We start from the raw sequence: 144179 nt of genomic DNA, 5'->3' as shown, positions 1-144179 counted from the left end.
TCTCAATTAAAATTACTTTATGAAAAACACTTGTAGACTATCTAAACTTTCACTTTTAACTAATATTTTCTATATCGTTTAATTTTTAAGAGCCAAACAAATGCAGAAGCTTTATTTGAAATGTTGCAAGCTGAAGCAAACTCCATTGACTTGTCTTTATCTTAGCTCTCCATTATACCAGGGTCAACAATTCTTTTCTGTAACTTAATACTGAAAAAGTATTTTTGCTGACTACTGAAATCAGGTGGGAGGAGGAGTCTGGCAACAGACGAACGCTTTTACTCGTGCTTGTATTTACAGTAGCAGCTCATATACTTAGTGGTTTTTATTTTTAGGCAGGAGAAATATACAATATCCACAAGGCTAAGATTATCATGCCTGAAGATTCTTGTTATAAAAAAGTTCCCTGATTCCTCTAACAGAGGCAGAACATCTCCGGCTTCTCAAACAAGTGACCAGACTTTCTGAGGCACATAGTTTTGAGGCATGTGTTTTGGATTGTGATGACTTAAAAACATGTGCAATTAACATAGCTTTCTCCTTATGGCATTCAAGTTACCAGATCAGGATGATACATAAAAAAACATGCAGATAAGGCATCATTTGCCCAAACATGTCATCAGAAACTGCCTTTCTGAAAATATGTCTCTGGCAGAATGAAAACACAGATATGTGATACGTCGCTGTTTCAGAGCAATTATAATATCACTATGATGCAGACTGCCTTCATAACTTCCTTAGCTCAGTACTGAGGCTAATCTGAATTCTCAGAAGTATCATGCTGGATAACTCTCAGTTTAGTGCAAATATCCATGACAATATACTTGGTGGAGAACTAGGCACAACTGACAATACTGGGGAAAAGGTTTTCATTGGTGTGGGATACCGCACTGTGACAGCCTGTTCTTTAGAAAAGTCTCTAAAATATATCAGAAATATATTTCTCTCCCTTGTAGTCTTCTCCTAAATGAGAATAGAATTACTCAGCTTTTTTCACAATGCACAGAACAAATTGAAGTTGAAAATAACTATTGGTTCCTTCTTAGCACACAGACAATGGCTGTCTTTTTATCTTTAAGGAGAAAACATGCTGGTCCTATTGCCCTCTTTAAAACAGTAGGTCATCAAAGAAAGGTTTTTTGATGTTTGAAGATCAGTCCCCCAGTGGTCAGTACTTACAGCAATGAGAACTGCAGCGGTGGCAGAAAAGCTGGATGGCTTTACGGCTTGCAGGACTACCATGACACGTCTGACTCCATCACCAGAGAGCTGGCATGTAAATGGAATGAAGAATTCACTGAAATGCTTTGATGTCGCATATATGCTGAATCTAAAAGGAATAGGAGAGTTTGTTTCTAAAAGGAAATTAACAAAGAACATTATAAAGCTATGTAAAATAATGGGTGTTATAAAGGAAGGTCAGGAAATTCTGGTTGTTTTTCCCGCAGTGTAAGGAACCTGGGCATTCACAAAGAGAGATATATTAGCCTAAAAACAAACAAACAAAAAAGAAAACCGCACACACAAAAGAATCCATTCCCTGTTTGATTTCACACTGTGCCATTGCTGCCAAGCCTGCCACCTGACCGAGCACAGCCAAGTCAGGGACCACCGTACAGCAGGCCCCAAACCAGCATTGCGCGCTGCTGGCTCACTGCAGCTACAAGTTATATCTGTGAGGTGTTGCAGCACTGAAAACTTGTGACTCAAAACGAAGGATTTTGCTGGAGAGAAAAAAAAAAAACAGTGCAGAGTTCCTCGTCCTCAGGCAGCCTGCTGAAATTGTACCTTTTTAATTGGAGGAAGTTGTATTTACATACGGAATTTACACGTATCAATGGCTGTGGCAGACTATTTCTGAGGAAGCCCCTTGTTAATATTTTGGCAGAATGAGAGTGTTTTTTTCCCAATTGCAAATGTCGCTCCATCTGCCACAAAGCCCGTGGTTCCAGCAGCCTGCCCGCCCCCGCGCTGGGGGCACCGCAGGAGCCCAGTGCATGCTGCTGGGGTACTAGGGCAGTCGCTTGCCGGTCCCTGCGGGAATCAAACCCACCTCGTACCATTCCCAGGAGAGTCCTCTGCACCAGGAGAGCCCCAGCTCCCACACCTCAGGTGCATCTCCCCAGCACCACATTACTAGCTCACCTGAGACAGGGGGCTGGCTCTCGCCCCTGTCCCCAAAATTTTCACCCATAGTTTAACATCATAACAGATCCGTCTCCATGAGGCACTTTTTTTTTGGTGAAATGTCTCATTTCCACAAAGAAAGCTTCCAGATTTTTTGTTTGTTTTTGTTTTGCAATCTGGATTATAATGAGAAAAAATGAACATGATTTCTTAAAACCAAAAGAAGCAAAAAAACCAACCTCAATTCTAAAATGACTATTTCAGTGATGATTTGTAATCTGTGCAGTTTCATCTACTTGATAATACCCAGCTTAGTGTTAGATCTAAAAAAGGAATGAAATGAGAAAATCATTCCTTTGATATGCACTAAATTATTCAGTTAGTAAATTAGTGAATCTTATTCTGAGTGTTATTAGCTATTAGCATGTTACACTTCTTGATGTTGCTTATGAAGAATGCATACGAAAATGAGGAAAAGATTTCCCTTTTGAAGTTGCTGCCACTTGAGTTGTTGACATTTCTCTTAATTGGTGGCTGTCCTCTTGAATGCAGTATTCTGCTGTCTGTTTTCATGAGATTCCTAATTTTTAATTTGTTCTCTCATTGATTAGACTTTTTTTTGGGGGGAATGAGTAACTATCAAGATAATTAGCTTTTCAAGGGAACCATGTTCTCCTAAGATATTTATTAATGAGTCTCTCTTTCAGTCAGTATACCTAGGCCTTATTCGTAGGGAGAATTTCAAGCTAACATCTGGGCTGGTCAAACCTCTTCTGATACCCCTGTGGGCAGCAAGAAACTCATAGTAGATTTCAGGAGGAACAAGATCAGCCCCTAAGAATTTAAAAAGATCACCGATATTCAGTTTGTATGAGGAAGATATTCAGTATCTAGGAAAACCTACGATACCTTCAGGCTCCAGTGTAGGATTCTGGAGGGAGTGAAAAGGAAAATGACAGCAAGGCAATTCCATCTGAACAAGGATACTGTTTTCAAAGAAGCTATTGACTTCCGCAGCAGGGCTAGCGAGCCTCTGTTATTCTGCCTGCTCTGTAATACTGGAAATGCTCGGCTCCCTTTTATTTAAAGTCAATGCAAGTTACATAAAAATGAATCCATTTAAAACAACAATCATTCTGCATATGAAGTTATTTTCCACAGGAGAGCCAATAAACTTAAATAAGTACATGTTCGTTTTAGAAATCATCGTCTGTCTTATACTCACAATTAAAGAGCACAACAGATAATAAAGCACTCCAACATGTTACACATTGCTGCAGTGATCTAATCTCATTCTCTTCCTGTTTGGCTTCTATAAACCAGTTCTCGTCCCTTTCCTTGCTCTCCTTCTTAACCTTAAAATCTGCCTTGCACATTGCCAGCTATCCTCTTCCTGCTGAAATGCAATCTCTCTTTGGCATGTTGGTCTCTCTCCTTTTAGTAGCTCTTTCAAATCAGACCAGAACACCACCCTCTTGCTTTCTCTGCAAGCTCTCCTGCTCTCTCCCCTAGTTCCATTGACCCTTCGTCACTAAGGAGTCTCTACTGCAAATTTGCCCATCATTCCTAGACTTCTGCCCACACTAAAAGCTCAGCCCATGTCCTGGCATAGGTGCCTGTGGGCACCCAGTGCTGCCCTGCCTCAGAGCCAGCTCCGTGTGCTGGGGCCACTTGGGTCTACAGCTCCACATAGCTGGTCACAGCGGGGCTACCACCTCTACGTATAGGCTTTGGATGTAACAGGGAACAACTGCTGGCTTTGGGCTTCTGCTGGTACGGAACTGGAAGTATCTGAGTGCTGACTTCTGCGCCTCCTGGCAGTGAGAGTCATTTCTAGAAGAAATAGATCAACAACTACAAGACAAATTGTCAGAAAAATCAACATCACCTTTCAGATTGAAAATCAATATACAAATAATAAAATTGAGGAGAAAAACAAATAACTAATTAACCAACCAACCAAAAAAAACCCGAAGTGATTTTGCACGGGCTATAAGGGTTGTTATAAACAGGTGAACAGACCATTACAGAGTCATATCTTACAGGGAAGCTTCACTTTGGAGAAGAGCAATGTTTATAGAGCTAATTTTACTTTATTGAATACTATTAAAATACCTATTAGAAGTTAGAAGATGTAGTCTAAAATACTGCAGTGCGGCTCACAGAAGAGCCAGCACGGGCTGTAAAGTGGCCTTACATGGTGATCTATTTCTGCCAGAATATAATATAAGCTATTTCAAGAAGCCATTTACAAGTAAGCTGCCTGGGTAGAACCCTGCCCTCCCTGAAATCAATAGGAGTTTTGCCGATGACATCAGTGGAATGAGGTTTTCCTTTCGTTTTTAGGCTGTGCAAGATTACATATTGGGTCAGAAAAACAGTATTAGTTCTATTGCATGCAAGTGCCAGTGATTTTAAATACAGCATTTGCTTAGGAGGATTACTAAACGGAATTTGCAAAGTGATTTGTTAATGGAAATGTTTTGTTTTTTTTTTTAATTCATCCGTATTTCCTTATAGGTAGAAGTTCCATCTTACTTTGTACTTAAGCATACTTCTGCTGCACCAGTAAGAAGGACACGCTCCAGCTATGGGCCTTTGGGTGTGAGAGGCACGTTGCTTCCCTTCCCCATTCCAATGGAAAAGCAACAAAGCCGACCGTTTAACAGTACGAATTCCATTATTACACGGCTTAGAAGCTTTGCAAGCATCTAAGTGCTGCAAGTGCTATGATAATTTATCTTTGAACTTGTTAGTAACAATGCATAATTAACAAGTAAGCTGTAGGAACATGCAATTGCTATGTATTTACATGGTATTTGCCAGGCGGTTGTGGTGTAATTACAGAGATTATACCTGCTCTGGAGCACAAGGGTGCGTGGTGCAGAGTGTTCTCTGCGTTATTTCCCACACTTGGCCCAGCGAAGCAGAGCACAGCTCAGTGGGGTCTAACAACGCCTTTCACTCTGGTGGAGGTAAGCCACGGGGACAGAGCCACGTGGACCTGCACCCAGCCCCAGTGTTTCAAGAGTCACCACAGGTCCCTTCTGTTTGGCGCAGCAACGCTTGTTTTTGAGCTCAAGTTATTTATGCTTTGGACCACTGCCCTTTCAGTGATATAAATGGAGTTAACTATGCAGATTCAAAAATTAAGACAGGTTGGGCACTTTTAGTATAGCAACATTTTCCTGTTATGTATAATATGATGTGTTTGTGTAATAATTATAGATAAAAGAATGCATGAAAAGAATCCACCTTCTACAAAGTTTTAAACAAACACACGACAGCACATGGCAACTACTTTGCCCTAAAATTCACTAGGTTCAGAATACCAAATGTGAAGTTGTGTAACTTAGGCACTATAAAAAAATCAGCTAATGGTGAAAAGTGCAAAGAAATATGCTGCATCTCTGAGGTAGTCGTGTTTTACTTGACTCAGCATCAACTGAATTAAAACTAAATTAAAAGATTCTATTACATTTGAGACCTGCTTTCTGCAGAAAGCAGATCTCTGTGCACGAAGCATCCTGAGCATAAAATACACAACTTGCTAGGCAGTGGGCACAACACTACTCTGGGTATTTAAGTAATGTAATGGAAACTGATAGATTTGCTGATGTTGAAGATGTAAAATTTAACTTCAGCATACAAGGAAGTAACTATGAGCTACTCTGCTCTGTCTAGAAGAAAAGGTAGGTATCTCTTTGAAGTGCAAGTTAGTATTATTCAGCTTCACGATAATCTCCCTGTCTTAAGGGACATGATTTATGAGTATAATGATAACACTTCATGCTCAGAAAGGCCAGCAACGTGACGTGGCAGGGCGTGAACTGCGCTGGGTTATTTTCCTGTTACTACACTGGCTGCTTACAACCGCACCATAAAACCAAGATGCACATTCACACAACCTAATGATCTTGTTTGAATGTCTCAATGTGTTTTTACCTGCTGTGTTGCAGCCAGCACACTCGCGGTTCACAACAGCCTCTGGACAGAGCTCCGTGCCGAGCTCCAGCACGCTGCCTGGTGCTCCTGGCCCAGCGGATGGCTTCGCTGCTGCTGCATCCTGCGAGCAGCCACCTGGGCTGTGAACGTGAACGCGTGACGTTTGCCACGGATCACGAACAGCTGCTGCCTCTCGCTCGACACCTTGCTGCAGAGCCGTGTGCCGCCTGGCGCTGCCGTTATGTGCTCGTCATGGCTGGAAAAGAGTGAGAATACTGCTGTGACTTTTGAAGAGAAATTGACACTCAGGCTTCTGAATTTCCCAGCACACTATTTTTCCCAAAGACTCGATGCTTGAGTTCTAGACAGGGCTCAACTGGTTGTGTAAAAGTCGGGTCCAGGGAATTTTGATGCTTGGCATCAATAGCTTATTTCAGCAGCATACTAAATGGAATGGAATAAATGAATCCCAAGTGTTACTGATCAGCACCAACAGTTCAAATTTCAGTCCATCTCAGATGATGTAGCTCAGGAACATTAATAAGGTGCACTAAGTCCTGTCTGCACTGACAAATTTAAAGATAATTTCAGAAGAAGACAGTTTGAAAGGAAAACATAATCTCCCTTTGCAAAATTCCTACCTGGAAAAAATGTGAATTGCTTAATGACTTGCATTCTTCAGTATTTCTATGTGGATTTTTTTTTTCCCCAAGGTTTTCATATTTTCATGGAGTGGACCCTTCACAAGGAATCAGGGAAAAGATGCCCATATGTGATATAGTTAAAATCAGAGATATCATCCATAGATTTCATGACTTTTTCATTTCTATTTCTTCTATTTAAAATCATGAAGTACCTGGGTGACAAGTTGCAGCAATTGTTTACATTATCTAAAACATCAGTGCAGCATTTTTGCAGCATACCAGCAAGAGCCAAGACCCGTATTCTACAAACATCTTTAAAGGAAACATTTCAGGCAAGCTGCAAACTTTGGGTTTGAAATTCTTGCTCCAGTTAAGGTTGGCACTTGGCGTTCGGATTTTTTACCTCCTTACCTCCTTTTCAATATTGCATATGCATTCCGGTACTGTCTTTTTAAGAGGAGACACCTTAAATACCCAAATCCCTCTGAACAGTGAATTCTTTTAAACTTTTATCTGAAGAGATGCTGTTTTACAATCTGAGAAGCAGAGTCTCCTCTGTCTATTCAGTGGCAGATAATTCAGAAAGGAAAGCTTTCCACTGACTTCAGCAGGGTCTGGATCAGACCCTTCAGCTAGCATTTTGATAGAGTTATTTTTCATTAAGATGCAACAATAACCAGTAGAACACTGTAATTATTTCTGGGGATTAAATAATTTTTGAGTGGTGAAATTGTGCATGATATCAGTCATACTTTGGAACCCAACCACTTTATACGCCATTGAAGGCCTCATCGCACACAAGGGATGCTTTGTGAGCCAAATTGGAATGAACTGGAAGGCAACAAAAGCTCTGGCTAGGAGCAGACCCTAGTTGTGAAGTGTGCGAATGATGTTCTCTTTAGGGCTGGAAAAGCTGTCTTATAGCTGGTGTGAACATTACAGATGCTGGTAAACTGTGAACCTCTCAGTGAACGTGCATGCCTAAATCTGAAATCGTTTTTGAATAATTCTTGCTTTCTATGCGAGTTTTCTAGGAAGGGGCTTCAGAAGTGTGATTTTTCCCAGCGAGAAGACTCAACAGAAACCCAGCTCTTCTGATGTGTTGATGGAGTTGAGGAGCAGACACCATGTGATGCAAGTTCATATAGGGCGAGCAGAATTAGGACAAATGTTTGAACACTTCTCAACAAATTGCTCACAAATGACTTACAGAGAGAATTACTCGCAGAACGATTAAAGCATATGTTTTCAAAGAAAAAAAAAAAAGAAAAAGATTCAGGAACATCAATCTGCTCACGGACAAATAATGAAAAGAGGAAGAGGAAAAAGTTATCAAACAAATATGAAACTGCAAATTACTCAGCTCAGTTTGCAACAAGCAATTTTTATGGTAGTAGGAGCTTGTGGAGTAGGAGGTAACTGTAAGAAGAATGATTGATTCAGTATCTTATATTGCAATTCTGGAAGGGGTTCAACATCTAATTTAAAAGCCATTTTCTTGCTTTTACCCAGTAAAGAAAACAAAATGATTGTCAATGACTGTGAGCTGTTTTGGGCAGATAGCATCTATTTTGTGTCCCTGTGGTCACTGACAAAGGCTGGTTCATAACAAAGAGCAGTTACTTATTACAAAAGACCTCTCTTGCCAGAAAAACAAAAACAAAAAAAAAGAAAAACCTGCCTGAGGAAGGATATTGCCATCATAATCCTCTTTGCATCTTCCCATTAGAGAGGAAAAGGTTTGCCTTTCCAGAAGAGATATAAAATTGGTCTTAAATTTGGTGCATTTTTTCAGCCTTTGCACTGTGGAGACTTGAGTAAACTGCTTCTTCTCCAGCCTCTCTTTTGGTCATGTCACTGGAGCGGAAATGGTAATAAAGTAAGCAGTGATTTACTTTCCCCTTGGAAGACAACAAAACACACTTTGGGCATCCTTCTCCTAAGACTGCCTGTTGTTCCTCCTTCCCAGCCCAACAGGAAGCCAGCCACCACACACCGTGACACTGGCAGGTATTTTCTGCTCAGGACAGAGGGGGTGGCTGAAACATATTCTGTGCCCATGGCACAGCGGGTGTGCTATCAGCATTCAGACCCCCTTAACTCCTTATACCTGTCTTCCTGATTCCCTATTTAATTCCTAATTTAATTCCTGAAAAGGCACATGCTATTTTTCACAGGGATAACAGATGTGAAGGAGTCCACTTGAGCCCTACTGCTTCACTTCAAAACAAAACAAAACAAAAACACAAAACTTAAGATGTTAATGCTATAAATAAACATTATGGCACAATCTTTGGGTAAACGATATCCAGCATTACACAAAATTTTAGTCACAATAAAGGATTTTACAAGCTCCTTTGAACTAATGAAAGAAAGGGTTTCATTTAGAACAGTGATACGTTCATTCCAGTAAATGCCACTTGCCATAAATCTCAGTATAAACTGAGCCAAAATAGTTTGCTGTGACTTAACAATAACCAATGACTACAATTTCATTTTACTCTTACTATGTTTTTAGACAAACGGTTACCAGCACCAGTAGATTTCTGTGTCCACTGAAGGGAACAAGAAGACGGTGCCTTTCTGTCTCTGCTGTGCTGATGGCTGTGCTTGAGGAGCTGCTCCTGCATCACCCACCTCTGCTGGGGCACACAGCAGCTCATCACCTGCAAAGTCACAAATTTAACTACACGAATGCTTTCATTCTGACCATAATCTGAATGTAGAGAGATTTGGCCTGCCTCGGTTTGGTGACTGCAGGTATAGATGGAGACTACTTGATCCAGGTCAAAAGCTACCGCTGCCCTTTGCCTTTACCCTGCCCAGAATCCCCCAATCCAATTGCATTTAGGAAATTGGGCTAGAAAGGGTAACAACATTCTGCTGCTGCAGCCCCCCCAATCCTGCAAGCTTTTTTGCTATTGTTTAATTTGCTACATGTGATTAACTCCTCTGTGTTTCTGCCTGGCAGAATTCGTGACTAAAAATACCCTGCGAGTATATGGTGTGTGCTGCAACACTGGCAGAAAGTAAATAAGACCATAGTCTTCATAATCGCTGTTTTTGCAAAGAACTACTGCTCCCAGCAGACTGGCTATTTTAGGCTGTAAATGGAAAGCAGAAAATGAGATTTTCTTTCCCTGCCAGGTCTTCTCCTGGGAATTTTATTGCTTTCTGCTGTGCACCTACTCTGGGTGTTGATGGCAGCACACCGATAATACCGGTGTCATGGAGGATGGATCACTGGAACTGGTTCTGAAATATGACAGTGAACGTGGGAAATAATTTCCACTGGTATCAACATATCAATTGTTGATATAAAATGGAGCGATAGATCAAAAGCAGATCGGGATAGCCTGATTTACTCCATGATTCACTCCATGATTCAGGTGACAGTTCATTCAAATTCAGCTTTGCAAAGTCAGTAAAGGTATTCCTTAGCTGCCTGCACTTTCTGTTCTAATATTGGTAATATATTTACTTCTATCTTACTTTTGCAGACCACCTTTTACCTCTTATTTGACGATTTAAATGCAGTTATGAAAGTAGACACTCTTGATTTGTAGTCCCATTGACACCAGCTATGCCTGGCCTTATCTGCATTATATAGCACCTAAATCACACGTATCGTATAGATCTAACAAAAGACCTTTGCACGGTGTTTACATCTGAGAAGCATTAATTATCATTCTTAGACTTCATGTATTATGCTTTTTATTTTTTTCTGGAAAAAGCCCTCCATTATTAGGAATTCAAAAGATTAGACTTTGTTACAGTAACATGCAAATCTGGGAACTTGAGAACAAATTATAATCCTTAGCATCTACTGCACCTTTTTGATGCCCAAAATGGTGTTCAGAAAGATTTTCCGTTCCAGGAAATACCCTAGATATTTCATGGCGTGGATACTGCTGTGGTATCAGGTCTGTATCCCCCCATTTGATGGAACACCACTCATGAGCATCCTTTGACTTGTTGAGTAACTGGTGATTTATTTTAATCAATTGTAGTACCATGGCAAAGTGCTCTCTTTCTGTGTATATAAGTAAGAAACTTTTAACATGGGAATAACGTCAATCGTGCTGTTTTATGTACTGAGGGAGAGGGAGTGAGCTTTTCTGGGAGCAAACTTATTGAGTGAAAGCATACCACAGTCAACAAGGGTCAGCTCTGGCACTGGGCAGATGAAGGAATTTCAGAGAACACGTGAAAAAAACAGATGGCTTTAAAGAAATAAATAGAAAAACTGCTTTGTGTTGTACCCAGACATCACATGTGATAATCCAGACATCACAAATTGCTGTCAGAATTATGATCTGTCATTCTCATGCTATTCCCTTTTGCTTTGTCATTTACAGCAATCATGTGCTTGTCTTCAAGCAGTCTGATGTTGTTCACTACTTGGTTCATTTGACCTTAAAAATATCATTAACATGGCAAAAACATTTGAAAGTTGGAAAATTATCATCTAAGGAAAATTCCTGGAACACAACGAAAGACAGGAAGCGACTGAAGAACCCCCTCTGATGTATTCTATTTGAAAAGGGCCTGTCTCTCTGCATCTCCTTACACACCACAAACCGCAGCTGTCTTTTCTAATGCTGCTTCCTCTGCACTTTTTATGACAGGCTCTCTTGCCCTTAAAAATTTCTTTTGGTACTATCTTCATCCTCATCATTTTCTACTCTCCTTTCTAAAACGGTGCAACACCTAGCTCTTGCTTATTGCCCCACTTCTTGCCCTCTTGTCAGCTCCAGACTTCCTCTCCTCTTCTACCTGTGATCTTATTTACTTATCTGGGCATCTTTTCCCTCTGTCCTTCACTCTTTAATCCCATGGCTTTGTGTGTAATCGCTCTCATCCCTGGACTCCCTTCCCCCTATACAATTACAGCTCCTCAAAATCAGAGCAGCAGACAATAGACGTTTTTAGAAACAGAGTATGCACCATGGCTAGCCACCACCAGAACTACTTTTAGATTTATAGCCTTTTTCTCCAGAGAACCCTACTTCTTTTTACATAGGTGTCAGCTGGAAGCACAGCGTGCATTTCTCCCCTTTGTGCGGCACCTAGCACAGTGGAGGACATCACCTCTTTGGTCCCAGGGATGCTCGAAGTATCTTTCACCTGCCAGGTCCTTGCCTCCTATGCTGCAGACTTACCATCTTCTACTTCCTCCTTTGCAGCCCTTCAGCTTGCAGCTCCTCACTTTCCCTGTGCCGTACACACGTGGGAACCTGGGCAGGACAGCTGGGACTGCTTCAGTGCGTGCTGCTCTGTTGCGTCCTGTGGTCCAAGCATCTTGCTGATAAGATGTTAAGCCAGCCCAGTAGCCTCAAAGAATGTTCAACTTAACACTCAAAACGTCGTTTATCCTGGAAGTTTAACACATGCAATGTTCAGAAAGTGTACATAGGGAAGGTTTTTTCTACCCCATAAAAGGGGTCGTATAAGTCCTGAAAGGAAGAGCCTGGGAGCCAAAGAACATGGCTCTTCAAGCAGCTCAAACTGCTTTTAAAGTAACTTGATCAGTTAGGGAACTAACTGAGAAATCCATCAGAGGGAAGAGGAGGAGTGGGGACTAGCACCCCTGCTCTTGTCAATTCTGTCAACTGCTATTGAAATAAAGGGCCTGTAGAAGAGAGGGTCATAAAAGAAAAAAGGAAAGAGTTAATTTTCTGGAAAAAAGAAAAAGATCAATTTAATTGATACCAAAGGTCTGTTTTTACTGCTGAAAATTATATCAGAAAATGTCAGAATTTGAGAAAAACAGACCTATGAGAATCTACCAAATTCAAGAATAAGGAGTTTCATTTTTATGCATGTATCAAATATCAAAGAACATCTCTGGTGGTAAAGTGCAAACAACAGGTTGGGGCTTTGCAAAATCAAGCAGTGGCCTTTCACAGAACCTTTTACAGTCAATACCATAAGAGTAAAATAATACAGTATTTCATAAAGGGATTTTCAAAAAGTTTTTATGTGAGAGTGGTGCAGTTTGCTACAGTTTCACAGCATGCACTTGAGTTTACTCTTTTCTCAGCCAATATAAAAATACTGTCAAAGATTTTTCCACATATTAAGCAGACACTGATTTGCAATGTGAAGATGTAATTAAATAGTGTGATGGATTGTTGTAGGTTCCATCAGCTCTTTCAAGGCTTTCATATCACTTAATTGTCTGGACAGTAAATTTCGATTTTACTTATATTATGTGAGTAAAGAAGTCATGTTCCATGAAATAACTGATGTTCAGCTGGGTACTTATTAAAGGATATACATGACTCTTAGAAGGGCACAGGCTCAGCAAAACAGAAAACTGACCCTTCAGGTTGAGCACCCTAAAACCGTGTCATCCAAAACCCACAAACTGCTTGGGAACAGTTAGGCTAATGCTTACAACTTTTGTTATAAGTTCTTGTGGTGCTATTCAGTGCAATACAATTATAAGCACACGAGCTTTTTGTATCACACAGCTGTTAGCCAACAACATCCTGATGTTCAGCCAGGTCTGCTATTCTAATAGCAGACTGAAACTTTTCTAAGTTAAGCCTAAATAGAAACAATTGCATGTCCATACCTGTACTTGCAGCATTCTTCTGGTGTCTTATTTCATTGAAGATCCTCTGACTATTCAGTCTGTTATTAAGGAGAACATGTATCAGAATATATACCAGAAAAACATATTCTCTCAGAATAGAAATCAAGATCAGTAGGCAGGAAAACCTTAGTACCTTAATGGGGCTCAATATGAATGACACGTGGGCTAATCCATCTGTCAGTCTTCTCCTACTACAGGTACTCTAGCTGAACAAGAAACACTGTATTTTGTTAATTATTTGTACTTCACATTGCCCCATACCATGGGGTCCCCCTGGGCAGGCACACAGGAGCAGACAAACCTTGTCCTGGAGGCCTGCAGCTCCAAAAAGTGGATGTTTGCCTCCTGCATTTTCAACCTTCTGCCAGGGTTGTTTCCCATCACTAACTGACAGAGTACTAAAATGGCTCTGAAGAAAGCTGTAAGTTCGGTTTAAATCATTAACTCCACTGACTTCAACATAATAATAATAATAATAATAATAATAATAATAATAATAATAATAATAATAATAATAATAATAATAATAATAATCTGCACCTACCTCACTGTCAGCTTTATGGGTCTTGTCCAACACATTCCCCAAAGCCCATCAGGGACCCAGCGTGCTGTTGCTGTGTCAGCAGGCCACTAGCAAGGCACCAGCTTATTCCAGCAGAGCATTGGATACTAGGCAATTTGGGGACTGTGTGAAACTTATCTTCCATAATTACCTGTTAATCAGTGCAGAGTGCTTTCTAGAGCAGCTTGATATAATACAAAATCATGCTTTAAATATTCTTGGCTTACACTATGTACCAGCAAGAGAGGAGGATGACCTCGAGAGTGCAGGGTGGTTTCTTGAGAGCCCACAGAAATACTGTGACGTGATACAGCTGAGAGAAATAGTTGAAACTGGCCTGAAGCTGCCAGAAGGGAACTGAGGGAATCTATAAAGTAAACAGGAGAGCTGGGCAGTTTCTGTCTCAGCCCATCTGTAATGCCACAGGACTGGTATTTATTAGGAAAATAGGCATTATAAGGAAAATAAGACACAGTCAACCTACGACTGCATCTTCTGTCTTGCAGAAAGATGAACATGTTATTTATTTGGACCTTCTAGGCATGCTGTTTGCCCACACACTGCAGCCAGTCCCTTGGCAGAAGCCCCGCTTGCCGAGTCAGTGAGCAGGACAGCAGGCAGAGCTGGCCTGTGAATGGAGCACGTCCCAGCACCATCCACAGCCACCTTTAGTAAAACAGAAATTGTACACACCTGTTTTCCACCAAGATCGCCGAGCACAGGTCTGGCCCACCAGCAGGCGGTCTGCTCACCCCCGGCGCTCGGTCACACAGGGGTCCAGGGAGGAGAGGCACCCCCAGGTGAGGGGAGCAGTGGTAGCTCACCGAACCCCCAGGGATCCCCAGGAAAAAGCGATTTTCTGTCTTCGGAAACTTCTGTTGGGGTGCACAACCCTTCCACCAGCTCCTCAGGCCTCTCTCCAATTGCTGCAGAGTTTTGCTCCTCACATTACTGTGAACGGTCTTCTCATTTCCAGTCTGCGCTTATTCATGATTAATTTATACCCATTTGATCCCAGGCTAGCATTAACCTTTAACTCCTACAGTTTCTCTGCTTGATATTTACCCCTAAGGGTATTTATAAATAGTTGTCTTCTCTCATGCTTAGCTCGCTGTGCTAAAAAAGATATACTGATGTTTATCGGCAATGGAATCCTTCCTGCACAAGAACAAGCGTGTCGCCTCATCTCGCAGATTAGCCCAAAATAGGCCTCTGGCTTGCAACAATGCGGTGTTCCCAGTTACATTCAGAGGCTGGTTGTTTTTGTCTGGCAGTGACAGCTACTGGGTGTTGGGACACCAGTCCCCACCACTTTGGGAGCCACAGCCACGCCCATTAGGGCCCAGCAGGCCGGGCAGCGCCATGTCTCTCTCGTGAGGCACCCATGGGCTGCCGGGCAGAGCTGGCCCCTCGCATGCCAGTCATGGGAGGGCTCCTCCTCTGCAGCCTCCCAGGCTGCGCCTCCAAAATAAGGCAGCAGCCTCCAAAACACACAAAAATCAATCTGAAATGAGTTGGTCGGCCCAACCTCGCTTGAGTGTTGGGTGCTGTGTAAGCATCCCCGCAGCAGAAGGGAACTGTTAATTGTCCTAACTGGCACCTCCCTCTGCAAAGCTCCTCTGTGTCTTTGTTGGAGAATTATTATTTGGGGCGGGGAATTATCCTGGCAGAACACGGCTATCAAAGTTACACTCCCCACTGTCACAGACTGCACCTTCCCTGCAGACCACACACTCCTGTCACATTTTCCTCTTCCTTTCCCTCCCTTCTCCTTCCTCCTCAGTTCCTCCCAGCGCATGCACTTGCCCCTCGCCGACCCGTGGCACCTGCTGCCATGACGAGAAGCTCCTGCAGGCTGCCCAGGGCAGCAGGCCTCATGCAGTGGTGGCACAGCGCTGCCCTTCCCTGCTGGCAACCTCTGAAAGCTGCCAACATGCTGTACTGGCATGGTGCTGGGAGGAGCGGAGAGGGAGGTGGGAGCAGGAGGTGCTGCATCGAGCACCATCGTGGCACCCAGGTGGGCACTGGGGCCGAGGAAGAAGGTTTACCACATGCACACTGGGGTTACCTTCGTGCCCTCTGCTATGTTTGCGCCCCCACGAGAATTCCAGGGAATAAGTTAAACAGTTAAAGGATTTACTAAGAAAGCTACCATGACAATTATTCCTGAACGCTTGTGGAATGGCAAATCCGGATCCATCTAGTGTCCTGTGGGAAGGTGGCAATGGCCCTTACCCCAGCTCCACGGGCTCGGGCACTTCCAAGAGGCAGCACGCTGCCGTCAGCACACTCAGCAAGAAGCTTGAAGGAGCAGGGGGAATGTTGCCTCTGCGCCAAATGTGCTGGCTTTGAAGCGTGCCAGTGAGTTGGCTTTTCCTCCTGCTTGGGCCCTGCTCCCGTTCATGGTGATCTTCCCAGTTCCCAGGCAAAATATTTCCCTACAATGAGCTGCACCATCTGGAGGAAATATTTCCACCAAATACCTACCTGCCTATTACGGAGTGATGCTGGTCTTCCATTTTCACAGCTTTGGCATTCTGCAATACAATCCATTGGTTGGGCTTGGAAGTATCTGGACCTGGTGCTTTGCATGGGTAACAAATTGCAGGGGCAATATGTTCCTGGAAGGCTGAAGGTTGCATTTGTAGAGCTAAAGCCTGTAAAATTACTGGTCTTCCAAGCATGCAGAATTGCAAACTTCAGTGTAAACAGATTCCTCCAAAATAAACAAATACTCTTACTGAGGAAAAACAAATATTGAGCTCTTTGAAGGAATGGCAAAAAAATGTTCAGGAACTCTTGACATCTCTTCAAAGTAAACTCCCTCTTACAGAATTGCTTTTTAGATCACCATGCTTAAAATAGTAGTGATGAAAAGTATTTCTAGCCTTCATTTAAAGAAGGAAAGTGTCTTTACTCTGTCAGATATTTATGGCAGCCTCCTGAATACAGGGGACTTAGTAAATTCAAAATAGTCAATGCTAAATTTTACTGAGAAACAGACTTTGCAGAGATGAAGTTACACTGCATCATGCTGCCTTGCTTTGACGATTAATTTAATTAAAGTGGAGCATTGAAAGTTTCTCTGCTTTGAGATGAAATGTTTTGTTTTAATTGCTAACAGCACCCAGAAGTCAGCCGGGAGCTCAGAGATTATGCGCTGCCTTTTGGAAGAGCATTGCCCAGCAAAGAGCACCTCAGCGTGCAAGGCAGCGGTGCAGCCGTCATTGCTGCTCAACAGGCTGTGGTCTCGTCCTCCTATAGGAGGAAAACCATCTCTCTGTTAATGAGAAGAGAAAAACTGGCATTGCAGGATGAGAGTGCACAGGGAACTGCAGCAACGAGGCACTGCAACATTGCTTTGCTAAATCAAAAACAGCATCAAAAAAAGAGAAGTGGACAAAACCACAACCTGTGCTGGTGATACAGATTTGGCTAGTGCCGGTCCGAGTGAGCCTGCATTCCCAGCTGTACCTCCACTATCAGCAGCACCAGTACCTGGCACCTGCCACCTCTGTGCTTTGAATTGAGCTCTCCACCTCAGCAGTGTCCCTCTGGGAACAGGGGCACCCAGAGGCAGATTTGGGCACAGCCCATCAGAGACGCAGGTTTGGACTGCAGCACTACCAGAGCTCCCACTTGGCCTGTGGTGCCCAGGAGGACCTTGGTGCCCTGCAGCACCCGCCCAGGGCAGCAGAGCCCAGCACCTACCGGCCCTGGTCCCCAGGGTCCCCTTGCATATTGGGACAAGCCAGTCAGTGCCCACGTCCCCAGCACAGCTGAACCATGAGGCAGGAAGCATCTCCCACTGGGCACAGAGGAGTGCTGGGAGGAAGGAGGGCTGACCCCACACAGCACTGTGTGCCTGGGACAAGGTGCCAGAGAGAGTGCATCATTGTGGGAGATACCTGGTGAACACCAAGACAGCTAATTTTAGCAGGAAGTAGGCTTCCATTTTGCTTCAATTTATCCTTAAATTCCCCCTTGCCCATAGCACACAAGGATGACTGCCAAGGGCAGAGCGGCAGCTGATCAGTAAACAGGGCACCAATTCGGGACACTAAATCTTCTGAACCATTCCCTGACAAAGGCAAATGCCAGAGCGACTGTTCCGGTCTCACGCAGAGACCATTGGGTTCCTCTCGTTGCTCTCAGGGCTTGCAAATAGAATCTGTCCTTATATCAAGTTGTTAACAAAAACATGAGTGCGAGCGACCCTCTCACAACCGAGGAGAACATTTTCTGTAGCTGCCCCCAGCACCCCCAGGCACGTTTGGGGAGAGCTCCCTCCCCCCCCCCCCCCCCATTATTTGCCACGAGTTTTACACAGCAAGGCATGAACTCAGAACCTAAACATTTTGATTGGGTTTCTGCCACAAGCAAGGCAGCGATAAGGAATGTGGCTTGGTTGAAACACGCTGGCTCCCAGCTCTGGCATTGCTGCTCTCTGAGCAGAGGCTTTCCAGAGACCCTCACAGCTTTGGGAGGACGCTTCTGGGTGATTTAATGACCAGTGAACTTTGCCCAGCCTTCAGGCGCTAAACTCACCCGAGGAGCTGAAGCATAGTCAGGTTTTTGATGTTTGGAAGGACTGCAGAAACAGAGTCCATCTGATACTGAGTATTGCAAAAACAAGGCTCAGAGAAGAGGCTGCTGCTTTCAGTTTACTTAATTAGTTTATACACTGAAACTATGAATAAAAGGGCTGTGCAATTGCTTTGGCTTTAGTAGTAGCCCCGCAACCATGACAACGGTGAAGCATTACTGAATCACCATGACAAAGAGCTGGGGAGAAGACTGCTGCTGCAGAAAAGCTAATTTGGGCCAATCAGAAATCGTGCTTGCATGGAAAAATACGTCCTCCAGTAGTTGCTGTACTTTAATGCTCAGTTTTTAAGTGTCATATAAAAATAAATACCGGGGAATGGGTTTGGGGCAGCTCACACGCATCCATGACGGTTCATTTTGATCACAATCTTAACTGCTGGGTAATGACAACCTGTTTGTGCAAAGCCAAGATGTTATACAGCTACTTCTACTTCCTTAAAAACAGAGATCTTAAAATGTACAGAGCAGAGCTGCTTCCTCTGCTGATAGCATGGGAAATGCAGTCACCATGCCCGCCACACCAGGTGGCACAGGTGCCTGCCAGCCCCAGCCTGGGGACCTCTCTGGGCAGCACCCGCTCTACTCTGGCAATTTGCTCACAAATGTGCTGCATTTCTGGGAGACGGTGCACTGCACACCATGGCTGGTGGCCACAGCCCCTTGCTTGCCCCTGCCCCATCCCAGGCCCCTTGGGACGCTGCCCTCAGCAGCACCCAGGGCTCCAGTGCATGTGCTGGGCATCTTGTCCTACAGCTGGTTATATGGAAAAACAAAAAAAATTCTGTGCTTGTTCCCCACCCTTCCCCATGAGTCTACACCCTCCTGATAAACAAACTCTGAAATTTTGCCTGGCACCAGGAGGTGTTCCAGTGACACGCTACTGCTTTTGGAGAGGGCACAATGAAGGGAAGAGGAACAGCACCTGGAGGACATCTCCTGCTCCGGCGTGCTGGGCCAGGCTGCTCAAAGGTCCCACAGCAGCTTTGGCAGAGGAGGGAGCATTTAAAACCCACCTCTTCAGGGTCACTTGGCACAGCACGACTGAAAAACCTCACACTCCTTCACAGAGGGTCCATCGTTCCTCCTGAAGTTTCACTTATCGCAGCGGGAACTCACCCAATACTTACCGGAGCAGCAGGGGAAAGTCTCCTCGGAAAGCACTGCACCAGCGAGGGGGCAGTGGACACAAACCAACTGTTGCAAACCACGCGTCCCCGATGGACCACCGAGGACAGGCAGAGCTTCGCTGAGGCTGCTGACCCCCAGAGCCTGTGCCAGCGTTAGCACAAGGTATGCCAGGCTTTTTTTGGAGCTGGAGAGCTGAAACCACAGGAGACAACACCCAAAAATGCCTGAAGGAGGCCGGGAGCTGAGCCTGGTGGCAGGGAGGCTCTGCCGGCTGCAAGCCCCAGGCGTGAGCAAACCCCGGGCTGGGCACCTGGGCAGTCACAGCTCCGAAGGGCAGCAAGTGGGGCTGGGGGCTGAGCCTGGCAGAGAAGCAGCCAGAGCAAGGGGGGCTCCTGCCCGCTCCGTGCATGCTCAGGGAAGCCAGGCTCTGCTCAGCCGCTGAAAATAAACAGCGCTGCCTGTGAGACAAGTGCCCAATCCATCTTCCTAGCAGAAATGGCTCTGCAAGCCTGCAAACTCGGTGCTCGGGTCAGGGGAGGTAACCGAACAGAGTCCCACCATTTATTCAACAGCCATCAAGGCAGCTGCCCCTTGGGCATCGGAAAACACCGAGGGGTTTGGGGAGGGGCTGCAGCAGTTCCAGGGTCGCATTGGGCTGCCCGGGGCACTGGCCCCACGTAGTGCCCACAGGCAGAGACAGCTGGTCTGGATCCTCGCGTGAGCCTGGGGACACAGCCTCTATGCGCTCCTTAGTGCAGAATATGCTGGGTGCTACGGGCACTTCTGAGTCAGGAGAAACTGCAGCCCTGCGGTGTTACAGAGCAACAGGTATCGGACCCAGTGTTGTTGGCTCTTTGGAACATTTTAGGCAAGCAGGGGAGTTTCTCCTGTGTTTTTGTGTCCTTCTTTCACCTTTCTCGTGCTTGCAAGCACAGCCAAGGAAGGATCATTACCCCTGGGCTGCTGCTAATTGAGCTGGAGATGGGACAGCCGCTAATAGCCACAACTCAAATGAAAGAGCATTCAGCTTGATTTTTCAGCAACTGTATTTTCCATTGAGAAGCCATCCAGGCAGGTAATCTCTGAACAATTTTACTTGCCTCATTTTATAATAATTGGCGCTAGAAAACAGTGAAGAATAATGACAGGAAAAATCATGAATAAAACCCCTGCGTGCTTAGCTCTACCGGACACATGTCCCTTTACTTCTCGTCACTGGTAAGCAGTGACATTTCTCCTTCCACACTGCTAATCGCCATCTTCCTTTCATGCCATCCCTCAGCAATCAACACTCACCAGAAGATACCTGGAAACACATCCCTGGATTCTCAGTGCAAGAGCAAGCACAACAGAGGCGGCGACTGACCTCACACCAGCACGAGCAGAAGGGCCGAAACCATGCTGCTGGTGGCGTGGACAGGGCAGCAGAAGGGTGGCTTCTTCCCAGCTGCTGCCACCTTCTCCCTCCCCGCTCCCCCCAGCGTTGCCAGACAGCGCCGGCCAGGTACCCGAAAATGAAGGTTTGTTCTGCCACCAATAGGCAGGCACAGCAACACCGAGGTTTCTGGACTGGTGTTTATGCTTCTTTAAACCAATGCAAACTTCAGCTTAAAAAGGACAACGCAGCCAGTTTAAAATGAAAAATAACCCCTCCAAATGTCAAGCTGAAGGGCTGCAAGTCCCCCGTCCTCAAAAGCGCTCCTCATGTCAGCTGCTGTCAGGAGCTGACTGGAGCAGTCAACAGCCTGGCAGTCCGAACTCTCCTATGCAATTAGCAAATATTTGAGAATTATTCTGCTATGTTTGACATTTTAAACTGACTCCCAATTTCTATAGCTATGCTAACAGCCCCTGGATTCCTCGTTAAACATCTAACAGTTTCAAATATCGCCGTATGCCCCCAGCATCAAATCAGCATCTCACCAAATTTATTCCTCCCTTTTTTTCCAGAAATTTTTCTGCTCCAAGCACTGAAGCACCAAGAAAGTAAGGAAAGGAAATAAAATATTTACACGTGTTCTTGAATCTGACAGAAACTGTATCAATCCAGAGGGGATTTGAAAAAGAAGTTTTCAACAGATTTTCCCTAAATCAGAAGCTATTATTTTACTGCTTCAGAAGCCCCTGTTGCAGGAAGCTAAGCTGCACTTTTAACATTTGCAATTGTTTCCTTCTATTACCACAAAGATCTATCCTTTTTGGGAAGCCTCGGTTCCAACCCCACAGCTGGGCTGTTTGGGTTTGGGACCATCGTTTGATCCCACCTAAGCACCCACCAACACTTGCTGCATGGACACGGAAGCTGCTGCAGCCCTGCTGCCTGCTCGCACACTCACAAAGGCCTTGCTGATGGACCCTACTGAAAGCCCGAGCAGCTGATGCCTCCAGCCATTCCTCCGGGAGGATTACACGCTGATTAACCTCACAGAAAACCTCAAAGCCAAGGCCTAATACTGAGGACATCCCCAGGGATTGTCTGAGAAGATAAAGATGCCCATACCAATAACCCAGGAAATCTTCACTGCAAATTATCCCAAGACTTTAACTGTTTTATGAGCAGGTCTTGTAAATGACTCAGAAGAGTTCATCTACAATTTAGCTAACAACAAGTTTTTTTCTGAAGTTTTGTATGCATCTAAACTCATAGCTACACTGTCAATAGATAGATTGCAAAAAAAAAATGCTTATTTTTTTCTTAAAACAGTTGTTTTATGTTGAAAGGAATTCCAGAATACCTGGCAAACACCGAGGAGCCCCACTCTCCTGGGCACGGCTATGCCTAGAGCAGATGAACTGGGTTGATTTCGTTGCACTCAGCTCCCATGTGGAAAGATTTATTTATTTATTTAGGTGGCATTTTTCTAGCTTGGGCCGGAGCGAGCCGCAGTGACTCACAGGGAGCACGGAAGAATATTTCCCAGGGATCGGCCCCGGGCAGGGGCTCACTGGCACGTGGGATGCCAGTGGAGCGCCCTGGGGCTCCCTCCCACACAAGGTGCCAGGAGCCCCACAGAGGGCAAGCTCCACAGTAAGGCTTCAGACCAGAGACATCACCACTGCCTTGGAATATTCACGGGGGCAATGAATTCAGGGAGCTGCTGCAGGTGCTGCCTCTCTGTGTGTGGGTACAGGACACAGCCTCCCTGTCTCAGCACCAGAGTATCGAAATCAACGTTCATGTCCAAAAAAAGGATGCCAAAAACACCTCATTCCCAATGGCCCCTCCTCGGGCACACTGAAGCAAGGACCAGAGCTAAGGGGCCCAGAACAGACTTGGGTCCCTACTAGCTCACGGCTGGAGGCAGCAGGCACTGAGATGCACCCGAGCAGTGTTTCCCCTGCAGAGTCCTCCTCATCAGCACGCAGGGAGCAGCGTGAGCACCCCTAGCACTCCTCAGGGCTTGTACTTCAAACTGCAGTGCCAGCCTTCAGTACGTGGGCTACAGACAAAAACCGAGCAGCCTTTTGCTGAAGAGATTAACTGAAGGTAGGTGGACTTGGCAGAGGTGGGGGAAACAAACATCCAGGGTTTGCTGAAGTTTTCACTCCTCGGTGTTAACCCTGATGCTAATCCCTATACTTAATCTGAATATTCACAGATGATTTTTAAATACTTATCTGGAGATGGAGGCTTTTTGGCTTCCTGAAGTCATAGCTGAGGCCATGTAGGAGCCCAAGGCGTTGCAGGAGCAACAAGGGTCGGGCACCAGAAAGCCTCTGGCAGAGCCCTGGAAGGCAACCAGCACCCCAGGAGGTACCGCAGGGCACTGCCCTGCAGAAAGGAGCCTTTTAGGGAACAAAAACTCCAGGTGATGGCAGAGCATGTTCCTGCCATGATCGCTGCCACAGGGACTCGTCCCAGGGCAGCACGTCAGGGACGTGACACTGCTGCCCCCACGCAGAGCGTGCTCAGCATGCTTGTGGCAGCCCAGGGAGGATGGCAGAGACCAAAGCAGCAGACGGAGGGTGCAGTGCTCAGTGGGACCCCACAGCTCCCCCCGCTCGCAAGAGGAACCAGTCCGCTCCCTCCTGCCAGCAGGAAAGCCAGAGGCAAGCAACATTTCAGCAACAGCCCTCACCACTTGTCCAGCTCCTGCTGTCATGCAGGAGATTATTTCCATTTCCTTAGATGTGGGTAGAACAGGAGGCAACACAGAAGCACAAACATCTATTTTGGCCCTGAGGCTTCAGCTCTGATTTTACGAGGTGTTTTAATGGTTTCTTGCTTCAGGGCTCTCGAGCTTGAGGTGCCAGCAATAGACCTAAATCCACCCATGTTCTCAGCTGAGCTCAGGAGCAGGGGAAGCTAGCAGGTCAGAGCTGAGGTGGTAAGGAAATAGTGAACAGCAGCATCAAAATAAGATTTATTATTTAGAACTCAGTGTTGGAAGAGACAGACATGGCAGATAACAACGAAACAAAATGCCAGGCTCCAGCTATGAGAAGGGATGATACGGAAAGGCTTGCGGGCAACTAGAAATTCTTATTTCTGTGGTACCAAAAACTGAGCTAACAGAACATCGCAGTCTGACACTGCCTAAGGGGGGAGCCACCGAAGTTTTTGGGTGTTCAGCAGCAGGTTGGAAGAGTTTGGGGCCAAAACATAACAGCAAAAGCAGCACTCTCTCCTGCTCCTCAGGAACAGAGCTAAAAGCCACCTTTCTAAAGAAAAAACAGTTGAGTAGTCTTTTTTAATAAATGATTACTCATGAGATTATTGCTACAAACAGGTCTGTACACCACCTCAGCCCAGGAGACAGGTGAAGCCTATCATCAGCAAATCAAGAAAAAGAAATCTCCCACCACATAATTTTAGCTTGTTAAAGGCACTTTAAAATCTTTTAAAAATTGCTCCAATTACTGACTTGTCTGCAGAAGGATTTTAGGCTTACATTTAAAATTAGAAGCGACTTGAGAACTGTATTCAACTCTGGCAAGAAACTGTGGCTGGTCTAGAAGAAAAAGAAAGGTGGGGGGAGAAAGGAAGTGACAGTACAAAGTTACTCTCCAGTGAAGTCTCTAGGTTTCTTTACTTGATTTAACCAGATTTAAAATAGAGCATTCTCTTTACAGAAGAACAGCTCTGACTGTGAGAAATTCACTTGGACTTGGAATTTATCTTCTTTTAACTACAACCTGAATACATGTGCCTAGCTTATTTTTCGAAAATGACTTAAAATACAATTAACTGAGTAAAACAAAAAGTATTGGAAAGAATGCCTCCTCCTCCCTCTTCTCCAGAAGCTGCTCACAGGAACCTGGCTTACAACAGAAGGGAACAATTTGGAACAAAATCCTTTTCCCCCAAAATAATTTTCCTTTATTTTTGCATAACATTTTTGTATTTCCAACTATAAATAAAAAATGATTAGAAAGAAGTTACAAAATTGGTAGAATGGACCAGAACGGCACAGAATTTCTCACACACGACAAATCATTTCCCATCTTCCTCTTCCTCCTCCTTAGCTGCAGCGGGACCTGGCGCTTGGCACCGTAGCTGCGGGGGCCACGTGTCAGTCACTGGCGGTCGCATTTTCAGAATCTAAAAAACAAAACGGCCACGTGAGATCACAGACCGCAGCGTGCCAAAGGCACTTCCATGACAGCCACTTCAGGCAACACACGAGAACAGAACCCAAAGGTCCTCACACTGAGAACACGGCAGCACAAACGCTCCTAAAGCACCTCACCAAGTTCTTCAGAGTGAGGTCCCCACTCGGACACGAGAGGCCACGCTGATGCCCAGGGCCCACAGCAGAAGAACCAGAAGGAAGCACAATGAGCACAAGGCTGAAGCAGCAGCAGCAGCAGCCGCCCCGGGAGCCGTTGCATGCCCCACGCTCGGTGGCACGCACCCCACCAGTGCACACCTGCTGCGCTGGGGACGTGTGCTGATGTCCTGCACTCCATGTCATGGCAACGTGCATGCTGGTTGTGGGATCTGCAGGCATGTATGCTTTGTATATGGCATACAGCTTACTAGATTATTCCAGAAAAGACACGGTGAGTCTTTCAGGGCAGAAGGGAATGCAAGATGCATCAGGGAGAAGCACATTATGCAAACAGACTTTGGCCTAGCTCCTAGGAGGGGGGGGGGGGGGGGGGGGGGGGGGAGTGGAGGGGTCTTGTTTAAGGCTTTGCTATCATTAAATTCAGTCCCAGTTTTCTCCCTCCCATCTTTCTTGCTCTGCCTGTTCAGAGGAAGAATTGCTTTTAAAGGAAGTAAAATTATGTCTTGGTCATCATTCTTCCACAAGGTTCTGCTCAACAGCAGTTCTGCAAATCCACCTGAAGGCACCACTGTTCTCAACAGCTGCCCACTATTAATAACCAGTCCTGGCACAGAAGTACATCAAGAAAAATGAAGTAAGACAAAATTAATGATCTCCAGGTAACAGGGAAAATCCTTAAGACTGCAATGGGACTTACTCCAGCCTACACAGCAGGTCAGCCATAAAGCCAAAACCAGCACGAGCTCTCCGGGTGCCTGGCTCTTGTTAGAAACCCTCACGTATACTTAGCCCACATCCCCAGGGACAACATCTCCAATTCTAATACTGAAGGCAGCCTGAACTTTTGACCAAAACTTGAAAGAGCAACATCAACAGCACTGAAGAGATCAGTGAATTTAGCTATACTAAATTTTCTGTGCTGAGGAGAACCACAGAAAAAAATGTGCCTTGCATCTTGTAGCTGCTGACTGGAGAAGGAAATGAGCACTAAGAAATATGTTAGGTATAGTTTTTTCTAATCTAATAAACAAAATCTGAATGCTGAAGAAGTTTCTACATTAGTTACAAAGTAACTGAAAGCAAACAAACAACAACACACAAGTAAATACTCTTTTGGGTTATTTTATGCCAATAAATAACATCCACTTGAGGACAGGGAGCCAGTTATTTCTTTTTAAATTCCCTAAGTTTTTAGGAGATGTCAGAGCTCCTGGATATCTCTGGAAAATCTCAGTAGACTCCAGACCCCCCAGCGCAGCAGCTCAGGGGTCTCTGGCCACATCCATCACGTATCCCATAGCTCTGAGAGTGCAGCGGTGCCATGGGCGCACTCAGTGGGGCAGGCTGGGCCAGAGGCTTGGAGGAGCCTTAACAAGGAGAGGCAGAGTCTGGGGATCTGCTCCTTTCCAAGGGAAAAGAAAATAACAGGCAACTACAACAACATGCTAAATATATGCTGCAAATACATCCAGTGGCACCACATCAAAAGAAATTAATGTGAGTTTCCCTTCCTCAGACTTCAAAAAACCACGAGTTTGTCACAAGAATTCCAATGTTACAACAGATCCTTAATCAGACTAGGTCGTCTTCTATGCATAGCTTCTCCACACTTATCAAGGAAAATCTGAAGTTTAATGAGGCTGTGCATCTAAGAGTGAAGGCTTGAATTATGCAGCCTCTAGACTTCTCCTGGGGAAGTTATTTCAAGTGAGAAGCTTTATAGTCAAATATAGATCCAAGTACATACAGCAGCAGTCTTGATATTACACCGCAAGTATCGCATGGGAGGAAAAAAAAGCAGAAAGGACCACATAATTCACAAAAGTTACTGCCTACTGCTACGAGCCTGACTTCTAGATGAATCAGTTACAAGTAATCTATTTACTGACACAGCCAACGTCAGCACCATGGTACATCCAAATCCCTCTGAGCAACAAATTCTTTCATAATGCAGAATTTGTAACCTGACAGCTCCTAAAATCCATTTCATTATGTTGCACTTCTGCAGCTTATCTGCATTAATAAAAGAACAAACACAGCCAGGGCTTGAACACCCCCTTCCTGCTGCATCCACAGGGACAGCTCCGCAGAGACTGTCGTGAAAACGCAAGTACTGCTCCAGTCAAAAACCACTGGCACGCATAAGTCACAGCACAACTCACCTCTGCTTGATGGTTAGTTTCAGCAATATAGACTGGAAAATAATTGTATTTACCAGGTTCACTTGGGAGAAACAACATGAGGATCAGCACAACAGTCAGCCTGCACGAATGCTCAGCTGAAGCTCAGCTCAGATCTGCACTGGCATAAGCACAAGCCAACCAGAGCCCAACACCACAAAAAAAAACAAAAACACAACCAACCAACCAACCAAACAAACCAAAAGAAAAAACCTCATGCTGAAGGATTCAATAAATAATAAATAACCATCACAAGAAATTTCACGTGATCATGTTTTTGCTGTTTTATAAATTCAATTAGCAAGATAGTCATCCACAGAATCCCTTAGGTTGGAAAAGACTGCCAAGATCATCAAGTCCAGTTATTAACCTAGCACTGCCAGGTTTACTACTAAACCACATCCCTGAGCACCACATCTACGCATCTTTTGAATACACCAGGGATGGTGACTCAACCACTTCCCCGGGCAGCCTGTTCCGATGCCTCACAACTCTTTCAGTGAAGACATTTTTCCTGATATCCAGCCTAAACCTCCCCTATTTGCCTGTGGACTCTGCAGAGATTTTGCCCCTGTTCAGCAAACACACCACTCTCCAGCACAGCCATCCTTTTCCCCAAACATCACCAGAAATCTGGGACTGGGAAGGACAGATGAGAAATCAGGAGAATGCGAGAAACCTCACTAAGGTATTAAGCACAGTCCCGAACTACTGCATTTGTAACTTCTGACCCCAAGCCAACACTTTCAAAAACGTTATGGAAACTCAGCTGGGGAGCCCTCAGCAGCAAACCAGAAAACTAGGCAGTTTTTTGTCATAGTAGCTAACTTCTGAGATACCCATCTTGCTCAAAAAGACTTGAAATCTTTGCCTATTTTGAGGCAGGAGGATGAAAGCCATGCAATGAGGTCAAGTAATTTCAGAATGGAGACTTCCGATTAAAACTCTCCAAAGCTGACTCCAAAGAACGTAGAAGGGCAGATGTTTTTCCCCACTTGAAAAATGCCTGTAAAAAACTTGTGCTAATTGAACAGTACTGACACAAACATGCTGAACGCTAAGCCTATGAGGCTTGCTTAGAAAAATTCTGAAAGTTCTCTGAATTGATAATATCGGGGCCACAAAAATGCTTTAATGGAAAAAGCAACTATTGAAAAAGTCAAGTTAAACTCTGACTTAAAGGTATTAGTGATTTCCTTCCACAAATATCAAATGGCAAAACCTCCAATTTGATTAAGAAGTTCATCTCCAGAAATATTGGCATCTAACATTAGGCACCTATTCCTGAATACAAGTCTCTCCACAAGAGCACACAGACTGCTACACTTGGCTAGCTGACTGGCCGTTCAAATCATCATCTTGTCTTTGATAAGAGTCCATGTCAAATATCTCAGAAAAAAAACTGAAAGCTACATCAGACAGTGATGAAAGAGGAAAAAAGAAGCACTTTGCAGATAGATGTCAAGTAATAGCTAAATACATGTAATATTTACTCTTAAAGCTGTAGAATGAAGACCAGAGTTTACACATGGGAAAAAAAAAAAAAAAAAAAAAAAAAAGTAGTTTTTGCATCATTCCTTTGAACAGATGCAGTGCCAGGGGGGCTGAACTAGGACCTGTGGCAGAAGAGCCCTGAAGCATGTAGGTTCCCCCTGCCTGCTCCCAGCCCAGGGATGCTGCGGAAAAACAGGATGCGAGTCCGCAGCCAGATACTCCATCACAATGCACGGCAATTGAAAAGCCTAATTAAGGGCATATGGGCAAACTTAATTTGGCATCTCTTAACTACTGGGTGCATGACTTAGCAGCTCGAAGTACTCCTTCAGTATTTTGTGCCCCCCTCCAGCACTGCAGCACTGACCCCTCGGGTGCCTCCTGCTGCAGGTCGGAGCTGAGTGGAAGTTAAGGTCTCGGCCCAAGTTGTCTCAGTCTGGCACAACAAGCAGGCTGCTGACGGCGGGCTCACGTGCTGCGGTGTGCCAGGCAGCCCTGCTGCCCAAGGAAGTACCCATACCTGCAGTACCTACACCCTTTCCTTTCCAAAAACTTCACGCAAAACACATGCATGTAGCTAAAAATAAAGTACTCGCTCACTGGTCCTATTTAAGTGGACTGTATTTAAGTGGACTTCCTCTAAATAGTTTTTTAAGAAACAAAAGCTGTTTCTTAAAGCATGAGGAAGACATCCAATGACAAACAGCAGTTTGAGGCAAGTTCCGCCCCCCCACTTTTCAAGGATGCAGGCAAAGTGCTATGGCCAGCACCTTTGCTCACATTTTACTCGAGAAGTTGTCCCCATTTGCTTAATTGCCACTGAGGGTCAAAGCGCCCTTCAGCATGATCAAGGATAATGCAATGTAACTGGAACTTAATGGTCGGCAGAACCGAAGCCAAGATGGCTATCAGAAAATTAAAATCACAAATATTGAAATGAAAGCATCAACCTCTGGTCCCAACACTAGCAAGAGATGCCCTAGTTAAGAATGCAGAGACTAAAAGTTTGAAAGCTTCGTTTTAGAAGAGCAAACCAACATGTCTGTCTCCAAATCAGAACCGGCACCGGGAGGCCCTGCTTGCTCACATAGGCCGCACACTGGGCGCACACCGCATCACCAGCTCTGCACAGGTGCTCGGCGCATGCAACGCAGCCGTCTGCCTGGGAGAGGAGAGGGGAGAAGAGGAGAAGGTAGGGGAGGGATGCTCCTAGTGAACTGCAGTGCAGGCCTGGCGCTTGGAAACGTGCGCAGCACGCACAGCAAAGCCGTGTGGGTTGGATGCGCAGGAACACAGAAGCAGAAGTACCAAACCCCTGCCTGCACATCCCTTCCTAATTTCTGCTGCAGCCCACACCAACAACAGCGACTGCCAGGAGCATGCATGTGGCAGACTTGTAGCAGGGCCAAGTTTCGTATCTGCCCTCTCTCACTTTTAAATTATGCCAAAATCAAGTTAACGAGGCTTCCCTAGTACTTTTCAGTGTAGGATGTACCCAGTCCAAACACCTCATTCACCACCTACCAAGCTCTAGCATCCTCATTTGTACTGTCTGAAGATACCAGCAGCTTAAAATAGCCCATTTACTGTTCTGGTCTGGCCTGCTCTGCAGCAGCAGAACATCAGAAATACTGCAGCAGCAGGGAGGTCTCAAGCAACGCAGCCTGCAAGGCAGCACTACGCCACTTCTGGTGCACACTTTCATGTCTACAGCTGCAGGAGGTGGGACATGGCAGCTCTGGACACAGGCTGAGGAACAGCGAAGGCATCGCATCTGCTCCTTACGCACAAGACAAAGGATAGAAGTCTGGAAAACAAATGCAGAATTACCCGGAAGAGCTGAGAATTAACACACTTCTACGCTTCAGAAAAACACTGGGGTTTTCACACAGTTTTCAAGCACAAAATGTTTATTTTTCTTCTTTTTAATCTATACAATTTCTTGGGGCTTTTAGTGCCACTGACTTTGTCAGTATACAAGGGGTGGACTATACAACAGGCAATAGCGACATAAACTGTAAGATTCAGTGCAAGCTGAAGGAAAACTGGTGTGAGAACATATTTTCCATGTTTGCTCATGAAGCATACAGACATGAATCTAAAAAACCCAAACAACTTAAAAGATACATGTTACAGAGAACAGAAATCTCTTACTACAGTAAGTATTTTGCCCAGGCAGAAGACTCTGCATAATTGTCTATAAAATTCAATTCTAACTGAATTGATGGAATAATATATTCAAAGGGTACAAACAAAATAATTTAGACAGATATAATGCTCAAAGTACAATAGAACTATACAATTCACAGCTTGGCAGCACAAGACATCTCTGCCCGTCAGCAGACAGTATAGAATGTCATTGCAGTAGAGATACAGAGCAACGCGCCTCCAAATTTGACTGCATGTTTCTTTACCTGTGCCTGTAATGATGGCCCTTAGTGCTTTCTGTTAAAATGAAACTTACCATTAGCAAATCAGTTTTTGTGGTTATCTTGTGCCTTTAGACTGAGAGGTGCAGATGTAGGCTCTATGCACAGTAAAATGGGCAAAAAGCAACTTGCAAACAGGAGAGAGGTGTCCATGCCACCTACAGTGCAAACTTAATTAAAATTAAAAAAAAAAAATTCAAACAAAAGTTGGTGAGACTCCAAAACTGAAGCATTCATTGGTCATATATGAAAAAAGAAAAATAATAGCTTCACATTTTTATTCCACTTCAATGTGAACACGGTTAGCACTTCAATGACAAACCCCCATTCTTAGCCTTGGCTGCTGAACTGAAGGCAGAGTGCACGCAGGTGCTGTACTTACACGGCTCTTACAGGGACCTGGGGACGTGCTCCTGTGATCGAGGTTTCAGTTAGAATTTTCACTTAGGAAACATGCATGGCTTTGTAATTTAACTAAATTATAGAAGCCCAGCAAGGGAAAGAAAACATAGTCCGATTCGGTGCTGATCTGGGAGAAAACAGTATTTGCCTGCCTGTAATGAAGTAAATTGCTGTCTACAGCAACTTCACCAGAGACTGTGTAAGGGAATGAATTGCACTGCCCGAAGGAAGCTATTACCTGTTCTTATATACAACTGACTGGGATCATCCTGTAAATGCTCCTACTTTAAAATGTGCATTTCACTACTCGTCGTACAAACACAAATTTCGATCAGTATCTCAAACAAATCTCACCTCACGATTTTTTTTGAAAGCCTCAGTAATGAAAATTCAACCCATGAATTAAAAGTGAAGCATTTACAGCAGAATGAAACTGATGAAGAACTTCAACTGTAAACCTTCAATATCATTGCAAACAAAAAGAACTTTAACTCACAAGCAAATTGTAAATAAAATACACCTTTCAAATATTTGTATATCTCTTTCCAGCTGGAACTGAAAAGCTTATATTCAAGGCACTGTACTCCTGCAGGGTTAGTACAATTTGCTAGTCATCAATTCAAGTACATCAACTTTAAGGATTGCAAGTGTAAAACATCTGAACACAACATAATAAAGTGTCTTTAGCAATGAAATATATGCAAATATTGCCATAACAACAACCGATCTTTTGTGAAAACCCTTCACAGTGATTGCTTGATGCGGTGTATGGCTGTGTATGCTAGCAGGCCTGGCCTGGGGCCAGCAGCAGACCCACACCTCTTCCAACACGTATGGCAGCTACAGATCAAACACTCCACGTTACAACGTCGAAATCGTCGTTACCTATCGACAGGCAACAGAGCTATGTCGTTCTCATGTGCGGGCCTGGCGGGTCGGCCGCGGGCTGCTGCAGTGGCACGGGGTACATCTGCAAGCAAGTTTTGCCGAGAGCCGAGAAGCGAGCAAGGCTCTGCCCTCCTACCAGCCCCGGCCGCGCCGCCGCCCCCGACCACTGCACTCCGTAAAGCGGCGTAGGGAACACTCCTCCGTATTGACAAAGAGGCATCACATAGGGCGTTACTGGGCCAGAAAGGGTAGTACCTGGCATAGGCACTGGCAGGGATGGTGAAACTCCGGGAGTTAGTGCAGCTGACATGGGGCAAGACACTGGAACAATGCACCTTTTCCCCAATCCTGTTCTTACTGAATTAACCTACAAAAAGAAAAATAAAAAAGCATGGCTATTAAGCTTCTATTTTCCTAACTGCAGGACGCAGCGCTGTCATGCATGGGGAGGACGGCTCGTTTCTGGCCTGCCGGCAGCAGCAAGTAGCTCCCACGCCTGTGCTGCTCCCTGCAGCAGCATGATCCAGCCCCGGCCCGAGGGGCCTCTTGCTGTCCGCACACATTGGTGGTGGTTATTTTTTACTTTTGTTTATCGAAAATTAACAGCAAAGGTTGATATAGGGAGGAGGGGAAGGGTGTACTATTGAAGGAGCCAGGAGATATCACTGAACAGGTGAGAATGTAATGCCACAAAACCCATGAACCCATGAACCTGTGAACCACAATCCATAGTAGCCCCATTATCCCTCCTTACTACTGGATATCATGCACAGAAGTAAATGAAGTAGCCAAATGCACAATATTAAACCAAATTTCATACGGAACTTCTTATATCCCTTCCCAACGCAAGTTTTCAAAAAATCCAGCAAGTATTTCTGTAGAAAGGTATTTGTGCGCGCTGAACTAAGGGGGGCAGGAATGGAAAGAGATTTTCCATGGAGGTTAAATATCCATGCAATATCCAGCGCTGGTGGTGGTTGCGGTCAGGTCAGGTAAATGAGCAAGGACCCAGCACGAACTGATCATGCCCCAGGGGCTGCTGGACTCAGTCCCACTATTTTGCTAAGATTCTACTAGCATTCACTTCAAATATTCTGCTTTTGCATGCTAGGCTCAAGGAAAGAGATTTCCTCCTAAACATGGGGATGGCAGAGCTTCCCGAATTATATGCTTTGTAATGCACAATGCCACAGAAACAATAATTATACAAAATATGCTGTCCAGTCTCTCTCTGGATGGGATTTACAATGTTTCCTCACATTTTAAATTCCACATAATTTACAACTCCCTGCCATAGTTCCCACCAAGCCAGTACCTATTCATGACATAAACAATACTCTTTCCATTTGGGAGTATCCCATTAATACCAAAATATTTCACGTTAAACTAATAAAATTGGCATGACGGTTAAATTTCAGAAGAGACATGAATATATGTGTAAGACTGTGTGGAATGCTTACTCTAAGTTTCTGATTCTAGTCTCATCTCAATTAAAAATCAAAATGGCAACGATACTCTGATTTACTGATATGGGGAATAAACTTGTGATCTAGAGCAAATTTTAGAAAAACACAAAAAATCCAATATCCTTCATTGCTTCACTGTCTCCAGTTCTATCTGAAATTTGAATCTGATGGTCAGCAAACTAAGAGAAAATGCTACTTTGGTATAATGAATGTTAAATCACTAATGTATAAAAATCCACCAAAACCAACAGCAGGATCCAAAGAACAATAAACAGAGGAACTAGGTACATATACATTTATAAGATGTGATGACATCTTTAAGCTATTATTATAACCATGTTTTAACATCCTCAAAGTGATGGCTTCCACCAAACTAGACAGCTTTGAGTGGTTCACAAAGGATGGCTGTAAAGGTACCTAACCAAAATACGCAATTTCTTATAGAACCCATAGATTTATAAAATAGCACTGAAAATGTAAGGTGGCATTTTAAATCCTTTACAGGACATTTTAGGTCCTGCTTAAATATTATAACCGGGAAAAGCTTTTTCTCAGATCTTTTCAAATGCTGAGAAATCTACTGCTACCCAATTCTTTATCCTTTCTTTCTCAGCTACATTCCTCAGCGAAGCAGTAGCTATATTTAAGACTATGTGCAGCCACGAATGAAGTGTCATCACGCTGCAAACCCAAACATTACGCATACACATTAAAATCTGTTCATGTCGTGACAAATGCATATTCACCATTTAAGGTTGCTTCCTCTACCTTCGTGTGCTTTACACAAGCAAATCACACCGTGAGAGGCAACACAACACGTAGCTCCTGCGTTTTCCCCTGTGCAGAAGCCCCTTGGTCAAAACCATTTTTAAACCATGATCTTTGGACCATCTGTAATGAATCAGTACTGATGGAGGCTGAAACAAGCCTTCCTCCAGCATGCCAATACTGACTGGAACATCAAGATCAGCACGCACTGGTATGGTCCTCAACACACACAAGGAGCTATGTCCCCTAGCCTTAGGAAAGCCATGGAGACTGCAGTCACCTTGCTGACAAAATTCAAAGCTCCCCACTTGCTTGGGTGTCCTCTCCTGGTAGCTATCATCCTGTCATTTTGCAAGATTGCTCAAGTGCAAGTTCTGGTATCAGCAGCTGATTCCAAAATGTGCATCAGTTACTATGCACTACAACACACTACGTCCTAGTGACAACAAGGCCTCAGCTTCCACAGCATCTTCTGGGCTTTGGTGCTCTCCCTGCAGCTTGAGGCTGGGTGCAAATCAGTTACTTCACACTGAAGCTATCTTGGGAATTGAAAGCAAGAGGTACAATATCAGAATCCTGCACCAGTTCAAGCAGCCCATGTTTAGAGGTCACTGAAAACAGATTGTTCTAACAATAGCCTGCACTCATGCCTTTTTTTTTTTTTTTTATCCTAATTTTCCTGCAGCAAGGTGAAGTAAAAGGGATGTTTTTCCTTTCTAATTCAACTTTAGATGATGAAACACTAACAATACAGAATGAGATTATAGGATTTAGCTAACAATGGATGGCATTACTTCATTTGTAATATTACAATATTAATTTACTTCTGTTCGTTCTGCTGCCTGTCTAGAGCTTTGTAAAATCAGCTGACCTCGCCATAAGCAGGCTGAAGTGACAGACTGTCTCAAACTTGATGGATTTGCACAAGTAGTGCAAAATTTACACCAGTCATCACCACATAAAGTAAGTATGTCTGCTAGTGACATTTAATAGGGATTTAAAATTTATTATTTTTTTTTGGAAGGGAGAAGGGGTTGATATCCTAAAACGTATTCTATGTTGAACAGGAAGGGAGGTTTTGTTCTCTTTCCTTCTGCATCTGAATTAGCCCTTGCTACAGAAGCAATATACTTAATGAACATACATCACCACACAAAGAGCACTTAACCACTTCACTATCTAAGGGGAAAGCCTTGAAAGGGGACCCACACAGACACAGGCACCTAGGACTGCATCTCTGCCCACTGCCTTCCACCTGCTCTCTCGCTGTCCTCCTGCATCAAACCCTGCCCCAAGGGCTCCCACACATCCCTGCCAGCTACAAACACCTTCCTGCTCCTGCTCCCCAGATGTCTGCTTCTTACTGCCAGTCTTCACTTTGCTGCCATTTGCTCCTGGTCCCCAAACCATACATGTTCATTAAGAGAATAAGAATAATATACGCATGAACAAGAAACGCATATACACATACAGAAGGAACATATGTGACAACGAAACACACCCCAACTGGACAAAAGCTATAGTAGTACAGAAAAAATATCTGTTCTTTGGACTCATTGTTTCAATTATCTGCCTTGTCATCATGTGTCACCAAGCTCTAAAATTCCCCTTTAGCAATATTCATAGCTACAGTATTGGGAATGTATATAGCTAATAGCTACATATTACTTATAAACTTTATAAATATCTGTTTTTGTTAGAACAGAAGAATCCGGCTAATTCTGCTGTGAAACCATAACAATCGCAACCCATTCTGAAAAAGAAGGATTTAAATATTTTTTGTTTCAGCTGCATTTTGATGGCTATGTATTAGCATTACTGTTGTACTTCTGCACAGCCCAACTAACACTGAAACGAAACCGATAAACAGAACAGGTTAGTGCTGGCTGCCAGCACGAGCAGGGCAAGGATGCTAATACTTGTTTATCACCTTTTCCAGTTTACTGAAAACCCAAAGTTATGAGGTGTTACTAAAGATTTGTGTTTGTATCCTTCCAGGCTCCTGGAAAGCTATTCTGACATTCAGAGCGAGAAAGCAGCTCTGAACAGCTTCAAGCACAGATTCATCATGTTTTTATTATTCTTTCAATCCAATGGACATGGAGGACACAGTAAAAGGTGTTAATAGTCCTTCTGCTCAGTTTTCACATCTGTAGCTATCTCCAGAGCACCTGCTTCCCGGGCAGCCAGCTCATTAAAACCAAGATGTACTAAATGCAAACAGATGTGCAGCTATTACTGACAGTGCCTAAACCAGAGCACACGTCACCGACTGACACAGACCCACATGCTTCACAGAAACAGCCGCGTTATGGACTCAGAGCACGTTTACAGCTTTTTTTTTTTTTTTTGTAATAGGTTTTTCTTTAAAACCCATGTAGCCATGTCACAGTATGAGGGAAGAAAACATTTTTGCTACACCTTTTACTCCCAGGCATCCTCAGATAATACCTTTAAGCACACAATATCCAGTACTCTTTTCATGCAAAGCAGCTCACGTTCCTAGATGATGGTAACCACAATTACCAGGAAGAAAGGATTATTTCATCATGCCTTTGACATGGATGAGCATGCGAGAAATAGCTATTTTCAGGCAGTTTGACTTTAATTTTTATTAGTATCTCCTACTACCTTTCAAATTACTGAAAATGAGAATCCATTCATGTTTCCATGCTCACATAAAAGAAGAACATCTCAGTGCTCTTGTAACATAATTGGAAGCCTGAAGGTTCCCCCACAAGCTTCTAGTATGTATCAAGATTTGCAGCCAAACTGACAGGCAATTTTTTTGCTGACAGAATTGTCACTTCCACAGAAATAAAGCAGAATTTCAAGTCTTCCCTTGCATCTCAATTATTTTATTGCTTTCTATACTCTGACAACAAAGAGGAAGAAAATAAAACCACTAACTCTTGAGGCAGCTTATTAAACACTCCATTAATTTCTCTTCTGAGCCAATTTCCACCTTAAAAAGTATCCTTAGTTAAAAAAAAAAAAAAAAAAAAAAAAAAAAAAAAAGATACCAATAACAGATAGTATTCACACAGCAATTTGCTGCTGTTCGTTAGAAGCATCTTCCGGGAAGGGAGGAGGAGAGAGAGAAGGACAAACACAAGAACCAGAACACCTCAGGAAAGTTGTGATGAGTATGATATCAGGAAAGCTACTTCTCTATTTCCACAGTGAAAAACCTGAAAACAGCCAAACTGCCTTATGTACTGATAGCAGTGGTTGGACAGCAGGAGAAAAACAACCAACCAATGTACCCCTACAGATGTTTTGTTGCAATTTTACTTTGGCCTAGAGCTTGGGAAAACTAACACAGAAGAAAGGGGCCATCTGGTCTGATGCCTTCTTGGTCATACTTTGTACAACACCAGTCCCAAACCTGCACCCATCAGCTACATGGAGGAGCTCTGCATGGTGCTCAGTCCAGGGTCTTTCCTTAGAGCCAACAGAGCACTATGGGATAATTCACATTGCTTCAACTCCTGTTTAAAAGCTCTTCAAGCTTTGACATCTTTCTTTCCAATGAACTCCAGAGGATATTTCAAAACAAAGGCATGAACACTACCTCCTGACCCTCATTGCCAAGTGTCACACTGGACCAGCATTAGCTTCTCCCACAACAAAATACCCAGTTTGAAGGTAGGAGGCAACCTGCTCTCCTACTTTCCTGCTGCTTTGTTCAAATGTTTAGCCATTGGTACTGTCAAAAAAAAAAAAAAAAAAAAAAAAAGCTAAGTAACACCGCATTTCCAATTTATCTAGCCTTCATTTCCAACATAAAGGTTTTTTTTTGTTTGTTTTTGTTTTTTCTAACTTTCTCTGGTGGGCTGGAAATCTGTTTAGTGCTCCTAAATTCTTTTATTGCAAAGGTATTCTTGTATTTAACCAAAAGGAAAACAAAAAGATGGTGTTAACAGATGGACTGAAGAAGAACAGCCTGAGCTTTATACTCTCCCTGTTAGGAAGCTATTTTTTCCTTCCTTTATGTGATTTCCTGAGTTCTTTTTGCCTAATACCTTTTTAAAATATGGACTCAGCAATGATTTAGTGCAAGTATATATCTCCCCATATAACTAATTACTGCAGCAACTGGCATTTTTGGGTCACTTGTCTGACTGTCCAGGCTAAGTGTCCTTTCTCACAGTTTCCCCCCTGCTCTTTGGGCTATTCTCAACACCGTGAAGCATTCTCCTGCCTTCACCTCAAATCTCCTCTAGGGTGAATTTGAAGAGGCACAAACAGCAGAATGATGCTCAGCTTCCAGAACAGCCCTTGTACTGTCCTGAAGTCTTTTAAATCACATCCATGGCCCTGTTTTCTGCTTTGTCCTCCCTGAGAGGGAGGATGGATGCAGCACAGTGGCAGCTCCTGCTCCCTGCACAGGACGGTGCAATTCAGAGGGGCTCGTCTGTATTGGAAGGTCTGAAACCATCTGTGGCACACTCTGCCATCCTCACGGCCAAAACACCCCGGCAATAACCTTAAGCACACTAGGCAGATTTGCTATCTACCTTTTCCGCAGCTCCACTCCCCTACGAGGCCTTGATGCATAAAATAACCCAGGGCAAGCTGGTGCAGAGCTTCTAGTCTGCCTGAAAGCTTTCCAAGCAGCAAGTGGCAACGTGAACTGAAGAGCAGGGAACCCCAACCTTTCTAAGTTCTTTGTAAACAGTCTGAGTTACTTCAGCCTTGTTCATTCCTTGGAACAACAGGCATATTCTAGAAAAGCACAAGCCTTCTAAAATCAGTGTGTGTCAAGACAAGGATGTTCCTGTTCTCTCTCAGAGACATTCTGCCTTTTCCACAGGCTTGAAACAGCACATAGCAGAAGGCACAATTAACCCTAAATTGATGTTAACAGCCCATTTAGATAAGAAAAATAACCACTCTCTTTTCCAGAGTGGAAATTAGGCGAAACACCCCCACCAAATACTTCAATCTATCATACTAGTCTCAGGGAAAAGAAATCAAGGTGCTAAAAAGCACACTGAAAAGAGTAAGAAGAGACTAAAGGGATCAAAATCCTGTGCCCTCATCATCACTTTCTAAAACACCTCCAGAAGCCTTTAATTTATGTTTACTAACACTCTCTTTGATCTGTTTTGTGAATACTAATAGGGTCTTAAGTTTCTGTTGCTACTACACCGAACACTTTTATACTGTTCAAACCATCACTACATAGCAGTGTTATTTTCTCTCCATTTTTTGTTCATTTATGGTCACTAGGAATTGATGTGAAACTGCTTAATAAGCTTACAGAAATGTTTTAATCCTGTGAAGTGAGTGATCTACCAACTCAGAAACCAGCAGGTAGCAAGGCAGACACATCAGCAAGTCCCTGCTTCAGCAAGTTTCACCTCCTGAACAATTATACAGCTGCCCTGCTGCATACAAATGCCTTTTCCCTTCTACATGCTGAATAGGCAACGGATTTCTGCTCAGGTCTGGTTATCTTGTTTTTCAGTTATTATCATCAGGTATTGTATTCAAGCAGTCCCTCACTAGTTTTGTTTTCGCTGTTTCTTTGCCTTTAAAATTATTTTCCTCTACTTTGGCTCAATTTCCACTCTTTCAAAAAATGAATCCAGCAAAAGTGATTAGTCAACAAACCACCCATCTGTGATGTGAGGAGGAGGAAGGGCTCTGGAAAACCGGACCAGGGTGGGAGAGGATTGTAAATTGGGATTCATTCGCTTTTGTGCCTGCCTCTGTATCATCACAGAGTCATAAAAACAAGAGCTAAACACAGACACAAACGCATGTCACAACGTTGTTTTCCTGCTACTGAAAATGAGAGGGGATGAATGGGGGCACTTCTAATTCCCATTTGATTGTAGTTTACTTTCACAGAATTTCTGTTTTCATGAGGCAGAGCATCTTAGAGATGCACAAGTTTAGCACTGCACAGGGCAGCACAACAAGCAAGGGTAAGAACAAAATCTGTCTGTCCCGTATCTCAGCATGGCATCCACACCGCTTCTGCTAAAACAAAAGCTCGCTGCCACCAAGCCGCTACCCCAGCCACCATTCTGCCTAAGGAAGATTCATGTCAAATACCAAGAAAACGAAAATCTTAGCAATAGTAAAAACTTAACTCAAAGAACATGTGGTTAATGGTACGAGTATTGCTGTATATTTCTGTTAATGAGTAGTTTGCAATTAAAAAATATATATTTATATACATATTGCAGCCCATATATCTTCCAATATTATTCCAAAAGGCAAATTTTTAAAAATCTATTTTAGTACTTAATGAAAAGAGTTGGACATTTATACGAAGCATCTATTTGATGTAATTTAGTTTATGTCCTCCTCCAAATCTGAGTTCTGCAAAGGCTTTCAGACACATAGCAAAAGGTATTTTCTTCAAGGAGTGCCACTTACTCCACATGTCTCATTCTGCGTTTGCATGGGATTAGCCTTTGGCTCCATGTCCTGCCTTTTTTGGTTCTGCTTCAGTTGGTTTAAAGAAGGTTTTGCCTGTGCAGCTCCAACAGTTTTGCTTGTCCACTGGTCAACCAGCTTGTGCAGATCGTCTGTGAAGGTTCCCTTCTTGTTGTTACTGTTGTTGGCCTGAACCTGCAGAGTTGATTGCGGGAGGGGCTCAGGACACGTTACAAGACTGTTTGTGGAGGATCCTGGAAAATCACACACAAAGAAAGTTGACAATGGCATCTCTGTCTCACCACTTTGCTGCTCAAACAGTTTCTCACATACTGCGATTAATCAAATGGTGGCATTTCTGACTTAGCCTTCCCCCTCCTTTCTACAGAACACCTTTGCTTAAAGAAATGGTCCAGGTCCAATGCATTCATATTTGCAATTATATTACCTTACCTGAGCCACTAGCTGTAGTGCACAAAACTTCTCTCTAGCTGAAATTAATGACCAAGAGAGAAGAAACAACTCATTCCCAGTAACACTGACCTCCTAAGGCTTGCAAAGTGTCTTCATGGAAGACTACCACAAGTGTGGCACGTTACTTGCTATAGCTGTGTGCATTTTAAAAAAGAATTTACCATCTATTTTACTTGCATAAGTTTACTGTCCTCCTGGAAAAACTCAATTACCGTACAGGCTACGAGTACAGCTAGCTATTCTGCCTCAGAGGCTCTGGGATCCCATAGCCTCTATGCGCTAGGACCAGTTTTGGTGCCATCTTCACGTTTTGGAAAAAAACATCAGGACCATGAGTGCACAGAAGGAAGAGGAGAGAGGAGGACTTAAGTGGGTGTTTGAGTTTCTGACACAAAGATACAGATACAGAACTTCTGGGATAGGTAAGAGCAGACAGGAAGAATATTGACAGAGATTTAATTTTATAGGCTCACATTTTTTTTCTATTTTTTATAGAAATAACATCCTATTTATCTGTTGGTAACTACAAGTCTGACACAGCAAGATCAGCAGTGAACAGCAACCAAAGGTGCCTGAATTTGACCTGAACAGAAACTATAAAGTAACTTTCTGCAAACAGTTTTGATGCATCTATGTATTTTAAATAAAGACCATCTCTCCAAGCAAAAAGTTCAGAGAACTTTTAGTAAAATTATTACATAAGCAAACACAAACGTTCAGTCTTTTTTTTTTTTTTTTCTGTTAATCAGTTACCAGCCAATGAAACTGAGTAAACTAACTACTCTTACGGTTATACAAAACGTTAATAACCTTTAAATGATCATGCATTCAACCTGCAACATAACATCTACATCAACACCGCTCATTTCCTTTTCCTTTTTTTGGGGGGGGAAAGGGACCAGTGAGAAAATAAGTATCTTGACCAAAAAGCTCTTCAATTAGTGTTTAATATTTCATGCATCTCAACAGGAACAAGACAGTTTTAAGCTATAAATTCCTCCAGCAGAAAACTGCAGTCATATAAAGATGTGTATTTAAGAAAAACATAAACACATAATCCAGTTTTCTGGCTGCATGCGTGCACAGTCTCACACACAAAGAATACCACAACTGTCTTGCAGCATGCGTGGTTCCCCAAACATCACAGCACATGCATTATCATGAAAGTATCACGATTTATACAGTCTAATTTCATACCAGTATAAGTGCATCAGCTCTATTCATTAAACAAGTAGCTTTTAGTAAAAAACAAAACCAAAAATAATCCCATGCCATGAAGGAAATACTGAGAAACAAAAATGGGATAGTTACTACTACTGTGATCTTTGCCTAGACATAGTCGTTTCAAGGTGGACCCTACAAGGTAAAACAATACAAGACATACAGAATTAGGTAAGACTAAACACAACAAATTTGACGGACAAGCTTCTGTACTTTTAAGCAATCAGAAAGTAGTTATTATGCAAGAAAGGACAGACAAAGTCAGCAGTTCAGGTGAGTAAAGAAAGTCTAAATAACTGGACAGCTCAAACCTTTATTAATGTGCAGCCATTCAGAAGCTTTGAAAGGTACAATAGCATGCCAAAAGCAAGGTCCCATGACTTAAAGATGCATTTTTGTTTGTTTGTTTCAAATTGCCTTGGCTTCCTACTAGGAGATTTGGATTCCTATTTTATGCAGGAAATGATGTCAATTCAGTTTGTGATAGGAGGCCAAAAATGCTTTCAGGAACAAGTAAAGCTAGTCTGGCTGCAAAGAGAAACTGTAAAACAACCCTAAAAGTCCTGTTTTACAAGTCCAAAAAGATACATTGTTCTGCAGGTCTGAGGCCAATTTTCTCAAATATTTATTAGTATGATTTGTGTCTAAATGTGAGATTCTGAACTTCAATTAAAGCAACTGTGAATGAGTTTCCCCTATGTCTTGTCCAAGTGCAGAAAAATAATCCAGCAGAGTTCTCATTTAACGAAACTAGGCGGTTTTTTGTTATCTTGTTAGATCCTTCATCATTATTTTACATAATCTGTTGGACCGTTATCTACAGTGCCAGAAGTGTACAGAGAACCCTATTTGACAGTCAGATCTCGCCAGACATGAGCACCATTTCTATTTGAGTGCCAAATTTCCTGAAAGGTATTTTGGACTTGATAAGAAGAATATCGTCATGGTATGGTAGGAGATGAAGATCTGGTATGGGGCATGGTAAGTTTATTGTGAAGAAGCACTTGAACACATGAACAAAATCAGAAGGCTGGGCAAAAGGCAAGATACAGAATGTGTGTGCTTTTCCTGCATGGTGAACTGGTGCCATCAGTTTATGTTACTGTGCCAGAAATGCAGCTTTAAACTCAGAGATTGCAGGTCCAGGTTGACAGAGGCTCTGAATGAGTCTTCAAAGGAGAAAGGAGAGACATCACTCAGAGACTAGAAAAGAGAAAATAAAGAAAAGGGGGAGGAAAAAAAAGGGAGAAGAAATGCTTGTGTTCTGATATGGGTGGCATGAGGAGGAACAAAAGGATTGTTTTGAAATATTTTCTTGTTATTTGCTATAGTTTAATGAAGTTGAATGAAGTTTCTATTCCAGGGAAATCAGAAGGACATGACTACAGTAATGTCTTATGCAAGCATGACCAAACGTTTAGTTTCTCAGCTCAAAGCCTAGAGGAAAAGTACAAGTCACATTCACAACTGAACATTGTGTTGCATTCTTTATTTGTTGGTAATTTTTTTTCTTTTTGCTCAGATGTACTTTACCTTACCTATCTCTTAAAGTTAGCTAGCAACTGCCATTATAAAACATCAGTGGTAGTGATACTGGAATGCTATTTTCTTAATTATCCTGCAGCATTTTGCAGGCAGCAATGGGTAGTGTTTGGCACAATATGTATGTAAATGAAAAGCAACTGCCTGCAAAAAATACAAGCAGGCAGCTGACTACAGTACGTGCTCAAAAGCATGTAAAAACGTTTAATCACCAGACCCTCTACTTCCTGAATACCAAGTCACAAGCTAATGTGCACCTTGGATGCCAAACCCAGGGCCCCGAATCACGTGGGGAAGTAACAGAACAACGATACTAGACATATGCACAAAATATCCACATGAAGGGAGCCTACTTTAAGAATTAAGAAAAGTGCTATGAAAGGGTCAATCACCAAAAAGTGCTGTTTCTTCCAAGCTGTATCACTCCAGCTCATTGCTTGGGAGATGAGATGAGAAACATTATCTAAATAGTGCTATTGCCTGAAACAGGGACTGATGATCACCACCTAAGATTCATTTAAAATTCAAATCCAATTAAAAACGCACTTGGTAAAATTAATTCACCAGATTAATTGTATTACTTCTACAATAAGGGTGTTTAATAGCTGAAAAGCAAAGGAGATGAATCTTAATTAAGGTTTAATCTCAGACTGTAAAAGTTAAGCAAAGTGTTTTACCTCCAGTTCCAGAGATAATATCTGAAAAATTAAGTAGCTATTGTATCTTACAGGACAGAAAAAAAAGGCACTGTCCCATACTTGTACTGTAACAGCTGCCAAAAAACTTGAAAGCTAAAATAAAATTGAAATGGCAATAAATTGTTAGACCATTTCCATAATCACATATTCATGTACAATATATTAATGACTATAGACCTGACAAAAATAGCTTTACATGAGATTACAAATCTAAGTGAAATGGATCTCTTGAAAATCCTACTCACAATCAGCGCAAACTCCTCCCTAAGAAGCCCTTGGAATTTAACCCGTGAAAGAAGCTAAGGCTTAAATGATGCTGGAGACCATCAAAAATATTTTATTCCATGAGGAATATACAATGAAAAGTCAATCCTGGAGAAAGGAGACAGACACCAAAAGCAGCCCTGGGAGAACACTGTGAAAGTGTTCAAGTTTGATGGGCTCTGTAACTAGGGAAAAATTTTGGGTAAAACTGTCTTTAAAACATCCGAACATTTATTTTTAGAAACTTGCTGCTGCTTTCTCTACTAATACAATACGTGCCGCACTTTGAAACACCCAGGCTCCCTAAAGCACTGTTATTCCTCCATCAAATGTATAGATTCTGAGCATTTCTGAAAACCCAGCACAACTTCTGCCAGCAGCTCTCAAATCAACTAAAAAAATCCCAAGGAAACCTTGACTTGTGGAAAGGACCCAGGCACCTGAAGTACCAAGACACGAAGAACTACCTGTGTTTGCAGGTTGTAACCCCAGTTCCACGTGCTCACCGTGTCTCAAACGCTCACTCTCTTTGCTCGAGCCTGCAGCAGAGATGCCAACACACCACGCTTCTGGCGCCTGCTCCAAACGCTCGGGTCTCCTTCAAGCTGGGTCAAACTACATCCCTTCCAGAGGGGAAGGGGCATGAGCTTGTGGCATTCCCACTGTCATCACCATCATTTGGCACTATTTTTTCTGAGGCCCGTGGTCACGGCTGCCCTGGACACCACTAGATGGAACCACTAGACACACGTCTGTTCAGGTTTTGGCTATGGCTGCAGCAGCCGAGCCCTGGGCCAGGTGGGATGCACAGAGCCCCGTCTTCCTCACAGGTCCCTTCCCACACACACAACAGGTCGGGTGGGCTCACCAGGAAAACAGGCTGAAACAACCTTCCACCCCATCAAAAGCTACCAGGAATTCAGCTGTGGAGAGCTGTCTAGCAACTGAAGTGACTGGCAGTATTTCAAGCTTGGGATGGATGTGTCAGGGTGAAGCGCCTAAAAGCAGGTCTGTGTTCTCATATGACTCAGAAATGGGGGAGCGCCAATCTCTGAACACTTTGCCCAAAAGAGACGGAGAAGCAAGCATATGGGCTGAGAACAGAAACCAATTAGTTGTGCTGCTGAATTATTTAAGTATTGGGAAACTTCGTGATTTGAAGAATTTACATATTCCCTCGGTTTCATTCACAATATCCATGCACCCAAACATCTTTAATATGCTGTTTGTTAATTGCCATCTCCCAGTCTTTTTGCATCCTCCCGAATAGTAATTTTGTGAAAGATTAATGAAACCACTTCTGAGAATTATATGTGCAGAAGAAGAAACTATTATGTCTATTATAATACCAAATGGAACAACTCGTGAAATGAGAATTTCCCTCAGGTTCTCAGAGAAATCCCTGAATGCAAAATTGTTTCAAAACTTGTTAAAAACTTGCATGAAAATAAATGCAGTATGCTAAGCAGTAAACATCAGTTTTCAAGAACCTGAACAATTGAATTTTATGGGCCTCAAACAAAAAATCAAGATTATTTTTAAAAATATTGTTTATTCATAAAATTAGGAGGAGTGTTTTTGAGTGGTCTTGTGCCTTTGATGTATACCGCTTGGATAATAATGAGCAACACAGAACTCCAGTAGGAGATCTGCTGCCAATGCAAACAAACAGCCAGTTAACCAAACGTTTTCTCCAGAAAGTTATTATCCTTCCTAGTATTATATGTAAGTGGCCTATAGTACCTGGTCAGCCCAACATATCTTTATTGTACAAGCAAAATCTGTTTGCCTAAAAGGCAGCATATACTGTTAGGTAAAAAGGTTTGTATTTTTGAATTAGAAAGCTTGATATCATTTGGTTAAATTGCCAATTACTTTAGACCTCATACAAATAAGGTATAAATAGTAGGTGCACAATTATCTGAATTCAGAAGTTCTGGATCCTAGCAATCCGTTTCGAAGTATCATATAAAAATCTGATACTGCTTTTTATTTGTTTCTGCTTTGATGAACTGCTAATTGACTTCATCTCTGAGGTCACATAAGGTCATAAGAAAATAAACTGAGTGAAGTGCTTCAGCCAGATCAGTTTACACAAAAATGTTTGATGGCACTCTACCTTGGAGTAACCAGATCTTCCCGCTACTTATGAGTACATAAAAAATTGCTCACTTACACTACTTAAAGTGAATGCATGGGGAAAAGCCCACCTAGAAAAGACGTTTTGAAAGAACTAGCTGGAGCACTATCGTCTCAGCATTTCCACATGCAAAGAGCGGGGGGAAAAAATTAAAGAAAATAGAGTGGATATAAACAGTACTGTATATTGTGTTAATACAGCCCTTGTATGGAAGTTATACCCTTCAGTGACCTTCTAGTATTGTATCAGCTTGCTACATGCATGTCTTCATAGTCCAAACATGTGTGAAAGAGACCATTCGTCTACAGAAGGATGGATTTCTTTTTGTTGTCGCTGGAACCGGGACAGCAGACATGTATATTTGCCACATTGCAAATAAAAAATTACTTCAACATAAATCACATAAAGTACAAAAGCTTTGATAAGTCCAGGGTAAAATTTACCATAAGGCTATATAATAAATGATGAGATCTTCCACACATGCTTTTGGTGCCCAGGCATGAGCCAAAAGCAGTGCAAAAAAAGCTTTCATATGAAAAATTAATATAAATAAGGTGTGTTCATAATGATTACTTAAAAGAAAGATACAAAGAAAGAAAAGATGGTTCAGAAAAAGGGGCATCCTGCCAAACATATTAGAGATATAAAACATGAAATTGGAAAAAGGGGGTAAAAGAAAGATGGACTGTGATAAAATACAAAAGAACAAATACAAACAGATGGACAAAGACACAGGTCCACTGAGGAATCTGGTACGAGGTTTGCTACTAGATTTATAGGTCACTCTCTCAGACGTTTGGTGGAAAACCGTCCAGCCTGCAAATGAATATAAAGGGAAGAAAACAAAGACACTTATAAAGTACAAGTAGCTGTGATCAGATGTCCTATACCATCAGTCAAATCAGCTTTGTTAGTTAAACATCCACATCTCCATTTTAACTTTGCCAAAGAGGATTAAGTTAATTGACCATACACAAAGGATGCAATAACAGCAGAAGAGAACAGATAGATATTTTGTAGATTAGTTTGGCAGGATGTGCAATGAGAGGAAGGTATCTTAATCATCATTATAACTTCCAATATGCATGGCAACAAGATCAGTCAAAGCCTACAGAGGTGTGCACTACACAGAAGTATCAGAAGTCAGGACTGGGGAAACACAGCCAAATCTACCACCCTACAGTCACTTAGCTGGGACTCCAAAAGCATGCACAAAGTTAACCCCTTAGATAATGGAAGCATAACTTGATTCTTTTTTTTCTTTTCTTTTTTTTTTTTTCCCCCACATCCAAGATGGATTGGTACTTTATAATGATGAAATCTGGGTCTACCAGTATCAAGGGGCTAGAAAAAGCCCAAAATGAACAAACGGAAACAATCTTCATCTTTTTTTTTTTTTCCCTTCCCTTTCTTTTTTCTCAGAAATCCATAAGGCAGACTCCAGAAAAGGTGTCAGTATAAAGCCACTGCTGGCAAAAGTAAAAGGCAGTTACTTTCTAAAAAACTAGTGTGCCTTCCTGAGCATTGATTCTTAATACTTTGTAAGATACTTTATTTTTGTTCTTCTGACAATACTGTAGTGGCATTTTAAAAGGTAAGCCAGTAATTTGGATTGCCAAAGGTTCGTGTTCTTATATCTCTAAAAGTGAAATCCACTCCTAAAAGTTCAAGCATAAGGGAAGCAAATTAATTTTAGCATGTGCTGGAAGATATGCTGAACAGCTGGTATGAAAAAATCACCTTGGCCAGAGCTTGCATTCACATCGCCTCCTTCGGGGCCTAACCCGGAGCAGATGTCAGAAGACAAAGAGGCTTTGACAGAGCATGGCTGCTGTGTCTGAACAGACTTCCCAAATGTGGCTGATGCAGAAGAAGTTACTGCCGTTGTTTCTGGAGATCCAGATTGAGCTTTAGTTGTTTCTTTGTGGGGTGAGTCTTTAGAGTCTGAAAGATTACCTGAAAGAACAAACAAACAATATACAAGCAATGGCAAATACTAGGAAACTACTGAAGAAAAAACCAAACAGTGTCTTAAAATAATTGTTAATTTGCTACCAAGAAGAATAGTAGTCTACAATTCGGAAGTACTGTATTAAGTGTAGACTTTATAGATTATTCTGTGGCACAGAATAACCTCACATGCTATTACTGATCCAGATTCTCCAAGAAGCTCGTGGAGTAAGTTTGATTTTTACAGCGTTTCTTTTTCACATTTTAGAAAGACTGGAGTCAGGAACTCAAAGAGCACTGTTTAAACAAAGTGAGAGTTGCAGAAGTGCCTGACTAGGAGGATGGAGTCACAAAATAACCGAGCAGAGTAAGTAGGTTTGCACTCAAACATGAAAGGTGAAAGCAAATAAATGGAGAGAAATACAAAAGTTGCTGAAAAGACCTGAATTTTTTATTTATGGCTATCTACAGATACACGTGTGATGAAATATAATCTGCATCTATATATCCACCTATATGGATATCTCAGGCAAAGAGACTTTAACACCTGAGTAACTTTGTAATCATTCATGACATGGATTTATCAGCAAAAGCAACTAACAGTGGCAATTAGTGTATGTCATTAACTAATTGCATTAGAGACCACCTGTCCTTGATCCCTGAGAAAGGCCAAAAAATGAGGAATGTAACTAGTCAAGGATGAGAAAACTCAGACGATGAATGCAGGTTCTCAAAGATAATGTGAACTTTACACAATGCCTCAAAAAAGTGAAAAAGTAACACTGAAGAAATGCATGAAGGAAGCATGCACTGAAGAAGCACCCAGACTGAGCAGACTGCAGTTCTCTAACTTAAAGTGACAATGAAAAGGATGGAGAGGAAGACATTGTAATGTGGAAACAGGCTTAAATTCTTTGACCTAAGGTAACGCACTGATACGAGCCAAGATCCATTAGTGGAGGTATAGATATGGGCTTTGTGTGTAGACAGAGAAAGGCTACAGACAACCCAAGAACAAATGGGAAAATGGATGGACAAACGATCACAGACATTCACAGCATCTCACCACAAGGAAAGGAAGTAAAACCTATGCAAGTTAACCAAGCAGCAGCTAAAAAACTTATAAAAGGCTGAATGTTGCTTCAGTTCCTGTGCAGAAATACCGAGATTCAAGATGGATCACAGAATTTCTTGCCTCTGAATATCTTTGCTATTCCTGTCTTAGTTGAAATTCTAAATTAAAAGCAAAAACCTCTAAAAAAAAGGCTGTTAAGACTGATGCAATGAAATTCTATAATACATTGACTTTGAAAACAAGACCTACCAGATTCAAAATACAGGGCTAATACTGGAAGTGCTGCTACTCTTCTACGTAACAGCATGAACCAAGTTGAAGGAAAATATTTTTATTCTATTCTACATCCTGCTGAAGAAATAGACACGGGGAGTATCAATATTTCCCACGTGAATGTTATCTTCATACTTTCCAAAGACATAATGACTCAAGGCTGTCAAACTGTTTGAGAGTATTTGAAAAATCTCAGGTTCTTCAAATGGTCAAAGCATCCATCACAGCTTTTATAACTGTTTTTTTTGCCTCGCATCCTTGGGGAAGCAAATGCAATCCAATCTTATTTATATGGCACGTCATAAGAAAAAATAAACAACATGATACAGCACACAATCAATAGGGAGTAACAGTTCCTAAGAAGTGAATACAAACATCAATAAATTGTATTTGGAGAAAAGATGAGAAAATGTAACCAGGCCGTATTCCAAATTAAAGTGGGATATTGTTTCACTGCCAAACATTGTCAATGATGCAAAGAAGGTACAGCTCAGTGCTAGGCAGCTGTAATAAGATGTTCTCAAAGGAAGTCCACTTCAAAAACAGTTCACAGTATGCAAACTTGAGTCATTGTATTAAAGAAAAAAGAAAGAAAAAAGATTCAAACATTTAGGATGTTTTCTGCAGTCTGTGCAATTACACAGCAGAACCACAACAGCAACAAACAACAGGGAAATGGAAAGTAACCTAGTGTACCTACTTGTGCTTGATGTTCCACTCCTGAGCTGTTGAACCAGAGGGTTTAATAGTTTTCCACCTTTCAATTTATTTTTGCTGGTTCTTCGGCGACGGCTGCTTGGTGGGGCAGAGTGAAGGAACCCCATGTTGGGAGGAAGGGGTTTCCCCAACCTAATGTACAGCGCCTCTATCTCATTCTTTTGCTGAGTCTGAAGTTCAGCAATTTCTTTCATATGCCTAAACATAAAAAATAAAGATTAAAAACTGTTAGCAATGTATTTGATAGAGCACCACATCTTGACGGCACAGTTAGTTACAAGATGAAACAAAACAGTCCTCAGTTATAAAGACAATCCACTGCCTAGCCAACAGTACATATGAAGTTAGAACTATCTACCTAGCACATGTGGTGGCTGACTTCTCATATGTTCATTTATGAGACAGAATCCTAGACAGCTAAAAAGATGTTCAACATGCTAAGTAAAAACAATCAATTTCAACATGTGATCTAACACGAACTCAACACTATTCCAGAACTTCTATTTTCAAACCAGTGGCTTCAACAAAGTTACCTCTTGAGGAAAATATGTCAGTTTGAAATAGTTCAATGTGAAGAAAAACAAAAGTGTTTCCCATAAAATGGGAGCACATAAATCATTACCTTATTAATGCAGATTTAATGATGCCATAAAGTGAGTTTAAGGTTTTTGTATCACTGTAGTTTTGTTTCATTTTGTAGTTCTGTTTAAAACAAGAACCATGTTCAGTAAAACTATTGTATCTTAAGCTAAATATTTTGGTTATGCTACCAGCTAATGCTAGTTTAGCCATCACATGCCAGGAAAGAAAGATCCAAATTTTAAAAAGCTGGTTCTGGGGACTGGCAGCACAACAAACTCTGTACAGGCTCAGCCAGCCTACCCCTGAGATTGGATAGATTACTACTCTATGTAGTAATTACTACTCTATGTAGTAATCTATCCAATTACAAGAGCTACTTGCATTACAAGAGCTACTGTAAAATTGAATTCAGGAATAGTGATGGGTATGTGGATCTGCTAGTCCAAACTACCCTCTCAGAGAATGATATGAAGATAACTCCATTTCAGCTGTCTATGCAGACATCCAGATTACTTTTATGCAGCCTTAACTGGCATCCACATTGGAACCTAACACTACACACAAACACATTACAAATTCTATTGCTTGCTACCAAAACAATGCAGCTTTTCAGTAGGGAACACTGGACATCATGGCAGAAATTCTTTGCTGCTTTGAAAAAGTTACTATTGAATTATTCTACTTCTAAATGGAATTGACAAATAAATTGATGTAAAATGATGCAGTATGACATTCAGGGGAAAGTCCCAGTGACGCCTAATGTGCTCAGGACCAGTTTACTCATTACAGCTATGCAAAACACACATTTGCTTAGCATATGCAGAGATGCTGCCCAGGTATCTTAACACAATCTACCCTAGCACCGTTTGCAAACCCGACATACTTTTCTCTCAGGTTCTGCAATTCTTTCTTCATATCTGCATCTTCAAATTCTGAGTCATTGTCACTGCTCATGTATGACGACTGCGAGTGGAAAGATGTTATGTTGATGGTAGGAATTTTTGTTCCTTGCCCATTAGGTGAATCGAGGCCTTGTGAGCTAGCTTTTCCAGACCTTTGCAGAAAAGCAGCTGCTTTTTTAATTAAGTCGGTGGCCGCACTACTGCTCGGTGGGGATAGTTGAGCAGCAGCAGCAGCAGCAGCCTGCCGATGGAAAGGCTCATCGGCAGAATCGCTCGAACCCTGGTCACAAAGGACATCAACAGAAGAGGCTGTCTGCACCCGTCGGACAGCTGTCTTCAGGTCAGGGCTGGAAGGTAGCTCATCCAGATAGACGTCTGGGGGTGCAGAGAACCTTAAGCAATGCGGCGCTGCTAAAGTTAATTCATCTTGCGTGCTGATTACTGAAAACCTGCCAATAGTTTTGGCTGGTGTACCACTATCATGAGTTTCAGCCTGTTTTCCATAGGAACCGGAGTCTAGAGAGTCATCCCTTTGAAGGTTATTTATCACCCCATCTGCTGTAGATATCTGCATTACATTATCTGTGTGTGTAGATGAAGTTGTAGTCTTTGCGTTCTCGTTCCTTTTAGAAGTTTCCATCTGTTTAGCTATGCTTGGTGATGTAGGTGCAACCTGGAGAAAATAACGGAGATTAATTTTGAAAGTAACTGCAACAACCAAACATAAAACTGTCCATAGTTTCTGCTTACTTGAAGGAGGCCTTTTGCTGGAGCCACAGGAGTTGGAACGATGCTTGCAGCTGATCCTGTTTTATTAGTTGGGAAAAGAAATAAAAAAATCAACGTTTAGAATGCCTTAGTATAGAAAAAGCCTACATGCTTATGATCATAAACTGAAGTCTAATGGTGTAGCACTGAAGAACAATGTAAGTATCAATTCCTTGTAAAGCAGGATCTAGGATTTTTATTTGTTAAACGCAGTAGACAATAATGATAACAATATAAAATATCTGCAGGTAAATACTCTCTTCAGTCTATTCATTTGGGGAATTCAAATAATAATAGGAGTATGGAATTTCATTAGCCAATTGGATAATTTTACAGAGAAACAGAAGAATGAAAGCTACATTGGGCCTGCGCTGCACTACTGAGGTATTCTTAATGTCTTGAAAAAATAACTGCTGTCAGATATTCATGCACACAAAATGCTGCAGTTGACCACAAATAGCCCATTACTTCACACCTTTCATTTGACAGATACCTACACCAACAATTTAAAGTGCCTGAAAAGAAGCTAAACACCACATTGCTGAAAGTGCAAATTACAAGCTCAAAAGATGACCATATGGACCACAGAAGCACGTAAGAAGCAAAGTATTATTTGCAATAATCAAGACAGCATTATTTCACAATGTGGACACTGCTTTGGAAATCAAAGCAATACATGCAAGCCTTTCAGAAAGCTGCTTTCTTATGGCACATTGCACCGAGTGAACATAAGGCAGAAATCTGTCACTTCATATTCCTGAAATGGTGAAATACATTCTTGCTTTATGGTATCTAGGATACATTAATTTTACTACACAGTGCTGCATTTCACTTGCATATGCTCTTCTCTGGCTTCAGTCTGCCAAATTAATGTAAGCAACCAAGAGTCTTCCTCTCACACTGACTTAGGTGGTGGTGGACTGCAGTGATCCATGAGTGTTTTTGGCATTTGACACTATTTAATGCCCCTTATTTTTTCTAGAAGAACTGCACTACTGTGGAGTTTGGGAAAGGCAGTGCATTAGCTCCAGCTCTGCTGGGTCAGCCAGAGATGTAGCAGGCAGTTGCAGGTGCATCAGTGAGGAGTGACCTCTGTCATCACACAAACCTGGGACCCAGCTTTGCAATGACAATCTGAAAAAAGAAATTACAACCCCTTCCCAACCCATGGCAGCAGCAGTTTCCGGTTCCTCAACACTTAAAACTTCCTGTAACTTACAAGACAGGTAAATAGAGCATTATAACTGCCTGGTTTCTTACTGTGGGGCTCCTACTGTGTTATTATGGAAGTTGCCATTATATCTACAAGTACCTAAAGAAAGGAACTCTTTTCCTAGTTCTCTGTGGGACTCTCTTAAAAACTTAACAAGCATCCTCCCCCCAGAGATGCTACCCTCAACCACATTATTTTTGTGAATGCCTTTCTATGTAGCCCCAGAAATCCAAGAGATGTTCTGATAGATGTTTTAATGGCACCAGAAATTTACTGTTGGGAACGTAGCCTTCCACATAAACACCTACACCACGGGCATATATTATCTACTTATTTCTAGAAGGCTTAGCAGAAGTGAGATATTTAATATTTGTTATTTTGTTATATTACTGAAGGATCAGAAATGCACAGGGCTGGGCACAGCTCTGCAGTTAATCAGAAGAGCTGGCAGCAAGGGGACACAGCAGAAGAGGACCAGGCACCAGATCCATCACTGCAGTTCATCGCTGAGAGGAGCATTACCTTTTCTGCTTGCTGACCCACCTCTTGCTTCTGCAGAATCAGCACCAACACCAGGGACCTCAGACTTTTCAGACTTTTAGTAAAAAGAAAAAAAAAAAAAAAAAAGAAAAGAATTTCAGTCTCAGGCACAAAGCAGGAAGCCAATACATTCACATTCTCTCTCTCTCTCTCTCTCTCCCCCCAAACCCTTCTCTATATTCACACTACTGTGGAGTATGACACTACTTTATACTCTTTGTGGAGTGGCCTCCTAGCTTTTCTTTCAACTCCTCCATTTTTTTCTCCCTTGGAAGAAAAAAAGAGGTGGCAGTGTCACAGAGGGGACTGCAACCTAAGTTACTAAAAGCAGGCACTGAATTATATATATGAATTTTGGTTTTGTTCTGTTTTGCTTCTCCAGCCAAACTGTACACACTTCATCTTTTTTTTTTTTTTTTTCTTTCAGAAGTCTCTCTTCAGAAATTCTATGCCTCTCTTTTCTTATTTGCACAGATTTTAAAAGGACAAGTTCAAATTACTGGAAACACACAACATCTTTCATAGAGAATTTTAACTGCTGTAGGTGGTCATTTATAATTAAAAACAACATTATAACTGGAGACTCAAGTGCAGCCATCTTTTTGGTAAGATACAGCATCTTTCAAAAAGCTTAGACTGTTCATCCAGCTGACTCTACATGGAACAGACTCATCCTTGGTAGTGGTGATGCAATTATCTCCAAAAGTACTTCTTTTCAAATAAGGCATACATTGATCTTCTACCAGAAAGCGCTGCAAATCTTTTGAATATCATCAACTCAACATTTTATTTGAGAGAGTGCAACGCATGTCCACTACTAAGATACTGAGTGAATAATTACCCAAGACTGCCTACTCCAGTAAACAAAATTAAAACCAAAACAAAAACCACAACAAATCAACCCCCCTCAAAAAGCTCACTTTTCCTTGGATGCCCCCCAGTGAAGTCTTGCTCTGCTAAGTTCAGAGGAAGAGAAAAATCATTCCTGGAAGCAGAGCAGTCTCCTACCTACCATGTCTTGCATCAGCTGCAGCACTTGAACAAAACAAAGGGTCCTGAAGTGTTTATTTTATTCAGACTGACTTAGAAGGCATGTATTATAATCACTGCCATTAATTAATACTTAAAAGCTTCCTATAGCAGTATAAATATTTCACATTCAGTGATACTGTACCTCACTTTTAAAGTGACAGCAATATAGGCTATATTTGGAGTCTAAACTACTTCAGCAACCTACTATGCATTCTAAAATTGGTCATAAATGCATAATATGCAAATTAGACATTTATTATCACCAGCTTCATGACAATGATGCAAAGCACAACTCTATTTATAATCAGTCTTTAGAGAAGTTCTGTTTAACTACTCTAATTCCACCTCATGTACAAACATGAGGCTCTCTGCAACTTGCCTGCTGCTATTTGCATTTGCTGTGGTGTGAGGCAAGGTGAAGAGGGATATCCCCATCTAATAACTACACACAGGAACGAGGAACAGATGATAGTCTGTCAGAGCCGGATGACCAAAAGCTACCTGCTTCATCAGAACTTAATGACTGCACCTCGATGTCTCTTACCTTCTTAAAGTACAAAAAAATTATCACATTTCTGACCGCTTTAGAAACAGAATACAAAGGGAAGAGAATGCATTAAGATATAATGCCACTTTAAAACCCAAAGGAAAAAATCTGGCTTTCACTAATAAGTGTTTGTGGAAAATGAGTCAGAATGCATCTGGCAGAGTAAGGACTTGAGAGAACTTTCACAGTGGAAAGCAGTCAGCAGACAAAAGGTGATATACCAGAGAAGCCAGAAACCCATACATATCCTGCCATGGACACTTTTGTTCTGACCTCTGCTTTGGAGCTGTTCATGCCAGCTGGATTTAGGGGTATAAAGGGCAAAGTCATTACTGGACTAACCAGTACTGGGTAAGGTGAGATCTCAGGTGGTACAAGCGATGCAACTTGGGCCTCAGCAGCTTTCACTTCCTGGCCAGTGTCTGCAACATTACAGCCTGGTTCTCTTAAATCCAACACCAACTTGGGAACTTGATCCTCAGTAAACGGTGGCAAGTTAAATTCACTGTCTGCCTGTTCCAACGGCACACAAGTGTCTGGAGTTCCTGCTGATGCAGAGGAAGTAGGGACATATTCCTGGTAAAGCAAATTGCGCAGTTTCTCGTCAAGGCTTTTTATCGTGTTGTCAACGAAGTCCACCCTGGGTGGCCCCTCTCCATCTGACTCCACGGTACATGGTTGCTGCTGCTGCAGCAGGCTGATCCCCACGCCGGTGCAGGTTATGGGCTGCGTCTGGGGCAGCATCACGTGTTGCTGGGATGCAGCCACTGACACCTGAGTAGGACTCTGAAGTTGAGACCCTGCCAGACTGAGAGAATCAGATGCAACAGCTGCAGGAAACACTTGGTTTACAAAGGAGTGCTGCACCATGCCAGGCTGGCTGGCCTCTGGCAAGTGAGGGATCTGAGATGCAGGCTGCCGTTCCAAAACGACAGCATCTGAGAGCACAGGGAGCGGGCAGAGCTCTGCTGCATTTGCAGGAACTGGTGGGACTGATTTGGGTGGCCCAACACTGCAACACGCTATCTCCACATCAGGAATACACATGCCCTCGTCTGCCGGCTGCTGCACATGCTGAACGGGCTGAGGAGTAAGGTGAGCATCGGTGGGCTCCTCCAGCAAGGCAGCATGGGGGGCAGGAGTGCCAGGCTGAGCAGGCATCACTGCCTTTAGTGGAGAATATTCCAGCTGACCTCCGTTAGCAGCCGTCTGCTCCAGGATATTTGGAGCAGATCCCGGTGGTGCTGGAGCTGAAAACTCTGCCTGGCTCTGTAAGCCGGCTGAAGATGCTGCAGCAGGAATTTGTGCCAAAGATGGAGAGGCTCCAACAGGGCTGTCACATACACTTGCTTGTAGAGGAAGCTGCTGACAAGCTAAGACACCAGGCACATCCATCACCGCAGAGCTCACTTGCTGATCATCTGACTGCTCCAGGTCTAGAAAGAATACAAACATCAGTTCAACTTCTGATGAGCTATACTGAGTGAAACGGCCACGGCACAGCTTCCCTGTTGGCTGCAGTGGTAACTACACCTAGCCTTAACTGATAACCGCTTCCTCTCAGAAAATAATTGTCACAGAAGAAGTCAAACTAGAACTGAAAATTGCAAATTATGCAAAAATATTTCACTGATAAACCAGCAGTGACTAGACCTTTGACTACCTTATAGTATAAGGCAGAGTTTTAAAGCGCTGGGACTTTTCTGAAACTCAGATAAATATTCCTAATTTGGTTCAGAAGCATAAACACATTGAAAATACATGATTTAAGGAAGGCTCTTCATGGTTGACATAAAAGACACACTTGTTTTGCGTGATAACCATTTCCTAGTCAATAGAAATTTTACTCTGAAGTACTTCATCTCAACACTGGAACAAGGACAGGAAGGCCTGGGTTCTTCGGACTACGTGAAGTCTTGGGGATGTAAAATTATTTTCAATTTAAATTGTTAAATGAAGACAATTAGTCCTAGATTTCATAAGGTATACCACTGATAGGATACGGAAGAAGAGCTTTTCTAGATCTCAGGAGTTTATCCTCAACATCTTGAAACTAATGACTGATGAGTGCAGCTCTAAGCCAAGGCAGACATAAGCCAGGGTTTGTTCCTCCCCTCTCCTGCCTTCCCCAGGCCACAACAGCTTTCTAAGGGATAGGCAGGAGTGAAGATCAAAGCCAAGGGACCTTTTTTTTTTCTCCCACCCAGTTCATTAAGAAGCCACCTTATAATTACAAAAAGCTTTTTAGAACAGAAAGGTCACTTGCAGTATGTTTTGCCACACAGCACCCAAGTCTTTTAACTACTAAGTAATATTAGGTAACAGTATTAAGCAGTATCAGATCATAGTAATAAACTACCACAGCACAGGAGCAGTAGATTGCAGCCCTCTGGGATCAAACTAATGTTGAAGTGCCACTATATACATGTTTGCCTGTCATTATTAGGTAACTTATTGAATACCACCACTACAAAATATCCATCATTTTCTTCCTCTTACTAAATGCAACTATCCCAATTAAATCAAGCAAGACTAGGAGAGAGATGACATAGCAACCTTTGAGAAGAAAATATTTTCTGAAAACTTTGAAGTCTTTTAATACCTGGACCTTCAGACTGCTGTGTACTCTGAGGAACTGGTGGAGAAAATTCTGGTGCATCAGTAGTAGCATTTTCCACAACAGGACATATAATAAACCACCTTTTTCCAGTATGCAAAACTAGAGATGAAAATAAAATAGGAAGTAAACAATAGTTTCTGTTCATTCCAGACCACACATCATAAACTAGTCTTAACTTCTATATTTAGATAGAAAGACAGAATAACTGTAGTACTAGCCAAGATTAAAACAATGGCTCCAATTTGATTCCTATCCCAGAGAAGCCACGATCTGGAAGGGAGACAGCAATACCTCTCGATTCCACCATGTACTTACAGTAAATTATTGGAAAATGTATTTGCAAGTGTTTATTACCCTTGGAAGGGTAATAGTTTCATACACAATTTTATTAGTGGTATTGCAAACAGTTCTCATTATGGAAAAAGTTCTTAATTTTTGTGAAGTTTATCTATTTTAACTAAGGACGAAGAGTTATAGCTAATATTTACTTTCAAGTCTTATCTCAAGGTGTGGCATATGAAAATGGCAAACCAGAACTGTACACACTTTGAACCTTCCACCAGCATAAATATAAAGCTTATGTTAAAAAAAGCTGTGCTAGAAAATTATACGACTTCTATAGGCAAAAAATAAACACTATCTTTTTAGCAGAAAATCTAGTTTGGAAGATTATCCAATTTCTGTACCTGTCAAGTTTTAAATCATCCTTCTTTCCCTGTAAGAATGGAGCAAATACACAGTATTAGCCCCAGTAATAAGAATTTTGGGAACACTGCTTCCTCCTGCAGAGGTTTAAATTTGTCTACCAACATCCACTTAAAAAGAGACTAAAGGACTTATTTTTTTCCCTTCTGCACTTGGCTGTAAAACCTCTAAGACACAATGATGTTCAGCAGGCCATGATTCCTCTCAGTAACACTGAGATAGCTAAAAACTTTCAGGTTAGAAATTTCAAATAAATTACCGATGCAAACACAATCTTTTAGCTTTCTCTTCCAAATGTATTAATTGTTATGAAGAGTATGCTTTCCTGTGCCTTCTTGACTTTTCCTAGACTCATTATCAGCTTGCGTAATTCAGGGCTTTCCTAAATGCCCCCAGATGTTAGACTAATCCAGCTCAGCCCTGCGATCTTCAAGGCTACTAACAGCAGAGACCACTGTTACACCCTTATTTCTAGATATATTACCAGCTACCAGTAGCCAGTGGATGTCTTCCTGAATTAGCAAACTTCTGCATAAACTAATCACTGACTTAAAGCTAGAGATGGAGTTTGTATTCAAATGTATTTTTACCATTCTGTTGATACACGGGTGTCTTCATCTGAGATTGCCGCTTCTCCTAGTAAAAAAAAAAAAAAAAGGAACAAAAACAAAACAGAAGAACTAGCTGTCTTGGTATCAATAAAGCACGTTATTCCAAGGAATATGTATATTGTAAGCCTTAACTAAGTAGAAGAATTATTCTTATAGCTAAGAAACCTTGTTTTAGCATGGAATATAAAACTAATTTACGGTAAGGGATGTCAAGAAAAAGGAATCAAACTAGAAGTTTTTAATGTTTCTTACCTCATTCATTTCCAGTCTATCAGTATCCTGTTGGGGACTTGTTCCCTGATCAGAACTTCGTTCTCCTTCTGTATCTTCACTGAGCATATCTTCTGCTTTATCAATAATATCTTTCATTTGTTCAATAAATGTCTCTTTTTCACTCTGCAATATGAATTCATTCTCTACCTATAAGGTCACATCAAAATAAAGAGCAAAAGAATAACATTTTTGTTAATGTCTCATTCCACAGCCACCAGAAAGCTTGTAACAAGCCCACTTAAGAATAAATTGGCTGAAGCAAGTTGTTGTAGTAAGAGACTGTGGGCAGCTGTACCATCAAGTCTTACCATGTATGTAGCAATTTCCTCTGGCGCATCGCCATCCAAATCAAACTTAAAAGTCACCATTTTGTGATTGTGTGTTTCAAGCTGGCACTCCACCATCTTATCGCCTGTGTTACAAACCTGCAGACAAAGATTAACAATGATTATTTCTGGCACAACCAAACTAATCCTGAATTTATCCTCAAATAGAGTGTACTTGCATTTAATATGGTCAGTTTGGGTCTGCTGGACTTCTCCTGGCGTGAACGTGCACGTGTAGATTTCTTATGTTTCTTTGAAGACTTTCCTTCTTGTTTTCCACTTCCTATTGCTCCTTCGAAGCTGTCACTCATCTCTTTACCTGAAGCAACATCTGGACTCATGTAGCTTTGCAAGAGAAAGGAAGAAACCCCCCAGGATGAAATTGCCATCACAGATGATGGAGTTATGCACAGGTAAAACAGAAGAAAAACAGACACTAAAAAAAAAAAAAAAGTGAATGTCTGCACTTCTAGACCAAATTGAGCCAGCTATGGAGAGATACTCAGTAAGTGAACAGAGCTACTCTAAGTCAGGAATGTACTCTCGCTATCACACCTAACAAGAAGTGACCTATCAAGGTTGCTCTCAATACCATAGGGAAGTCCTATCACTCTTAATACATCACTACATTCCCTAACCCATTCTCTTTAGGGATCCTTGGGGTCCCTGTCCAAACTACACACTTTCTTATTTTTCTAAGCTTCAGCTTTCTCAACTCCAGTTTGTTCAAACTCACAGCAGAAAGTCTGAACTTGGTCAAGTTGTTTGTCAGAGACAAAGGAAAAGAAAAAACTTAGTACAGCACCCCTCAGAGACAGTGTCTCCCATCTCCACAGTTCTCAAGACTGAAAAAAAGGTATTGTGCCACAACATCCCTGATGACCAGTGTCCCAGCTAGTAACAGTCCATTATTTTTAGCAACCAAAACAGTAGCTCCTAACAACCTTATCATAAAATAATGTGTATTGGAAAATGTCAACACGCAATTTATGAAGCTGCCAGAATTTTCCAAAGATTCATAGAAAATGACTCAGAAAGGAGTCTTGCAAGGTCATCTGACCCATTTATTACTTTAAGGTACGATCAGCTCTATGCCAGTACACACATATGCTTGTGTAAAATTGATCTTAAAAACCTCCCTTGAGATTTCATAACCTTCCTGGACAATTTATTCCTGTATTAATTTATTTGTACAGGAATAAAAGAACTTAAGACTAACCTACAGATTCCTACTTAAATTTAGGGCCTTTACTTCCTGTTCTAACTGCAGAAGTTGCACTGAACTGCTTAGTACTACCCCCTTCACAGGTATCTTATATGTGCAAGCATTAGGTCAGGAAAGAGAATACATTCTGCACATCGGATATACCCTGGATCATACCTTTGCTGCAACTGCCAGCCTTTTTATTCATGCACTGTTAACCTTCACTCTACAAAAATACAGCCCAACTTCAACACTGAGTTCCACGTGTATGTGGAAAACAGAAACCTGTCTACAACTACGAGACAGGTTCTGACACAGCCTCCTCATGTTGCTGCAGTCACGATAGTCAGTTTTTCTCACACAGTTCTGGAACAGGCAAATTAGATGATGACAAAAAAATGACATACCTTTCTACAACACATTAGATAGCAAAGTGAATTCATTTTGTCTAACTTTTTCATAGTCAGAACTAACCTATAGTTAAGAAAAATTAGATTTCACTTTCTATGCAGTGTTCAAAAGCAACAAATTCTTGAGGGGGAAAAAAAGTTCAATTTTAGGGCTGTGGGGTTGCATGGTTTTGTGTCAGACTGACTTTTTTTTTTTTGGTAGGGCAGATAGAAAACGGTAAGAGGGGTCTTCAAGTTAAATTTATGAACTCACCTTGTCTCTTTAGGAAAACAGAAAAGGTCAACAAAATCCTAGCCCAAAGCACAGAGCCCTGCAGCTTTATAATCACTGAAGACAACCCTGGTGCTGGCTCCTGCAATTGGCAAAGGACTCTGCTGCTTACAGATACATGCTGTTCATATCTACCTTATCCACATCCTAGCACTGAAAATTCTGTTACTGCTGCCACAAAGCAGGAGTTGTGGTATGGGAGCAGCAGCATGCCTGCCCCAGAAACAGCAGCCACTGCCCCCATTCAGCTCTCTCTCCAGTCAAGCAGCCACAGCAGCAAGCCTTCCGCTCCTGGGCTCTTCCTCACTACATCTTCTAAACCTTTCTGCTTCCCCTTCTGCTTTTCAGTACAAGAACAGACAGTCAAGGGCTGGCAAAAACTGAGGTTTGCTTATGTTTCTGAGGAGTGCTGAGCTGGCTGTATGAATTATTATTTACCATTACTTCTGCAATTAATGTATTACTGGGCTTAAGTATGAACTTGTGCACTGCAAAGCCACAGAACGGGCTCTGGCTGCATGTTCCAACTCCTGTTATAATGATACATTTGTGAATGGCTCAATACACCGTTCTCACCAATACTCCATCCCCCATAGCATACCTGGGGAAAGATCATTACAGAAGGTGAGGCAGGATTACCCATTCCAAATAGGGAATAAGTTACAGACCCAACTAATGAAAATATCATTATATATAGATTCAACAGCATCAGAATCAGCGATCATACTGCTTCAGTTATTTTAACAAAAATAAATTACATGCTGAAGTGAAAGCTGTTGTGTGTACATCAATGCTAGAATGCAATATCCAAATTAAAGCATGAGAAGTGTTGGAAGAACCAAAACAGACTCTGCAGACAAAACAATTGTGACTTTTTCCCTACACTTGCATCCTTACATCTTTCTTCTGCTCAGCGCCTGCTGCTCCTTCTCCTCTCACCCAAGCCAAAAAACAGGCATTTGACTCAGCTTTGTAAAGATAGAAGGGGAAAACAGCCTCCAGAAAGAAAATATTTCTTATGCCAAATAGATTATATGATACCTTTCACAGCTCTGTGACAGAGTTTGAAGTTTGTCCTGTATTGCCTGCTCCTAAAATACAAGAAAAAGTTGTTTAAGTAAATGCATTATATTGCTGTATGAAATTTAAGTAAGTTTTATTTAGACATTAGTAATCCTAAAACATTCTGTTTAACCGCTTCTTGGAACTTAAAAATGCCCCATTTGACCCTCCCAACATTACTCCTGACCGCAGCATCAATACCTGTGCATGCTCTTAAGACAGAGACACTAAAATGCCAGTTCCCTCCTGCTGTCTCTGAGGCAGAAGAAGCAGAGGAAGAAACAAAATATTCCTTACCACAGTGGAAAAACTTCAATGCAGGACAAATCCACATCAGCACCTACCTTTCTTTTTTAATGGATGTAAATTATACGCTAATTTGCTTTATTGCTCTCTTGTTTCCTGAAATATGTTAGGTATTTTCTGTATATTTGGCTTATTGTGAAAATTTCCGATGAACTTGCAAATAAGAGACAAAAATTCATTGTTTAAAAACATGGTCCTCATACCATGTCTCCTCTTGTGATGAATTTGTGGTGGTGCTATTACTGGCCCTACTAGTACAATCTTACCACGTATGTAGGTAACATACACAGACACACACACCTTGGTTTGTATATAGCAGTTATAGGTATATACACACACCAAATGTATTAATAAATATATATAATCATATATATACTTATGTAAATATACATTTATAGACATATATAGAAAATCCTTCTATAGACACACTGTCACAAAGAAGGCCCTGGACTGTCATCACTACATATTCATACCAGGGCAGTTTGTAGACCATAGTTAAAAGCTTAGAGGTTAACCAGTCCACACCCCTCATTGCTTATAATGCCACACACTTGCCATGCCAAACTTGACCGCAGTTTCTATAAAACTGCAAAATTAATGAACAGTGAGAACACAGACATAATGTATCTAGATTTTAGTAATGCACTTCATCAAGTGTCTTACAAAATCTCATTTGCCTGATCAATTCAAATTGGTTTGGATATGAGTACTGCCACACATTTAAACAAGAGACAGATAAAAGCGTCATGGCAGAGCAGCAACAATATGTAGTGTTTTGAATATTTACAGATATGAAACTCCTCTTACACTCAAGAAAACCTTAGCAATATATGTCATAAAATCAGCACGGGAAGCACTTGGATCAGTTTGACCTTTACAAAGAAAGTTTGATGCCCATGCACTTTGCAGAGAAGCCAGCTGCAATGATCAGTGCTTACGGCTCATTGCAGCTCCAGGATTCCAGTGTCTCCTGTAACAAAGGGCAACAGAGGCAGCACTTGCACTTGGGGCTGGGTTCTAACTGGAGATTTTGCAGGTATGAGAGGGAGAGAAGGGAGAGAAGAGCACTGTATTGTCACTCAGAAATTCAGCCTCTCCTACTCGAGAAGCCTGTTCTACATTACTCTAGAAAAAGGCGACAAAAGTATGACATTGGATTGGTTTCTTAAATTGCATGAGAGAAGGGACTCAAATTACAGGTGAAGTACGAGAATGAAGTTAGCAAAACAGCCGATACATGTTCCTGGGTATATGATGAAGTGTCAAGACAGACACCTGCCTCAGTGGGCACTGATTTCTCAGGTAATGTGGGACAACGTGCATCCCCCATCACACACTCCACTACAGAAATTAATTTTGTTTATATTTCCAGAAACACTATTGTTTCTGGATACTGTAAGAGGATGGGCCCTGCATTGAAAACTGTAGCTTTGACATCAGCACTGATTCGAACATGAGCTGTGCACAGAGATAAAAGGAAGGCTGGAAAAAAATAACTTGAGTAAGGGATGTGTCTGATACAGCCATTCTTTACATGGGGACTCCACACATGAAGTACTACAGTCTAGTTCTACTGTTTCTGCTACCTACATCTAACCTATAGGATAAAGAAATTCACCAGGAGATACCCTACACCACAGTACAAATAATTCCTGACAAGAACTAGACTGCCACTGGATAGAAGGACTGACAAAATGTGGAACTAGAATCTAGTTTCAGTGCTTGTATCATTCTTAACATCTTCTGGAACAAAAGTTAAGTGGTACCTCAAATGAAATTCATAGGGTATGTTGTGTAGGAAAGGGATGCAACAAGTGTATGGATGTATACGTTAAAAGAGGAGATTAATTTGAGAAGATGGAAAGGGTTAATTTGGGAGGAAAGATAATTCAGAACGGAGAACCACAAGTAGAAACATGAAAGCAGAATTGATGAGGGACATGTCCACTCAGAAGCAGAGAACAGATTCAACTTAATTACTAAAATCTGGTACAAATGCCAAAACCTTTAGTTTGATTTGCTTATAGATATCTATTAAAGAATTGAAGAGAAGACATTCTGTCAAGACTGAGGTTTAAACAACTATGGGAGTGGAAACAAAAGTCAAAATAGCAGACAGAAGACAAGCTTCAGTTTTATTGTTTTTCCTTATAAACTGTATCTCGCTTATATGGCCACTGAGAATTGGCAATGCCTATGAGTACTTGAAGAAACAAAAAATCACAGGGCTAGAGTAGAATTCAGGCAATATAGGAGGGTAAAACGCTGATGAAATGCAAACAAGGCTCAAATTGAACAACATGAAGAGCTTTTACACAATGAAAAATCAGATTATGAAATAGTTTCTTAAGGCAAATGGTGATTGGTTGCACAATGGCTTGAGACATTTAAAACTAGACTGGACAAAACACAGATGGAACTTTATAAAACAGTTTCTTACTGACCCACAGCACTTAAAGAAGGTAATTTCTGTGTGTATTTGCGCTGGACTACTGACAAAGATGTGCTTTGTGGCTGACTTGTCCTGCTGCCTGATTACTTCAAGGAGACATTTCACAAGTAGCAGAAGGTAAAACATGCCGTTTCCAGCTTCATTGGAAATAGCCAATTATTTGCCTACTCGGAGTTAGTAGCCTCTAGGAGAAGCAGCTCTATGTGGTGAGAGTGGATCATCTCCCTTGTGAAATAAGTCCGTGCCCACAAGGAAGGTTAAGGGGGAGGCAGCACTACCTCTTGCGATGTCTCTGTAACTGCCTGGACAGCTGAGCTGGGAGCTGGGAGCTGCTGACCCAGAGGCTGGGAAAGATCTGGTTGAAGCTGCAGAAGACCAGAAGGCTGAAGAGGCAGACAGTGATCTATGGGCACTGGTGGGCTAGCTGTAGCAAGGCTGCCATGGATCTGTGAAATACTTTCTGGAGCGACGCGGGGAGGCAATAGTTCGGGCTGCAACTGCAAAGGCGGTGACATGACTATCGAAGGTTGCACTGGGAGTACCGGCACCTGGGCTGCAGTTTCCAAAGCATACTGAGTATGTCCAGTAATCTGCTGCAACACAATAGACACCTATTAAAATAAATCTCTACTTAGAGTGCTTGTGACCTATATGACAAAGTACTAAAGTCACTGCAGTTCATGGAAAAAGGATTACAATTCTGCATTGAGAATATACCCGTGTGGTTTCTGATTGGAAGGGCAACTAAAGAGTTTAGATTTGCTTTAACATGACCAAATAAAAATCAAAGGATTCTTCCAGTACAGTTGTGACAGCGTGTATTTCACAAGCACTATTTTCTTTGTAGAAACAAAACCATGTTTTGCTAAGAAATTAAAATCTTAGATTATGAATTCCTTGTCCTGTATAGTTTATTCTGTTTTCAGTGAGCACAACACACAATCCATGCAGAGAAAAATATACTCTATCCATAATTTAGATTTTTTTTTTAATGTTGCATATGCACTATTAGCTAATATAGACACGATTAACTCTTTTTAGACAGAATATATGCCAATGCCTTACAGAACACATTGTTTTCCATTTAGTTTAAAAATTTCAGATACAACTTCTCCTGGCACACTAAGGCCTCAATCCTGCAAGCGCTTCCTTGTGTCACACAGAAGAAGTTTCATTTATCTCAGTGGATTTCTTCAATGCTTTAAAATAACTCATGTGCGTAAGCGCTTTGTGGGAACTGGACCGATACGATTAGATGCCAGCTACCTTAGAGACTATGTTGTTATTCTGCATAACAGTTCTTTGAGTTGTACAGTTAAGAACAGAATATTCTCCTTTTAAGTACATTGTGTATTTTTCCAAGGGGACTGAGCTTGTAGGAATAAGGAAAAGGGGAGATAAGAAAATACAGAAGAAAGAAGACTTTTTTGTACTAGGTACAACTGCATAATTTTTAATTGTTTTTGAAGTACTTGTCATCACCTAGAGATTTAAAATATTTGGACAACTAAAAAAAATAAAAATCAAGACTCCGATGAGAACTAGAACACACAACTTCATTACTGCATGCTCTGTGCAGATTCTGGATATGAGCCAACATTATTATTCCAGGTTTTAAGTGGATAAATATAAAGATGCAGAGTCCTTTGCAACACAATGGTTACAAGACTGCCTAAGTGGAGGTTGTTAGAGTAGTAACTTTGGTGTACAGTGTAGAAGAATAGTGAAATGCTTTTTTCATCTTACATAACTAAAATAATTCACAAAATGTTTCAATTTATTATTTACCTGGGCAAGATTGGACATAAAGGTGCTGGACATCAATTGCAGAAACAGCCCTGCATTGGAATGCCTTTATTTACAGAAATACCTTCCCATTAGGAGCACTTGAAAAGATGAACAATCTATTTTTGAATAATCCTATGTGCTTGTCCATTTTGTTTGCATTAGTTTTTTTTTAATCCTAAAGAATATAATGGAAATCTTCTGTACGTATTTGGTAAATAATGACTGTCAGCACTGTTTGCAAATATCAGTTCTTTAGGTTTGGTGTTTGCCACGCCTGGTTCAATTCTTTCTAAAGCCATCAGAAAAGCTATGGCTAATTAGCTCAGTGGTAACAGTCTCAGGGTCTGCATTGCCTACACTTCCACAAACAATATTTCTGTACCAAATATATGGCTGAAGACAAATTTAAAAATGATGTACTACTTTGAAGATGCCATGATATGGCAGGTTGAAATGAGATGTTATGAATTTTAATCGGTATGTTACAGCAAAGTGATGTAGTAGAACAGAGATTTTCAAGAATGCTATTACTAACAGATTTAGTGCTCTCTCCTGCTTGGGTCAGACTGCATTTCATGTTGTCATACCACAGATGTGGCAATACAAGTGTTTACAGACTCTGTCAACGGGTCCTGAATCAATTCTCTTGTAAACAGTGCTAATGTTGGAAGCTTCATTTTACGCTTCATTTCTTTTAAGGGGGAAAAAGGGTCTGCAGCTAGTGTTCATTCTTGTCTGATAGACTGCTGTCATGCAGATTTCTGAAGTTATCATCAGATGGTCATTTCCTTTGGCTTTACAAAGGACGCTATTCTCAAGCGGGTATACATCAAAACATTTCTATCATTTCACTTGCTTCTGCCAGCTCATCCATATTTTGCCATCTGTATATGAAGTCTATGCATCCTGAGTGTACTGGCAGCAAAACCTCAGCATCAGCAGTGCTGGGTAGTTGCTGTCACGGCTTAGTCACCTCTCCTGTCTCACGAGAATGACAGCTCATGCTTCCTTGCCGCTCCCTTCTAGCTCAGATGGGAGAAAGAAAAGGGAATTCTGAAAGTGCATGTTTCTGCCTGCTTTTCAAAGGCCATTAGATCACTCCTTTTATCCACAATATTCACCTGTCTCTGGTTTAAGACCTCAGTGCTCCACCTGAGTCCAGCTCTAGCTGAACTGCAGTCAGAATCAAGGACAAGGAGTTAACAAAACATCTTAAAAGCAAGAAACAATCTCCCAATTGCACGTTTACAATGGAATAAGCCCCAGGAATGCCTGCGTTCAATAACCACCCTAGGGTCTAGCAGCGACACAGCCCAACGGCGAACGGATTACCTGGTTACCAGCCCCAGCCGCGGGCAACGTCTGTTCTGAAGGATGAATTATGCTTGGCTGAAGTGACTGAGGAGGTGGAGGTTGCTGCGGCTGGGAAACTGCTTGCGTGCTCTGCGTGTGATGGGGAGAGGGCGCTTCGCTCTGAATTATCTGCTGGAAGGTGGTCTGGTACATCTGCTGCTGGGAGAGCTGGGACACTGCGTGATGTGGCGGCAACGCTGACACTCCCGGCGGAGCCACAGCAAGCAATGGTATTGTAGCAGCTGACATATTTGGCACTATTGTTTGGCAGGGCAAGACCAGAGAAGCCACAGTTGTATGAGGAAGATTCACTGCCTGCATGGGGAGGGCTGGGGAGTTTGGTGCCATAGGCAGAGTGGGGTTCATGGGGAGGCTCGGTAAAATCACAGCTGGAGCAAAATATTGAGAAGGAGCAGGTATGGGGGGCACGTTTGCAGCAGGTATATCAGAGAGGTTTGGAGGAAGGTTGTCAAGTCCTGCCAGAGGAGTAATTGCAGGAATGACAGGAAACTGAGGAATCTGAAAAAAATATAATATCACATAAATTGCAAGTGCTTTCATTGATGGTACAAAGTAGTTTCATTTGCCATACAAGTATGTAAAGATCACCTGTGCCATGATGATAATTATGTCTGTTTGTTAATCACTTCCATTTATGTCCTGATGTTTATAAAAAGTACTAAAAACTTAATTGTTCTTTAATCATTAGAAAAAGAGCAAGAATTTCAGTTGGGGGGGGGGGGGGGCATTTTTACACCTTGGGAGCTTAAAACTATCTCTCAAGCCAGTTCGAAGCCTTCAAGCAACATCCTAACTTAAAAAGTTGCTTTCGTTTTAACAGAAATTAAAAGGAATCAGAGCAGACAAAAATGCTACATTCTTTCATGCAAAATTCAATGTGACAATATAAAAGTCTTATCTTTAAAAAGGTTGGTTGCATCCCAGGCAGCACAGGGAATTCTCTAAAAGGGTTTTTTAAAATCAAAACCTCCCAGTGACACAGCAGACCATGATAACTGCACTGTTATCATCGAAGCAGCTTGCTTCCTCCCTTTTGGGTAAGCTGCTTCACATCACAAAGGCTGTCACTAGCAAACACAACAGCTCCAACAAACCGTTCCAGGCCACAGAAAGGGTCCATCCCTGCTACTGAACACGGAAGCAGGTCTGAGAGCTGGGAGAGGTTTAGGGAAAGTGGTGAAGAGCTCAAACACAAAAAAGGGCAACTTCTCATGCTCTAAGGCCTGGGATGGGAAGAGAGTACACCACAGGGGAAGGTGCAAATAAAAAATAAAAATAAACTAATGGGATTATCCAGGCATGACACAGGATTTTTCACAAAGTATATTTTTGATTCTCCAAACAAAAACAAATAGTAAGGAAAAGGTGTATTCTTATGGACTAAATAGGCATGCATTCAAAATAGCCATACAAAAACTGCAAATCATATTAATTATTAGCTGGAAAGCTTCACTCAAATGGATGTATTCATACGCAGTTTTCAAAGGTATTACCTGGGAAGGGGCAACAGGTGGAAGTTGTGGCACAGTTGAAATCTGAAGGGGTTTTAGTGGTGTACTGCTAGCTGCCACCTGAGAGGTCTGAGGTTGATACTGGGGCAATAGATGGGTTGCAGGCTGGATTGGACAGACTGGCTGACTGGCAAGCACCTGCTGCAGAGGAGTTTGCTGTGATATGGGTTGCTGCCAGGAAAGAAAAAAAGAACAAAAATGGGTTATAGCATGTATATTATGAAAGAATCAGTTCACTGGACATAGCCACAGCTTTCTCTCAACATGTTTAAATGCAAGATACATTACCTGAAAAGACAAGTTCTGACTGTCTTGGAAAGGTTATTTGTAATGACTCAGTCGCTAAATCCCAGAGATCATTCTAGTTGGCCCAGTAAAATCCCCACCTACTGAGTTCAAAGATTCCCACTACACAGATTATACCCAGCTAATCTTGGCACTTAAAAGCCAACTGCGTAATGCAGCAGGCATTGAAATATACAACATATTATCTGGGATGTGAATAAAACAATAATTATAGTGAAGGAATTGTTAGTGTTAGGTCAGAGGTTGGACTCGTTAATCTTGAGGTCTTTTCCAACTTAGGTGATTCTGTGATAGTAAAAGTTCTAGCTGGATCCCAGGTATTTGTGAAGTGCTGGAGTAACAGTGGGCCTGCCAAAGAAGCAGTTTTATCATTTCATGGGAATGGTGTTCCACTGGCTGGCCAAATTCTATACAGTAGAGCAGAAATAAAAAGCTGCATTAAAGCTGAAAATAACCAGTAAGTTTCATGTTTTTCATGGTACTGATATCTCCCTCTTCAATACAATTAATTAATGCTGAAAGTACTTAAAAAAAAAAATCTTCTGTTTCAGAAGCATGGCACTGAGGCACCAAGCTGGCTCTGGCCTGACCTACTTGGGACCACAGGACTAATTGATTAGCCCAGGCTCTGCAGCACATAAAACCTCATACCATGCTTGATGTTCAAAAGGTGACTTTCAAACGAATAGCCAAACAGCACAATCGTTCATCTTTGCCACTTCCACCATAAACCTGTATTACAAAATTTTGCTCTATACTTTTTCAGTAGAGAGATTCTTCAACCAGAATTTTTAGGTACATTAACACAATAAAACTGTATGATGTGCATCAAGGAAGCCAGTTGCCACCCCCCTTTGAACTGCTAAAATTCCACTGCAGATGGTAAGTTTCCAATACAAGGATCAGTGAACCAAGGAACATTTGGCTACTGGTGCCTATTGTTTGGGGCTGAATGCACTGAATGCCACAAGCAGTGTAAGACACACTAGAAGGCACTGTATAGGTGTCAAATAACTGCACAACATCGGTTCATCTCCTGCAGCATTTACTAGTCTCGGCTGAGTATTTGTCCTGCCACATTAAAGAAAAAACAAAGAACTGTCTCTGCGTTGCAGTTCCTGCCATTCCAGGTTTGGAAGAGCAGGGGCATTTAGCCAGGTGAAATCCCAAACTCCAGGGAGTGGCAGTGCAGGTGCAAACACATGGCATGGCCAGAGCTGTCCTGACACTGGCAATGAGCAAGGAGGAGACAGCTGAGATGAAGCCCAGATGAGGCACTGAGCCTTGGTGGGGAGCACAAGTAGCTCCCACAGCATGGGCTCTGCTCCCCAGACCACTCAGCTCTGCAGCAGGGACCCTCCTTCCAGGAGCAGAACAATGCCTGAGCCGAGCTCAGGAGCAGAACAGCGCCTGAGCATGGTGCTGCACTTGGGCTGATAAACTTGGCCAGCACACAAAGCCAGCTCAGGTACCTCGGCATCTGTGCTGGGTTAATCTGCAGCTCAGACAGGCGGCCAACAGATAACTGGGAATTGGGCACACTGACACCGGCTGTTCAACCTACCTTCCGTGCGAGAGGACACTTAAAAGCAGAAAAACTGCCCAAATGGAGCTAAGGTAGCTAACTAAGACCTCCATTTTCAATTCAACTTGTATTTCACAAAGTGCTTGTGAAGTGGATCAAGCACAGGGAGTGCAAAAAGTCCAGATGAACTGCGCTAATTTTGCCTCATTATAGCCTTAACATAAGTGAACAGACACACAAATTGAAAAGAAAAAAAAACTGAGGAGATGCTATATTGATCCCATGTCTGAGTCAGTGTATATTCATAAGAGATCGATATATTTCATTCTTTTAAACAGACAAGTTTTAGCACCCTGATTTCCCATCCATTTGCTAACATGCCCTACCATCTGTTTACAAAAAGACTGCAGTTTTCCACTGCTCATAGTGTCATGCACGAAGACACATTATCTAGTGCTCTACTGGATTTGGCCTTAAGGAATATGTTCTGTGCTGACTGCAAAACCAGTTACTATTCCTATAACTTATCACTGTCTTCAAAGTAGGTCTTCCTAAAGGCAACCAACTAAGAGTGACACAAACATTTAAGAATTCCTATGTAAACGCCAAAACCAACAAGTGTTACACTGTCACTGTAAAGCTCCAGAGGCCACTACAGAGATCTCCGCAATGGGAGAGGTCTTAAGTTTGCTTGAGAAAAAACAAAACTTTAGGCTGAAAGAACCATATCATCCCTGCCCGTTAGAATAAAAAGAAAAAAAAATCTAATACATCATAAAATTTCACATAAGCATGTGTTTTTCAAAGAGACCAAATCACATTGTTCCCATACTGATGCTTTCAGAAGAGTAGGGCATATTAAAAAAATAATAACATGTAACACCGATAAATACTGATAACTGGAGAGGTATGAAGAGATTTGTTATATGTCAGACACAAAGTATGCAGGCATTTCTCAGCCTTGTCAACAGTTTCTTCCCAAGGAAGCCAATATTTTGGTAGGATCACAAAAATGAGCCACAAATTAACACATTATATAGATCTGTGGCTACACCTCTTTCAAGCTGATACCACCTGTGTACAAGGAAGCAATTGTAGCCTTCACAGATGTCCATGCTTGAAAGAGGTGTTGTACAGAACTTGTTGGGGAATTCGATAACCCAAAATGCACAGAATTACTATTTGGAGACAGCTCAGAGGGAGACAGATTCCTCTTTTCGAAGATAGAGGGATCTGCTGGATGTTTATAATGAGCTACATTTAACATGCATGCACAACAGCGTCACTGAGTGTTTGAAGACAACTGACACCAGTACTAGGCTTGCTTTCTGACCTTTTAAAAATACTTTGAGCTAGAGGTGCCAAATTATAGTGCAATTAATACAAATCCTATTTCAAGGTATTGAACACTGATTGTGCTCAAACCCATTACTCTTCTGTGTCTTAAACTCAAAGCCCATCCCTGACCCTACCTGAGGCTCTAAAGTGATGGTTTAATAGTTTGAAGTAACTCGAACTTATCATAGGTGTCAGCTTGAGCAGAGCATGGCTAAAGACTGGGGTGAGAAAGGCGCTGTGGGGCAGCAGTCAGCCTCTCACCTGCTGGCTGGCAAGCACTGGCTGCGACTGCCCCAGCTGCAAGGAAGCGACGGTGGTCGGCTGCACCACGGGGAACGTCATCGCTGGCTCCTGGTAGTGCTGGGGTCGCTGGGGCACGACCGCAGGTGGAGCCTGAACCACAGGCAGGGCAGGCTGCAAGCAAGGAGAGCACAGAATTAGGGAAAAGAATAGCCCTGATGCTAAAAGTCTCTGCAACCGTTAGGGATACACACTCCAGCAAATAGTCTACTCAATACTTGGTTCAAATCAGAGGAAAAAGACATAATGTGAAGGTGTTATGCAAGGAATGGAAAGTTTGTTAATCTAAAAACATGGAAAAAAGCTGTCATTCCAAAGGCCAATGAGACAACCACGCTGCATTGCATTTCTTTATGGAAGCAAGCATGCAAGCTAATAAAACCACTGACAATACATACACGGTGATGGAGAACATAACAACAACAAGCCACTAAGTAGGTACAACAATATCTTCACAAACACATATTTTCATAAAGAATCTTGATCTTTGAAATAAACAGGTAATTTACTTGACACTGAGGCCAAGAAAATGAATAGAGAAGTGAAAAAAATAAAACAACCGGTGAAAGTAAAAACACAACAAAAAAGAAACACAGATAAAGGTTGTAACAACAGCAGTTCTCTAAAACTTCAGCTCCAAGTAGGTAAATATGTTGAAAATAAACAGTATGTCAGACTGATATTTAAAAGCCTAAAACAAAAAACCAACTACAGCTCCAGCTATGTGCTGATATGTTATCTTGGTAAATAATCTCCCAGAAAAATACACTGATACTTATTCTTTCTTGGAAAATGGAAGATTTTGAGTCAGACGTGAAATTCCCAAGAAACACAGACAAACTCTGGAACATTTTATCTATGATACTGCAGAAAGAAAAATAAATATGGAAAACTCACCAAAAACCAAAGAGCTATTTTGCTTACGAATAAAGTTATTATCCTTTCAAAACCTTATTCAAGAAGAAGTAATGCATTTAGGTTCAAATTAAAGATATATCAATGGAAAGAATGAGTCTGCTCTAAAACAGCAGTCTGCACAGCTCAATTTAATAAAAAAATATTTTAAAATGTGCCTTTTGTGTGCTACATTAAGTTAGTGCTTCATGCAAACAAGGAATGAGGAAGAATGCATCCCTGCAGAAGTATGCACAGAGGAATGGTGGTTTCCACAGTGGAGGGAGCTGGCTACAGGTTTTTCCTTCAGGTAAATGGAGTCATGTTTCAGTGCATTCACAAAATACAGTTCACAATTTCTTGCAGGCATTTTGGAAAATACAAGGTAAAACCAGGGAAAGTGAAGCACTTTCAAAGTACGTTGGGTAAATCTGGATCAAGCAGGAAAACCACTGGTCCTGGATTTCATTTTTCTTCTGTTATATCAAATAGCACAAAACAAAAAATTAACCTACCACATCATTACTGTCATTTTTACTAGGCAGGCTGCTTCCACTGCTCCAGGTAGCTGCAGTCACCCAATTGTTCTCTGCCAGTGGTGTTTTGCCAGAGCAAACTTCACAACAGGGCTGGAACAGTCCAGGCATGTTGACTTCTCCACAATCAGAGGATTCACAAGGCAGAGTACTTTCTGCAACTCTTGCAGATCTCACGGGAGAACTGGTCTTCTGGCTAATTATGTATTGTAAAGATTCATGTAACACAGGCAGGTCTAAACTCCTGCCACATGGCCTGCTTATTTGGGGAAGAGGTTGTGACACTGAGCTGTCTGGAAGCTGGCTGCACAGGGAGTGAGCACTTTCAGTAGGCATCAGAACTTTTGACACGTTTTGGTCTCTGCCAGGCTGAAATAAGTAAGGTAGGCATGCCTGACAAGACTGCTTAAGCAAGACTACCTCAGCAAGGTTTACTGAGAACCCCAAAGCCATTGGTGGTGATGTGCCTGCTTCCCCTTCTCTAGTCTGCAGGGCTGTGTTCCTCTCTCTGAGTTCTTGGGGAAGGGACATCATATCTGGAGTCAACCCCAAGACCGAATCACTGTGGCAACGAGAAGCACACGGAGCATTGCCTGTCACATGTGCAGGCTGCAACAGGAACATGGTGTTGCTGCAGTTTCTGAAGGACATACCACACTTATGGCGTGCCTCTCACTGGAATCACCCGATGATTTATGTTCACTCACATGTGTTTATTCTTGTACCAGTAGTTCCATTAGCTGCTTTTGGTCAAGGTCATAACAGTATGAAAGTGGGAACAAGTGTGAATGTCTGACTGGGCTTCCAGTCCTTGATTTTGGAGCCTCAATAATGGAAGTACCTTGCCGTCTGTGCGATGTTAAATCCAAACCCAGAGCCAGAACGGCAGTGAATGGATGTTTGACCCTTGTCACAATGGGGAGAAACATCATACTAAAGAAGCTCTTGAACAAGTGAAGAAAAAATGCATGGCTATATTGACAGTAAACAAAACCAAACAAAACAATTCTCAAATCTAGGCATGACTTTAAAACTAGTATTTCCAAAGCTGTTACTATAGCTCAGTAAAACAGATTGATGATGCTTTTTAACTGAAAAAAAAAATAATAATAAAATAACAGCTGCCAGTGAAGCATGTCTTAAGAATGGTGAAATGAACTGCAAGTACATGATCTACTTAATGCGTGGTTTAGATCAAGTAAAAACACCGACTAAGCAAGTCGCCATTGGTAGAAACAAGTGAGGAATATATGAAGCAAGCCCTGGAATTCATTCCTACTGACAGCAGAGTATAAATTGAGTCCTTAAATATAATCTGTGCTAACAGAACAGTTTTGAAAAGCTTTAGACTTACCCCTGAAGGCTGCTGGTAGTGCCCCAGCTGCTGAAGGCTATGGGGCAAGGCCTGGCTCTCACTTAGCGGAGGGCTATACACCCGTTGAATAGCAGGAGGTACTGAATCGGGCAGAGATGAGTAGATGACGCTTTGCTGGCTGCTCTGGGAATCTGAATAAACAGTGGACCCCTGACCACTGTCAAATGTGCTGTCAGCTGAAAGAAGAATATTTTTTGTATTACAGGCTCAGCAACTCCAAGTGTTCACATAATGATTTCAGAGCAAGGTCAACACTGGTTTATGTAATTTGCACTTTACTAACCTAGCCCTTTACATTATATAAATAAATTATACAACACAAATGTTATTTTCTACAAAAGACACACACTGCTCCTTCTAAGCCAAAAATCCCCATGGATTTCCGTCTACAACAATACTTTAGGCACATCGATATTTCCTTTAAAGGGCACAAGGTTGACATTAAGAATTGCAGATGTTTATGGATTTTGTACAATGAAAAGATAGGAAACCCCAACTGTAATGTTCATAGCAGGTCATGGAGTCTTGGAGTTAGTTCTTCTAGGAATGCAGTAATTTTAATATCTTTGTGAATTAGTAGTATTGAAAAACCACAAAATTCTTCAAACTATATGCTTTGTATTAGTTAAATAATAAGCAACTTGAGCAATACCTCAAGATGATGAATGGATAGCAAAATAATTCAATTGTATTAAGGGAAAACATACAATGAAGAAATCACAGAAAAACGTATTATGGATTTTTTGATTGATGTGTGTGACACAAAGTAAAGCAGCATCATTTAAGCAAGTCTGCAAAAAGAGGCCCTGCATCACAAAGCAGCAGATTTAGGGCTGCACTGGCTATAAACAGACTAAGTAGCAGTACAAGAACAGATCCTATAGGAATTACAAATGAAATGCATCCTAATTTTGTTATTTGTAAGTGGAAAGCTTTAAGCTACCTGTATTTAAATCAAAATCACATAATGAAATACGAGAGCTACCTCAGTCCAGCTTTGTGGCAATTGAAGAGGACAATTCAGAGCTCTGTCAGTGTTTCTTGTGCTAAATCCAACTAATCTGCAGAATTGCAAAACTGTGGTATTGGGCAAGTGTAGTATCTTTTGTTGAACAAAAATAAATCTTTTAAGTGTGCAATTGAGTATTACTATTTTTAAGATGTCTTTTCATGGCTTTTGAAGCCACATCTATCCAGTTTCTCGTTTCTTTTTTTTTTTTTCCTACTGCTTTTTCATTTGAGAAATGGCAAGAGACAACCAAGACTGTAGCTATAAGTAACCAAAAGGCAAATGGATTGTAACAGAAATTTAAAACCCCACACTGAAAGAGAACTGTTACCAGAAAGTTTATATACTTTTTTCTCCAACACTTTGCATCTTCTATTTTTCCATATTTTGAGTAGGTTTTTACTTATTTAGATTTTAAATAACAAATAGCTTTAATAGTGTCAGTGATAAAATTTCTCCTCAGTATTTATAAACTCATCTCCCTACTATTTTTTGCAAAATTAAACTCACCTCCCTATTTAGCTCATGTACAAAAAGAGTCAGCACGGCCCTACTATAAGAAGGCACAGATTTCTGCACCATACACACTTTCATTTTATTACAATTATTCAGGACCTCAAAGGAACAAAACAGAATATGAAAGAAAATGTTGAAAGACATCCAATAGTAAATTGTTGAATAATATCAAATATTGATTAAGAGTTGAGGAGCAGGAAATAAACCAGGGGTGTCCTATTTTGCATCAAGTTCTGCCAACTCGTGACCAACAGAACCATGGGAGGCACGAGCAGTGTCATTGTACCATTGGAAACAAAGAATTGTAATTAGTGTTTCTCAAAGAAATTAGCATAAAATAAATACATGATCTAAGAAAATGAAGTGACAACAATTTAGCTTCAGAAAAAAAAAAGCTTTGTAAATACTGCAACATTCTTAGATTTATGCAAATATGGCATTTCTCCTATCTTCTGAAGGTTTGTTTTCTTGTAGAGGCATGCTTGGTTATTTTAGTATTCAGAGCAGACCTCTGTATAGCAATTTATACATTACCTGAATTAAAGTAGCAGCTGTCTCTTTGCTAAAGATAATGTGCCTTTAATTTAAATACACTTGCATAAAAGTCCGGAACAGTAGAACAAAAATATCATGATAATAGCTTAGTAGAATAAGTACATCAGATTTTATCAGAAAAACTGGCTAGAAAAAAAAATCTTACAAAATTTCCAAGCTAAAATTATCCAGCAAAATTGCCTTCAAGATGTTTAAAACTACAAATACATTAAGATTTTCATAGCAGAGCTTGACTTGCTAAAAAAGGGGACAGACATGGGATCAAGTTTTTTTAGCTAGCTAAAACCACTACTTCCTCATGCCTTGCCGTTTGCTGGAGATAAGTCTGATGCTCACAAGTAAAATGAAGAAACAACAAGCTCTGCAAGCAAGGCAAGGTAGTTCTTTTTCAGAGATAGACCACAGTCAGTGTTTGAATTTAAAACAGGAGATGGAAATCCACTTGTCTTGAAATAGCCCAGTGATTAGTCATTATTTGTGAATCGACCACCATCTGAATGTAACGAGTTGGCAGATCACTGGTTTGTGGTTGTCAGGGCTTGGAGGAATGGAAGCAACTACCTACTCTGGCCCCCACTGTTCCCCAGTGCACATCCAACTACTTCCTTGCCTCAGATCCATGAGCTCAAAATGAAATAAATAGCCTGGAGGAACAGAGAAAGCACCTACATCATGACTTAAGAACCCACAAAATAATTGTCAGCCCACAAGGTGGGATGTTTCCAACAAGTGTGACCAAACCATAGTTATTTCCCACCAAAAAAAAAAAAAGGAAATCTTGAGTTATACCACGTACCATTCAGAGGTAGCTTTTTTTCTGCTGTAGATCTTTGCACAGCTTCACAAAAACATCACACAAACTATCAAGAGTAACTCACAAAATGCAATAAATTGCAGGAAATGTTTTTTTCCCATGTCTAGCAGTAGGTATCCTTGCTGTTCTATTTACAAATATATTAGTATACATTTGGTTTTTTTCGCATTTATTTCTATTGAAGAAGGAGCTATCTCCATACAATGTTTTTTTCATTTCAAAAAGAGTTCAAGACACTTGTGGTCTCTGAGCTAATGTGCAAAAACACGCCTAATGTTTCACTGCTGAGCTCACGTTACTCTAGATTTTTACTGTAGGACATTCATCATCCTGCACAGACAAAGTTAACATGAGACTTACATGCAACAGATGTGACGCTGGTGGGCAGGTTTTGCTGAAAGGGGTGCTGGTCTGCCTCAGGCTCCTCCGACTCAGACAGGATATGGTGACCGGTGTGAGAAAGGTATGTGACTTGAACCTGTTGTGCCTGTGGGGTCTTCAGCTTCTCCAAGCATTCAGAATCTCGACGTTCCTCTGATTGTATTCTAGGCCAAATTCTCTCTCTTCTCCATAGTATTAATGCTACTCTGTCACGTATTGACTTTGCAACTATCTTGAGATCGTTTTCATGGAAAAATCCAGAGTCAATCTACAGAGGAGGAACAAACTTAGCAAGATCATGTGCACACAGAGGTGCACACATACAAGTACACACATCTATTACTGGAATCTCTTTCTAACAGAAAATACCACTTTGAAAAAAAAAAAAAGTTACAATTTCATTCCTCACTAGAACAGGAATTCAAAGAGCTCGATGGTTTTATGAATTAAACTTCTGTCCCTAGTGCATTTTAAAACAGCAATATATAATTTCTAAGACCTGAACATAGATCTGTTTAATTGACCAGTTAATATACAATGATGAGAACAAGCTTAACACAGATGGGTGTTTTTCTTTTTTTTTTTTTCTCCAAAGATTAACAAAATAGTCAAAAGAAAAAAAAAAAATCTTTTGAAAAATGCCCTTTGAACTGCAGTAAATCTTATTACCATTAATCAGAATTTATTGCCTTAACCTTTCTAGCATACACAGTTCTCCCAACTGCTGTGCTTGATTTCACAGCAAGTCATAAAAGAAAACGTTAACAGAGTTTAGCCTCAAATTAACTTCTCTTAAAAGGTGAAGTCAGGGAGTATTGACTGACTTCTTATAAAAGCTTTTGCTTATCATTGAGTCAAATACAGACTGCTCACATTTGACTGAAAAGGGGAGCAAGATTTCTCAGAATTCATTCGCTCATCAGACAAAGCGGAAAATTTGTCTTTTGCTCTTTGTTTGCATTAATCTCCTTGTCATACTCCTACAAATAGGAGCACAAATGTTAGATCAATAGCGAGCTGCCAGAGAATTGTATGTTCAGATCTGCATCTTCTGAAAGATGCATATTCTACAGATTTGGAAGCATTTATCTACCTGGAGGAAATTTAGAGGTTGTCCTTCTTTGCTCTTGCCCAAACACAACACAGTTTTACAGCTTGGATTTTTCGATGTCTCAAATCAAGTAGTTACAAAGGAGCTTAAAATACAGCTGCAAATGGATGTGGGTATTTTCCAGTGCCAATGCCCTCAGACCTTACTGACATTCCTGAACTGCTGATCCAGCAAACGCTAACAACGGGAGCGAGTTACTATAGAGATGAACCACACAGGTCCAGGGAACCTTGTATGGTATTAACCGAGGTTGCCAGCAGATTCTTCTTTGCAAAGCTTAATGGGAAGGCACTAAAAACCTGGCATATTAGAAAGTTCCTAAACAATTCTTATGCCTACATCTCTACTCAGAGAACGGTTAACATTTAATGAAGACATGCCATTTTACCGTACAACTGGCTTTGAAACAGGTTGCAAACCCAGCAGAGCATTTCAAGTTCTTTTTGCCCACACCATTTGGATAGTTTAGAATGCCTGACAACTGAAAACCTCATCAATAATGATAAACAATTTCCTGTACTCAAAAGATCTCCTGCATTATTTTCTTCCACAGCATATAAATCAACACAAACTGATGAAAACACATGGCTGTGGTGTTTCACAAGTCATTAGGACAAGAAAAAGACATTTAGGAATGATTGCCCATCCAACAACCTCAAGTTTGTAAGTATTTCACATGCACTCAGGTAATTGTTAATGTAATTGTAAAATGCAGGCTTTAAATTTAGGAAAGGGGACTTTTGATACTACAGCATCACAGTAGTTTGGGAGTGATCTTCAAAATATACGAGAAGTACTTCCTGCTTAAAAATAGATATCACAACTATAAGCCTGGTACACTACAGAACTTCAAATCTCCAAATGCTTCCATAAATATTTAAATATAAAGGTAAGATATAACAGTAATTAACTGGACTAGAGCAACTTCAAAATTAAGTTCTGTAACAATAAACTACTGGAAAAATATCGGATCTATTGCAAACTAGTGACAAGATGACAGAGAAGCCTGATTTCCTCTCATTGATTTTTGGATACATGGTGGTAAGTCCAAGCATAGTAAGGTAACATTACCAAAATGACTGCCTCCTAGGCAGAACAGGAACGGTGATGACAACATCATTAAACAGGATCCCTTGAGATTTAGGGTATAATAATAGGAACAAATCTTCATGCACAAGAACATTCAGACCCTTGACTAAGGGCTTACTGGTTCTGTTTCCACAACTTTAGAAACAACGGCAGTAAAGACATCTTTAAAATATGAATTCAATGATTATGCATTGAAACTTGAACACAAGAAATAGTTTTTTTCTAACAACACAAATCATGAAGATACAATTAAACTTTTTGTTAAAAAATATCCAAAGTATACTCCTAACTCTTTGCAGTTGGCTTGAATCTAGCTTTCTATTTATGTTTAGTGATAGAGTGACTGAGCAGACTTCCTCCTCATCTATATTCCTCCTAAGTAACACTGATAGAAAAAACAAAGTGTTTTGAAAAATTCTGTCCAGAATATTTTTGATTGATCTTTTGAACTCTTCTAATTTATTTCAAGCTGCTGTCTGAAATTAAACAGAAATTAGCAGAAGACTTTTCAAAATTCAGGAACAGAAGATACCTCCTTGGTCCCTAAGTGACTTGCTATTTTGAAACGCCATTTCATGTATCTGATTCCATGTTCAGTAAACATCTTTTTCAGTTATTAGTTCTTCCCCATTTACCCTTTCTTCTAGCATTCACTCTAAAAAAGCAATGCAAACTGCTTAAACAATATCTAGAATGGTTTAAATGGAAGTTACTTTACCAGACTTGCTCCTGCTGTCGTTTGAGATTTATGCACTAATTACATATATATTTTTGTCAGGAGAAGTTTATTTTACCATTTCTTGTGCAACATCATCAGGAGTTTCCTTCTCCAGATCAAAAGTAAACTCAATGGCTCCATTATCTTTGGGTTTTCCTTTCAGTTTCTTAGGATCTTCTACCCAGAGTCTTAAGGCAATAGAGGATTTCCTACCATGGTCTTCTTCTGCAAGTTCCACTCTTACCCCAGTATCTTCAGCAAAAAAGGCATGGCTTAATAAATCTTTAATTTCATATCTGCAATGGACATAAAGAATATTCGAATACTTCAAGTATTAAGCACTTTCAAAGAACTTCATGACAATAAATTTGTACTAGAGGCAAAAATATTTACAGTCTTTTGGTGCTTATCCAAAACAACTTGTGTTACTAGCATAAAGAGGTAGTATTTCTGGTGTTACTGAGGATTGCTGAAAAAATGGCATTGCCTATTTCACAAAGCTTCAGCAATATTCATACACCATAAACATACTCATAAATGGAGATTATAGTTCAACTTTCCTCAAGTATCTAATCTTAGTGAGTTCTAAAATGAGGTTCTCTCTAGATAATCACCTAAGGTTCCTAGGACCTGTATTTCTTAAAGTTAAGACATATATAGAGGCCAGTATAAGAAGATTAGGTTTTTAAAACCTAAGATGGAAACAGGTCACAATTTATCTTCATATACAGACGAATCTAAAGGGATGTTGTCAATCCTCTACCGCATTAGTCAGAACCAACCTGCACCACGCTTGATGCTCCAGTCAGAACCTCCTGACTGAGATCCTATGGTTAGCTATGCCACTCATCCACAATTATGCTTTTTGACATTACACTTTAAAAGTCAGAGAGACACAGCAATGAAGTTTATTCTATTATCCTGACAGCAAAGTAGGCAACCATTTATATTTTTATTTGCGTTCTGTATTTTTCCTGCACAGAGGAGACCCAGAGGCTAGAACAGAAATCCACAGTCTCAAAACTTCTGCATATACATTATTTAATACAAAACTTGCTTATTTGAAACAAACCTTTCTTCCTTATTTTTGCAAATGCACTCCCCAATTATCTCCTTAATTTCAGGATCAGTAACTTTCTCAAAGCTTGCTGGCTTTATACCCTAGAAGGATAGGAAAAAAACAAGTTAGTCTGAAAAAGAATGACATTTTAGCTCTTCAGTGAGAATGTTTTTATTACATTGTGCAGTCAATTCAACTCTTGGAATAACTAATAAAGTTGATTGTCTAAATTTAAAACTAAAATGAAGATTTAGAGCTATATTTCTAAGTACCGTTGCACTTCAGGCACATTAGTTTGTACATGAACTCAGTCATACACCATACAAATCTCCTTTTTCTTTACTAACACTTGCTAACTTTTCTTTTGCATCCTGGGGATTCTGAAGTCCTTATTCAAGAAACAGTCTTAACTCTCAAAACAGTAAAACAAATAAAAATATTTGCGTTTTTCTTCAGATAGCCAGCTGCAGGTCAAATATACCTTTGACAACCCACTGACTATTCCAGATTCCTGTTTTCCACAAACCTTTTGCTTTTCTATGCCCCCCAGTACTCTCAAGAGCTCCCCCTCCCCACTTCAAACCAACCCAAAGCCAAGTATGGCAAAGAAAGAATGTGCCCAACAGCTCTGTGTTGCTCTTGCATTTTCCCAAGCCCATTGCTAGAATCTTATTGGGAATGAGTGAAAGGACAGGCGTAACCTGTAAATTGACATTAAGTTAACTTTTTTCCCCCAGAAATGCTGGTCAATTCTGTATGTGGAGCATCTAACCCATGAACGTAGCCTTCCAAGGACAAAGGCCATCTGTTGACCGCAGAAGAAAACTTAGAGAAGCATAATCTCATTCCCCATGTTCTGGCTCTACACAGATGCAACAGGAACAATTTGAATTTCTTTCAGGTTAGGAAGGGTTGTTTTAAGAAGATGGAGTGGATTACAATAAACACACACACCTCTAGGGTAGTCAAAGTTCACTTCTCCCTACTCTCTAATATTTCAGGGTGAATATCTTAACATGATCCTCCTCAAGGTGTAGAGACCCTTAATTAAAGGAAACAAAACAAAACAAACAAAAAAAAAAAACATACACCTTACCAACATAAAGAGAGACTGTAGAAGAAGTAGCATGCAAGCACTTAAACTACATAACAGTTTATATCTCATATCTCTGTACATGTAATCAAAATGTACTATAACAATAATTACCAGGAAGATCTGGGCAGTTAGCAGACATGTCTAGCTGCCCAGACTGACAAGTTTTCCTTTTGTGAGGTTGCAGAGAGCAAAGAAGGGAAGTTCACTCTGGATTTGGCAAAAGCAGCCATTCCCGGTGAGGCCACCCCACCATGCTCCTTGTCAGCTGAGGCAGGAGGAACTGACACCCACCATCGGTAACGCTGACTGACTTCCATTCAGTTCAGCACAAGGTTTCCTATGAATGCTTTTCATGTACATATTCAGCTACAGATGCCAGTGTTAATACAGGAAGCTTTCCCTTTTGTGATGTTCAGCTTAATTTAGAAACAAAAAGTCATCCTTGAAAAGATGCATATACCTACTAAAACACGGTGCGTATGGACAAAAATTCAGAGACATGTATTTTTAAATAGGTTTTGCAGCTAGACTTTGTTATTTAAGGAAACTAATACTTAAAATAAAATCAATAAGCAGAACAAAAATAGGAAACAATTTCCTTTATATTATAATAATAACAAAACAACAACAACAACAAAACAGAATCTGATTAAGCACGTAATTGAATGGGATTTAGCCATTTAACTCCAGTCAAACCCTTTTAAAAGTTTTGTTCTGAAAGAACAGTAGTAATAATCATACAGTGGCAGATAAGGATGCCTGAGGTTCTGAAAAATGGACTTTTGGCTCACCTAACACTATCTTTGATTAAAAAGAACCACCTCTCACTGAATCTGGTCTTGAATAAATTTCATGGATGAAATTCAATGAGGGTTGGCATCTCCCAGAGAATTTCTGAGTATTCCAAATCACATCATACTTTTACCTTTTTAACAATATTCTGTCACCATTTAGGCCTTAGATTTGACTTTAAACTTGGACTTACTTATCTTAATTTCAAGACATAGAGGGAGTGATTGACCTAAGATTCAAAAGAGTAAAATATGTAATTTATAGGTATTGAAAGAAAACCATGGAAAAGTCACACAAACTCTGGCTTAGGCAGAGAGATACTGAGATCAAAAAACATTCAGAACAAAACAGAATAGTCCATACATGTGATGGGCTCACTGCGACCAGCTAAAAATAATTATTCGAATAAGCAAAACTAAATCTTGCTTACAAAATGAAGGTTCAATTACTGTATATTAGTAAATTGTGTCAAAACAATAGGGAAAGTCTAGTCGACCAAAGCCCAGACTTGCCTAGAATAAGCGAAAGCACACCACAGTGTACGAAAATTGTTTCATAAAAGGGCTCCTGTACGTGATTGGAAATGAATGAAAACAAAGTACCAAAATACATTTTTAGCACTAATCTCTAAAATTCATTACTAAAGCCAATACAATCTTTTATTTTGAAAGAAGCACATTTCTAGCTCCCCTTATGATGATAACCTTGGGAAAAAGTAAGTCAATGTAAAATGACTATGAAATCATCATCCTTGAACTGGTTTTCTTCCCTTGCGTGTCACAGGGTCATTACAATCTCACCTCAGAATAACAGTCTTTGAGGAAACAGTGCCACGCTGACAAGGGATATGCTTTTCAGATCTGCAATGCTATCTCTCAGTGTTTCAGGTAAGATTGCTATCACAATTCTTTCTCTATAGTTTTAGAAAAAGTTTATCACTGTTTCCATGCCCAGCACCAAATATTTGGGGCCCTCAGACTGAATAGGCAGATAAAGCTACAGGAGGGTGTCTTGTTCTCAGATGGGGAGGAGTTTAGTGAAATCTTTGCAAATTCACAATAAAAAACAACAGGACATAGTTAAATATATTTTCTGACACTTCAGTTTGCTATAGAAAATTATGGAATTCTAAGAGAACCTTAAAACATAACCCTTGAGGCAGCTTCCACCCCACTACCTGAGGAACTTTCACCTTTCTAGACGAACATACTGCTCCCATATCTATGTGCTCACATAAACTTGCCAATTACTTCTTATATTTCCAGAGTGCCTCATGGATATTTTGACATAAACTGAGCATATAAAGCGGAAACAGCTTAAGGTATACCACTATACCTCTTGATTTCTTTTTCTTTTCAGAATTCATAAACATTCTTCATTTAAGTGGTCTAATGAACTTTGACATGGCTGAGATGGAGCAGGGCAGAACATGTTGGGCACCAAGGAATTAGGTTTGCCTCAAAACGTTTATTTTGAAAGACCCCTGATTACTGACCCTGATTTTTGACAGTGCAAATCCCTTTCATAAAAATAGCATCTCCTACAAACACCATTTTACTTTCCACATCCAAACATCTCTTGTATTAATCTACTGAACACCTAGGCTATGAACAGATCACCAAAACAAACAAGGATAGCATATATCCTTGTGAAGTACCAAACGGAACTGCTTTCCTGAAGTGTTTTCTCAATGCCCAGATGCTACAGAATGCTTTAGTTCCTTACTCTTCATTAAAATCTCCAAGGCCACCTCATTGTAATGCTGCAAATCCTCCCTATAGCACTGCGCCCTGATGCTTACAAGCCTCCTGACAATGGAGGGGGTTTATGTGAAACACAGGTTTCTATTTGGAATCAAAGGATCCATCTCATTCATTTATTCAAAAGCCATCTGCCCTTCCTGAGCATTCCCAAAGAAACATGGCAACAACATTCAAAGTATATTGGCTAAGGAATTATCCATGGCTGTATAAAAACTGCACAGCTCTCTCAAAGAAAAGTAAATTCAACACCACTTCATCCAAAATGGAGGGTTAATTAGTTGACAGGAGATGTACAGGGATAATTTCATACAAATTCTTTATGAAAAAAACACCACCAATAACAAAAAACACATCAAACCCTATATGAAAAAAAAGAACACCTCAGTCCAAGAACAAATCCCCACCACTCCTTCAAGAATCTCCTCACCTTCTTTCTAAAAAGGATTTAGATTTGAAAGGAAATACACTACACTCTGGTATAAGATAGTTGAGTCTGCAGACAGGTACATGTAAGACATTAAAGTTTTTATCTCTGCGTTAGGGGGAAAAACATGAAACTACTTTTTCAGAGTTCTGAGAATAGCTGCTTGTCACTTTTCCATCAGCAAAGCACACTTTTCAAACTGATGATCTCAGTTCTGTCAGGATTTTGTTCCAGGATGTTCATCAGCAAGATCACCGTTTGTAATTATAAACTGATCTCTACTTCACTCCAGAACGTTACTCAATCCTAATGCTAATCTAAGAAGATTATCTGCAGATCTAAGAAGATATCTGAAATACACCAGTCAACACAATGACATTGCTAACACTTTGTCTGCTGTGGCCGTGCTACAGCTATAGAATTTATCCTATCTATACAATCAATATATAACCTGTAAATGCAGTTATATGAAAATCTAGATGAAAAATTTAACATGATAAACTACATGAAAATTTAACATGCTAAGCAGAACTCTGTAGACACATGGGTTGTTTTAAAGCATGAGTTTGTGCAGCTAAAGCCAACAAGGTAGCAGTGAACACTCCCCCCCCCGTGGGCACAGTTGGTCTGCAGTGAATTCTGCAGTGCTTCGGTAAGAAAACATTGGTCTGGAGCTGCATGAGAAGGCCACAGACTCTGATGGTTCATCACTAAATATGCCTATTGTCTACATTAAAATCTCTTGGCAGAATGATTAAACACAATAAAAAAAAATGACTAAAAAAACATCAAGTTATGCATGAAAAATGAGATTATGGCATCAGAATGAAGATGACTGCAAATATGCTGACAAGGAAATCACTCCAAAGTTAACTGCAGTAAATGTGGCTTTGCCCTATTGCTTGAAAAACAGGTTACTTATGTTCTCTTGTATTATCACATATGCTTAAAATCAGCCAAAAAAAAGTTTTGTATTTTATTTTTTCCCCCTCATGTACATTGTTGGGTACACTGTTGCAGTAGGCCCTAATGAGGAGTCCATGATCTTCCATAGCAATTCCAGTTTCTCATTGCAGACTCAGTCAGGAACAATATTCATCTCCTTTAGTTGTTCTTTACAGTGTGACAAAAAGCATAAGAAATCATTAGGAGAGGAGCAGAAGAAAGGGGTGAAGAAAAACGTGTTGATTTACACTCCAGAGTTCTGGATGACAGGGCAGAGAGAAACCTCCTAAGAGTGATGTCTAACCTGGCAAAGCAGCGAGCCTCTTTGTACATTTGGGAAACACTTTGGGAAACGATTGCTGCAGTACCTTGGTAGACACATAACAGTCCTCAACTAAACCTAGGAATGAAAGTGTGATTCAACCTCTCGGTTTTCATCTGCAGTCTACTTCTACACCCCATTCAGTAAAAACCAATTCAGTAAAAACCAATGCCAGTAACAGCTGCTATGATGACTGCAACCCTGACTCTTCATGAAGAGCCATTTTAAATCTCGTCCTCTGGGAGTGGTCCCCAGCCCACCTAGCTGGTCAGAGCCAACTCTCCTTGATGGCACATGGTGTGGAGAAGGCATAGGGTCCCCAGGCCCCGTGCTCCGACACCCGACCCATAGTGACAGCCCCCCTCAGTCCCAGCGGCGCCTTGCCGGTGCGACTCACGTGGATGCATGCGGGGTCCTCTGCTGCCACCAGCTCTTCTGTGGACATAGCTTCTCTACAGAAGCTGCTGAGCCCCCAAGAGTTGTTCCCTCTGGGAACAAGGATCTTCTCCAGGGCTCCTGCTGCTCCCCTCACACACTTGCCCTGGAGGTCCTCCCCCTGCTCCTCCTCCATGTCTGACAGTTCATGCAGCTCATGGCATGCGACAAGGCATTTTTCCTCTCCACAGAGGCTTGGTTAACCCCTTCCTCGTGAGGACACTAATGCCAGTTTTTCCATCAAAGGAATCCTGGTGCCTTTGCCCCGGCTGCTATTGCCTTGTGATCAGCAGAAAAAAAGCAGTACCTTTGTGTCTGTACCTGACGCATCCTGCTTCAGCTTCCCCTACCAGACAGATCTGTATCAAAAACACCTCTTACAAGTAATAAATTGACCTTTGAAAAGCTTCTTCACAATAATCTTTATTTTCCATCTCTCTGGAGTTGCAAGTATAAGACCACTCTTACAAAGTTATCATATAATCCTCAGCTGCGTAAAGGTTATTGCCACAAAACATAGTTGGCTCAGACTTTCAACAGTGTTTAAAAAATGACTACTTATATCTGCAAATTGAAATATAGCACCTAATTAGGAAACCTCTGATTAATCTTTATTCTTTGCTGTCTTGGATATTGCTTTGATAAATGAGGCTATTGAGTCTTATGAAGTCTTAATCACCAATATTCCAGATGGCAAAGAGCTGTACACAAAGTTTTTCAAAGAGCATGGAGCAACAGAAGAAATCTATATTATTTGTGGCTCTAAATCCATACACACTCGTACTACAGGTCAGCTTAGTATTAGCTAAACACGATGGCAGCTCCACAAAGAAGTTCAGCGCACTGCTCACACAAACTTCTGCCCAGTGCAGGAGGCAACACACCTAACACCCCTCGTCAAAGCCATTACTAAATGCCTAGGATAACCAGACCAAAAGGGGACCCCAGTATCACGTTTAGGAGATGAAGCCTCATAGCCTAACATCAGAGGAGTCTTCTACTGTCACCACGTGACATGTTAGAGCATAAGGAGATCTTTCTTAAGATACACACAAAGATAGCATTTAGAGCAGATCCTAAGGACTACACACCTAAACGAGGCCAACAAGCCATTGTGCCAAACGAAATAAACTTTTCCTTGTAGGGGTGGAGTGAACAGAATAGCAATGTGAACCAAGCAGCTATCCTCATAAGGATTCAGGCAAACAACTTCACCAAGCCATCAACTGTATTTCACTTCTTTGAAAAGATGCAGTATGCATTTGCAGCCAGCCCATGCTGCACAGCAGAACAGCTTGTAGTCAGCAAACCAGACGTCCCATCTCTGCACACACTTCACACTACACCACCCTACAGAGCAGGCCCAGCCATTAGTGCATCAGCTAGCAACAAAGCTAACTGCACTGCAGAGCAGCTTCTGATGCCTCCCTCCCCCCCAAGTAGCAATGGGTTGAAAGCAGCACTCTAAGGAGAGTTAAACTACCCAAAGTCAGGGCTGCAGTCCATTGGGAAAGATTCATTTTTGCCAAGCTACAAATGTCAGCTTGCAACCACTTACACAGAAATGAGATAAAGCTGTTTCCCTCTTCAGATGCAACCTCCTGCTTTCAGCAAGTCATGACATCTCTCTCATTTCCAGCAGGGACACCGTCCTGTTTTTTGTGATACTGACTGCAACTTTTAAACAGACTTCTGAATCATTGTATCTTCCCTCTCCTGTCAGGTTAGCATCATCACAGCTGGCTAGCACAGCAATCTACAAGAGCACTAACCTCCTTGCAGCCTGGTCTTCAGTTATGAGGAAGGACAGATACTAGACAATACAAAATATACTTATGAAGAATGAAGTGCACATCAAATTGCACATGCAAGTGTGTGGGTATCTGACTAAAGCATCTCTATTACCTGACATGAGAGACTACTATTCGCCAAGTCAGAAAATGCAATTTGAGCAGCATTAGCTGACTGCAGTACTTTACAGGACCATATTTGTACTAGCGTGATTCACAAAACCTCTTGGAGAAGAAGAGTGATCTCAAATACATTTCAAAACTGGGAAGTTATTACTGAATTTCATTTGTGAAGATTTTTATTCATTGCAAGCAGTGGGACAAGAGCAATACTAATTTTGGGACCATGCTTTTGAAAGCTGAGATGTTTTTTCGCAATACATCTATAATGTAAGCCTAACAACTCTTTTTACCTTATAGATTAAAAAATAAAATAAAATGAAATAAAATAAAAGCAACCTTATCTGTAGCTATTTTTGCAAATTTTAGTGCAGTCTACTTCAGAGGACTACTCTCGTCATATCCTGAGTGTGCAGACTGCATCTTTTGATGATGGGAATATACAAGGGTCAACCCGTACAGCTCAGTAGCTCCTTTTGCAGCAGCCAGATGGAAAGAAGTAGCTGGGAAAATCTTTGACAAGCTATTCTTCTTAGCATTATCTATCCTGAAAAAAAATACAAATCCTATACTCCTGGTTTTATTTATCCAAGAAGAGCAGAATATAACCACCTCTTCCAAGGCATTTGGCACATCCCATTTCTCTGCAGTCAGTGATTCTTTCACCTATTTGCAAACTTACAAACTCATAAGTTCTTTCAGGCATTCGCAGTGCAGCTCGCATAGACAAATATATTTATCATCCGGAGGTGAGGGTGTTGGGGAGGATGATTTTTTTTAGTATAGAAATAATTTTAGATTGGTTTCTCCTCCAGCCTAACTTAACCCGAAAACGCAGCAACCCATTTCCATGGTTCCAGTCTGGCAATTAACAAACCGTACAGAGTTCCTAAATGCAGATGTAAAACTCCTCAGGCGCACTCCAAAACTAAACATGGGTATGCTTTCCCTTTTATAGCTTTATACCATTTGTTACACACACAAGCTGAAAGAACCCATGCTAGAAATGTGAATCAAACAACAGACGCCACCTAAGTATTTAGGCTGCAATCTAAAAGTTAGTCTTTTTGTCTTTGTGGGAAACTTGACCAGCTCTGAATAGTCCCTATTTCAAAGGTAAGACTACAGCAGAGATTTTTTCCTGCTCATTGTTCCCAAGTTTCATGCACCTTTAGCTGATGGAGATAAAACAGCAACAAATATTACTGAAAATATTATCTGTAGCTGCAGTGTATGCAAACACAGTCCAACCATAGAACTGGAAGCATTCCAAAGAGACCTGCAGCAGTTCTCTGCAACCCAGAGCTAAGATACCTCAGTTTCTACAACAAACCACACACACACAAGACAGTACTGACATCTCATTGAACTATGTTTTTAAACTTTCAGATTACAAAGTAACCAAGGTACAGATGTAACTAAAATTAAGGAAGTTTACTCACACAGGTTACTTTCCGGTAAATTTGAGCAGCATTCTGGCATTCTGAGTAAGGGTATTCTGAGGTAGCCATTTCCAACATGCACATTCCGAAAGCATAAACATCAACAGATTCATCGTAGTGTTCCTCGTACATTTCTGGGGCCATAAATTCTGGTGTACCTACACATAGATGAAAAGATTGTAAGTTATTCATAAAGTCTGAATGGCTTTAATCGCAATCCTTTTGCTGTGCAATCACAGCTGTGCAAAGGTGCATGCAAGATTATTTCAAAACAGGGAAGTAACTAGAAGAAGCTCAAACATCCTCCAGGGAAGAAACCCAAAGTCAATACACCCACAGCTCACCGGTAATATATAAGGGGAGGGGATACATATAAAAACTTCAAAAGAGAGTACTCAAATGAGATACGGAACAATGCCTGAATACACTGGAAGTTACAAAATGGTTCCCTTCTCTGGATGAAGGGAGGGACGCTGTTTGTAGTGGTGAAAATGACAAGAAATGAGAAGCTTTGGTCTTGCTTTTGACAAGGCAAGTTTGCATTTTTTCCTCCAGGGAGATACACAGCAACTACCCAGCAGACAGACAGCACTTTGAAAGCAAGTGGTATCACAAATTCACCTACAAAGTCGTGCAAAAAACATTAAACATGGTTCTGTCACTGGTTCAGCAGTAAAAATCAATGAGACTACTTGCAGAATAAGGTCCTACTCCACAGGGATTAGGGTGTCAAAAATCAGATACAACTGAATAAATACTAAGGGAAATGTTGTACTTACTGCTTCATAATGGGAAGATGCTGCTTTGTGACAAGTGGCTAATTACAATGCCTGCAAAAGTTATCTTTTATACAGAAAAGCAAAAATGAACACACAATGTCATCAACAACTGCAGAGTAACTCCTACACTTCACACAGACTGGCAAGTTCAGTTACAAGAATTGCTCGGCCTTTGTCAAAGAACCTCTGCACAGCAAAGTGCTCAGGAAGGTGTGGTCTTACTATAAAATCACAGAATCCTTGAAATTGGAAAAATTGGAAAAGACCTCTGAGATCATCTGGTCCAACCATCCCCCCTGCCACCACTATCACCCAGTAAAACCACATCCCTAAGTACTTACAGAGCAAAACAGAAAATAAACATTTACGTAGTTTATCTCAAGAACTGTATCTCCTAAAATACTGTACGCTTGGGAGTCAAGGCTGACCTTTCTTTTTACATACAGAAAAGATGAAGGAAGAGAGATTAACAGTCATCTGCTGTGGGAGAGGACAGTTTCCACCAGTGAGCAACGGGTTAACAACAGGAACATGAGGGATCGTGGACCACATAACCTCGCCTTCAGTGCAGTAAACTCCATCCCAGCACCCACATCCCCCTCCCCAGAGCCCGCTGTCGACATGGCAAGTTGCTAGCAGCATCTGATTTTCGGCAATGACATCTCTCCCATCAGCACAAGCACAACTGCAAGACTCTGAAAGAGTCTATTCTAGAGCTGCTACATCACTTGAGAATGAACAAGACTCAGACACAGAAGTGAACCTCATGAATTATGGAGCATTTCAAGTAAGTTTCTTGCAAATCTGAAAAAAAAAAGTGATAGCAATAGACTAAGAAGCAAATGATATTCTTGACACCATTCCAAAACGCCATGAAAATGACATTTTCCACCCATCCCTTGGGGGTGGGAAGGAATACATACAAGTATTGCTAACAAAACAGACCACCTAAAATGCAAAGCTGCTCAGCAGCTGTTCAGCTCCTCTCTGCAGCACGAGTTGTGCCCTGGCTGGGCTCCCTGAAGAGACACACCGCAAGGTCAGGCGAGCATCAGTGGAGGCACAAACACAGCGAGGGAGAAATTGGACTTCGGCCATGCTGACTTCACTGTTAAAAATGATGTGGAATTGCAGCTACTAATATTCATTTAAAGCTACTACAGCTAGGGAGAGGGCTTGCAAAGATAAAGTGAGCGGTGAGGACAGCAGCGTGCACGCAGCACTGGAAAGCCAGGCTGGGACACGCAGCAGGAGGGAGAAGCCAGAGCCTAGGGCTGGTGCCCAAGGGACACCCTTCCCACCCTGCCCCTGCAGAAAGCCCACCTTCACCTCTTCAGTCCTCCCACCTCCCTGCCTACACTTTCAACCCTTAGCTTCCCACTTGGGGGAAAAATGCATTTTTCTACCCTGCTGTGAAGGTGGGAGCTGGCCCAGCATCAGGAGCAGAACCAGTCACACTGCCAGTGCTTCCAAGTCCCCCTAATTCTTTCCTCAGAGCAGCACTACTCATGAAAAAGATGGGTTCAGTTATACTGCCAAAATGAATATAGACAGCTTGCCAGCAACATGCAGCCCTTTTCATCATTCAATTTCTGTTAGACACGGCCATGGCTTGACAGCATTGTTGTAAAAACTCATTTTGCAAAAATCTATGTTGGTATTTCTGATATTATTCCTAGTCCATGGGTAACCGTATACTATCACAGCATATATAACATGGTATACTGCAAAAAAAGGAGAAAATCAGGGGAAGAAATGCTGAACTCCCCTACCCCCCCCAAAAAAAAAAAAAAAAGCCATTAGAAGGTAAGAACTAGAGAAACTTAACAGATGTAAACCAACACAATTTCACTGAAATCAACAAGGTTAAGCAGACCCAGAGTAGCCAAACACACACACAACATTTCAATCCTAATTTCACTTCAACAGTACTGGGCTCCCCACCTAAACAGGGTGAAACTTCTGTATAAATAGTTATAAAATATAACTGAAGAAAACTTGAGATGCTATAACAGTTATTTTAGAAACTACTGCTTTAAAGATAGCATGCTATTTTCTTTATAGTTATGGAATAGTGGTTGTCACTGGCAGTTTGTTAATTCTAATCATCTCAAACCTAATTTCCATTTATATAGCGAGCTGAAATACAAATATATGCATGATAACTTCCCTCACTTTCAGCATCCTTTCTCAGGAATTTACATATTCCAAGAACCAGCACATACATATCCGAATAAGGAAGATTTGCTAAGAAAGCTCAGGGTAAAAAATAAAAAATGTTTGAGAATTCGGGAGAAGGATATCCCAGACATTTCTCACACAGAAGGCATTGAATTTTACTTTTGCAAGGGAACAACAATCATTCAGAAAATGTCCTCCCAGTTCAAGCAAAACCAAATTATAATGCTCCTTGCATGGGTACCATTTAAGAACATCAGCTATTGTATATCCTAGTGGAAATTTCTTTTAATTTTGTAGCTACTGATTTTTAATAAATTGCAAATGTTGTTTAAGTAGGACTCTGCCAGGACTACACCGAGGCACAGACAAGCTCTGCAGTTGCCTGCAGAAGCAACTTATTTTGCTGATGCCCCAGTAAATGGGGATAAGCTGTTCCAGCTGGACCAGCTCTCCTGTGACCTCCCTGCAAAGGAGAGAAGCCTGGCTCTGCAGGGTACTACCCACAGACCAGGCTGCCTCTCCCTTCGGCAAAGTAACTGTTATCCCAGCACTGCTGGCAGCAGAAGTCTTCCCAAGGGCTTCCCAGAGCCTTTCACAGTGCCACCTGGTTTGTGAAGAGCAGACCATCATCTGTCTTTCCTCCTCCACCTCTTTTCTCCTCTCTCCCCAACAGGCACTGAGCCTGTTCTCAGGGGGATGGTACACACAACCTGTTGGGAACTGTTGCTGCTTCTTTTGAAGGAGAGAGGAGAAGGATTTGTGGAAGGAAAGTAATATGTCAATTAAAAATTTAACACTGTGATACAGAAGGAAGAAAAGATCAGGGTAGATGATCTTTCATAGGCCCTACAGACTGAGATTTTTATGGTGGTATAAAGGGAACAGCCACTAAAACCACTTAAGTCTCTGCTACCAGCCTACAAGTGAAAAAAACACTAACATGAAGTGTCAAAGACAGACAACTTAAAAACACAATCACTATACCAACAGAAAGAAGCCAAAGAGAACAGAATGATTACCTATTACACTTTTGGCAAATGAAGCTCTCTTTAGGGTTGCCAGTCCTAAGTCTCCTATTTTCACAGATCCAGTTGGTCCAGTAATAAAAATATTGTCACATTTCAAGTCTCTGTGAATTATTGGTGGAGTTCTTGTGTGCAAGAAAAGAAGACCCTTCAGGATTTGCCGGCACCAACTACGCAGAACTTTTGGTTTCATCACTTTAAATCTCTTCAGATACCTGCAGTACAAACACACAGAAATGGTTATAAACAAAATGAAGTGTTATTACAGATTCTAGGGGCTTCAACAGCTGAAATTCGTTTTCAATAAAAGCCTCTTATTAGATGCCATAATAGCAACTCAGAAATATCTCCAAACTGAAAGAAAGATCTTTTTAGAAAAGGAATTCAGAACATTCATTTTTAGGTAAGAAGAGAATAAGCATTTTTGGTGCAAATACAACCAAATATTTGCAAGACTGATAGTAAAGCAAATCGCTTCATGCAGAGAACAGTTTTAGAAAATCTGTTTCACATATTCAGAACTGAATAATACTGAAGTTTAATTTTAACACAGGACTTTGACCTGTGTACCACACACCTGCATTTTTTCTATTCACCTAAAACACTGATGGGGAAGGTACATTTTGGAAAAATGTCCAGTCGGCTAATGCACCAGAGTAGCACACTGAATATATGCAGTGATGAGCCTTGCTCCCATTGGGGCTGAAAATCTGTTCCCGAATTCATGCCAAGTGCTTTGTATCAACCTTAACCAGATTGTCAGTATCAAAAGCTATTAAATAATATTGTTTAGCAGATAACCTAGAGCACCTCTTGCTTCAAAAAGAGATTCTACCATTCAAGTACTATTCTATCTGAATTTTGTAACAAAACATGCAAATACAAGCTCAAAAGCAATCACAAAATCACACCCTGACAGATCGAAACTTCACATGCAGATGAAACAAACCAGAGAACTGCTTCCAGTTACATAACTGAAACAGAAGAACGGGGAAAGGGAGGTGGAGGCCGAAATTCTTCCTGCCAAGTTAATGCAGTTCAAACATAGGGACACACGACAGACACCAGAGAACAGCTCCATTTTTTCCTTTTATCTTGAGATGCTTTTTTTTCAGAATGTGAAAGTAGGATTTTTCTAAAAATTTCCATAGCTATTCTTAGACTGCTCACCAGGAGCACAGTACTTACGTCTTCAGTGTTCCAGAGGTCATCAGTTCGGTAACCAGTACGATGCATCTTTTGCCTTTTACACAGGATTCCCAGAAGTCATAAAATCTTACAATGTTTGGGTGCTGTAGACCTTTCAACATTTCTGCTTCCTCTTTAAATCTCTGTCTCTCTACTTTTGTTAATTTTCTGTCCTATAACCCAAAATAAGTTGTTATTAGCATTAAATGGACAAAAAAATAAAGCCACTGTGCTGATACAATATTCATAATTCTAGATTTGTTTTATGCCTGTATCAAGAACACTTATAAAATCTTTTACGTAACAGACGAGCCATGTGTATGAACTAGGGCACTCGCCTTAAATCCAGTGTCAAGAAGACAAAGACTTGCCTCAGAACAAAGAGATGTCTGTGCTATGCCACATGACAGCATTAATATTTCCGGCAACACAAACATACCAGTGTCTTGATGTATCAACATATGACTATTTACTTCTTCCTTTCGTAAGGATCATTATCTGTCAGATTAATAAAAACATTTTCATTTCCAGGTGTGCAACATGGCCATAGCAAAGCCTCTGCTTCCTTTTACAGCTGTGAATACTCAGCACAGTCAATGACTGCACCTGGGAATTTATAGCAGGGACTACCAGGTGAGGTCCCCTGAGTAACTACGCTGGGCAGTGCGGATCTTTCCATTTCTCTAGGGACAAATTAAGACAATACCACCTCAATTTCTCTATTCACTTGCAGTTGTGCTTAATTTTATAGACTTTTCTTGAAAATTGGCAAAAATTAATTCAAAACTGTTCTTCAGCTCTTTCTTTAGGCTACAGGGCAATATGATATGGTTTAGTGGAGGACTTGTTAGTGTTAGGTCAGAGGTTGGACTCGATGATCTTGAGGCCTCTTCCAACCTAGACAATTCTGTGATTCTGTGATTTATTATTTTAGATTAGAAATGTGAGTAATGTTACATTCTACTTCTGCAGTATTCCTAAATAAATTTGGGAGCATTTAGTCCAGGCTGTAAAGTAAGAGCTTAAAATGTATGTAAAGCCCAAGAAAGGCTTTTCTTTTCTTTTTTTTTTTTTTTCCTCCCCAAGAGCTCCTACTGCCAGAAATGAGCATATGCAGTTCAGAGACATAAATCAACCAAGTTCTCCCAAATGGCTTTTTTGTGCTTCCCCATCAGCTGCCACCTCCTGCAGGCTCACAGACAGGTGGGCTCCAGCCGGGAGCCCCCCAGCCCACGAGACAGAGCCCATGTCCTGGCTGCAGGGGGGTGCACACGGGGTCTAATTAACACCATCTAAACCTTACAGCAGGAAGCTCAGCTTTGTGCTCTGGCCTCTTTAGAGGCATATCACTGAAGACCACATAGCCATGGACTAGCTCATCTCCCGTGGCCAGCCGGTGGGGCTGGGAGCACTGCAGTCCGCTGCCCTAGAAATGAATCGTGTTCGTTCCCTGAAAGGCACAATTGTGTAACTGTTCTTACTTACAGGAAGGCAGGCTCGTGAATCACTAAAATTAATTAGTTCACATATTAACCTCGGACATTCTCCTTTTCTCAGTTAACTCAGGTATGTTCGTAACATGAATTCAACTGGCAGCCAGCTTACTTGTAACTGAGATCCGGAGCAGCAAGGTCGCTGCGTTTTGATACGGTGTGCCCTTGCCTGTGGTTGCAACAAACTGGGCACAGCAAGGAGTACTCAGGGGGCTGCAAACACACCAGCTTTGCACAGAGCTTTCACAAGAAGAAAAATCAGGTTGAAACAGTGATATTTTAGCTCTTCTTGGAAGACAGAAAGCCTGCTTCTCCAGCAGCACGGGGGAGGAGAACCTCTTCCTAGCAATAGCGCTCTCTGGGCTGGCACAGGGGTGGCCATGGGGACCTGTGTCCCCATCCCAAGGGGTGGCTGGGAGCACCCCATGCCCTGGCAGAGCTGCTGGAGCAGGCGGGCACCCGCACACCAGGCTCCCGCTGCCAGGAGCAAGGCAGTATTGCTGCTGCTGCTCTGGACTTACTGTGTTTTCTGTAAGTTAAAAAAAAAAAAAAAAAAAAGGCTGTCTAATGAGCCAGCACAAGAGAGCCTGAGAATTGCTTTCAAATCCATCACTACTTCCCCTACTGCTGAGTTTCCTCTTAATTTAAACCCTGTAGAATAAATCAGACACACTGCTATTAAGGAGGAAAAGGAGCAAGTCCTTGTGTGAGGCAGGAAGAGCATAGTGTGGGCTAGCAGAGAAAGGAAAAGAAGGCATTGCAGATCCAGTAATTTCTGAAAAAAAAAAAACTCCTAATTAAAAAAATAATACTAAACCCTTTGACTCTCATTTCCAGATTTCTGAGCACTGCAAGAAATTTTCCACTGCTACTTTATGGGTAACATTTAAAAGACCATTCAGACGTCGCAGACAATCATATCCCATATATTCTATGTATTATGAGCATTGGGATTGACAACTGACTTCAAAAGTATTACGACGGCAAGCTGAGCAACAGCAACAAAATGATTTTGGAAGACAAATACAAATTTCATATATAACTACAGGGAAGAATCTGGATTTTTTCCCCCCAATCAAAACAATAGCTGAGCTATCATTTCCCAGGAGACAGCAAGGGCCCATTACTAACACAAGGCAGCAGAGGATGAGGCTTTGGGCAAAGCTGCTGCCCTGGCAGGATGAGCTCACACCCACCGGAGGGGTCTCATCTCAGGCAGTGCAAACCAAGCTTTTTAAATTCCACAAGGCTGAACCTGACATGAGCCATTTGCCAAAACGTAAACTGTTTCTGAAAGGGCTTAACAGTTGAACTGTTTTCTACTCTGGAGCAGCAAAACCACCTCTGTTTAACTGCGTGACTCATTCGGCATTTATTCTGAACCCAAAAAACATTCACTGGGGTCACAGACACTTACTCCCTATCATACAATCCCCCCAAGGTGGAAAGTTTTTGTGCTGGACACAAGGATATAAGTCTGAAACAACCTTAAGATACCAAATTTTAAGATGAGGAACAGGATTCTTTGGAATGGCCATACCAAAGAAAGCTTATCCCACTTAGCTGGATATAAGGCATCACTTTGCATAATCCAAATTCAAATGAAATTTATGAAAATCTGGGGGAGTAAAGTGAGTTTCCAGATTCACCCACTGAGTCACCAACCATCGTGCTGTCTGCATGGGAGATGTTTGCGACACCATCCAGCTGAACAGGGAGGCTCCCAGGGATGCTGCTACACACAGCGTTGCTCCAGAGCTGAACAAGTGCAACCACAGCCTTGCACTGAGCTGCCCAACAGGCACACGGTTGGTCTGCCTCACTGCTCTAATGGCACCACTTCTACTCTGAGCTTCCTCAAGGTACAAGACGTGAAAAGAAGCTGGAAAATATTTGCAGGGTGATCAGACAAATATCAGTATTAACCTGTAGATGTCTCCATGCCTCGTCTCCTTTTAAGGCACCCATGGTGCTTGGCTCTTTCCCTCCTCACAGGGATGCAGTCTGGGCTTGGGGGGCTGCATTGTACTCCCATTTACAATAACTGAAAGCTTCTTAAGTCTTCTACATAGCACCTAGGCTTCCAAAATAAACTTCAACCTTCAAAAGCTCATAACAATCACACCAAGCTGGTTCAACTTTTCCAGACTAGCTGAATTTAAACAGAACCAAGCAAGAAGTGAGACAGCTGCTCAGCTTGTCTTATTGCTAAGAAGGAATCTTAAAGTTTACCTTGTTCTTCCATTTTAATAAACTGTGAGGAATAGTCAGCTTAAAAGGATTCAGTAAAGAATTTGTCTGCAGCACAGTCAGAACAAAAGCCACAGCGAGACCAGATACAACAAGCAGCAGCTTTCTCACACCATCAATGTATTAATTTCGCACATACATGCACAATGCAAACTCAGATTCAGTCTGTTATTCACTGCAGTGACATAACTAGAATAACGTCTAGCAGCAGGGAAAGTACTGAGCTACACAAGACACATGAGGAAATTCACTCTTTTAAGCAGATAAGAGATTGCATCCACTGCCACACAGGCTGCAGAGCAGAACGGGTCAAAGCCTCATTCCCAAGTGCAGCCACACCGACCCGTGGTCAGCTACCTTACCCAGCATTCAGAATTTAACATTTTATTATCACAGCTACTTTGGCCTCCTGCGGTTACATATTTACCGAGTGCTTCTGCAGGAATAAGCCACAACAGCATGCATTAATGGTGCATCGCAGGCACAGTATCAGCAGGGGTACAGGCACTGCCCAGTCACACACGCAGCCTGGGTGATTTATGGCTCCGTAATTTAACCTTTCATATAAATAAATGTGCATTAATTGGTTTAGGGTTGCACAATGTATGCTTCACTATGAAAGGCAGTCTGTAACAGACAGATAGCAAGTGGTAAGAAGAGGTACAAATTGTGAAAGCTACCTTCTCTTCGTTAATTCTCTTTGCCTTCTAATTCTCCCTGCTGCAAACCAGATGATACCTATGTGATCCATTTTAAGCATCAAAACACTGAAAGCTATTCACTTCTTTTTGGAAGGAAAAATAATCCCCCATTAGTACTTTATATAATTGCTGTTGGTAAATTACATACTGATTCATAGAGACTTGAGTAAAAAGATGTTTTTAGCAGGAAGACACATCGAACTGAATTTCCTACTTGTAACTCATAAGTCTGCTAACCAAGCACCATTCTGTCACATACGCTCTCTGCTTCTCCCCGCTATTCCCAGGCAGAGCTACCAAAGCTCTCTCTTTGTTAACATAAAATTTATCCCTTCATTAAGTTCCTTGGCAGGGAACAATAGCAAAGATTGGAATTAGTAAGTAAATGTGTTAATAAAATCAAAGGGAAGGCTTACGAATTAAATTTCTGGAATGACACCCAAATTAACAGCAGGAACATGTTCTGTTAGTCATCCCCAAGCATCATTTCCTCCAGGTTGTAACATATGGGCTCTGACTAAGTCTTGGTAAGTTACACAAGCATGAGACTGGCTTTCACCTGAGTTACAGAAGATTTCTAAGAAAGATTAACCACTGAAGACAAGTTCCTTCCCTAGTTAGTTGTGAGGGGCTAATAGATTTGGGAATAAACTACATCACCACCCTGTAAAGGAGACAAGATGGAAAAAAAATAAAAATAAGATCACAAGATTATTTTTTAATTTTTTTTACATAGAAATACCTAAAAATGCTTGAAGTTGCAGAGTTATACTTACAGATAGCTATTTGATTTTGCGTAACAGGACAAAGTCCTCAATTCAGAACCTATTTTGGTCAGTCGGTGAAGACAGAGACAAGCAGAAGCACTAGGCCAGCAAATGAGGGAAGGACGCACCTCTGTCACGTACACGCTGTGTCAGCTACAGTCCCATCAAGGGCTGCTGTCATCTTTCACCCACAATAGTGATGAAAAGGGAACTGAAGAGGCACTCCCAAGAGGGGAAATCAGGTATCTAAATCAGCAGAATGAACACCTATTCATGCTGATTTCTACATCCATATGCCAAATCTGTAGATTTGCTCATGCACTGCAGCTGCTGTTCTAATCGGACATCACCTTGAGATATGCATCAGCAGTGGGATCCATTGACAGATTTCTCCTACGTTGCTATACATAATTTTACTGTAGATTTATGAACAAAAGCACAATTCTGGTCTGCCCTACTGTCACAAGTTTGAGAGTGGGACACCCAGCATGGAGGGAGCGCACAGCACACACCAGACCCTGTCAGGTGAGGGAGGAGTTTGATTTGTTCCTGCTGTGAATCTGGGACACATTACTTGGTACCTCCATATCACCATTAACTCCTTAAATTCTCTATTATCAGTACTGTCTTTTTCAGGGAAACACCATAATTTTGGAGAAAGTTTCAAAAGTAACTAGTAAAATAATAGGATCTACAAGTAATAGAGCTCACACCTGCACAGGGCAGCTACTGTGGGGACTGCTTAGTGTTATGGAGGATGACCAGATTCTCACTCCAAGTCAGGGTTGAAGACGATGTATGATCCAAAGGACATTATGTCATTTATAAAACATGCGAGATGCTGGTTTCAGAATTGTCCTGTGTTTGGCAGAGAGATGCATGGTACCAGATGCCCCAATCTCATTGATGGGTCTCCCCTTTCCCCATCAGTATTTCATATTTCTAGAATCTGATTCTCCAATTTCTTCTACGGAATACAATTTCAAAACCTTCACATGCTAAAGAAAATTTGCCAAAAGAAAGTTTTCCAAGAGCTGATTTTTTTTTTTTTTTTAAGTTAATCCAAGAACAGCTTATTCAATATTAATTGAAAAATTATGGTAGAAGTATCAATTATTGGCTAGTGAACAAGATATAATATAGAGAACTATAAAATCTGATCTTACCCATCTTCGTAATTTTTTGCACCTTCTTCTGTACAAAGTAGCCACTGATGTCAACAGGAATAATTACGTCTTACCTAACATTTTGATACTGTAATTCAGAAAACTACAGTAATTTCACAGGCCTTTAGAAATGAACAATAATAACTTTTAGAAGAAAACTAACAGCAATTTTTATTTAAAATGAAAACTTCACTCACAGAGTACAATCACTTTTTGCATTTCAGACTTGTTTCATCCACTATCAAAGGAAGTCCCGAAGACAACTGGGAGCACAAGCAGGCTCAGACATAGCATTTTGGACTGTGAAGGGCTGAAGATGTTACTGAAGCAGTTACACTCATGTACCAGGTTTATGCCTTTCTTATTATTATGATGCCTATGCTGTGAATTTTTAAAGATATTTAGAACCTTTTATTCCCACTCCCCATATATTCAACTCAACAAGTATGTGTCGTTTAAAGAAGTCCTAATGCAGAAAATCCCCTTTCTGCGAACAAACAACAGATGCCATTAGACAACTTGCGAATGAGGAAAAATTTTTACAGCTTCATTACACATCAGCTTTCAGCCAACATTTTTCTTCACTAAGTCACCCTCTGTGAAATTACAGCCTACTATTCGTTAGCTGTATTAGTGAGGTTTCCCAGTGGCAGCTCATTTTCCAAATGCAGAAAAATCAGTCCTTGCCCAAAAGGACGCTCACAATTCAGTGAGCAGGACCTGCAGAAAAGGCTGTAGGAAATTACACTTATTTGCCTGAGTTCTTGCTGGAAATTTACAGAAAATCTGGAGCCAAATTTGAATTGTTATGGCTACATCCGGCACTATAAAAAAGCCTGAGCTTTCTTTCCCACTGGATGCAGGTACAGCTTGCAACTTCTTAAATTGCTTAAGAGAAGAGGCAGAGTAACAATGAAATTCACCTCTGAACGTCAGAACTTAGAAAACTTGTCCTGCAAGGTGCAGGAGGAAGGTGAATCAGCATCTCAAATCAAAGCTGTATGCAAGGGTCATGAAAATACATAAGAGACCCAACACCTTGGGCAGAGGCTGCTTTACAGATCAAAACCCTGAAACCCAACTATGCTATGATAACCTTTGGTTGAAAAGAAAGAAGTTCATGTCACAAGCAATTGAATTAAACGCAGGTAGCACCCCATTAACTCTCTTAATTACCAGTGCTTCACAGGTCCCACATAAGCCTATAAATCTAGATGAAATACCAGAAACAGTCCAGGCATGCCTCACAAAATGACTATTTCAAATGAAACTGAAATAAATGTATGAAGAAAACAGACAAAACCTGTTACATCAGATCACCAAAGTACAGCTTCTGCTTCTCAATGAACACAGAAATAATAATAATAAGAAAACAAAAAACACCACAGGAAAAAGAAAATTTTGTCTGTGTCATAAGAGTTGATATTTTCTGGAATTCACTTCTGAACTAGTGTTCATTAAAGTTTACACAACAGTTCATGCTGCTTTTAAAAAGCCTTTTGCATCACTTACTTCATGTCATCCATAAACACAGTATTTGGACACATAAAATGTCCAGTGCTATGAGAAAACATCCCAAAGAGCTGAAGCTAAATTCCCATGTTATTCTGTTCTTGTGTCCCACCTGCAGTGGGCAGGGTACAGAAATCACCATCCTGACTTCTGCTTTCATTTCTAAGAGTTTTAAAGAGCACCTGCTGCAGGCTGGATACCCAGGAAGATCACGCAAATACCTAAAGGTACAAGGGCTGATGTCCGGATAATTTAATAGCTGTGGTTTTGAAGTACCCTTGTGCCAGTGCCAGTGGTTGCAGCCGTCATGGCCTGGGCTGCCACAGCAGGAAAAGAAAGAGAAGTCTGGCAGCTGCTGCTGCCCCCTAACCTTCTGCAGGTGACTGAAAGTGTGTGAAAGGGAAGAGCGAGGTGATGCCACCACCCTCGGAAGGCTGGTGTCTCCCTCCCAAGCCTGGTGAGAGGAAGAGAAGCTGGGCAGCTCATGGCAGATGAACATCATCTACAGACCAGGACAGCAGCAGGACAGCCACTTGCAAGCATACAGAAGCCACTGATGTTTTTTCTTTAAGCTTCTCTCCTTCAAGACAATTCTCTAATTAGCTTATTTTATGGGTACAAAACCCCCATCGCTTTATCTTTACTGCACACAACTCCGTGCTTTACTGTTCTCTGAGGCCAGCTCCCTCCCTGAAAGATGAGGCGCCACTTCTGGCACACGAGAGGCCCGGCCTGAGCAGCACTGCTGCTCCCAGCCTTCCAACGTGAAGCAAAAATGCTATTTATCCCAAGTTAATATTCAGCATGTAAATGGTAATGCTCATTTGACCAATTAGCTTTGCCAGCAAAATTAACCAGCACAAAAAAAAATAGCAGAATAAGGCAAGTTTTATTTAGATTTGCCCTAGCAAATTTAATTTGACTGCTTCTTGTGTTGCATGCAGTCCTGCCTTTCCAACAGCAAATTTCATTTTCCTTTCAATTTCATCCCATTATTGCTACCATTTCCCATCTTGCTATAACCTATCAATTTGGTCCTTTAGTTTGTAAAGCACATTGATAAAGTGAGATGTCGTTACCCGTGAATTAATTATAACCCCCAATAACCCTAGGTGAAGAACAGGACGCTCATTTACAGCCACAAGCATTCAGAAAGAACAGAGCTGTTCCCTCAATAACGCAAATGCAGCAGCTGCCTAGCACAGACCTTCCAGTGTCAGAGGTGCTTTGAATAGTAACATTAACTTTTGTCAAGTGGTTTCACATGTACATCTGATACGAACACAAATGTTTGCATGGGTTTAAAGTCTCGTCAAAATAAGTTGTGATTTAAATTTTCTTTGCAGTAGTAGCAAAGGTAGAAACAAATGTTTAACTGGTTCTAACCTATTGACACCTGAGGATGGGAAGAACACATGACATTTGCATACTGACTTGTATATTTTCACTACTTATTAGTTTTTATTGTTCACAAATACACCAATCTAGAAAAGTCATTTAAGATAAACCATTACCTTCAGAATTTACATCTAACCACAAATGCAGTAACAGGAAATACACTACATGTATCATGTTTAGGATGGAGTATATTATTAAAGTCAGAACATGCATTTTCTCCTTCCAAAATTAAGCCTTTGAACTGTGCTAGATTCATTAGTCACAGGCTTAGGCCATCTTATCCATCTTAGAAGGCATCGACCAAAGAAGCCTTCAGGCTTGGTCTTTAATTGCAGACCAAATATATTTATTTTAGGAAACCAACTCAAAAATTTTCAAATTAGCAGAAAAAGAGAAAACACCTCAAAACTCCCCACCAAAAGCAGACAGCAGGGCTGAAAACCATTTAACATGTGGCTGGAGAAGCATTTGTAGAGTTCTTCAAACCTTTATCCCTACACAGTGATGAATACACCTTAAATTCTTCTCAGAAAAGCCTTCTCCCATTACATAAACGCAGTTGAGAGCCATTTCTCGTTAGTTGCCATCTACCCAGTACAATGGGATACTTGAAGACTTCAAGACCCAGCAGCAGAGCAGGCTGCACCAGCATGGAGCAGAGGGGCCACCGGAGGCCCTGGGGCTCCTCCCCAGAGCTGACCGGGCCGCTCAAGGCCTTCTCCTCACACAGCTGGAGGCAGGAGGTGACCCCACGTCCCCATGTTGGGGCTGGGAGCAGCCTGGCTGTGCCCAGACACAGGAAGGGTTTTGTCCCACCGAGGATGGCACTAAATGGCAGCAGTAACAGGGCTGCACCAGCCACAGCATCCAGGCCAACCTCTGCTGCCTGCGCTCTGGGAAGCCTGCTTCATTCACACCTAACACCAGTTAGCTTTGTGTCTCTTCCATTATATGCAGGAAAAAAAAAATAACCCAAAGGCAATCTTAGAGCTTCTGTCTCCTTCATCACCCTCTAATAAGTGCAGCCTTTGTTTACCTGCATGTATATCCTGTTCTCCCAGAGAACATGAGAGGTGGACAAGACACGAGGGCTGCATAGGCAAGTTTAAGTTAAGCATTTCAAAACTTCTCATGTATTTGTTTTTATGAAAAGACTAAGAATGAACAAGCACACATTCTATCACATGCTGAATTTAGTTATATTGTCTAGCCATTTTACATTGCTTTCCCTCAAAGTGACAGTTCTCTCTGCACCCCTTAATTAAAACTCTAATAAGGGTTTCATGCATTCTGGAGAAACTTCTTTATTCTTGACCCACTCTTCAGCCCGCTAACTCATCCACACCCAGGCACCTCACCCCTCTGTGCCCAGGTTTCTCACCTATGTGATACAAAGCTGACAAGGAGCTCCTCAGTACACCCTGCAGATCTGTGGATACACAGCACCATGACCTGCAGTATAGGCAGCTCATCTTTCTCACACCTTGCTTTTTTCCTTGGGGTGCCCAAGGAAGCACCACAGCACACTGTATACCAGCTGCTTGCTGCCACTGGAAACGTATCTATGGGAAGGATATAACGCAGGGTTGAAGGGAAAAGCCAACATACAATCTTTTGTGTTGAAATAATATAGAGACTGGAAACAAGCTTTCCCTGTAGCATAACTGCAAGACTTGGAAAATAAAGACAGGGAACTTTCACCACAACAAAAGCACTTTGCAGACTGGGGTATCCCTGCTCCTGAATGTTCACACAATAATTTATCTGGAGTTTGGAAACATCTTGAGAGAAGTTTTAAATGCTAAAGAGAGAGCTGTCACATTTCTTGCATTCCTAACACCATTTGACAACCTGTTAGAAAACACTCAAAGGCAAATACTGCACCCCCGACCGGGATATATTAATCAAAGTCTCCCACAATGGTTAAGAACTAAGCTGAGAGAATCATATTTGTAACTTTTTTTTTTTTTTACAGACCCTTTTGCAAAGCTTGACATTCTGTAGCCTTGCCCAAAAGAATAATACTAGCCTGTCAGCTAAAACATAGTCACAGCTAAAAATATAACTTCCCTTCCCTTCAACAGCAAAGCATGAAAAGGGTAACATCAACACAGTTTTATAAGAAACAGCTCCTGGCTACTTTCCAATGAGATTATATGTTTGGGTTAATAAAGATAATAGCGTTGACATAATGAACCCACATTTCTATAAAGCATTTGTTTCATATTAAGGAAAAAAAAGAATGATACAGAAAAGAAAATATCCATTTAGAAAAGTTGTTTAAAAATTAAGTAAGTAATCAGTCATACAATTTAAGTTATACATATAAAAACTGCACATCCTTAATGATAATCAAGAGGTTCTGGAGGGCTTTGCTCTTATTCTAATGAAGTGATTTGCATTTTTACAACAAACCACGAAAAAAGCACAGTCACTAATAAATTTTACACCTTAAAAGAATTAGGGGAGTGTTGAAGCATAAAGATGAGAGGCCACAAAGAGATCCAGGTGCTTGCGTAAGCTGAGCACAAGCACTCTGACAGCGCTTCACCCACACGGGGTTGTGTAAGTCAGGCCGGAGGCAGCCGCGGGCTGGCAGCCAGCCTTGTCAAGCCATGGAGGCAGAGACACGAGGGGCACTGCCAGCCAGCTCTCCCTGCAGGGCAGCCGAAACGAGAGGCCCAAGGGGGAGCAGGAAACAAGAACAATCTTTTGTGCTGCAAAAATGCATTTCCCACTGCAGAGCACGCTTTTCAGTATGCACCTTAAAACAGGTTAAGGATGGGCAATGAACGTCACCAAAGAGCTGGGGCATCCTGGCCGTGACTCAAGGAGCTCAATCTACACATCTCAGACAGGGAAAGGGATTATTTGATGACAGTCTGTAAGTACTTCAAAGCCAAACAAAGAACGTCAAAACAAAAGTTCATCATGGGAAAACTCTTTTTATCAAACGCATAACTATTCTGCAAGCTGAAGTTCAACAGATTCCCATCAGCAATAAAACACTTTCTCTTTTCCTTAAAGCACAACGAAGCACTGGGAGGTAGCCAGCAGCCTCCATTGCTGCTGCCCATAACCTCAAGGCTGGGTGTTTTCCTAACCAACACGCTTCACTTCAGTCAGCAGGCCTGGCCGTGAATCAGAGATTCCTCCAAGGAACTCCTATGAGCAAAGGTACTCAGGAGATCCGATGGGATGATCACAGTGCTACTTTCCAACCTGAAATCTGTGGAACTATGCTATAAGCAGCGTGCTCTTGGCCAAGGTCCTGGAATACTAATTTGAATGCTAGTTATCAAGTGCAATCAAGAGTGTTCAAATCTTGGCTAGACAGGACCAAAAAAAAAGCATGAAGTCAGCAGCACCAAGTCTAAACAAATTTGAACTGTGCTAAATGATAGGAGATCCTGCAGCCAATCATGGCAATAGCTTGAAAACTGGATAAGCAAAAGAACCCAAAACATAAAAAAAAAAAAAAATAAATAAATCAAAGATTTTTTCAGATGTATCCTGCACTAGCATATTTAGAACTGGTAGGCATAGACAGGTTTCTTTACAAGTCAGTGTACTCAGATCCCTTGATGGCAGCTGTTTAGTTAGCTAAAATCGTAAGACTACATACGTATGGATTTTAGAATGGGATGCAAAGAATGTTTCACATATTGGATTTAACAAATGGCATCAGACATTCAGAGACTCTGCAGAAAGCAGTATCAGTCAGAAACTGAGGACAACATTTTACAAAATACTTGAAGAGTACATACAGCATGCACACTTCAAATACTTTTAATGAGAAAAATGAAGCTATGGAAAGGAATGGCTTGGCAGTTTGCACTTCCAACTCAGGTTTCATGAGCATGGCAAAGAGAAGATATTGTCAATATAGAAACATTGTCTGTCAAAATAAAGAGCTTAAATATATTTAATTACATATTATTTCCTATGTTGCTAAAACCCAATACTGAACAAAACTAGAAAGTCAAAATATCCAAACCAATCAATATGCATTCAATGATACATATATATAACACAACACGTAAGATGCTTGATCACACTATGAAATATTGGTATTTAGCAGGATATTTTTTCTCATAAAAAGAGATTTAGACCCCAAGTGATTGCATAGTAGTTGCTAAAGTTAACTATTGGTGCATCACACAGCATGCTTCTATTGACTTCTTATACCAAGATAGCAGTGCTACCTGCCTTAGAGATTAGTTTGTTTCAAATACATCAAAAAGCTACATTTGAAGAAAACAACAACAACAACAAAATAACCCTAAGCAGCCTGGAGGTGAGCTCCCTGGATTCTCATCTTAATCTAAATTATAATAAGAACAACACAAAATCTTTCTTCCTTTATTCTCTCTCCTTTCCCCCCTTCCCCAAAATGCTCTGCAAACAGGAAAGAAAAAATCCAAGCAACTCTATGAAGTCCCTTACAAAGGCAATATATAAAGATGCCATTATCCTTGGCTATCTGGCACACTCCACAGTGACGTGTACTTATGCAAAGCAAACAGAACTCCTTTCAGTTTAGCCAGTGTTTGATTTCAAATGCACTAACAAGGTGCTACAGAACTGACACCCCCCTGCTCTGAGAACTAACCCAATGGAAGCGCTTGCTCTCCTCTATTAATTTCAGTAAATAAAGAGATTAAAATCTTATAACGAAACAACCGAAGAAAAAAAAAAAAGACAATGTTACATTAATTTGAATAACACCACCTGGATTGACTTTTTCTTTTTAATTAAGACAACATTACTCCCTCCAAAGACAGATCTCTCTACTCAGTACAAGTTAATCTCCTATAAAAATAAAGAACAGTAACAAAGCCTACTAGTAGTTAGGATAAATTGTTAGGATAAATTACCTGGTAACTCTGCCTAGTTTTCATGCAGTTTTCAAATGCATTATACATATTCTTTAAACTTTCTAAAATTCAACTATTTCATCTCTCCTTAGAGATTTTCCTATTAATAAAGACCAATCAATATGCCCTTTTAAGACTATAAATGCTGTTTTCTCTGAAGTCCCTGTGGCTTGCACAGCATGAAAGCTTTTTCCTAGTATGAAACAACAGCTTAATTACTAGTGATGGAGAACCAGAAATTCAAGTAAGACTTTTTTTGATCACCAGTGGTAATGAACGCTCACTGTAAAGAATGCAAATCCTGTAAATGTGCTTCCCACAGTCACCAGGATTAGTGACAGGTGAGTACATAGAAGGGCTTTATCGGTCAACAAGTTATTTTTCAGTCATGGGGAAAACGGTACTCGGAGAGAAATGAAAGCACAGATGTCTGCAGAATAGACAGAAAAGAACAAAGACAGAAAAATGCAGCATTTAACCACACATCAGAGGATGTATCAGCAACTGCCCTGGCACGACGACGTGTCATGGGATATAGCCTCACAGGAGATTTCAAGACTTACTGAAATTAAAAGCAAAACTAACACCTTCAAATTATTCTTTGCCTTCTATTTCTGTGTCAATCAGATCATGGCTCTACGCAGCATCACCTGTATAACAGCTGCTCAGCTCCGGCTGCCCCAGCGCTCAGCATCACCCCGCCAGTGCAGCATCGCACCGCAGGGCTTGGCCACGAGGCTGCCACGCTCCCATGCAAGTGCAGCTCATGAATGGTTATGGATGCAATCACATGAGGGTGAAGTCTAACAATGGTAGATCATCACTAACAATCACTCTTAAAAGTTTCCTCAGGAAAACACAGAAACTGGTAGGTAGATGGTTTGTGTAAAATACTTGTGCTTAGGATTTCTGAACTGAAACCGCCTCTCCCCTGTAAAACAGCACTAACAATAGGTTTTAGAGCCTCTGCATGGGCATTCACGATTTCCAGTTTTAATATCTTCATCCTTTTAAATGAGGTATTAAAAATCCAGACTTATGTTTGAATTGATTTTTATAGCTTATCTCTTTATGCATTTTCTATAGGCATTTCAGGAAAAGCTGGACTCATGCAAGGCACAAAAAGACTGCAACAGGAAAACTGAATTTAGGTCCATAGGTCTAATTAATGTAATCAGTAGGGTGATCAGGAAGGTCTTGTCACCGTTCTTGCCCCCCAGCTGACCAGTTTCAGTCTGGCGCAGACCTGCTGTCAGCAGCCCACGTGCCTGTCACTCAGGGTACCCCTCTGCCAGGTCCTTCACCCGCAGGTGGCCCAGCAGAACACCCGCAAGGTGCAGGACATGCCAAAGAGCCAGAGGACACACCTGCGCTTTAACCATCCAAGCTAATCAAATTTGGGTTCTGTTTTTAGGTTCTCCCCTCTGAATTATGCTACAGGCACGGATCATTTATTGCAAACTTGCTAGAAAGAGGCAGCTCTGCCTGAGGAGAGGAATTCATTGCACAGCTTCCCCAGTGCAAAATGACCCAGAGCAACCATGCCACCTATCTGCTTTGGGGAAGGGGGCAAATCATCTTCCCTTAACCCTCCCAAAATATCCTTTTCATCATACCCCGCCTTTTCTCAGTGGTTCCGCTCCTTACTCTTCCGTCACTGCCAACCTGGTGCCAAAGAGGGCAAATGCTGAGCTAGCTGCCAGCCTGCACAGCTCCTCCTCTGGCTAGTGGCAAGGGGTCAGGCAGAAATACCCCCAGCTCACCAAAACAGTTACCACGCACTGCTTTTCCACCATCATACAGTAAACATCCTAAAACAAAGTTAAAATAAGAGGAGGGTGAGAGGATGGAGGACAGAGAGACCATTTTCCAGCTCCACAAATTAGAAGTCAACTCTCTGCTAACACCCACCCGGCCATCATATTATCTCTGTCTGCTGCTCTCCCTGCAGTCTGGATTAGTGGTTTTGCCTGCACTTGGAATTCTGGAAATGTATTAGGTATTGAGTCGTGCCTCCTTCGATAAATCAGTCTCACTTAAACCGAATCATTTCCCTTGGGCGCTGCTTCCTTTTAAATCAGTCACCGAGATGAATAATTGCATAGTAAATTCAGGTAAGATACCATGATAAATAGCACAAACAAGCCATGAAAATACCGTGAAGGCTTATATAAGAGGGCAGGGCTGTCTTTAAAACTCGGCGTTATATTGAAGTGCAAGGCCACGCACTTATTCACAATTGACCGTACCCAAGCCCAAAGCATATGCTGCAGTTTAAGCCCAAACAGCTCAAATCTGAAACAGCAGTGTGCCCATTTATTTTCAGCTCACGCTAATATGCATGCTAGGATGAAAGTTACAATGGAAAGTTCAGGAAGACATTACAGGAATCATGAAAAAAAATACTAAAAAAATCACTGTGCAACTGAATGTTTACTTTGTTTATATTCGAATGCAAGCAGATCTCTGTCGCTGAAAGCTGAAAAGTATTTTTGAACCTTTATGCTAGTTTCTAAATGAAGCTTTGTTGTAAATCCCAGGCAGTGCATTAGTGCTCATTTCTCAGCCACTCAAGTACCACAAAGTGTTTTAAAGATGCTAATTGTGCCAGATAGATTACAATTTGCCAGGACAAGTCAGATGCAGTGGGAACACAGAGGTGTTTCAGAAGTCACAGCAGGCCCGAACTAATTCGGGCTGTCCTTTCACACAAGATGCCGTACAGGACTACGCACAGACACACAGTGCAGCTGGCCAGAGCCCTCCCAGTAAGCCTGGTCATCCAGGACACGTTGGATTTACTGTGCCCATACAGGCTGGCACACACGCACCCGAGGTTGGTCTGAACACGGCCTGGCCACCTGCCTCAGCTCTCCGGACACCGCGCAGCCGAGCCCTCTGCCTGAGCAGACAAAGCGTACAGACACAAGAAGGGGCACACCCAAGGAAATTCAGGCACTCGACAGCACTACTAGTCTGCAGGAAAGAGTACAGGAGCTCTTTTTTCTTCCTTCTGGTGGCAACCATAAGTCAAAGCTCTCAATCCTATAAATCATTATCCTGTTAGTATGCCAAGCAGTACCAGATTGGACATACGCTTATCTGATTTGTTTAACACCATCTGCCTTTATGTGCGAAAGAACAGTTCCAGTCACAGAGATGCTGAATTGCTCTCCAGAACAGCACTAGTGGAAGTGATTCATGCCTTTATTAAATAATACTATGCATGTCCTGTTAACAGAGGCACAAAGACCCATTTTTGATTAAGAAAACACTGTCAAGGTCCATTGGTTTAATTTTATCCTGAAATGGAAGCATATGGAAAATCATCCCATAGGGATTGGTGGTATTTTCCCAAACAGATGTTCTTGCCACAGGACACGTTTGGAAGGAAAGCAGGTGTGATTTATGAGATGGCCCACAAACATAACCCTTTGCCATAACAGGAACACCATTTCCATTGAATTCCTGAACGGTGTCAAGCCTTTGCAAGAAAGAAGAATGATCATACAACTTGGACCAAAAGACTGGAAGGGAGGACACAGAATGAGTGTGCATTGGCTATTCTCACAGAACGAATTCTGTGAATTAAAGTAACACCTAGTCAAACAGCAGTAATCTCTCTCATAAAGTGGTATTATTTTTTTAAAAAGAAAAAGATACTTCACCATAAAGATATCCACGTAACCAATTAAGAGCTGACTTGCCACAAATCAAATTCCTGTCTCAGGTTATTATCCTGTCTACTGCCTCTCTCAACCAATCTTAAGTTAATAACCAGTGATTTCTTCTGGTCTATTTACTGGGTTGCTTCACGACATATGCACCCCGGCTGGAACAGACCTACTCATGGAGACAAGGCTCTGTGGAAAACCCAGCATTAACTTCAGTGTTCTAGTATCAGCCAAAACAACACGTTAATGCTTCACTTCTCTTGACATCAAGCATGCATTTTTTTCCACCACTACCAAAATTCATTGAGTATATCCTGAAAGTACAGACACCAGCTGTGCATTTTCAGGTTACACTGAGCAGACTCCAGCAGGCCAACCTCAGAAAGGCTGGGGCCTTACAAACAGCGACCTTGGCAAGGGCTCCCCAGCAGCACGGCAAGAAGCTATTGAGATGATGCTCATTTATTCTGCAGGCTTGCCATAAGATGCAGAGTTATTCTTTCATAGTTAGACAGAAAACCTTTTTTCCCCAGTCCTGTAAATTAAATACAAGTAGTCTACTTAAAACAAAACCCAGGAAGACAGCAAAGAAGACCCTACCAGCACTTGCACAAAACCAGTGGCAGCACAACGCTGCTGCCAGCTCCCTGCTCTGAGAGCAGCCGCTCAGAGGTTTCGGGGGCTCAGCAGCTGAGGAACTCCCATCACCACTGCAGGCTGCCGAAGTCCGACAGGCTGCTTGCACGTAACACTGCCTTGCTTAAAGATTGAGTTGACACGCTCTGTGCTGGATAAGCAGCCATCTGATTGCATCAATTTCTCCAAGTTCTCAAGTTCAAGGTTCGCTGGCATCATTTGGGTTAGTTTTCTGACTCTGAGCCTCCAGCTACTGCCAAAAATAACACCAAAATCAAATTTATAAGCAAAAATGTAAATGCATAAGCTGAGAGGCATCATGGTTCACAAACAGAATGAGAGCTTCCCTTTGCTTATTTTTTTTTTTTAATAGGAAGCACTGACAGGAAAACAAAAACCTCCACATTTTTACAGGTACATTCAAAACACATTGATTCACGCAGCTACAAACCTGACCTAACTACAGTGTTAAAAACAGACCTTTAAAAAGCTCAGCAATTGATCAGCTACATAAGCAGGTACAAAAAAAAAAGGGGGGGAGGATTTCAAGTTAAAATCTCATTTCCATGTTCCACTATCTAAATCTTCTACTTCATGCTAGCATGCTGTAGATGTCGGATGACACCTGAAAACTTTGACAATAAGGTTTCTTTCAGAAAAAGATACATGCAATAACTCAGGCTGTTAACAGGAAAAGTTGCTTCTGGAGACATCGTCCACAGGAACTTCTGAGGTCAGTTGCAGGACATGTCATATCATTTTGTTCAAAAATTCAGCAACATTGATCTTAAAACAATCAAAATTCTTGTCATGCCTTTCCTAAAGCAAAACCGGGCTAAAACACTGTTCCCCCTCTGTGTTTAGTTTATTCAGATGTTTAGCCAGTTCAGATACACTGCTTCCTGAGCCTATTTCATCATTTAGTCTTCCTTCTATTGAGTCTTTCTCCCTTTTTCTCCAGAGCTACTGCAGCCCCCTTGGTTTTCAGCTTGCCAGGCTGAGGTCTATCCTCCTGTAATAAGCAGGGTGTTCCTCCTCCAGTAGCTCTTCGCCACACATTTGTCCTTCCTGAAGACACTGACCACAACCACAATGGTCACTGCACCCAGACAAGTCTCTGCTTCTCTTGGGTGCTTTATTGCTCTGGATGTGAAATGGGCACAGTTTCTGTTGGCTTGGCTATTAGCTGAAGTTGCAGCATAACCTGTGAACTGTCTGAAACCAGTTCAACACACTCTTAATTAAATTAATGCAAATATAATTTGCCAACAGCTCAATTTGAAGATGACTTATGACTATTCAGTTTAGGTTGGCTCCTTCCCAAACTTACATTCAGCACGCGCTGATTAAAATAAGTGCTCACAGGTCTCAGCAAACCAATACAGATGCAAATCTTATAACCTTGAATATGTGACCAATGCCACAGTATAAAAGAATCGCAGCAAGTGGGTCTGGAAGTGACCTAGAAACATCATTAGTCCACCTCCTTGCTCTTAAGACAGGCTCAATGATTCATAAATTATTCCTGACAGACCTCACACCAGCTTCAGTGAACCTCCCTAGGCAGTATTTGTCAATACTTAAGTGCTCTAAAAGTTGGAAAGCTCTCTTTCCTCCAGCTTACATCTCCCTAGTTTCAATTTAAGCCCATTATTGATTTGCCTCAACGTAGGGGGCACAAAGAATCATTTATTTTCCACCTCCCAAATGCAGGCTTTGGGGTTTTTCCTGAGAAACTGTTTTTCAGGTAACTTTGTGTCAGTCCCCCCCTTCCCAGAGTGGACAAACCTAACTCCATCTCACAACCAGCCTGTAGTCCAGCTCTCAGCCTGCTGTGTACCCATACGCTGCACACCAACCAATTAGCCTGTACCTTCCCTGGAGTTAGATGCATGAAGTGGTTTGCACCAGACAGCAGTTAGTTATCTGACAGAGTCATCCTGCATTTTGTACATTAAGACTGGGAAATAGGGGAACATCAGCTGGAACCAGAGTTGATGGTTCACAGCTCCACAGCTGATACACATCCCCTCTTTTGGAGACAGCTGAGACTCAATAGGTGTTGCACAGATACTTGGTTAATGTTCAACCTGAAAAACAGATAGCATTTCAATGGTCAGCAGCCCCTTGAGGTTAATATGACTTTTCAAGCACTGAGCTATTTATTTAGTTTACCCGTGGGATCTGGAATGCAATACTGCTCCAGTCCACTTTCTAGAAAAAATCTGAGAGTATCTCAGTGTACTGCTCAGCTTCTGAACCACGCAACGGGACACTCACCCCAATTAGAGGAAAGGTCCAGACAAGCCTACAGGCACAGCGGTACTTGGGGTATTAATCTTTAAAACAGCAGCAGTTTTTCAGGACGGTTTGAAGAGGCTCATATATCCCAACCAGACGCCCTCCTGAAACACCTCAGAAGGGATTGTGCTGCCCACCCTCATCAGGGCATTTTCCTTCCCAGTGTCAGCACTCCCAAACGTGCCACCAGGACAAGCTTGCTCACTCCCTCGCCCCCCCAGCACCACCGCTCTGTACCTGATGCGCCTGCTCACAGCTCCCCACTGAGGGCACCCAATTCCCAGCCCCAGGGCTCAGCTGGATCCCCACGGCCTCTCCCACCCCACAGGGACCCATCCCTGCTCCCCTCAGCATCCGTGTCCTGCAGAGTCCCCAAGTCACCCCTCTGCAAGCTTCCACCTTATCTTCTCTTGGAAAACCCCTGCCTTGGCAATTTTCTGCTGTGCTGAGATCACATTATTCCTTCCCTAACTCCCTGAAGGAAAAAAAAAAAATAAAACCAGATTGGTGCAACGTGTTTTGGTTCTCACAGATTTCTGACTGGCCAAATTCAAGAGGGCACCAGCCAAGCATGCAGCAGGTGAGGCTCTGTGTATCCCCCTGGAAACCTGCTGGCAGAGGGCTCTGTCCTGCCTGTCCGATCCATGGGGAACATCATTTTACGCTGCTCATGCATAGAAAGATGTTAACTCTTCTTCTGGACAGTATTGTCCCTCTGCAGTACTTCAAGAGCGATGAATATTATGGAGACATTTGGGGATCAAACGACCAAAACATCTGAAATAACCTCATTCCCCTGGCTCTGTAGTTGGCGGTCGGTGCTCAGCCTGCCTTTTCCAACCAGCAGCATCTGAGCTGTGCCACAGCTCGCAAGCAGGCAGCAGCAGTCGCTGTCCTCTATATCCACATTATGTAACTGTACCTCTGCGTGTGGCCAGATTTCTCCAATACCAGTACTAACCACGTTTTCCAAAGTACGTTCACAGCAATTCCGAGAGGAAGGAACATTAGGAACTCACTCTTGTGAATCATCATCTCGCCTTAATGCCACATGTGATCGCGTTGTCGGCCTGCCCACCAGAGAGCCTCTGAAGAAACAACCACGCAGAGGGAAAAGAAGTCCTAATGGCAATCTGATCTGCGAATGGTTCCAGCAGTCAATGGCATTGACTGGCTCCTGGTACTCCAGCACCCCACTCAGTTTGTTCTTTGTTATCTGCCCTGGATGGAAGAAGCCAGGACACTTCCCCTCACCAGACTTTGTTAACTGCTTTCAGATTCAAGAGGTTAAAAGCACTCATGTGCAGATCTAGTTTTGAAGTTTGTTTCTGAACTGTAGTTAATGTAGCACAAACCATTGCAAACTTCCCTTTCTGCCATGTTTTCAGCTTCAGTTCCTTACAACATCCATCCCCACTTACCCCTCTCCCTCCCAGAAAAAAGCAGCGGTGTTATAAAATACACTAAGGTGTCAGTGTTTCACATTCCAGTCAACATAACCAAGGTACGTACAGAAACACGTCAGATCCCTCTCAGCAATTTTCAGAATATTTCTGTATGATCAAATGGGAGCTCACGTGCTCCTGCCATCAGAGAGCTTCACTTCTTGGAGACGCCGGCACCAGCACAGCACGTGCTGAAACTCCACCCTCACGTTTGTTTTGAAAACCTGTGATTATTTGGATTACCAGCTTATCCCAGGTTCCACTACATGGCAAGAATATTCCTCGTAATGTGGTGGGGTTTTGTGCTCACTTATACAAACCAAGGCCATACGTGCCTGGTATGCTCAGACTGTATTTTACCTGAATAAATTCCTTCTAAGCTGATCTCTCTGACTTCACCAACTGAGAAATATGGTTCTTTTATCATAGGAATAAATCTCCTTAATTTTCACATTTTAACTTCACATTGAATATATCTCATTAGCTAGATGGCATTATACAGCATAGCCAAGTGCTATTGCGTGTGTTGCCTTCTTCATTATAAAAGTTTGATTCAAGGCATAATAACTTATTTATTATGGGTAAAGTGAGGAAAGAATTTCCTCACACAATGAAATTTGCAGGCGATTGAGAAAGGAATTCTGAAATGTTTCAACCTAAAAAAGATATGAAAAACAGATGTAGAGATCTGATCTCAAAAATACAGTCATGAACCTAAATACAGAAAAAGAAAACGTCCCTTAAGCTATTGAGAAATTTGAATTAACTAATTTGAAATGGGACTTGAAAGAAATTACAGGACTACGCCTTTTCAGAATTGAGATACCAGATGTCAGCATTCTGGGACAGTAGTGAGTTGTGCTTTACAGCAGACCCCCAGCTGGAAGAACGGATTTAGGAACTCCTAGTTGGAAAAAAAAAATAAATGGATGAAGCACAGCTAGTTAAGCAAGGACAGCCTCTTATTAATTGCTCAAAATCTAAAGAGATCCTATTGCAGGTATCATTTAGAGCTCAAATGCAGCTACCTAGAAATTGCTTCCACAGCTTAGATTCAATAGAGAATCACTGAACTATCAGGGCTTTGAAATACAGCAGCCAGATGATTGCTTCTCAAACAGCAGCAGTACCCGAATTTGCAGCACAGAAGGGACAGCACCCATGGCACAGGGTCTGAAACACCGATGAGAGAAAGAAACAAAGGGGAGCTACAAGCCAGAACCAGGGGTTTGACTCCTGACAGATGTTGGACTATTGCTACCATGACCTGAAAGCTGGCACTGGTAACTTACTGTGCTCCAGCAAAAGCAAAGCCACCTTTAAAAAGAATCACCACCAGCCTGTACGTATTAGTTTAGAGGATATAACTAATCATTGTCTTATTATAGCTTTTATATGTTGGCTGCTGTTCCACGGAAAGATCTGTTAAATACCACATCTGGTTGGAGTCCAAATTAAAAGCTCTGTGATGACCTTTTATTCCCCGTAGCAGGGTTTTGTTTTTAAAAAGAAGGTTCTGGTTCTCCAGAACTATATCTGGAAAAAAGTGGTTTAAAATGTCAGAGACAAAGATAGAATAGGGCACACCTATGTCAAAAGAGGTCTGCCCACAAATTCAATTCACAAATCCAAGTCTCACAGATTTTCACCCTAGAAATGCCAAAGAGGAGCCCTCGGTGCTGGGCATGGTGGCAATCCCTACTGGCAGAGCTCTCAGGTAAGACGGTAAGCCAGCAAAAAGAAAGAAACAGTAAGCCCACGTAACATAATATTAAGAAGGTTCACATAGAGATAAGATTTTGCAACTCATTAAACACATAAAACCAATATTTTCTAAAACTGCCACAGGCTCAGCCCTTAATAGGATTTTGTATTTCCTACTTTCAGCTACCTGGGCATGCTATTTGAAAAGACCTGCTGTAATCTGGCTCTTCTGAAAGGAGCCAGGAAATATAGCTGTAGGAAATTAAATGCCCTTACCTATGGGGAAAATGAAAAAAAAGCTAGGGTGATTTCTTAATTGCTCTTAAATTCACATAGCCTCCTCTAGAGCAGGAGAAATTCAAGTGAAAGCACTGAGTGACAGCTGAGAAGACTGGCTGAATAACTTATAAGCACATCCCTTTTCTCCAATAAATTTCCATGGGAAAATAAAAAAGCTAATTCCCCCTTTAACAAGACAGTTACGAAACGTACGTTATTAAGACAGCGTTTCAGGAGCCAGCTGTCAGTACGCATCGCAGGCTGCAAGCTACCTGCTGCCCCAACACACAGCGTGCATTTCCTGCCCAGGACCGCCAGAGCAGCCCTCTCTACTCCTGTGCTTCACTATTACATGAAATCCAGAAAATTTCCCTTGACCCCTTTCTGCTCCTTCAATTAATGTGAATACAGAAAAGTGACCTCTTAACAATTGGTTTTACCTTTCCTCAGTCCCTGTGAGCTTCATTTCCGCACACAGTGTGTCTGTGCTGGGCACCTTCAGAACCGAAGGGTGTGCACGCTCTCGGTGTGCTGCATCTTGAACTTGCCAAACCCTCGATGGTGGCAAGACACAAACGCAAACAACCACAACTGTGCACAAGTAGCACCACAGTCTCTCCACTGCAAATGAACCAAAAGACGCATGAGCAGCTCCTGTTGCATCTTGTCTTTCTGGATTGTTTAACCTCACTCAAGGGAAGTAGCAATGTATTACTGTCACTTGCAAAGCAGGACAGTTCTCTGCTGCAACACAAGAAAACAGTAGCTTTTTTGACAAAAGCTTGATTTTTATCAAACTGAGAAAGTTTTCAAAAACCAATAGTTTTCTACTAATGCTCTTGAAACCAATATGATTTGATTTTCTGCAAATAGCACTTTAAAAAACAAAACAAAACATTTTGCAAATGTAGAAGTTGGAGCTCAAAGAGGTTCCAAGTAACTGCGGTTAAATTCTAGATATCCCAAAAGAGGTTACTAAGACGTATTCAACAAAGGACTTCTTGCAGGAGGAAGCTGTGTTAGTCTCACCAGTAGACTCACCCAATTGCCAATGCACACAAAGAACAGTTAAAATATCAGAAATAGAAGTAACAGAATAAAGATCAGAATCTAAATAAGAATTAGCATCCAATATGAAAAAACACAGCATTTTTGAAATTGAAAAACTCCTTATGAGTTATAAGGTAATTAAAATATTCTAAATTTTATTTTTCCTAAGTTTTCAAAATGAGAAATCATCAGAACATTTTATTGACTCCAATGAAATAAAAGCTGTAGCACAGACTTCCTTGGAGTCACAATTTCATTTTAAAGATCTACTTTCTAACACCTTATGATATAACACATGATCAGTACAATCTTATATGCAGCATTCAAGAAAAAATTGATGTATCAGCTGCAATATAAGAGTTAAAATATTTGTAAAATCAAGACTTCTAGCACTCCTATGTAAAACTCCTATCTAGCAGGTCTGCAGCCCACCCAAACCATTCCAGGTCCTTTTCAGAACAAGTACTTGAGAATTCCTAACCTAAAGATTTTTCTACAAGTCATTCGGGCATGCTTTGCCTTCCAGAAGCGCATTATATATTCTGCAACACTGCAATTATCAGTGCCACACACTGCCCTTGATTTTAAAAAAAACACATACTTTAAAGGGACTTTTAACAACAACAACAAAAAATACTCGTTATGAGAGAATCTTATTTAATAGTCACTAAATTTAAGAGGACATCGAGAACTTTAGAAGCTTGTATTTCTCACCTGTGCAAACACTTTGTTCTCCTTATTAATACTATTGCACGTTTTTAAAAGCAACTCTCACATCCATCTCAGCTATGCAATAAGCAAGATCAAGCAAGGAAACAGCAAAGTGTCACTAAGAATATCAAAGTAAACAGCAGCTCAACAGGTAAAAGAAAAGTAAATTAAATCAAAACAGCTATTACTGAGTGACCTCTCCACTCCACTTGTAGCATTGTTACCAGATACATCATGGCACCGATTTAACAAAGCTTAACATTATAAAATTAAGTCAGGTCATAAGTACGATGTTCTGTAAAACAGTTTCTTAAAGAAAGGTAGAATTACTGATTTTTCTCTGAAAAGCAACGTAAGCATTTGAGTGCATAGTCTCACCTGTAGATCTATGGTTAAGGGGAAGTCAATCAGCTGAATCTCCAACTCTCTATGTATGTTTACATATATAAATATACACAAATATATTTACAAGAACTCTGTTTTTGCATTGTGCTTTCCTTTGTGTAGATGAGAGTTCTGCTACAGGCTTCCATACCGCCGCTGTGTATTGTGCCTCACCACCTTCGTTATCTCTCTGATAAAATCCTAGTTTGTTCACTCCTGCAGGTATTTTAATCTTGCAAGAGAAATAATATTCCAAAGACCTGCTATCATCGCACCATTATCAGCACAGAGAATTATTTTAAAATTAGGTAAGTTTGCATAGCAATTTTGGGTAGACCTAAGAATAAAGCTGCTGCTCTGGAAATGCTATTACATTTCAAAACACATCGCATTGTCACAGCAGAGCAAGTATAATGCTTATCGCAACACACGCACAAGCCGTGACTCTGCAATTTTAAAACTTTGGTACTCATTTGGTTGGTATATGAGCATATTAAGATAACATAAGACTTTTTTCTTTTTTAAAGAGTGCATTAGAACAGGTGCACAGGCTTCATTAGAAATTTTTAATCTTACTGTCTTAGACCTAAGAGTAATTACCATATCAGTTTAACATCTAGTTCAACCAGTGCTTCCATTTTTCCATCCATGCAATGCAACAGACCCTGCTTTTCCACAGATCACAGTTATTTCTGGCCTTTACACGTGTATCTTCCACACAGATGCATACACAGCAGTACTGAGCTGATGGAGAAACTTTATCATTGCATAAATTCTGAACAACAAATATTAACGAGCACTTTATACTTAATTCACCTATGCCAGGTAGTTACTTTTGAACATACAAACCATTCCACTGAATCGCCCGTGTGGGCTGCATAATAATCCTTCTGTTACTGTACAAAGATGTTATCTGTAACACCACACAAGCCCTACAAACAACCCAGAGCTCTATAGAGCTACATAGAGACCTTCAGAGCACAGCAAAGCAACTGGCTGCTGTGCAGAGCCAGGCATCCCCTCCAACACCCAGCCTGGCAGCAGCACCCCAGGAGTCCCAGCACCCCCTGTCTCCTCCAGGCCCCAGCCCCATCCTCATTGTCCTGTGGCCACCCGAAGGACAGCAGCCCCACACAGGACACACACCCTGGCACAGCCCACAGCTCTCACTGCAGCTCCATAAATGTAGCAGGACAGGACTAAGAACTTGTACTTTCAGGGGAAAAAAGGTGCTTTTGAGCCCTCAGGAAATAAGACCACAACGATGCCACCTGCACGAGCACACGAGCGTGTGCACACACCTCCTGCTGCCCACGACAAAAGCAGCAAGGGAATTGGCAGAGTGACTCAGGGAAAACAGACAGCTTTCAGTTTTCAGAAAAAAAATGATAGAAAACGGAAAGAAATACTTGTTTCTTCCACTGAAGGAAAACCTGCAGAAAAATCATGACCCTGATAGCTGTAAAACCCACAGGAAAGCACGTTTATAAATAACCAAACTGTGAGAAGCAGCTTCATGGGGAGCTCACATCTTATTAGGTACCAAGGGCTCCAACCACAAGATGACTTTGTTAGTTACACGGCTTGCAGAAATCCACCTTGAAATATATGCTCTGTATCTTTTAAGGTACAAAGGTCAGCATTCATTAGAAAGCATGGAGTTCTCTCTTTCTATACACAAAATAGCTTATTGGAAATGTTCTAATGGCTTTTCTCCTTTCTTTAACGGATCTCTCATAAATTACAATTTCGGCTTTGAAATAAATAGAGGTAATGCAACTCGGATAGTGGAGACTCCAGCACACATAAAATACACAATTTATGAAAGTTTTTTTTATTATTATTTTTCAAAACACTTATATCACATGTACCATTAAATTGTTAATTGCGACATCAGAATTAGGGGACCTAAGCATCAACCACCAGGGCAGTCAGAAATACAGCAATCATCAGCTGTTGCTGATCAGAAGCCAACCACCAGTGCACAAGAGGTTAGGTTACAAAATGCCTTTTCATCCCTCACCCTAGATTCCACTTCATTTTCCTTCATTTCTCTGCAAATTCTGATTTTCCTCTCAGGCTAACTATCACAGCACAGACTTGAAAACCGGTTGTTTGTGAGTGCCAACTGGAATAGTTTGCAACCTTGCAAAACCCAGCTCTGCAGGCTGCGTTACGGACACAGAGCCAATTACCCAGCCCTCGGCTCAGGAGTGCTCTTAATTGACCAAAGCATCACAGGGCACCAAGCTGTCACTGCTTCAGCCTCACTGCTGCACAAAGAAGCTGCCCAGGAAAGCGCCTGGGAGGATCACTGGTTATGAGAAGTATCTTATAAGATTAATCAGGAAGATAATTTCACCTGATTGGAAAAAGAACCTTCTAAAGAAAAAGAAAGGCCATGAAAAAAGACCAAGTCTGTCTGCATGCACCTCACTGGGCAGAAGGTCCTACAGACCAGGGCCCTGTCATTAACTCCTGTTTTGGAAACGTGGGCAGGGGTACAACAAAGGGGAGAAACGATGGCAAGGAAGAAAGTAAGCTAACTTTTTTAAAAGCCTACTGTAAAAGTTTTTTGAAGTACCGTCCATTTTTAATGAATCCTCCCTACCAGCACACAAAGGAATGCAGGAACTGGCTGATGAGTCACCTGTAATCCTTCCCTCACCTGTAACAAAACCAGATCGGTATCAGTCACACCTCACACTGATTACTTCAGACCTAGCAGCCACACCAATTTCATTTTTAGGCCCCAGGTTAGTAAGCTGCGTGTTTTCTGTTGTGCCCTCTTCATGCAAAGGGCATTTCCCCAAGCACAGCCCTGCAGTTTCAGTAATTCCACATCACCCCCTTCATGCTGAAGGGCTCCTTCCCAACATGGACTGCTCTGCAGAGCAATACATATATTTTAATAAGTTGAGCTGTTATGTTCAGAAACAGCGAAAAACAAAGGAAGAAAAACAAAGACAGAAAAGCATTTGTGTGGCAGAAGTTGATAAACACCCACAGTCCCATTTCTGGCAGCACTTATTTCTGAATCCATGTACACTCCATTGTTTCCTCAAGTGTCTCATTTTGGACGCAAGATATTGCAGTCCAAAACCAAAGCTATTTAGAGGAAAAATGTTCTTTGAAGCCCACCTGTGAGTGAGCAATGGCTGGTTCTTTCCCTCCCTCAAACCACCTGAGAGATAGCTCCAACAACTACACACATAAGTTAATAAATGAAGTTTTGCATTTTGTACTTTGATGTCACTTGGGGCAGAATAGCCTGTTTCCCATGCTTTTGTAGCCTTGGCAGTTAGAAATGTGCAATCCTGTTTCATCGCAGTAAACAGGCATACATCTCGGATCACACACATTTTAAGTATCAGCTGTTTCTCATAGTTTGTGGTGCTGGAGTCACTTCTGCAGCCAGTAAGCACAGCTGCTTTCCTCTGCCCGTACAGCAAGCCTTCCACAGTAATGCTTCAGGGGTCTTGGTTGTGTGTTTCTCAGTACGTGTAGGGGCTTTGATGGAGGGCTTCAGACTGGGGGCAAGGAGAGGGGAACTCAAGTAGTAAAGCAGTGGAAAAAAAAATCCCCCAAATATCCATAATTTATTTCAGAGAGTTAAAGAGCGCTTCTTAGTGCGGGGTGCTTCCTTCCACCCCACACACATACAAGCACAGGTACTGCTACAGGTTTCTTTCCTCTATTTCTCAATACTTTGAAAAGAAGGCTCAATCCTCTTCCACGTACAAGGATTCACAGAGTTGTCTTTCACCTAGAGGAAACCGCAGGGTGCTTTCATAGGAGTATCTTGTGTCAGGTAGGAACCTATCCAGTTGGCTTAATTTAACATGAGGCTATAAAAATAAGGCATAAAATTGACCCGAGTCCAAGTAGGCTCTTCTGCAATCACTCGCTGCTCTGCCACCCCATCCTGCAGCTGCCAGGGAACTGAAGACAATGTGTTTTTTTCCTTAAGACAAGGTGCCTGTGAAGCAAAGCTATTTTGCATGTGTCCCATATGGCCTCAGTCTGACCAGGCCATTCAGCATCCCCCTCATGTATAAACACAGCTGGGATCCAGAAAGGAACCATCATCCACTCCTCAGGTAGCTGAAGCCAGGAGAAGACACCTACAGAGCACACCTACCGCTCCATGGACAAGCAGGGCTCTTCCCCATGATGGCACTGACTTTCCCCCTACAAGCCAGCCAGCAGAGGCAGTCCCTGCAACCCCTCCCAGTGCAGCAATACTTAGACCCCAAGTTTAATGCTAACAGGGACAATTAATTTCCGATTCCACCTGCAATAGTCATTGAAGGCTTCACCAAAGCTCGCAGCTCAGGGAAGGGCGAGGAGCCCAGCTGTGTCCTCATTCCTCCAGGAGCAGAAATTCCAAGACCCAGATCTGAGCACAAAGCATCACAGCCCCCAGGCAGAGCAGGCAGGTCATGGTCCCTTCCATCTCCCCCTGCTGGGGATCCTGGGGTCCTGATCTGAAGATGAAGGGGACTCAAGCTGTGGGACGCAGCCTTCCCCCCACCCCAGCTGCCCTGTGTGCCGGCAGCCTGCCCAAAAACAGGTCGGGGTTGTGCGTGGTCCTTCAAGGAGCAGCCCGAGCTGCCACTTTGCCACCCACTCACTGCCTGATGTGGGGCTGAAAGCAACCAAAGCAGGCAGTCCTCAAGGCCCAACATGAAGGCTCCAAAGCGAGTGTTCTATTTAAAGACGGAATGATCTCGGCTACTTGACACCCATGGGCTCGGCAGCTAGGAGAATTTATAGCTCCAACTTGCTTCAGATAACGTTAGTCAAGTTCACGAGTCTGTTGTGCATCTGAGGACCAGCAGATTAACAGTAGAAGCTTTGCTCTCGCTTTTATTTTTTTTAGGGGAAAGTTACAGAAAGCCCCTATTTGTCACCTGGAATTGTGCCACAAGCACTTCAAGTTAACAATAAAAGTAACTCTGAATTACACCTGATGTTATTCTCCTCCACTTCCCCATGCTGAAAATTCCTGGACCTTACAGGCTTTGGTTAGGCTGAACTGCCACAGGGACTTTTTAAATTCATTGAAGTTAAAGAAAAATATTACAGAAGTTACAACGTGCACAAAAACCTCAGAAACCTTGACCAGACAGGATCACAGATGGGCTACAAGCACTCGTTCTAGTTCATTCTTAACTCATTTTATGTAATACCCCTTCACTTCATACAAGTGGCTGTGTATTTACTTCTGCTACTAATCATGCATATGGACCAACAACACCATGTTCATCCAAAGCAACCTGTTTTCATCATGATTGCACTGTTTGCCAAAGGACAAGATGCTCTCATCCTCCATAAGTAACTGAAAGCAAGTTTTTACTGCAGCTGACAGAAAAGCAGCTCTGTTGGTGCAGCACTTGCTTTATTATCAACAACAATTTTCAAAGTAAGCACTGGTGCAGAACAGGAAGAACACAAGTCCCAGTGCACATGACCCCAGCAAGTTCCCTTAAATAATCAGTAAAACCTAGAACAAAGCTGACATATTTGGAATCAGTTTTACAGGATCTAGGTATCAAGCGTTTCAGCCGTGAGCCGTGCAGGCCTGCAGCAACAAGATACATCTGGAAATGTGACTCCCCCTCCTGCACTGCTCTACTTTAATAGCCAGAATTGATCCCGCGCAGCCAACCGGCACAGCTGCAGCAGCTCCAGCGAGTACAACGGGTCACCCTAAACATCATTCCAACTTAAAAAAAAAAGACAGCATCAGGAGAGCAATGTTAAAAAGCTGCTTATTGTACAAAAACCTGAAATAAACACCATAATTTTAATCCCCAAACTATGCACCAGAGAGACATCCATTTCAGGAGCAGACTTAGGCAATACCTACTTTATATTTATTTTGTAAAGTAACAATTCAGTTGTCAATGTAGCAAGCAGCCAAATGCTATTTATTCTTTTAATAAAAGATACGTTTCACAATGTATAGCCAACTTTTTATTATTTTCATAAAAAAAAAAAAAAAACTTCCTCCATCTGTTTGGTCTTACTAGGTTTTAAAAAGTTTTAAACACTTGAAACAAACCAACCATGGTATTTGGACAAGTATAGCTAATACCTGCAGGGACCACAACATTGCTGTGCTCTGTACAGAGCCACCGTTTATTAAGGTCCATATTTTGCTTTTTTTTCATTCACTTTGTAGCAAGACAGTTACCCAATAACTCTAAAAGGCAGCCACCATCCATACCGATTCAAATATAACTTCTCTGGATTATAATGAAACAAAAAAACTTTAAAGTAGTTTTCTGCAGAGCTGGACTACAGCAGGACTTTTGGAATCTCTGAAAGAACTGGTAGCTTTAGTAACTAACTACATTGCAGCTTTTCCACTAAAAAAGCATTAGGAAAAGACTAGAATGCAACAGAAAAACATCCCTTTGGGGTGTTATCTAATCATTTTCTTATAAGCTAGCAATCAATGCTGCTTTAAGCTTACTTGCCTAACCAAAAATTGCATTAAAATTCAAACTAACTTTGGTAAAGTGCTGCAGAGATTCTTAATAGGATCAAATACTACTTAAAGTACATTTAATTTTCCTTTAAGAAGTTTGGAATGAAGATCAAATTGAATTCACAAAAAAGGCCAAAGGAAAAAAAATGCTAACGTTACTTGAGCCTGTATTCTCCTATCTGTTTTCCTGAGAGTTCATGAATAAGCGTTTTGTATCCCTCTGGAGCAAACAACTGAAGAACAGATGGCACTAGGTCTTATGTTACTCTTTCCTCGGTGTTTAATTGACATGTATGTTCCCATACTACAGCATTTCAGTTCACCCATACTCCCCTTGTGTGCTTAACTACCATATTACTTATTAGTTACGTTGAATTCACACACTGCAGCAAAGTTATGTTCCAGTAAATCGCTTACTGTGGTCAGATTGTGTACACTAACACTTGGTATGAATTAAAATGTATATGCACTTATGTGGAAGACCCTGGAGTAAGGGGGAACAAGATCCACCCGCTGCTTATTTGTGACAATGCTACAGCCATGACAGGGATATGCAGGACCTGGCATGTTTGGTAGAGGTGAATAACTGTTTTTTTTTAGAAAAAACTGTTGGGAGGTTGGTGAACTGAAAACCCAGGTAAGTCCATTCGAGCGTAAAATGGAGCATCTTCCAAAAGAAACTTGAGGCAAGTACAATTGCATGCATTCACTTATTTGTTCTTTCAGGGACTGAGCAGAATGGATGCCAACACGCACTGACCTCCCAGTTGTACACATTCAGAGGAAATCAAGTCAGTGCTAATGAACAAAACAGTTACTCTAGAAAGTTTTTGGTAGAAACTTATCAGCAGCTGATTTAGAACTCAATCTGAATTGATCAAACCCTGTAGAGGCCTGGCTGGCAACTGAGAGGCTTCCCTGCCATATGGCTTGCAGGATTAACAAATGGGAGAAACATGCCTTCCAAAAAGGACAGACCCCACTGCCTTCTGACACATCTCCCATGGCTCAGCGATGTCCCATCATCAGCTGTGCCACTTCCACACACACATGTCCAGGTACACACACACCCGCGGGGTGCAGGTCAGACCTGCATCTGTCACCCTGCAGTCTTAGCAGGCTCCCAGCTCTGGCACAGCAGAGGCTCCAGACATTCATTAAGACCCCGCAAAAGCCTCACTGTAAAGCCAGCACCTGGCAGTAAGGCAGGTTTCTCACTTGCGAGCAGGCAGAAGAGCTGCAGAAAGGAAGGGACTTGGTTCCTCCATTTCAGGCTACAGAGAATAGCGCGACATCAGATGAAGGTCGTTTCTAGCTGTCAGATTTCTTGGCTTCATGGGAAAAAACAAAACCAACACAACTTCCCCCTCCCTCACCAAGCCAGGCTTCAGGCACACTGAAATCAAGTCTCATCAAGATAGCATCCAGATTTTCTAATATGCCAGAATCACTTCAGGGAAATAATGCATTTCTAGACATAACCTGAATTTCACATACACAAACCTAATCAATTGGAAAGCCAGTTCTGCTGCTGCATGACTATTTCAGATCTCCTCCAAACATTACTTGCATAAATCACTATTTCAGAGAAACAAAGATGTCTCTTCCAACAACAGTGCCAAGCATCACGCACTCCCATGAGATGTGCTTGTCTGCCCTTTTCTTACAGGCTCTGAGTGCCACACGTAAGTGCTTAGCTTACACTTGTGTTTCCAGGCCAAACCTCCTGGAGAACCTCCTAAAGATGCAGTAAGTGCCCTGCTGCTGGCAGGGAATGGCTATGAAGTGGCAAGTCTAAAACCTGCCTTTCCTCTGATCAGACAGTTGTACCAAGCTCTCCTCATCACTCACACCCAAACCTGCCAGTACAGCTGGGCTCCTGAAATGCAGGGATTCACCAATACCTCCTCAACACTGCCTTCCTACCTGGTCCTTACAACAGGCGCTCTACCCTCCACCCACCCAGCCCAGCATCGCTCTTCCTGATCTCTGCAGCACCTCTAGTATCTCCCAGCATGCAAAAATCCTGATGCCTCCAGTAGCTGAATTGCTGTTACCATCCTTCTTTTAGCACATCATTACCAGCACCCCTGGGCTTTCTTCAGACCTCTGTTACACCCTGGCCACAAAACAAGGCAGCAATCAGACCAAAATGTAAGCATGTTGCACACACACAAGTCAGACAGTGTGCCAAGTGCAAACATTATTCAGATGACAGTTCCAAAAATCAAGGCCCCTTCCCCACCCCCCCATCAGCTGCAAACAACAGATGACCAAAGGGACCAGGAATATCCTTCACATCAAGATCTGATTTTATTTTCAGTCACTTCCTTATACTGCTACAGGACCACACGTGCATAACAGGAAACAGCTCAACTGGTACCAAAGGTGTACAACCAACCCGTATGGAAACATACTCAAAAGCAAAAGAAAGGAGTCCCATTTGATTCAAAGGAACAATGTGAAGTCTGACCCAGCTCTATTTCATTTACTGAATTTGAGAAGCAGTCTATTAATAGTTCACTACCATATTCCTATCCCATTTCTCCCTGTCATGGAGACAGCGCTCCTAACAAACACCAGCAATACAGGCACGTGTCTTCATATTGACACTGTGGAGCAGAGCTAAACCAATTGCTTCAACTGAAACAGAAGTCACTATCTCAGAAATAAACATGAAACAGACAAAATTAGTCTCCAGGAGTTAATTTAATATAAGCACATAGCAATATCAGATTCAAGCTTTCAGATACATTTTTCCTCCTTTCTTCTTCCAAAGGAATTTGCTAAATTGTTCTGTTCATTTACACTACAAAGTTTACCAAGCCAATAAATTAACAGCACAGATAGTAACAATCTGCTCTTCTGACATCAGATGAAAGCTGTTGCCAATAAGGACACCATAAAAGCCAAACTACTGCACCAGTGAAAATCCTGAAGTTTTGACTTTTCCATGAAGAAGCCACCTGAATTCACACAGGAGCTCAGGACATCCTCCTTCCACTGCCAGAAGCCGCTTGTTAGTCAGTGTCAAGTGAACTTTAACACTGCCCATTTTATGGGCACCCACTTCTAACAATGCAAACATTTCTGCTTACACAAAAACATCCATGCCATGGACCTGTCATAGCAAAAGAAAGAGTGCTAGGAAAGTACAAAGCACGACACTCACCTTGTAAGATGAAGTCTCTCCATACAGAACTATACCACCAGAAGCTCAGCAGAAAAGCTGCAGAGGGACAAAGGGGTAATTTCTTGCCACCCCACTGTGCCATTTCTGTTGAAGTCCTTCACAGTGTTCTTTATTTGGTAGCTATTCAGAAAATGCAGTCAGAGCTATTTCAGCACTCTTGATTTCTTTTTTCAAACGGGGAAGGGGGGAAATTTACCTCTGTCCCTCCCTTGCTCTTCCATAGCTCCCCAGACACCTCTAGCATCCAACGCCAGAACTAAGCAGTCACACAGAGCACGTGGAGGACATGTCCACCTATAAGCACAGAGCAAGTCTTGTGCAAGTGGTGGAAAAGGCACAGCTGCCCTGCAGCATTCACCAACACACATTTCTCACCTCTCCACTACAGGTACAGCAACAGCAGGAGACGGCGTATCTTTTCCATGTTTTTAGCAAATAAAACCCAAATGAATTACAACCAAACAGAAACCGTAGTGTTCAGCATCAAAGCAAGAACCAAGAGGTACAATGAGATCTTTGCGTTTGAGATAGTACAGTGTGAGGCTCTTCTGCAGTTTCCCCACACGTTCCCTAAGGAGAACAGGATGGGGATTTTGGAAACTATTCATCCAACTAAAAACATTATTTGGCTTGCCAGCAGGTTGGCAAAAGCCTATATTCCTTATTCATGATCTAACATTTTACTTACGAGCACAATGCTTGAAATACTGTTACTGAAGCCTCACCACACAGCAATTGTATGCCACCAATTAAAATTAATTATAGCTGTTGAAAACCTTAGAATGCAAACCCTTCCAAACTGCAAGGGCACACTAATCCCATTCCAATACTTCAGTTTCAGGAAGGAACAATAAACTTATTTTCTAGCTAGAATTTGACTAAAGCTTTCATGTCTTCACAGACAGGTCTAAAACCCACATCTAGCTTGGTTACCATTTGGGTCCTACTCTAATCCTAGCCATGATTTCGGTTCTGAACCCTAAAGCCATCTTTTCAATGAAATAAAAGGACTGAATAAGACTGGCTTGCAGGGTCTTTGTATAGATGAACAGAAAGAGGCAGACACCCAGGCAACAGTACAACTGGGCTGAGAAAACTGCTGAGCAAGGAGAGGGGATTAATGCCTGTGTGGAACCTCAACACTGTTAGCTTTTAGCTCTCAGGCTCTAAAAGTAACAAGCCAAGCACATCTCTAGAAGAGAGACAAAGTACAACGCGCTGCCATTTGCCTGCAAAAAGGCTCTCCCATTGTTTTTGATGGTGTGAGATTGCAAAGGAAGGCATTTTGTCTCCAGCAGCATGGCAGTCGTGGCTCCCCCTCATGTGTATCTGAACACTAAATTTCTACAGAAAGGAGCATATCCAAATGGCACAGTATACATAAGAGTTTCCAAAATATTGTGAATAAAGTGATTCTTCACAGCGCTCTGGCTTGTTTCCATAATAAAAATCCCTTGCTGAAGCACGAAAGTCCTGCCCAAGTCAGTACGCAGCTACTTGCACCTTCCATTGCTTCTTTCTTGCAGACTAATCCTGAAAGCAAAGACCTCATGTGGTGTTGGAGACCTGTGCCATTCAGCTCTACTTTTTCACTCCAGACCCAAGCACTGTCTCCCACAATTCCCATACACTCATTCTGGCATTACTTTGATATCTGCATAGCTAAGGGACATGAATGGTTAAAGAAAAACAGCAGCCATAAACACTTTTGTGGATTTACATCATTTTTTCTAAAGTAGCTTAATAACAAGCACTCTTGCTACAGTTAGGGGCCTAAACCTATTTGCATATATTGCATTTAAAACATCTAGCAGCAAGACCTGATTTAAATTGAAGCACATACAGCTGACAACAGAAACCAGTGGGAATTCTGGAATTACTACAGATTATTTCTTTACAGTCAGTTCAGGAATTCCTAAACAAGTATACAGAATAAGAAAAGCAATCTCCAGTTAAACTTCATACTGCAAACTTCCCTTCCCAATCTCCTTCAATTTAAATGACCCAAACACTGGAATTTCAATAGAATGGATTCTCCAATACATCTGGCAGTCTTTTGTAGCTAAAGCTATTCTGTTACAGAAAATATCTTGAAAACATATTTTCCCACTCCCCTGATAGAACATACTGCAAAAATTTGGCAAAAAAATGAATTCCTGCTCCCTGTGATTGCTCTGTTGCATTCTGGCCGGTGCACGCGAGCTCTGTCAGACAGCTAAACCACCCCAGCCCATTCCCATACACACACACTCCCTCAGAGGGGACCTGAATTACTGCCCTAAATAAATCTCAGGTGACTGCAGTATGAGCCTTACACATTCACAATTCGGTTTCCAGCAGCCACCGAACAGCGACGAGGCCTACCTCATGCGCCCTGCTCCTGGCACTGCTGTGGGGCTGAGCTCTCCTCCAGAGCCCCCCGGCAGCCCCCACCACTGCCCCCCAAGACCCCCAGAGGCCAGAGCCCTCCCCCAGCCCCATAGCTGTGGGGCATGAGCTGGGGCTGAGCCTCCTCCTGCACCAGCACAGCCTGCCCTCAGCTGCGCGGCCTCAACCTGCCCAGCCTGCGCGTTTTGAGCTCTGCCTCATGGAAACTGCTGAGGCGAGAGACTGCGAGGGCCGGGGCGCGCTGCCTGTACCTTTTCTGAGGGAAGCAGCGCTGCGGTGAATTGCAACCCTATTGTGCAACAAAACCGCCGGGGAATAAAGATGCGGCTGCACATCCATCCCTGCCTACCCCACCAGGCCGGGAGTAACTCACACACGGTTTGTGCCAAGGGTAAATAAATAAATAACTCAAGCTTCATGCAGCACGATATTTACGTGCTATTCTCACACCCTCACAGGCCATGAGGCTCAATCGTCCAGGGGGAGTTTAGGGACCTGGGACTGGAACCAAGAGCTGCATCGCTAGTTCCCACCGAAATCATGGAGCCAACTCAGACCGAACAATAGCTCAAGGGAAAAAAATAAATAAATCTATATTATGTTTCTTCTCTCAAATAAGGTCTTGTTAGAATAGATGTTAACAGAAGGGATGCACATAATAGATACTAAAAGCTTCACAAATAAAAAAAATGAAACATTCTACTGGCATTTTTACAAGAGCAGGAATATATGCGTACATACAGAAGCATATGGTCTCCAACTGAGACTATACGCACTGTAAAATAAATAAACAAAAGGCAACAACCATGCCCCACAACAGCAAAATGACAGTATTTTTATCTTCTCTCCTTGGGTATTACTGGGTGACTTCAGTCTAAAGACCTAGAAGCTAAAACAGGCCCATTATTTCAAACCTCACTTTTAAAGGTATTTGGATACACAGGTCTTTGACCTGACTGAAGCGCTAGTGCACAATGCATTAAAAAAAAGGAAAGCACTCAAGTGCTTTCTGAGGTTCAATTCACAAGTTGGTGACAGGCACAATTTCAGAAGAGGGAACGGGCAGGGTAAGAGACAGCACACGTTCCTGTCTGCATAAAAGCACAGCGCATCTATATTTGTGGGAAAAGGGAAGCACGCTCCTGCAAACGCATTTACGTTCATTTATACGCTGCGTGTGTTTCTTTAACCTAGACCTGCCGCTTGGCTCCTGCTAAATCCAGCTGCTGTTTGTGAAGTGTCAGTCTGAAGTGGCTGGGGGGTAGGGAGGGGAAGAGGAGCTGTGCTGAGCTCTCTTCAGCATGCTCTGCGCATTCAGAGAGCGACTCGTGACCTTTTTATGCAATATGACAGCTCCTATATTACCACGGCTAGCTCGGCAGCCGGGTGCAGAGCTGTGAGGGTTAAGCCTGGGAGGAGTGTACATAAGGTGGTAGATGTGGAGCCAATGAGGATATTGCGCTATAGTTAGACACTGGATACTAAGCAATGGTGACTATAAAGGCTGCTCAAAGCCAAGCTTCTGTGGATGCCACCGGCACCTTGCCCTTAGCTCCTAGGCTTACAAAGCAGAAATAAAACACAGGCGGATCAGCCGGGCTTACCTGAAGTTCACACCAAGCAACTTCCACCCACGTCTCGGTGTCCAGCCCCTTGTAGACCGTTTTGAAGGATCCCCTCCCGAGTTCAATATCAAACTTGAGGAACCTGCCATCCAGCGAGGTGGCAACGGCTTTCATGTCAGCCTCCTCCTCCGGCTCCTCTTTCTTCGCCTTGCCGTGGTCCTTGGAAGCATCCGCCGCCTCCTTCCTCTCCGCATCCTTGCCGGCTTCCTTCTGCTCCTCCGCCCCCGGGGCACCGCCGGGGGCTGGCCCCGGCTTCAGCTGCCCGGGGGGCTCTGTCCCCAGGCACCCCTTCTCCTGCCCCTGCCCCGCCTTCGCCCTCTCCGCGATTATCCTCCGCGTTTTCGGGAGCAGGATAATTTTCCGCTGATGCTCCGACTCGGGAAGGTCGAAAGCGGGCTCCTCCTGGTCCGAGTCCACCACGCTCCTGCGCAGGAACCGCTGGTGGACCAGCTTGGGGTCCCTGGAGCCGTGCGGGCGCAGCGGCGGGGCAGCGGCGGCCCCATCCACGTTCATGCCGGGCTCGGCAGCGCCTGGAAGCCGCCCGCGGCCGCCTCCTCCCCGCCGGGGGGCCGCTCGGGCATCGCCCCCGCTTTCCATCGGCTCTCAGCTCCTGCCGCCGCCGCCGCCCCCGGGCCGGGGGGAGTCACCGCGCTGCGGGCCCGCTCCGGGCCGCCCCTCCGCCACCTGCCAGGGGCAATGCAGAGCGCACAGCCCTGATGCACCGCTCGGACCCGGTCCCCCCTTCCCTAATCCTCCCCCCCAGCCTTCCCCGGTCCCCCCTTTTCCCTCGTTCCCCCCCTCCCCGCAGCCGCGCCCCCCACACCGAGCCATGGGGGGCTTGCAGCGGCGGCCAGCCGAGCTGCGGGGCCCAGCCGCACCCCCTTAGCCCCCCCCCCCCCCCGTGCCCCCTTATCCCCTCCCGGGGGGAGCTCCGAGCACAAAGCGGGGGTGGGCGGGGGCCCCTTTTACTTACGTGCGGAGCGGGGGGCTGCCGTGCCCGGCGCCATGGACGGGGATGAGAAGGGCGGCGGGGAGGCGGGGCGGGTGCCGCCGTGTGTGTGTGTGTGCGCGAGTGTGGCTGCGGGTGTGTGTGTGTGCGTGTGTGTGTGTGTGTGTGTGTGTGCGTGCGGGTGTGCAGGGAGCCCCTCGGCCCGCCCCTGCAGCACGCCCTGCCCGCAGTGCCCGGCCCCCCCCCGGCTCCCTCCGCTCGGCTCCCGGCGGGGCTCAGGGCGCGGGGTGCGCCCCTGCCCGCGGCCAGCCCTGCGGCAGCCCCCGCCGCGCCCCCACGGGCGACGCCAGGATGGGCGACGACGCCGGCGGCGGCGGCAGCAGCAGCAGCAGCGGCCGCCCCCCCCCCCCTCCTGCCCCCCCTTCCCTTCCCCTCGCTCCTCCGCCCCCGCCCCGCTTTTGTCAATGGGAAGCGCCCCCCGCCGCCCGCCCCATTTAACGCCCCGCCGCTGCCGGGCCGCCCACGGGGCGGGGGGGGCGGCACCCCGGCCGGCCCGCACCGCCCCCGGCCGCCGGAGACAATGCCCCGGCCCCCCCCCAGGTGCTGCGGGGGGCGTCCTCGGAGCCCCCCACCCCTTCGGGTCTCCTCCTCGGTGCCCCCGAGCTGAGCCATTTCTCCTTTGTCCGGGCCCCGCGGGGCGGCAGCCGGGGGGGGCCGTGCCCGGAGCCCCCCGCAGCGAGCCCCTTCCCCCGGCCGGCTGCGAGGCGCGGGGCTGGCCCTGCCCACGGGCCCTACCTGCCGGCAGCGGGGGCGCTGCTGCCCTCTGGGGCGTCGCGTTCCAGCGAACAGGCGCCTTTGGGTAACGAGGATTTGACAAAATCAGCGCATCTGAAAAAGAAAACCCGAACCCACCGGGTTTACCAGTAGTTGTTACCTGAATTCAGAATTCCTGAGGTTTCTTGACTGCTAAGCAACCGCCGTCAGTTTTTCATTATTCATTTTCAGATGGGATTGTGAAACCTTTTAAAATAAAAATACTGCTGCCTGTCTTTGTATTTTTAATTTATTTTTTTGTTGTTGTTATAGAAGCTCCAGTTTTTATTTTAAAATCGCGGTTGATGACTAGTAATTCAGGGTTTGGAAACATTTGATCTTTCAGGGGGTTGCTTTTTGAAGTGCCTGAATACAGCACAATGCAATTATTAGTTCTAGGTCTTGCAGCTGTGGCCTAGAACACAGGTTTGCATGATGTGTGAAACTACAGAACGACCTACAGCTAGTTCTGTACCTTGGGCTCTTCCTACTCCATGGACAAGACATTTAATTAACAGAAAGCAGCATAACATTAGCAAGAGAAAAGCAGGGAAGGTTAAGAGCTCTGACACCTCCCAGTTATTTGATTAACTTGACCTTGAACTCTCATCCCAGCTAGAGAAATTCCCACCACCATGTAGACGAAGGGACGAGATTCAGGCTAATGAAACTAAAAGTAGCAGCCAACATTTCACTCAGCAGCTAGACAAAAGGAAAAGGGGAGTATTCTAGAGCTGAACAAATATCAAAACCACAAATCCACAATCAAGAAAAATATGGGGAGAAAAAAGACTTGATGCACCCATTTGTCTTTCACTGCCAGGCCTTCTTGGAGGAAGACAAATATAATATATGCATTCATATGAGGACTACATCAAAAACCAGGAAAGAAAGGAAAGGATATCATTATCCCTTGGAATTACTCTTTAACCTGGGGGAAAACTGCAAAATACCCTGCAATTATGGAGGATTCAATGTCTCCCTATTACACCATTAGGTCATCCAAATTTGAAAGGATTCCCCCCACTCCCAGGGCTCTTACCAGGCTGTTTCCTCGGTGTAGAAGCACTATTAACCAAACCAATGTGCGTTAACAAAGGAAAACAACTCTGTTCCTTCTGACCTGTAGGAATCAGCCTAAGAGCACAGCCACAACAGCCTCCTAAGACACGGGCCAAGAACACAAACCCTGCTGAGCTGCAGGTGAGCTCCTTACCAGACCCAGTGCTCGGTAAATAAGCAAGAGCCATCTTCACCCCAGCTCTCTCACTGCTGAGCATCCACTGGTGCTTGCTGTGGTGTCCAGCGTCATGAGAGCACGTGTGCCCACTGCTCTTCTGGTGTCCATTTGGCTCCTGAAAAATTTTAACACAATTTGCACATCACAAACTCAATAACGACCCACTATCACATGTTCGGAATCTGTTTACACGGATGATTTTTAATAGTGGCCTTCAGGAAGTGCCCATCCAGGCCTTTCTGGGTGTTAACAGCCAGAACAGATGCAGCACCTGGAGACACATTCAGCACTCAGCCATGCAGTCACCTGGGCTCTTGTTTCCAGCAGTCTCCCCAAAGCCCTGCCATTCAAACACAGATCCCTCATTGGCAACGAGAGCTTGACAGCTGCATAGGGTGGACTCTTGAAGAAAACCTACAGGTAAAGACTGACACAGCCTTTCCACAACCTAGCCAAGGACTCCCTAGCTGATGGGAACAGGGTCCCACCAGCTACATCTCCGCCAGCTGCTGCAATGGGTTTGCTCTGCCTGCCTTCAGTCACTCAGAAGGAAAAGCTGCTGATTCGTCTGCTATCCTGACTTCAGCCCTGTGACAGTAGACAGACAGGTAGATAAGGGTATGCTTTATTACCAAAGAGCACAGAAAAAGGTCAGAGTCTACAGTTTTCCTGATTCTTAGAGCAACCTAAGAGCAAACTTGAAATAGATGCACCACTGGAACAGCTGGCATGCAGGTGGCATCCGACACTGCAGCTCTTCCCAACAGTAAGGCAGTGAATGTGCTACCTCCAGCACAGTGACCTTAACCAAGCCTTTGCGTTCAAGACCTGTTCTTTGTACAGCTGAAAGCCCAAATTTTTTCTCCATGCAAACAGCCACACTTTCCCCCAAGCACACGTGGACGTTTCCACCAGAAAATCAGATAACTCTGAACATCCGTGGCTGCTCCACTGACCAATGTAAGGAACAGTCTGCCTCTGCCAGAGAGCAAATTAATGGCTGGTGTTACTCTTAAAAAGGAGAAAAATAGCCTTTTTCACCTCATAACAGCCAGTATTTTCTTTCTGTATTTGTTAGTT

The 144179-nt window shown here is 42.2% G+C and overlaps 1 protein-coding gene across 11 annotated transcripts; it reads right to left on the bottom strand.

Annotated features, from left to right (window-relative positions):
• Positions 1–23978: 23978 nt before the first annotated feature.
• Positions 23979–141367, bottom strand: WNK2 (WNK lysine deficient protein kinase 2). 11 transcript variants are annotated; one of them, XR_014618733.1, is made up of 31 exons: positions 141071–141367; positions 140077–140781; positions 100048–100220; positions 98854–99074; positions 94875–95032; positions 85758–85846; positions 84762–84981; positions 81747–82035; positions 78472–78668; positions 75649–75801; positions 72201–72389; positions 70666–71205; positions 67824–68138; positions 64767–64816; positions 62020–62185; positions 61823–61939; positions 61494–61661; positions 61221–61266; positions 59908–60024; positions 57648–58741; positions 55709–55781; positions 53956–54011; positions 53187–53878; positions 51705–51919; positions 49447–49662; positions 48424–48522; positions 43153–43197; positions 41368–41621; positions 32996–33107; positions 30546–30828; positions 25041–25157 (listed from the first exon to the last, which is right to left on the bottom strand). XR_014618733.1 is itself a non-coding variant. In XM_084292780.1 (30 exons), the coding sequence occupies exons 2-30, from the start codon at positions 140692–140694 to the stop codon at positions 25129–25131; spliced, it is 6711 nt and encodes a 2236-aa protein (XP_084148906.1). In that variant the 5' UTR covers positions 140695–140781; positions 141071–141367; the 3' UTR covers positions 23979–25128. The 11 variants fall into 11 exon arrangements, 10 of the variants coding, with proteins under 10 accessions (XP_084148906.1, XP_084148907.1, XP_084148904.1 ...); XM_084292780.1 differs by lacking the exon at positions 30546–30828 and having other exon boundaries at positions 23979–25157; XM_084292778.1 differs by lacking the exons at positions 25041–25157; positions 30546–30828 and adding an exon at positions 30914–31620.
• Between the last annotated feature and the right edge of the window lie 2812 nt (positions 141368–144179).

The sequence above is a fragment of the Netta rufina genome (genome assembly GCF_964035555.1).
Source record: "Netta rufina genome assembly, chromosome: 10".
Taxonomy (NCBI): domain Eukaryota; kingdom Metazoa; phylum Chordata; class Aves; order Anseriformes; family Anatidae; genus Netta; species Netta rufina.
This window is presented reverse-complemented; position numbering and strand designations above follow the sequence as displayed.

Bases quoted from the DNA above. Each gene is read 5' to 3' on its own strand.
- WNK2 (XM_084292772.1), bottom strand. From the start codon at position 140,694: ATGGAAAGCGGGGGCGATGCCCGAGCGGCCCCCCGGCGGGGAGGAGGC. The intron at 84,982-85,757 runs GTTTGTTTCAAA...TGTCCATTGCAG, and splicing joins TGCAAAAATAAGGAAGAAAG to ATATGAAATTAAAGATTTAT. The intron at 48,523-49,446 runs GTGATTTTTTCA...ATTCATTTGCAG, and splicing joins GAATGCAAGCTCTGGCCAAG to GCTGGACGGTTTTCCACCAA.